The following is a 144,179-nucleotide window of genomic DNA, read 5'->3' on the forward strand; positions in this document are numbered from 1 at the left end:
GTTACAACACGCTGTCTTATCAACGGCCATAACGGTTATGTTCCACAAGACCAAGGATGGGAAGTAATCCTAGTAAAACCAGAATGCATGACTTGTTTCTGGACGTATGAATTACGTGTCTTTATTGCCTTTGCTGAACGACTTGTGTACTAGCTAGAATTATCTTCACAACCATCTTGTATCAAATTTATTGTGTGCTATATTTCATGCTATATGTAAAATAAGCGGTATTGTAAGTTTGTAAAATATTGTGTAAAAGTTTGAACGCGAAATATTGTTATAATCAGTTTTTTCATATAGAATTGTAGTAGTTGAATTGTATATTAGCTACTAAGTATGAACTTAATGGGTAGGTACTACCCGAATTTAAACTTATAAAACGCTAATATGAAGAAAAAGCTTTTATAAATGAGTTCATATTATGCTACGAAATACTATTAACTACTCTTAATATTCTGTATGATTAACTTGTTCCATTTAACTATTTTGAAGGAAATGGCACCGACTACTCGACACACCGTGAATATGAATGAAGAGGAATTCCGTACTTTTCTAGCTTGAAACATAGCCGCAGTACAGGCTGCGCTACATACCAACAATAACCTTGGATCTAGCAGTACAGGAAATCGTGTAGGATGCACCTACAAAGAATTCACTGCCTGCAAACCTTTGGAATTTGATGGAACCGAAGGACCGATCGGATTGAAACGGTGGACCGAGAAGGTCGAATCGGTGTTTGCCATAAGTAAGTGTACTGAAGAGGACAAAGTGAAGTACGCTACGCATACCTTCACAGGTTCTGCGTTAACATGGTGGAATACCTATCTAGAGCAAGTGGGACAAGACGATGCGTACGCACTACCGTGGTCAGCATTCAAGCACTTGATGAACGAGAAGTACCGTCCCAGAACCGAGGTCAATAAGCTCAAGACAGAACTTAGAGGGTTACGAACCCAAGGATTTGATATTACCACGTATGAAAGACGATTCACAGAATTGTGCCTATTGTGTCCGGGAGCATTCGAAGATGAGGAAGAGAAGATCGACGCATTTGTGAAAGGATTACCGGAAAGAATCCAAGAAGATATAAGTTCACACGAGCCCGCCTCCATACAACAGGCATGTAGAATGGCTCACAAACTAGTGAACCAGATTGAAGAAAGAATTAAAGAACAGACTGCTGAAGAGGCCAATGTGAAGCAAGTCAAAAGAAAGTGGGAGGAAAATGGTGATAAGAATCACCAATACAACAACAACAGCAATTACAACAATAATCGCAGCAATTATCCCAACAATCGCAACATCAATCGCAACTACAACAAACGGCCCAACAACAACAACAACAACAACAACAACAGCAACTACAACAATCATCCCAACAACAATAATAACTGCAATAACAACAACAATCAGAAGCAGCTATGCCAAAGGTGTGAAAAGTATCACTCGGGGTTCTGCACCAAATTTTGCAACAAGTGTAAAAGAAATGGTCATAGCGCGGCGAAGTGTGAGGTCTACGGACCAGGGGTTAATAGAACGAAAGGAACAAATGGTGTCGGAACGAGTAATGGCGGAGCAAGTAGTGTCGGAGCAAGTTATGCCAATGTAGTTTGTTATAAATGTGGAAAACCGGGCCACATTATTAGAAATTGCCCGAACCAGGAGAACACGAATGGACAAGGCCGCGGAAGAGTTTTCAATATTAATGCGGCAGAGGCACAAGAAGACCCGGAGCTTGTTACGGGTACGTTTCTAATTGACAATAAATCTGCTTACATTTTATTTGATTCGGGTGTGGATAGAAGCTATATGAGTAGAGATTTTTGTGCTAAATTAAGTTGTCCATTGACGCCATTGGATAGTAAATTTTTACTCGAATTAGCAAATGGTAAATTAATTTCAGCAGATAATATATGTCGGAATCGAGAAATTAAACTGGTTAGCGAAACATTTAAGATTGATTTGATACCAGTCGAGTTAGGGAGTTTTGATGTGATAATCGGTATGGACTGGTTGAAAGAAGTGAAAGCAGAGATCGTTTGTTACAAAAATGCAATTCGCATTATACGAGAAAAAGGAAAACCCTTAATGGTGTACGGAGAAAAGGGCAACACGAAGCTACATCTTATTAGTAATTTGAAGGCACAAAAACTAATAAGAAAAGGTTGCTATGCTGTTCTAGCACACGTCGAGAAAGTACAAACTGAAGAAAAGAGCATCAATGATGTTCCCATTGCAAAAGAATTTCCTGATGTATTTCCGAAAGAATTACCAGGATTACCCCCACATCGATCCGTTGAATTTCAAATAGATCTTGTACCAGGAGCTGCACCAATAGCTCGTGCTCCTTACAGACTCGCACCCAGCGAGATGAAAGAACTGCAAAGCCAATTACAAGAACTTTTAGAGCGTGGTTTCATTCGACCAAGCACATCACCGTGGGGAGCTCCTGTTTTGTTTGTCAAGAAGAAAGATGGTACATTCAGGTTGTGTATCGACTACCGAGAGTTGAACAAACTTACCATCAAGAACCGCTACCCACTACCGAGAATCGACGACTTATTTGATCAACTACAAGGCTCGTCTATTTATTCAAAGATTGACTTACGTTCCGGGTATCATCAAATGCGGGTGAAAGAAGATGATATTCCAAAGACTGCTTTCAGAACACGTTACGGTCATTACGAGTTTATTGTGTTTCAGTTATTGAAGAAAAAGATAACTACGGCACCTATATTGTCATTGCCTGAAGGGAATGATGATTTTGTGATTTATTGTGACGCATCAAAGCAAGGTCTCGGTTGTGTATTAATGCAACGAACGAAGGTGATTGCTTATGCGTCTAGACAATTGAAGATTCACGAACAAAATTATACGACGCATGATTTGGAATTAGGCGCGGTTGTTTTTGCATTAAAGACTTGGAGGCACTACTTATATGGGGTCAAAAGTATTATATATACCGACCACAAAAGTCTACAACACATATTTAATCAGAAACAACTGAATATGAGGCAGCGTAGGTGGATTGAATTATTGAATGATTACGACTTTGAGATTCGTTACCACCCGGGGAAGGCAAATGTGGTAGCCGATGCCTTGAGCAGGAAGGACAGAGAACCCATTCGAGTAAAATCTATGAATATAATGATTCATAATAACCTTACTACTCAAATAAAGGAGGCACAACAAGGAGTTTTAAAAGAGGGAAATTTAAAGGATGAAATACCCAAAGGATCGGAGAAGCATCTTAATATTCGGGAAGACGGAACCCGGTATAGGGCTGAAAGGATTTGGGTACCAAAATTTGGAGATATGAGAGAAATGGTACTTAGAGAAGCTCATAAAACCAGATACTCAATACATCCTGGAACGGGGAAGATGTACAAGGATCTCAAGAAACATTTTTGGTGGCCGGGTATGAAAGCCGATGTTGCTAAATACGTAGGAGAATGTTTGACGTGTTCTAAGGTCAAAGCTGAGCATCAGAAACCATCAGGTCTACTTCAACAACCCAAAATCCCGGAATGGAAATGGGAAAACATTACCATGGATTTCATCACTAAATTGCCAAGGACTGCAAGTGGTTTTGATACTATTTGGGTAATAGTTGATCGTCTCACCAAATCAGCACATTTCCTGCCAATAAGAGAAGATGACAAGATGGAGAAGTTAGCACGACTGTATTTGAAGGAAGTCATCTCCAGACATGGAATACCAATCTCTATTATCTCTGATAGGGATGGCAGATTTATTTCAAGATTCTGGCAGACATTACAGCAAGCATTAGGAACTCGTCTAGACATGAGTACTGCCTGTTATCCACAAACTGATGGGCAGAGCGAAAGGACAATACAAACGCTTGAAGACATGCTACGAGCATGTGTTATTGATTTCGGAAACAGTTGGGATCGACATCTACCGTTAGCAGAATTTTCCTACAACAACAGCTACCATTCAAGCATTGAGATGGCGCCGTTTGAAGCACTTTATGGTAGAAAGTGCAGGTCTCCGATTTGTTGGAGTGAAGTGGGGGATAGACAGATTACGGGTCCGGAGATTATACAGGAAACTACCGAGAAGATCATCCAAATTCAACAACGGTTGAAAACCGCCCAAAGTCGACAAAAGAGCTACGCTGACATTAAAAGAAAAGATATAGAATTTGAAATTGGAGAGATGGTCATGCTTAAATTTGCACCTTGGAAAGGCGTTGTTCGATTTGGTAAACGAGGGAAATTAAATCCAAGGTATATTGGACCATTCAAGATTATTGATCGTGTCGGACCAGTAGCTTACCGACTTGAGTTACCTCAACAACTCGCGGCTGTACATAACACTTTCCACGTCTCGAATTTGAAGAAATGTTTTGCTAAAGAAGATCTCACTATTCCATTAGATGAAATCCAAATCAACGAAAAACTTCAATTCATCGAAGAACCCGTCGAAATAATGGATCGTGAGGTTAAAAGACTTAAGCAAAACAAGATACCAATTGTTAAGGTTCAATGGAATGCTTGTAGAGGACCTGAGTTCACCTGGGAGCGTGAAGATCAGATGAAGAAGAAATACCCGCATCTATTTCCAGAAGATTCGTCAACACCTTCAACAGCTTAAAATTTCGGGACGAAATTTATTTAACGGGTAGGTACTGTAGTGACCCGAACTTTTCCATGTTTATATATATTAAATGAGATTGATATTTACATGATTAAATGTTTCCAACATGTTAAGCAATCAAACTTGTTAAGACTTGATTAATTGAAATAGGTTTCATATAGACAATTGACCACCCAAGTTGACCGGTGATTCACGAACGTTAAAACTTGTAAAAACTATATGATGACATATATATGGTTATATATATAGTTAACATGATATTATGATAAGTAAACATATCATTAATTATATTAACAATGAACTACATATGTAAAAACAAGACTACTAACTTAATGATTTTGAAACGAGGCATATATGTAACGATTATCGTTGTAACGACATTTAATGTATATATATCATATTAAGAGATATTCGTACATCATAATATCATGATAATATAATAATTTAAAATCTCTTTTGATATTATAAACATTGGGTTAACAACATTTAACAAGATCGTTAACCTAAAGGTTTCAAAACAACATTTACATGTAACGACTAACGATGACTTAACGACTCAGTTAAAATGTATATACATGTAGTGTTTTAATATGTATTCATACACTTTTGAAAGACTTCAAGACACTTATCAAAATACTTCTACTTAACAAAAATGCTTACAATTACATCCTCGTTCAGTTTCATCAACAATTCTACTCGTATGCACCCGTATTCGTACTCGTACAATACACAGCTTTTAGATGTATGTACTATTGGTATATACACTCCAATGATTAGCTCTTAGCAGCCCATGTGAGTCACCTAACACATGTGGGAACCATCATTTGGCAACTAGCATGAAATATCTCATAAAATTACAAAAATATGAGTAATCATTCATGACTTATTTACATGAAAACAAAATAACATATCCTTTATATCTAATCCATACACCAACGACCAAAAACACCTACAAACACTTTCATTCTTCAATTTTCTTCATCTAATTGATCTCTCTCAAGTTCTATCTTCAAGTTCTAAGTGTTCTTCATAAATTCCAAAAATTCTAGTTTCATAAAATCAAGAATACTTTCAAGTTTGCTAGCTCACTTCCAATCTTGTAAGGTGATCATCCAACCTCAAGAAATCTTTGTTTCTTACAGTAGGTTATCATTCTAATACAAGGTAATAATCATATTCAAACTTTGGTTCAATTTCTATAACTATAACAATCTTATTTTAAGTGATGATCTTACTTGAACTTGTTTTCGTGTCATGATTCTGCTTCAAGAACTTCGAGCCATCCAAGGATCCATTGAAGCTAGATCCATTTTTATATTTTCCAGTAGGTTTATCCAAGGAACTTAAGGTAGTAATAATGTTCATAACATCATTCGATTCATATATATAAAACTATCTTATTCGAAGGTTTAAACTCGTAATCACTAGAACATAGTTTAGTTAATTCTAAACTTGTTCGCAAACAAAAGTTAATCCTTCTAACCTAACTTTTAAAATTAATTAAACACATTTTATATATCTATATGATATGCTAACTTAATGATTTAAAACCTGGAAACACGAAAAACACCGTAAAACCGGATTTACGCCGTCGTAGTAACACCGCGGGCTGTTTTGGGTTAGTTAATTAAAAACTATGATAAACTTTGATTTAAAAGTTGTAATTCTGAGAAAATGATTTTTATTATGAACATAAAACTATATCCAAAAATTATGGTTAAACTCAAAGTGGGAGTATGTTTTCTAAAATGGTCATCTAGACGTCGTTCTTTCGACTGAAATGACTACCTTTACAAAAATGACTTGTAACTTATTTTTCCGACTATAAACCTATACTTTTCTGTTTAGATTCATAAAATAGAGTTCAATATGAAACCATAGCAATTTGATTCACTCAAAACGGATTTAAAATGAAGAAGTTATGGGTAAAACAAGATTGGATAATTTTTCTCATTTTAGCTACGTGAAAATTGGTAACAAATCTATTCCAACCATAACTTAATCAACTTGTATTGTATATTATGTAATCTTGAGATACCATAGACACGTATACAATGTTTCGACCTATCATGTCGACACATCTATATATATTTCGGAACAACCATAGACACTCTATATGTGAATGTTGGAGTTAGCTATACAGGGTTGAGGTTGATTCCAAAATATATATAGTTTGAGTTGTGATCAATACTGAGATACGTATACACTGGGTCGTGGATTGATTTAAGATAATATTTATCGATTAATTTCTGTACATCTAACTGTGGACAACTAGTTATAGGTTACTAACGAGGACAACTGACTTAATAAACTTAAAACATCAAAATATATTAAAAGTGTTGTAAATATATTTTGAACATACTTTAATATATATGTATATGTATATATTGTTATAGGTTCGTGAATCAACAGTGGCCAAGTCTTACTTCCCGACGAAGTAAAAATCTGTGAAAGTGAGTTATAGTCCCACTTTTAAAATCTAATATTTTTGGGATGAGAATACATGCAGGTTTTATAAATGATTTACAAAATAGACACAAGTACGTGAAACTACATTCTATGGTTAAAATCGAATATGCCCCTTTTTATTAAGTTTGGTAATCTAAGAATTAGGGAACAGACACCCTAATTGACGCGAATCCTAAAGATATGTTATTTTGTTTTCATGTAAATAAGTCATGAATGATTACTCATATTTTTGTAATTTTATGAGATATTTCATGCTAGTTGCCAAATGATGGTTCCCACATGTGTTAGGTGACTCACATGGGCTGCTAAGAGCTGATCATTGGAGTGTATATACCAATAGTACATACATCTAAAAGCTGTGTATTGTACGAGTACGAATACGGGTGCATACGAGTAGAATTGTTGATGAAACTGAACGAGGATGTAATTGTAAGCATTTTTGTTAAGTAGAAGTATTTTGATAAGTGTCTTGAAGTCTTTCAAAAGTGTATGAATACATATTAAAACACTACATGTATATACATTTTAACTGAGTCGTTAAGTCATCGTTAGTCGTTACATGTAAATGTTGTTTTGAAACCTTTAGGTTAACGATCTTGTTAAATGTTGTTAACCCAATGTTTATAATATCAAAAGAGATTTTAAATTATTATATTATCATGATATTATGATGTACGAATATCTCTTAATATGATATATATACATTAAATGTCGTTACAACGATAATCGTTACATATATGTCTCGTTTCAAAATCATTAAGTTAGTAGTCTTGTTTTTACATATGTAGTTCATTGTTAATATAATTAATGATATGTTTACTTATCATAATATCATGTTAACTATATATATAACCATATATATGTCATCATATAGTTTTTACAAGTTTTAACGTTCGTGAATCACCGGTCAACTTGGGTGGTCAATTGTCTATATGAAACCTATTTCAATTAATCAAGTCTTAACAAGTTTGATTGCTTAACATGTTGGAAACATTGAATCATGTAAATATCAATCTCATTTAATATATATAAACATGGAAAAGTTCGGGTCACTACAGTACCTACCCGTTAAATAAATTTCGTCCCGAAATTTTAAGCTGTTGAAGGTGTTGACGAATCTTCTGGAAATAGATGCGGGTATTTCTTCTTCATCTGATCTTCACGCTCCCAGGTGAACTCAGGTCCTCTACGAGCATTCCATCGAACCTTAACAATTGGTATCTTGTTTTGCTTAAGTCTTTTAACCTCACAATCCATTATTTCGACGGGTTCTTCGATGAATTGAAGTTTTTCGTTGATTTGGATTTCATCTAATGGAATAGTGAGATCTTCTTTAGCAAAACATTTCTTCAAATTCGAGACGTGGAAAGTGTTATGTACAGCCGCGAGTTGTTGATATATGTAAAAATTGCTTGATTAAAAAATAATATATCACTAACGCATAAAGGGAAGAAATTTGAATGGAATGATGAACAAGAGAAAGCGTTTCAGTTATTGAAGAAAAAGCTAACTACGGCACCTATATTGTCATTGCCTGAAGCGAATGATGATTTTGTGATTTATTGTGACGCATCAAAGCAAGGTCTCGGTTGTGTATTAATGCAACGAACGAAGGTGATTGCTTATGCGTCTAGACAATTGAAGATTCACGAACAAAATTATACGACGCATGATTTGGAATTAGGCGCGGTTGTTTTTGCATTAAAGACTTGGAGGCACTACTTATATGGGGTCAAAAGTATTATATATACCGACCACAAAAGTCTACAACACATATTTAATCAGAAACAACTGAATATGAGGCAGCGTAGGTGGATTGAATTATTGAATGATTACGACTTTGAGATTCGTTACCACCCGGGGAAGGCAAATGTGGTAGCCGATGCCTTCAGCAGGAAGGACAGAGAACCCATTCGAGTAAAATCTATGAATATAATGATTCATAATAACCTTACTACTCAAATAAAGGAGGCACAACAAGGAGTTTTAAAAGAGGGAAATTTAAAGGATGAAATACCCAAAGGATCGGAGAAGCATCTTAATATTCGGGAAGACGGAACCCGGTATAGGGCTGAAAGGATTTGGGTACCAAAATTTGGAGATATGAGAGAAATGGTACTTAGAGAAGCTCATAAAACCAGATACTCAATACATCCTGGAACGGGGAAGATGTACAAGGATCTCAAGAAACATTTTTGGTGGCCGGGTATGAAAGCCGATGTTGCTAAATACGTAGGAGAATGTTTGACGTGTTCTAAGGTCAAAGCTGAGCATCAAAAACCATCAGGTCTACTTCAACAACCCAAAATCCCGGAATGGAAATGGGAAAACATTACCATGGATTTCATCACTAAATTGCCAAGGACTGCAAGTGGTTTTGATACTATTTGGGTAATAGTTGATCGTCTCACCAAATCAGCACATTTCCTGCCAATAAGAGAAGATGACAAGATGGAGAAGTTAGCACGACTGTATTTGAAGGAAGTCATCTCCAGACATGGAATACCAATCTCTATTATCTCTGATAGGGATGGCAGATTTATTTCAAGATTCTGGCAGACATTACAGCAAGCATTAGGAACTCGTCTAGACATGAGTACTGCCTATCATCCAAAAACTGATGGGCAGAGCGAAAGGACAATACAAACGCTTGAAGACATGCTACGAGCATGTGTTATTGATTTCAGAAACAGTTGGGATCGACATCTACCGTTAGCAGAATTTTCCTACAACAACAGCTACCATTCAAGCATTGAGATGGTGCCGTTTGAAGCACTTTATGGTAGAAAGTGCAGGTCTCCGATTTGTTGGAGTGAAGTGGGGGATAGACAGATTACGGGTCCGGAGATTATACAGGAAACTACCGAGAAGATCATCCAAATTCAACAACGGTTGAAAACTCAATTGCCGAGAGTTTCTCAGGTGCATAACTATATGCATAAATGTTTCCTTCCATAGATGAAGTGCGGTTGATTCATCCTATCGATTGAGGTGTTTTCAAGAATCATGAAAGGTTTGAACGCAGAATGTAATCGTGAAGATACAAATGAGGTTTAAGACGAAATCAAGTGGCAAACTTGAAGAATTGTTTAGTTTCATATGTTATATTCAATATTTTAATTCATTTTAATTGTCCAATGTTATTAGTCCACAGTCGATAGTCCACAGTTGACAGTGCAATCATTCATATATAGTTTAATATATAATATTTGAATTAATTAATACGTATCGTGACCCGTGTACATGTCTCAGACTCGATCACAACTCAAAGTATATATATTATTATAGAATCAACCTCAACCCTGTATAGAGAACTCGATCATTACTGCATATAGAGTGTCTATGGTGATTCCAAATAATATATATAGATGTGTCGATATGATATGTCAAAACCTTGTATACGTGTCCCGATATTTAAAGTGCGTAAAATAAATAACAGAAATTAAATGACGATAAATAAAGTGCGTAAAGTAAATAACAGAAATTAAATGACAATAAATAAAATTGCGAGAATATAAATTGCGATAAATAAATTGCGATAAATAAAATGTAATACGGAATTAACAGTTAGCTAGGAACAGTTAGCTAGGATTTTGTTAGCGTGGTTTCTTAATAAAATTTAATATTGTTAATTAGTCTGTTTCTATTCAATTTTTATTGTGTCCATTATTTCTTCATTATGCCACTTGTTGGATTCTGATAGGTCAAAATTCAAATATGAAATTGAATTTGAATGAAAATAGTTATTCTTTGGTGAATGGATAAGTATCCCGGTGGTTGTAAATAGGATAGTGAATAACTGTTGAATCAGATTCAAAGAATATACAGTGTAACCTATTAATGTGAAATTTAAATATTCCTCGGGTATTACCTACCCGTTAAAATATTTTTATTATTAACAGTTTGTACAAAAGAATTTTTAATTACAATCTTTATGAAAACATATATACATATATATTTTCTTCAAATGTAATCATGAATTTAATGAGTTAACATGATATTAAACTCATTTAGTTTTCAGTTGGAACTAGAATAAATAATCTCTAAAACATTAGAGATTACATAATCACCATGTCGAACGAAGATAACTGATGTAGAATGTCATGTAAAATGATGATTATACTCGAGGTATAGATTGAGATGTTGAGGCATGTGATATTGAAATTTGGGTTGTTGGTGGTACTGTTGGTGCCGGTGATTTGGATGAAGCTGGTACATTTTGCACCATATTTTCCAAGACTACAACTTATGCGCGAAGTTCGTTAACTTCTTCTATTACACCGGGATGATTGTCGGTTCGGACGAGCGGATGAATGAGGTTTAGAATTTGAGATAGTATATGATCGTGATGAGATACTTTGGAAATGAGAGAGAAAATGGTGTCTCGAACAGGTTCGCCGGTAAACGTTTTAGGTTCATTGTCAAGAGGTGAATTTGGTTAGTGGAAATGATCGCCTTCTTCGCGTTTCCATTGATTTAGTATATTACGTACCCATCCCCAATTCATCTAGAATAGATGATGGGAGATTGGTTGATCCATTCCGGTGATGCTGCCTTCGGAGCCCGAATGGAAATCCATGTCGGCATAACTGTCAGAATCGGAGGAATTCGAACTAGATGCGGAATCCATCTCGTATAGTTGGGGAAATGAATTTTTGGTATGGAATAGATTGTAGGAGTTAGATTTGGTACTCTTCAATACATAATTTACATATGTATATATATTACCAAAATCCCATAAATTACGGAGGAATCTTTGAAAAATGTCAGTCAAAGTTCACAGTAACAGATATGCCAGGATAATATTTCGTCTATACACTATTATGCCATAAATGCAAGAAAGCGCGTCTAGACTTAAGGATGATAAGCAGGAAATTTTCTACAGATGATAAGTAGATGATTTTCGACACGAAATGATAAGCAAAACTTTTGACATGCAGACACGGTCGAAGTCCAGACTCACTAATGTATCCTAACGACTTATCAGTTAGACACACTAATGCAGACCTAGTTCGCTAAGACCACCGCTCTGATACCAACTGTGAACATATCTCGTGCACAAAAATAACATACACATAACCTGTGTATAAAATCATTCTCTCGATACATAACATTCACATCAATTGGTGGCAATTATCATGTCCACATAATTCAATGGTGGCAATTATCATGTCCACATAATTAAATGGTGGCAATTATCATGTCCACATAATTCAATAATAATCCGCAGAACTTCTGTCTGCATAATAATTCATTCGAGGAATGTTTTGCTTAACAAATTTTGTTGGAAACTATATATTTTTAACATGTGAATATTATGTGATATATTAATCTCTTAACGCGTTTGATATTATGTGATAGATGTCTACCTCTAGAACAAGTCCCATTGACTCACCTAATAATAATGAAGAGTTAAATGTAAATTTGAATGATTCGTGGACTGATTCACAAGTTCCCGAAGAGGAACCGGAAGAAGAGTCAGAACCGGAAGAAGAATCGGAACCGGAAGAAGAATCGGAACCGGATGAAGAAATAGAACCGGTGGGGGAAATAATAAAACGGTTAAGTAAAAGAAAATCCTCAACCAACCGACCAAGGTTAATTATGGTCAATGGTGTTTCCGCCAAGGAAGCAAAATATTGGGAGGATTACCAACTCTCCGATGAATCGGATTCCGACGAGAATTCCGATGATGTTATAGAAATTACCCCAACTGAATTTAAAAAGGCAAAAGAAAATAATAAGGGAAAGGGCATAAAAATAAAGAAATCGAATTCCAACCCCGATGAACTTTATATGTATCGTCAACCCCCGAAGTCCTTAAGTTGTAACAATGACCCGGGAACCTCTAAACCACCAGGTTTTTCTAAACCAATGTGGAAAATAATGGCTCGTGTTAGGGGAACATCATATATCCCTAGAAACTTGGCAAAACGAACCAAAACTGAAGAAGAAGAAACAAGCGAGTCGGAATAAGATAGTTGTATTCGTGTGGTGTAATATATGTAATATAGTGTGCTTATGCTTTATGATATATGTAAAAATTGCTTGTATTAATAAGTATTTTTTTTTATGAATCTAACTCTTGTCTATTTTACAGTATAAAAACACAAAATGGATAGACAACCCAATATTTTAAGAGACCTACCCGGAGACATGATTGATGAAATCTTGTCTAGAGTCGGTCAGAATTCTTCGGCACAACTATTTAAGGCGAGATCAGTTTGTAAGACATTCGAAGAACGTTCCAAGAATGCCTTGGTTTATAAAAGGCTTTCGTTCGAAAGATGGGGGATATCACATTGGGAAATCCATAAGTTACGATGTGTTTACTTTGACGCATATATTGCGGGGAACCCAAATGCTATTTTACGCAATGGGTTAAGAAATTATTTTGACTCAATATATCCGAATATTGGACTTCGTGATTTAGAAAAAGCGGCTAACATGCAACATAAAGAAGCATGTTATGCTTACGGATTAGTAATGTTCGCTTCTCACCAAAGTGAGAACAAGAACATCGGGCTACAACTATTAAACAAAACGTTCCCACAAGTGACGGAGTCGGTAATTGGGGTAAGAAATGAGGTTTTTAGATTGTTACGGGACTGTTGGACATTACGTAACCCTCGTCCCTTTGACGACGTTACAACACGCTGTCTTATCAACGGCCATAACGGTTATGTTCCACAAGACCAAGGATGGGAAGTAATCCTAGTAAAACCAGAATGCATGACTTGTTTCTGGACGTATGAATTACGTGTCTTTATTGCCTTTGCTGAACGACTTGTGTACTAGCTAGAATTATCTTCACAACCATCTTGTATCAAATTTATTGTGTGCTATATTTCATGCTATATGTAAAATAAGCGGTATTGTAAGTTTGTAAAATATTGTGTAAAAGTTTGAACGCGAAATATTGTTATAATCAGTTTTTCATATAGAATTGTAGTAGTTGAATTGTATATTAGCTACTAAGTATGAACTTAACGGGTAGGTACTACCCGAATTTAAACTTATAAAACGCTAATATGAAGAAAAAGCTTTTATAAATGAGTTCATATTATGCTACGAAATACTATTAACTACTCTTAATATTCTGTATGATTAACTTGTTCCATTTAACTATTTTGAAGGAAATGGCACCGACTACTCGACACACCGTGAATATGAATGAAGAGGAATTCCGTACTTTTCTAGCTTCAAACATAGCCGCAGTACAGGCTGCGCTACATACCAACAATAACCTTGGATCTAGCAGTACAGGAAATCGTGTAGGATGCACCTACAAAGAATTCACTGCCTGCAAACCTTTGGAATTTGATGGAACCGAAGGACCGATCGGATTGAAACGGTGGACCGAGAAGGTCGAATCGGTGTTTGCCATAAGTAAGTGTACTGAAGAGGACAAAGTGAAGTACGCTACGCATACCGTCACAGGTTCTGCGTTAACATGGTGGAATACCTATCTAGAGCAAGTGGGACAAGACGATGCGTACGCACTACCGTGGTCAGCATTCAAGCACTTGATGAACGAGAAGTACCGTCCCAGAACCGAGGTCAATAAGCTCAAGACAGAACTTAGAGGGTTACGAACCCAAGGATTTGATATTACCACGTATGAAAGACGATTCACAGAATTGTGCCTATTGTGTCCGGGAGCATTCGAAGATGAGGAAGAGAAGATCGACGCGTTTGTGAAAGGATTACCGAAAAGAATCCAAGAAGATATAAGTTCACACGAGCCCGCCTCCATACAACAGGCATGTAGAATGGCTCACAAACTAGTGAACCAGATTGAAGAAAGAATTAAAGAACAGACTGCTGAAGAGGCCAATGTGAAGCAAGTCAAAAGAAAGTGGGAGGAAAATGGTGATAAGAATCACCAATACAACAACAACAGCAATTACAACAATAATCGCAGCAATTATCCCAACAATCGCAACATCAATCGCAACTACAACAAACGGCCCAACAACAACAACAACAACAACAGCAACTACAACAATCATCCCAACAACAATAATAACCGCAATAACAACAACAATCAGAAGCAGCTATGCCAAAGGTGTGAAAAGTATCACTCGGGGTTCTGCACCAAATTTTGCAACAAGTGTAAAAGAAATGGTCATAGCGCGGCGAAGTGTGAGGTCTACGGACCAGGGGTTAATAGAACGAAAGGAACAAATGGTGTCAGAACGAGTAATGGCAGAGCAAGTAGTGTCGGAGCAAGTTATGCCAATGTAGTTTGTTATAAATGTGGAAAACCGGGCCACATTATTAGAAATTGCCCGAACCAGGAGAACACGAATGGACAAGGCCGCGGAAGAGTTTTCAATATTAATGCAGCAGAGGCACAAGAAGACCCGGAGCTTGTTACGGGTACGTTTCTTATTGACAATAAATCTGCTTACGTTTTATTTGATTCGGGTGCGAATAGAAGCTATATGAGTAGAGATTTTTGTGCTAAATTAAGTTGTCCATTGACGCCATTGGATAGTAAATTTTTACTCGAATTAGCAAATGGTAAATTAATTTCAGCAGATAATATATGTCGGAATCGAGAAATTAAACTGGTTAGCGAAACATTTAAGATTGATTTGATACCAGTCGAGTTAGGGAGTTTTGATGTGATAATCGGTATGGACTGGTTGAAAGAAGTGAAAGCAGAGATCGTTTGTTACAAAAATGCAATTCGCATTATACGAGAAAAAGGAAAACCCTTAATGGTGTACGGAGAAAAGGGCAACACGAAGCTACATCTTATTAGTAATTTGAAGGCACAAAAACTAATAAGAAAAGGTTGCTATGCTGTTCTAGCACACGTCGAGAAAGTACAAACTGAAGAAAAGAGCATCAATGATGTTCCCATTGCAAAAGAATTTCCTGATGTATTTTCGAAAGAATTACCAGGATTACCCCCACATCGATCCGTTGAATTTCAAATAGATCTTGTACCAGGAGCTGCACCAATAGCTCGTGCTCCTTACAGACTCGCACCCAGCGAGATGAAAGAACTGCAAAGCCAATTACAAGAACTTTTAGAGCGTGGTTTCATTCGACCAAGAACATCACCGTGGGGAGCTCCTGTTTTGTTTGTCAAGAAGAAAGATGGTACATTCAGGTTGTGTATCGACTACCGAGAGTTGAACAAACTTACCATCAAGAACCGCTACCCACTACCGAGAATCGACGACTTATTTGATCAACTACAAGGCTCGTCTGTTTATTCAAAGATTGACTTACGTTCCGGGTATCATCAAATGCGGGTGAAAGAAGATGATATTCCAAAGACTGCTTTCAGAACATGTTACGGTCATTACGAGTTTATGGTCATGCCGTTTGGTTTAACTAATGCACCAGCTGTGTTCATGGACCTTATGAACCGAGTGTGTGGACCATACCTTGACAAGTTTGTCATTGTTTTCATTGATGACATACTTATTTACTCAAAGAATGACCAAGAACACGGTGAACATTTGAGAAAGGTGTTAGAAGTATTGAGGAAGGAAGAATTGTACGCTAAGTTTTCAAAGTGTGCATTTTGGTTGGAAGAAGTTCAATTCCTCGGTCACATAGTGAACAAAGAAGGTATTAAGGTGGATCCGGAAAAGATAGAAACTGTTGAAAAGTGGGAAACCCCGAAAACTCCAAAACACATACGCCAGTTTTTAGGACTAGCTGGTTACTACAGAAGGTTCATCCAAGACTTTTCCAGAATAGCAAAACCCTTGACTGCATTAACGCATAAAGGGAAGAAATTTGAATGGAATGATGAACAAGAGAAAGCGTTTCAGTTATTGAAGAAAAAGCTAACTACGGCACCTATATTGTCATTGCCTGAAGGGAATGATGATTTTGTGATTTATTGTGACGCATCAAAGCAAGGTCTCGGTTGTGTATTAATGCAACGAACGAAGGTGATTGCTTATGCGTCTAGACAATTGAAGATTCACGAACAAAATTATACGACGCATGATTTGGAATTAGGCGCGGTTGTTTTTGCATTAAAGACTTGGAGGCACTACTTATATGGGGTCAAAAGTATTATATATACCGACCACAAAAGTCTACAACACATATTTAATCAGAAACAACTGAATATGAGGCAGCGTAGGTGGATTGAATTATTGAATGATTACGACTTTGAGATTCGTTACCACCCGGGGAAGGCAAATGTGGTAGCCGATGCCTTGAGCAGGAAGGATAGAGAACCCATTCAAGTAAAATCTATGAATATAATGATTCATAATAACCTTACTACTCAAATAAAGGAGGCACAACAAGGAGTTTTAAAAGAGGGAAATTTAAAGGATGAAATACCCAAAGGATCGGAGAAGCATCTTAATATTCGGGAAGACGGAACCCGGTATAGGGCTGAAAGGATTTGGGTACCAAAATTTGGAGATATGAGAGAAATGGTACTTAGAGAAGCTCATAAAACCAGATACTCAATACATCCTGGAACGGGGAAGATGTACAAGGATCTCAAGAAACATTTTTGGTGGCCGGGTATGAAAGCCGATGTTGCTAAATACGTAGGAGAATGTTTGACGTGTTCTAAGGTCAAAGCTGAGCATCAGAAACCATCAGGTCTACTTCAACAACCCAAAATCCCGGAATGGAAATGGGAAAACATTACCATGGATTTCATCACTAAATTGCCAAGGACTGCAAGTGGTTTTGATACTATTTGGGTAATAGTTGATCGTCTCACCAAATCAGCACATTTCCTGCCAATAAGAGAAGATGACAAGATGGAGAAGTTAGCACGACTGTATTTGAAGGAAGTCATCTCCAGACATGGAATACCAATCTCTATTATCTCTGATAGGGATGGCAGATTTATTTCAAGATTTTGGCAGACATTACAGCAAGCATTAGGAACTCGTCTAGACATGAGTACTTCCTATCATCCACAAACTGATGGGCAGAGCGAAAGGACAATACAAACGCTTGAAGACATGCTACGAGCATGTGTTATTGATTTCGGAAACAGTTGGGATCGACATCTACCGTTAGCAGAATTTTCCTACAACAACAGCTACCATTCAAGCATTGAGATGGCGCCGTTTGAAGCACTTTATGGTAGAAAGTGCAGGTCTCCGATTTGTTGGAGTGAAGTGGGGGATAGACAGATTACGGGTCCGGAGATTATACAGGAAACTACCGAGAAGATCATCCAAATTCAACAACGGTTGAAAACCGCCCAAAGTCGACAAAAGAGCTACGCTGACATTAAAAGAAAAGATATAGAATTTGAAATTGGAGAGATGGTCATGCTTAAATTTGCACCTTGGAAAGGCGTTGTTCGATTTGGTAAACGAGGGAAATTAAATCCAAGGTATATTGGACCATTCAAGATTATTGATCGTGTCGGACCAGTAGCTTACCGACTTGAGTTACCTCAACAACTCGCGGCTGTACATAACACTTTCCACGTCTCGAATTTGAAGAAATGTTTTGCTAAAGAAGATCTCACTATTCCATTAGATGAAATCCAAATCAACGAAAAACTTCAATTCATCGAAGAATCCGTCGAAATAATGGATCGTGAGGTTAAAAGACTTAAGCAAAACAAGATACCAATTGTTAAGGTTCAATGGAATGCTCGTAGAGGACCTGAGTTCACCTGGGAGCGTGAAGATCAGATGAAGAAGAAATACCCGCATCTATTTCCAGAAGATTCGTCAACACCTTCAACAGCTTAAAATTTCGGGACGAAATTTATTTAACGGGTAGGTACTGTAGTGACCCGAACTTTTCCATGTTTATATATATTAAATGAGATTGATATTTACATGATTAAATGTTTCCAACATGTTAAGCAATCAAACTTGTTAAGACTTGATTAATTGAAATAGGTTTCATATAGACAATTGACCACCCAAGTTGACCGGTGATTCACGAACGTTAAAACTTGTAAAAACTATATGATGACATATATATGGTTATATATATAGTTAACATGATATTATGATAAGTAAACATATCATTAATTATATTAACAATGAACTACATATGTAAAAACAAGACTACTAACTTAATGATTTTGTAACGAGACATATATGTAACGATTATCGTTGTAACGACATTTAATGTATATATATCATATTAAGAGATATTCGTACATCATAATATCATGATAATATAATAATTTAAAATCTATTTTGATATTATAAACATTGGGTTAACAACATTTAACAAGATCGTTAACCTAAAGGTTTCAAAACAACATTTACATGTAACGACTAACGATGACTTAACGACTCAGTTAAAATGTATATACATGTAGTGTTTTAATATGTATTCATACACTTTTGAAAGACTTCAAGACACTTATCAAAATACTTCTACTTAACAAAAATGCTTACAATTACATCCTCGTTCAGTTTCATCAACAATTCTACTCGTATGCACCCGTATTCGTACTCGTACAATACACAGCTTTTAGATGTATGTACTATTGGTATATACACTCCAATGATCAGCTCTTAGCAGCCCATGTGAGTCACCTAACACATGTGGGAACCATCATTTGGCAACTAGCATGAAATATCTCATAAAATTACAAAAATATGAGTAATCATTCATGACTTATTTACATGAAAACAAAATAACATATCCTTTATATCTAATCCATACACCAACGACCAAAAACACCTACAAACACTTTCATTCTTCAATTTTCTTCATCTAATTGATCTCTCTCAAGTTCTATCTTCAAGTTCTAAGTGTTCTTCATAAATTCCAAAAATTCTAGTTTCATAAAATCAAGAATACTTTCAAGTTTGCTAGCTCACTTCCAATCTTGTAAGGTGATCATCCAACCTCAAGAAATCTTTGTTTCTTACAGTAGGTTATCATTCTAATACAAGGTAATAATCATATTCAAACTTTGGTTCAATTTCTATAACTATAACAATCTTATTTTAAGTGATGATCTTACTTGAACTTGTTTTCGTGTCATGATTCTGCTTCAAGAACTTCGAGCCATCCAAGGATCCATTGAAGCTAGATCCATTTTTCTATTTTCAAGTAGGTTTATCCAAGGAACTTAAGGTAGTAATGATGTTCATAACATCATTCGATTCATATATATAAAACTATCTTATTCGAAGGTTTAAACTCGTAATCACTAGAACATAGTTTAGTTAATTCTAAACTTGTTCGCAAACAAAAGTTAATCCTTCTAACTTGACTTTTAAAATTAATTAAACACATTTTCTATATCTATATGATATGCTAACTTAATGATTTAAAACCTGGAAACACGAAAAACACCGTAAAACCGGATTTACGCCGTCGTAGTAACACCGCGGGCTGTTTTGGGTTAGTTAATTAAAAACTATGATAAACTTTGATTTAAAAGTTGTAATTCTGAGAAAATGATTTTTATTATGAACATAAAACTATATCCAAAAATTATGGTTAAACTCAAAGTGGAAGTATGTTTTCTAAAATGGTCATCTAGACGTCGTTCTTTCGACTGAAATGACTACCTTTACAAAAACGACTTGTAACTTATTTTTCCGACTATAAACCTATACTTTTCTGTTTAGATTCATAAAATAGAGTTCAATATGAAACCATAGCAATTTGATTCACTCAAAACGGATTTAAAATGAAGAAGTTATGGGTAAAACAAGATTGGATAATTTTTCTCATTTTAGCTACGTGAAAATTGGTAACAAATCTATTCCAACCATAACTTAATCAACTTGTATTGTATATTATGTAATCTTGAGATACCATAGACACGTATACAATGTTTCGACCTATCATGTCGACACATCTATATATATTTCGGAACAACCATAGACACTCTATATGTGAATGTTGGAGTTAGCTATACAGGGTTGAGGTTGATTCCAAAATATATATAGTTTGAGTTGTGATCAATACTGAGATACGTATACACTGGGTCGTGGATTGATTCAAGATAATATTTATCGATTAATTTCTGTACATCTAACTGTGGACAACTAGTTATAGGTTACTAACGAGGACAACTGACTTAATAAACTTAAAACATCAAAATATATTAAAAGTGTTGTAAATATATTTTGAACATACTTTAATATATATGTATATGTATATATTGTTATAGGTTCGTGAATCAACAGTGGCCAAGTCTTACTTCCCGACGAAGTAAAAATCTGTGAAAGTGAGTTATAGTCCCACTTTTAAAATCTAATATTTTTGGGATGAGAATACATGCAGGTTTTATAAATGATTTACAAAACCTGCATGTATTCTCATCCCAAAAATATTAGATTTTAAAAGTGGGACTATAACTCACTTTCACAGATTTTTACTTCGTCGGGAAGTAAGACTTGGCCACTGTTGATTCACGAACCTATAACAATATATACATATACATATATATTAAAGTATGTTCAAAATATATTTACAACACTTTTAATATATTTTGATGTTTTAAGTTTATTAAGTCAGTTGTCCTCGTTAGTAACCTATAACTAGTTGTCCACAGTTAAATGTACAGAAATTAATCGATAAATATTATCTTGAATCAATCCACGACCCAGTGTATACGTATCTCAGTATTGATCACAACTCAAACTATATATATTTTGGAATCAACCTCAACCCTGTATAGCTAACTCCAACATTCACATATAGAGTGTCTATGGTTGTTCCGAAATATATATAGATGTGTCGACATGATAGGTCGAAACATTGTATACGTGTCTATGGTATCTCAAGATTACATAATATACAATACAAGTTGATTAAGTTATGGTTGGAATAGATTTGTTACCAATTTTCACGTAGCTAAAATGAGAAAAATTATCCAATCTTGTTTTACCCATAACTTCTTCATTTTAAATCCGTTTTGAGTGAATCAAATTGCTATGGTTTCATATTGAACTCTATTTTATGAATCTAAACAGAAAAGTGTAGGTTTATAGTTGGAAAAATAAGTTACAAGTCGTTTTTGTAAAGGTAGTCATTTCAGTCGAAAGAACGACGTCTAGATGACCATTTTAGAAAACATACTTCCACTTTGAGTTTAACCATAATTTTTGGATATAGTTTTATGTTCATAATAAAAATCATTTTCTCAGAATTACAACTTTTAAATCAAAGTTTATCATAGTTTTTAATTAACTAACCCAAAACAGCCCGAGGTGTTACTACGACGGCGTAAATCCGGTTTTACGGTGTTTTTCGTGTTTCCAGGTTTTAAATCATTAAGTTAGCATATCATATAGATATAGAAAATGTGTTTAATTAATTTTAAAAGTCAAGTTAGAAGGATTAACTTTTGTTTGCGAACAAGTTTAGAATTAACTAAACTATGTTCTAGTGATTACGAGTTTAAACCTTCGAATAAGATAGTTTTATATATATGAATCGAATGATGTTATGAACATCATTACTACCTTAAGTTCCTTGGATAAACCTACTGGAAAATAGAAAAATGGATCTAGCTTCAATGGATCCTTGGATGGCTCGAAGTTCTTGAAGCAGAATCATGACACGAAAACAAGTTCAAGTAAGATCATCACTTAAAATAAGATTGTTATAGTTATAGAAATTGAACCAAAGTTTGAATATGATTATTACCTTGTATTAGAATGATAACCTACTGTAAGAAACAAAGATTTCTTGAGGTTGGATGATCACCTTACAAGATTGGAAGTGAGCTAGCAAACTTGAAAGTATTCTTGATTTTATGAAACTAGAATTTTTGGAATTTATGAAGAACACTTAGAACTTGAAGATAGAACTTGAGAGAGATCAATTAGATGAAGAAAATTGAAGAATGAAAGTGTTTGTAGGTGTTTTTGGTCGTTGGTGTATGGATTAGATATAAAGGATATGTTATTTTGTTTTCATGTAAATAAGTCATGAATGATTACTCATATTTTTGTAATTTTATGAGATATTTCATGCTAGTTGCCAAATGATGGTTCCCACATGTGTTAGGTGACTCACATGGGCTGCTAAGAGCTGATCATTGGAGTGTATATACCAATAGTACATACATCTAAAAGCTGTGTATTGTACGAGTACGAATACGGGTGCATACGAGTAGAATTGTTGATGAAACTGAACGAGGATGTAATTGTAAGCATTTTTGTTAAGTAGAAGTATTTTGATAAGTGTCTTGAAGTCTTTCAAATTAAATGAATTGTGGCCTTACCTACTACACCATTTTAATATATAATAATATAATTAAAAAAAAAAAAAACGTGTAAATGGTGCCCAATCTTCACGTGAATGAACATGTATCATTTTATTTTTATTATTATTATATATTTATTATATTTAATTTATATAATTACTTATATATTATATTATATTTACGTTGATGGTAAAAATATAATTTTTACAAAAATCACACGGTCGTGGTCTCACGACTCATGTACCACTTTCGGTTTTTCGGGCGCACTTTCGTACATTTAGAAAACTAGCCTTTTACGTTACGCGACGTGTACCTTTTACAAAAATTAGACTTACTCATCAATAAATTACCTTTATAAAAATATAACTTATAAAATTGAGTGTTGTGGTCATTTACTTCCATAAATCAAAGTCTCGTTGTTTGTCAAAATATTTTATTTTAAATTAAACGTTTTGTGACATGTACCTTTATTAATAACTAGACTTAAATTAGTTAAAAACTAACTCACTCAAAGTGTAACTTAATCTTTTGAGTGTTTTGATCATTTCCTTTTATAATTCATAAACTTGTTAATTATCAAAGCCTATTTATTAATATTAGTTTAAAATCAAAACGTTTTATGACTAGTTTAAATTAAAATTTTATAATCTTATACACATTTTTGAAATATTTATCTTATAACATACTAGTTATCCTTTCAAAACTAATTATATATTTTAAGATCATTTACATTATCAAAAATCCTATAACGTTTATGCTTTAAAACTTAATTTGTTTTCATTCTTTTATGCGTAAATGTTTAGTTTAATTTTCTTAACTTTCTTAATAATATATCTTAATATAACATATCAAATGGGTTTATCTAGTCAACGAATCTTATCCCAATTATTCTTTCTATATGATAAATCGAGTATTATGAAATTCAATTCTCCACTAACTTTTGTCTAACTCCCAAAAAGTGATACTTTGTTCTTACTTGTAAATCACTTTACCATTTATTCCGAATACCGTTAAAAGTAAGAGTTTTCTAATTCAAAGTGGACCTCATAACAGAGACTCGAAATCATAATTCAATGTATCTGATAATTCAATCATTTGATATTATCTTTTAATCTTGTTGATAAACTTACATCAAACAAATACGTTCATGTAAAGTATTATTTATTCAATACCTTGATAACATTTCCAAGTTCATAAAATAGATCTCATAGCTTATATTCATATTAACTAATCTGTTCAATGTTTTATTAATATATCTCCATTTAATAATCACACATGTATATGTATATATATTTATTTACACATAATTGTTCGTGAATCGTTAGGCATGGTTAAAGGATATTTGATTACAGAAATATAGTTTCAAAACTTTCGAGACTCAACATTACAGATTTTGCTTATCGTGTCGGATATATATAAAGATTAAAGTTTAAATTTGATCGGAAATTTCCGGGTCATCACATTACCTACCCGTTAAAAGAAATTTCGTCCCGAAATTTGATCGAGGTCGTCATGGCTAACTAATAAAATGTTTTCATGACGAATATGAATCGATAATAGAGTTTTATCATAATTGAGTGATATAGATAAAATGATTTGTTTTTGTGAAGAGCACGAATGAAGCTATCACCTAAGAGTGAAAATGAATAAATGCAGGTTTGACCTAACAGGTGGCGTAGTCAAGATTGATTTCCGAAATCTAAGGAATTTAGAAGAAATCTTTATATTAAGATTTGATTCTTCGGTAATTAAGGAGATTCAGATCTTCTCTGATTAAACGCGATAATCTGCTTCGATTGCTCTGTCGAAAATTTTCCTACAAATCCACCCTCGCCTTTTCCTTACAACTCACACCTTCTATTCTTTCTTTCTCAATTCCTACTTTAAAGTATTCGTTAATATGCTTCATCCCATCCTGATCCTTGATATCCTCTTAACTTGCATATCTGTTATCCTTCTTTTTAATCTGCCACCAGAAGAATCTATTTACTTCTACTATACTCTTGGGTTTATAGTGTTTCTAGTTCTCCCATGTCTTTACATTGCTATATGCATCGATATATACGGGTTGTAATTTCCGGGTTGTTGTTAGATTTTACACCTTCCCTTATATTTCGATGTCCCTGCTTCTGTCTTCTATAGTCATCGTCATCCATAGTTAATGCTCTCTTCTATTTGCTGCGGTTTATACCCCGAATTTCTATTTCGGAGCTTTGTCCTTTCGTTTCTTCTTCTTGCGATTAAATAGCTCTCGTAATGGTCCGGAAATCGTATGTATGGATTTCAGAAGGAATATAGTAATTGTTCTAAGAAAGAAAGGGCAATGGTAAATCCTGATTTTGTTAAATTACCAGAATACCCTGAAAAAGACCGAATCATCAAGAAATAGTTCCTTGATATGTTTAGAGTTTAAGTAGAATGTAAGAATCGTGTAAATGGTACATGATGACGGTATATTCTGTGAATCATCACGTCCATTAGAAACTTAGCATGAATAACCGTAATATAATGACGTTGATCAAGTGTCATTATATTATACTAACCCATGCATCAGTTCCCAACACTACTTCAAAAACATTCATATTTGAATTTTTCAGAATTTAGCAACTAACACAGTTTCTTTTATGTTGCAGATATTACGGAGAGATAAATGATCTCATATAAGAATAGTTGTGATAATATTTCCAGAAATATGGAGAATATGTATAATGGGAGATACGAAGATACCTTATAATATTTAAGGTAAGATGATGATGAAGAATATCTGTCTGTGAAGGTTTAAACTAAGGGGTAATGTGTTTGCTAACTATTTCCGCAGACACTGAATCATTTGGATTCTTTGAAGGTAGATTCAGTCCTTGTGATTTATCCACAGCTTTCTTCATAGTTTCGCATAATCTGCTTTTCGGTACTATATTTTCTATTGAATGTTTCCAATATATTGATACACAGGAAGCACGAAGAGGTATATAATTTCGGACGAGAATATTTATGAAAATATCCTCAGAAATATCAAAGATATTGATGATGATATTTTGGAATTTCTAAGTTCGACGGTTGATGGAGAAAGATTTTCCGCAAGATTTTAACATGACTTCGGAGCAAGATATTCTCTAAAGATTTCAACGGATCCAGAATTACCTGAATCCTTTGAATATAGGATTTGGTCCTTGTATTTGTCCTTGGTCTCCTTCATGGGTAACTCAATCTGTTTTTCAATACCCAATTTTCTATCGAGCGTTCCTAACACTCCTTTCTTTATCATCAAACTTTTGTCCGTTTAGACCATCTACCATTTTTCTGTTTCCTCTGCATTTAATGTTATGATATCTGAATCATCGGTTATTAATCCGAGGTGGTTTCAGGAGAATTGTGTTTTTAGATGATTAAACGCTGATGGTAATATGATGGAATATGAAAGGTTACCTGGTAACAATAAAAGAGTACGCATATATATAAACGTTATAATAAGGTTGTTTCGTACGAAAAGTCGAAGTTGACTTGTTGGAGCTGTGACAAAATTGGGTAATTTTGAAAAGGGATCGCAAAGTTGTTTTTGTTAATAAATGCCAAAGGATCTGACGCGGCTACGTGTTGAACTTTTACTCAATTGCCGAGAGTTTCTCAGGTGCATAACTATATGCATAAATGTTTCCTTCCGTAGATGAAGTGCGGTTGATTCATCCTATCGATTGAGGTGTTTTCAAGAATCATGAAAGGTTTGAACGCAGAATGTAATCGTGAAGATACAAATGAGGTTTAAGACGAAATCAAGTGGCAAACTTGAAGAATTGTTTAGTTTCATATGTTATATTCAATATTTTAATTCATTTTAATTGTCCAATGTTATTAGTCCACAGTCGATAGTCCACAGTTGACAGTGCAATCATTCATATATAGTTTAATATATAATATTTGAATTAATTAATACGTATCGTGACCCGTGTACATGTCTCAGACTCGATCACAACTCAAAGTATATATATTATTATAGAATCAACCTCAACCCTGTATAGAGAACTCGATCATTACTGCATATAGAGTGTCTATGGTGATTCCAAATAATATATATAGATGTGTCGATATGATATGTCAAAACCTTGTATACGTGTCCCGATATTTAAAGTGCGTAAAATAAATAACAGAAATTAAATGACGATAAATAAAGTGCGTAAAGTAAATAACAGAAATTAAATGACAATAAATAAAATTGCGAGAATATAAATTGCGATAAATAAATTGCGATAAATAAAATGTAATACGGAATTAACAGTTAGCTAGGAACAGTTAGCTAGGATTTTGTTAGCGTGGTTTCTTAATAAAATTTAATATTGTTAATTAGTCTGTTTCTATTCAATTTTTATTGTGTCCATTATTTCTTCATTATGCCACTTGTTGGATTTTGATAGGTCAAAATTCAAATATGAAATTGAATTTGAATGAAAATAGTTATTCTTTGGTGAATGGATAAGTATCCCGGTGGTTGTAAATAGGATAGTGAATAACTGTTGAATCAGATTCGAAGAATATACAGTGTAACTTATTAATGTGAAATTTAAATATTCCTCGGGTATTACCTACCCGTTAAAATATTTTTATTATTAACAGTTTGTACAAAAGAATTTTTAATTACAATCTTTATGAAAACATATATACATATATATTTTCTTCAAATGTAATCATGAATTTAATGAGTTAACATGATATTAAACTCATTTAGTTTTCAGTTGGAACTAGAATAAATAATCTCTAAAACATTAGAGATTACATAATCACCATGTCGAACGAAGATAACTGATGTAGAATGTCATGTAAAATGATGATTATACTAGAGGTATAGATTGAGATGTTGAGGCATGTGATATTGAAATTTGGGTTGTTGGTGGTACTGTTGGTGCCGGTAATGTTGCTGAAGCTGGTACATTTTGCACCATATTTTTCAAGACTACAACTCAGGTGCGAAGCTCGTTGACTTATTACTCCGGGATGATTGTCGGTTCGGACGAGCGGATGAATAAAATTCAGAATTTAAGATAGTATAAAATCATGACGAGATATTCAGAAATTAGGGTGAAAATGGTGTTTCGGATACGTTCGCCGATAAGTGCTTCAGGTTCATCGCCAAGCGGGCAATGTGGTGGATGGAAGGGATCACCTTCTTCTTGTCTCCAATGATTGAGTAGACTACGAACCCATCAGATGAATTGGTTGGTCCATTCCGATCATACTGCTTTCGGAGCTTAGATGAACATCCTTATTGGAATAGCTGTCGGAATAACTATCGAAAGAGCTATCGGAATCTGAAGGACTCGAACTGGTTAAGGGATTCATCTCGTACGATCAGATGAAGGATTTTCGATAAGAAATAGATTATAGGATGTAGATTAGTACCCTGGAATACATAATTTACATATGCATATATAATACTAAAATCCCATAAGTTACGGAGGAATCTACGAAAGCTGTCAGGCAAAGGTAACAATAGCAGATACGCTAAGATTTGAATTTATCTATACACAGTCTATGCAATAGAGGCAGTAAGACGTGTCTAGACTAAGAATGATAAGCAGGTAATTTCCTAAGGATGATAAGTAGATGATTATGATGATAATGGTGATCTGATAGTGATGACAATAAGGAATGACGATGATGATGAACCAAAGGATAGCTATGAAGATTTCTAGTTGGGTTTAAAAAGAAGAAAGCAATAGAAAAATACGGAATATAGTAATTAAGCGTGCAGATTATTTCACAAATTGATGAGTGGTTAAAAGGTTTGGAGGATGTTTGTTGATTGAAGGGTCTTGGGTTTGAAACTAGCTGCTGCGTTTTTATTTATTTATTTAGCAATATGGGCTCATAGATTAAATTAGGCTTTAAGCGTTTAAACTGTTGGGCCGTAGCTACAGTTGGGCCGATTCTTTATTTATGTTGATGGGCTGTGAGAAAAAAAAAATAATAAAAAAAATAAATGTAACTTAAGTAAAAACGGCTGGATCATAAAATAGAAAGTGAGCAGCAGCTCAGATGGTTAAGGGGGAAAGCGGGTGTGCGAGAGGTCTTGGCTTCTAGTCCCGTTCGCTGCAGTTTTCTTTTTAATGCTTCTTTTGAGGTAGTTTTCATATTAAAAATTATTATTATTAATAACATCATTAATATTATTAGTAGTATCATTTTTATTAAAAACTATCATTTATATTAAAAGTATCATTTTTATTATTAATATTATCATTATTAGAGAAATTATCTTTTTTTATCAAAATTATTATTATTATCATCCTTATTATTGTTTTGACATTAATATTATTATTTTTTTTTATCAATATCATTATTGTTATTAATTTTACCATTGTTATTATTAAAACTATATTATTTTTATTAACAATATTACTATTAATATTATTATTATAAAAGTATTTATATTTAATAAAACTACATTTTTAATTTTTTAAATCATTTATTTAAAGGATATAAGGTAAATATATATTTAAATTAATAATGAAACACATGAATGACTAAAACTAACAGTTATATTAATAATAATATATAAATTTATTCGAATTCAATTATGTGTGTTAATACATATATATAACTGATATAGGTTCGTGAATCTGAGGCCAAACCCTGTTTTGTTCAGTGTCGTCATATGTATTTTTACTACAAAATACATTAGGTGAGTTTCATTACTTCCTTTTTATATATATTTTTGGGACTGAGAATACATGCGCTGTTTTTATAAATGTTTTACGAAATAGACACAAGTAATCAAAACTACATTATATGGTTGAATTGATCGAAATCGAATATGCCCCTTTTTATATAGTATGGTAATCTAAGAATTAGGGAACAGACACCCTAATTGACGCGAACTCTAAAGATAGATCTATCGGGTCCAACAAGCCCCATCCAAAGTACCGGATGCTTTAGTACTTCGAAATTTATATCATGTCCGATGGAGGATCCCGGAATGATGGGGATATTCTTATATACATATTGTGAATGTCGGTTACCAGGTGTTCAATCCATATGAATGATATTTTGTCTCTATGCAGGGGACGTATGTTTATGAGAAATGGAAATATGAAATCTTGTGGTCTATTAAAATTATGAAATGATTATTTATGATAAACTAATGAGATAATATATTACATTTCAGTTGGAGAGATGGTCATGCTTAAAGTTGCACCTTGGAAAGGCGTTGTTCGATTTGGTAAACGAGGAAAATTAAATCCAAGGTATATTGGACCATTCAAGATTATTGATCGTGTCGGACCAGTAGCTTACCGACTTGAGTTACCTCAACAACTCGCGGCTGTACATAACACTTTCCACGTCTCGAATTTGAAGAAATGTTTTGCTAAAGAAGATCTCACTATTCCATTAGATGAAATCCAAATCAACGAAAAACTTCAATTCATCGAAGAACCCGTCGAAATAATGGATCGTGAGGTTAAAAGACTTAAGCAAAACAAGATACCAATTGTTAAGGTTCGATGGAATGCTCGTAGAGGACCTGAGTTCACCTGGGAGCATGAAGATCAGATGAAGAAGAAATACCCGCATCTATTTCCAGAAGATTCGTCAACACCTTCAACAGCTTAAAATTTCGGGACGAAATTTATTTAACGGGTAGGTACTGTAGTGACCCGAACTTTTCCATGTTTATATATATTAAATGAGATTGATATTTACATGATTAAATGTTTCCAACATGTTAAGCAATCAAACTTGTTAAGACTTGATTAATTGAAATAGGTTTCATATAGACAATTGACCACCCAAGTTGACCGGTGATTCACGAATGTTAAAACTTGTAAAAACTATATGATGACATATATATGGTTATATATATAGTTAACATGATATTATGATAAGTAAACATATCATTAATTATATTAACAATGAACTACATATGTAAAAACAAGACTACTAACTTAATGATTTTGAAACGAGACATATATGTAACGATTATCGTTGTAACGACATTTAATGTATATATATCATATTAAGAGATATTCGTACATCATAATATCATGATAATATAATAATTTAAAATCTCTTTTGATATTATAAACATTGGGTTAACAACATTTAACAAGATCGTTAACCTAAAGGTTTCAAAACAACATTTACATGTAACGACTAACGATGACTTAACGACTCAGTTAAAATGTATATACATGTAGTGTTTTAATATGTATTCAAACACTTTTGAAAGACTTCAAGACACTTATCAAAATACTTCTACTTAACAAAAATGCTTACAATTACATCCTCGTTCAGTTTCATCAACAATTCTACTCGTATGCACCCGTATTCGTACTCGTACAATACACAGCTTTTAGATGTATGTACTATTGGTATATACACTCCAATGATCAGCTCTTAGCAGCCCATGTGAGTCACCTAACACATGTGGGAACCATCATTTGGCAACTAGCATGAAATATCTCATAAAATTACAAAAATATGAGTAATCATTCATGACTTATTTACATAAAAACAAAATAACATATCCTTTATATCTAATCCATACACCAACGACCAAAAACACCTACAAACACTTTCATTCTTCAATTTTCTTCATCTAATTGATCTCTCTCAAGTTCTATCTTCAAGTTCTAAGTGTTCTTCATAAATTCCAAAAATTCTAGTTTCATAAAATCAAGAATACTTTCAAGTTTGCTAGCTCACTTCCAATCTTGTAAGGTGATCATCCAACCTCAAGAAATCTTTGTTTCTTACAGTAGGTTATCATTCTAATACAAGGTAATAATCATATTCAAACTTTGGTTCAATTTCTATAAATATAACAATCTTATTTTAAGTGATGATGTTAGTTGAACTTGTTTTCGTGTCATGATTCTGCTTCAAGAACTTCGAGCCATCCAAGGATCCATTGAAGCTAGATCCATTTTTCTATTTTCCAGTAGGTTTATCCAAGGAACTTAAGGTAGTAATGATGTTCATAACATCATTCGATTCATATATATAAAACTATCTTATTCGAAGGTTTAAACTCGTAATCACTAGAACATAGTTTAGTTAATTCTAAACTTGTTCGCAAACAAAAGTTAATCCTTCTAACTTGACTTTTAAAATTAATTAAACACATTTTCTATATCTATATGATATGCTAACTTAATGATTTAAAACCTGGAAACACGAAAAACACCGTAAAACCGGATTTACGCCGTCGTAGTAACACCGCGGGCTGTTTTGGGTTAGTTAATTAAAAACTATGATAAACTTTGATTTAAAAGTTGTAATTCTGAGAAAATGATTTTTATTATGAACATAAAACTATATCCAAAAATTATGGTTAAACTCAAAGTGGAAGTATGTTTTCTAAAATGGTCATCTAGACGTCGTTCTTTCGACTGAAATGACTACCTTTACAAAAACGACTTGTAACTTATTTTTCCGACTATAAACCTATACTTTTCTGTTTAGATTCATAAAATAGAGTTCAATATGAAACCATAGCAATTTGATTCACTCAAAACGGATTTAAAATGAAGAAGTTATGGGTAAAACAAGATTGGATAATTTTTCTCATTTTAGCTACGTGAAAATTGGTAACAAATCTATTCCAACCATAACTTAATCAACTTGTATTGTATATTATGTAATCTTGAGATACCATAGACACGTATACAATGTTTCGACCTATCATGTCGACACATCTATATATATTTCGGAACAACCATAGACACTCTATATGTGAATGTTGGAGTTAGCTATACAGGGTTGAGGTTGATTCCAAAATATATATAGTTTGAGTTGTGATCAATACTGAGATACGTATACACTGGGTCGTGGATTGATTCAAGATAATATTTATCGATTAATTTCTGTACATCTAACTGTGGACAACTAGTTATAGGTTACTAACGAGGACAACTGACTTAATAAACTTAAAACATCAAAATATATTAAAAGTGTTGTAAATATATTTTGAACATACTTTAATATATATGTATATGTATATATTGTTATAGGTTCGTGAATCAACAGTGGCCAAGTCTTACTTCTCGACGAAGTAAAAATCTGTGAAAGTGAGTTATAGTCCCACTTTTAAAATCTAATATTTTTGGGATGAGAATACATGCAGGTTTTATAAATGATTTACAAAATAGACACAAGTACGTGAAACTACATTCTATGGTTGAATTATCGAAATCGAATATGCGCCTTTTTATTAAGTCTGGTAATCTAAGAATTAGGGAACAGACACCCTAATTGACGCGAATCTTTACATGAAAACAAAATAACATATCATTTATATCTAATCCATACACCAACGACCAAAAACACCTACAAACACTTTCATTCTTCAATTTTCTTCATCTAATTGATCTCTCTCAAGTTCTATCTTCAAGTTCTAAGTGTTCTTCATAAATTCCAAAAATTCTAGTTTCATAAAATCAAGAATACTTTCAAGTTTGCTAGCTCACTTCCAATCTTGTAAGGTGATCATCCAACCTCAAGAAATCTTTGTTTCTTACAGTAGGTTATCATTCTAATACAAGGTAATAATTATATTCAAACTTTGGTTCAATTTCTATAACTATAACAATCTTATTTTAAGTGATGATCTTACTTGAACTTGTTTTCGTGTCATGATTCTGCTTCAAGAACTTCGAGCCATCCAAGGATCCATTGAAGCTAGATCCATTTTTCTATTTTCCAGTAGGTTTATCCAAGGAACTTAAGGTAGTAATGATGTTCATAACATCATTCGATTCATATATATAAAACTATCTTATTCGAAGGTTTAAACTCGTAATCACTAGAACATAGTTTAGTTAATTCTAAACTTGTTCGCAAACAAAAGTTAATCCTTCTAACTTGACTTTTAAAATTAATTAAACACATTTTCTATATCTATATGATATGCTAACTTAATGATTTAAAACCTGGAAACACGAAAAACACCGTAAAACCGGATTTACGCCGTCGTAGTAACACCGCGGGCTGTTTTGGGTTAGTTAATTAAAAACTATGATAAACTTTGATTTAAAAGTTGTAATTCTGAGAAAATGATTTTTATTATGAACATAAAACTATATCCAAAAATTATGGTTAAACTCAAAGTGGAAGTATGTTTTCTAAAATGGTCATCTAGACGTCGTTCTTTCGACTGAAATGACTACCTTTACAAAAACGACTTGTAACTTATTTTTCCGACTATAAACCTATACTTTTCTGTTTAGATTCATAAAATAGAGTTCAATATGAAACCATAGCAATTTGATTCACTCAAAACGGATTTAAAATGAAGAAGTTATGGGTAAAACAAGATTGGATAATTTTTCTCATTTTAGCTACGTGAAAATTGGTAACAAATCTATTCCAACCATAACTTAATCAACTTGTATTGTATATTATGTAATCTTGAGATACCATAGACACGTATACAATGTTTCGACCTATCATGTCGACACATCTATATATATTTCGGAACAACCATAGACACTCTATATGTGAATGTTGGAGTTAGCTATACAGGGTTGAGGTTGATTCCAAAATATATATAGTTTGAGTTGTGATCAATACTGAGATACGTATACACTGGGTCGTGGATTGATTCAAGATAATATTTATCGATTAATTTCTGTACATCTAACTGTGGACAACTAGTTATAGGTTACTAACGAGAACAACTGACTTAATAAACTTAAAACATCAAAATATATTAAAAGTGTTGTAAATATATTTTGAACATACTTTAATATATATGTATATGTATATATTGTTATAGGTTCGTGAATCAACAATGGCCAAGTCTTACTTCCCGACGAAGTAAAAATCTGTGAAAGTGAGTTATAGTCCCACTTTTAAAATCTAATATTTTTGGGATGAGAATACATGCAGGTTTTATAAATGATTTACAAAATAGACACAAGTACGTGAAACTACATTCTATGGTTGAATTATCGAAATCGAATATGCCCCTTTTTATTAAGTCTGGTAATCTAAGAATTAGGGAACAGACACCCTAATTGACGCGAATCCTAAAGATAGATCTATTGGGCCTAACAAACCCCATCCAAAGTACCGGATGCTTTAGTACTTCGAAATTTATATCATATCCGAAGGGTGTCCCGGAATGATGGGGATATTCTTATATATGCATCTTGTTAATGTCGGTTACCAGGTGTTCACCATATGAATGATTTTTATCTCTATGTATGGGATGTGTATTGAAATATGAAATCTTGTGGTCTATTATTATGATTTGATATATATAGGTTAAACCTATAACTCACCAACATTTTTGTTGACGTTTTAAGCATGTTTATTCTCAGGTGATTATTAAGAGCTTCCGCTGTCGCATACTTAAATAAGGACGAGATTTGGAGTCCATGCTTGTATGATATTGTGTAAAAACTGCATTCAAGAAACTTATTTTGTTGTAACATATTTGTATTGTAAACCATTATGTAATGGTCGTGTGTAAACAGGATATTTTAGATTATCATTATTTGATAATCTACGTAAAGCTTTTTAAACCTTTATTGATGAAATAAAGGTTATGGTTTGTTTTAAAATGAATGCAGTCTTTGAAAAACGTCTCATATAGAGGTCAAAACCTCGCAACGAAATCAATTAATATGGAACGTTTTTAATCAATAAGAACGGGACATTTCAGTTGGTATCACACGACCATTACATAATGGTTTACAATACAAATATGTTACAACAAAATAAGTTTCTTGAATGCAGTTTTTACACAATATCATACAAGCATGGACTCCAAATCTCGTCCTTATTTAAGTATGCGACAGCGGAAGCTCTTAATAATCACCTGAGAATAAACATGCTTAAAACGTCAACAAAAATGTTGGTGAGTTATAGGTTTAACCTATATATATCAAATCATAATAATAGACCACAAGATTTCATATTTCAATACACATCCCATACATAGAGATAAAAATCATTCATATGGTGAACACCTGGTAACCGACATTAACAAGATGCATATATAAGAATATCCCCATCATTTCGGGACACCCTTCGGATATGATATAAATTTCGAAGTACTAAAGCATCCGGTACTTTGGATGGGGTTTGTTAGGCCCAATAGATCTATCTTTAGGATTCGCGTCAATTAGGGTGTCTGTTCCCTAATTCTTAGATTACCAGACTTAATAAAAAGGGGCATATTCGATTTTGATAATTCAACCATAGAATGTAGTTTCACGTACTTGTGTCTATTTTGTAAATCATTTATAAATTCTGCATGTATACCTCATTTCGTATTGTTAAACTCAGTTGGTATCCGAGCGTTGGTCTTAGAGAACCAGAATTTTGCATTAGTGTGTCTTATCGAGTTTGTTAGGATGCATTAGTGAATCTGGACTTCGACTGTGTTTACTTGAAAAATGATTGCTTAACAAATTTTGTTGGAAACTATATATTTTTAACATGTGAATATTATGTGATATATTAATCTCTTAACGCGTTTGATATTATGTGATAGATGTCTACCTCTAGAACAAGTCCCATTGACTCACCTAATAATAATGAAGAGTTAAATGTAAATTGGAATGATTCGTGGACTGATTCACAAGTTCCCGAAGAGGAACCGGAAGAAGAGTCAGAACCGGAAGAAGAATCGGAACCGGAAGAAGAATCGGAACCGGATGAAGAAATAGAACCGGTGGGGGAAATAATAAAACGGTTAAGTAAAAGAAAATCCTCAACCAACCGACCAAGGTTAATTATGGTCAATGGTGTTTCCGCCAAGGAAGCAAAATATTGGGAGGATTACCAATTCTCCGATGAATCGGATTCCGACGAGAATTCCGATGATGTTATAGAAATTACCCCAACTGAATTTAAAAAGGCAAAAGAAAATAATAAGGGAAAGGGCATAAAAATAAAGAAATCGAATTCCAACCCCGATGAACTTTATATGTATCGTCAACCCCCGAAGTCCTTAAGTTGTAACAATGACCCGGGAACCTCTAAACCACCAGGTTTTTCTAAACCAATGTGGAAAATAATGGCTCGTATTAGGGGAACATCATATATCCCTAGAAACTTGGCAAAACGAACCAAAACCGAAGAAGAAGAAACAAGCGAGTCGGAATAAGATAGTTGTATTCGTGTGGTGTAATATATGTAATATAGTGTGCTTATGCTTTATGATATATGTAAAAATTGCTTGTATTAATAAGTATTTTTTTTTATGAATCTAACTCTTGTCTATTTTACAGTATAAAAACACAAAATGGATAGACAACCCAATATTTTAAGAGACCTACCCGGAGACATGATTGATGAAATCTTGTCTAGAGTCGGTCAGAATTCTTCGGCACAACTATTTAAGGCGAGATCAGTTTGTAAGACATTCGAAGAACGTTCCAAGAATGCCTTGGTTTATAAAAGGCTTTCGTTCGAAAGATGGGGGATATCACATTGGGAAATCCATAAGTTACGATGTGTTTACTTTGACGCATATATTGCGGGGAACCCAAATGCTATTTTACGCAATGGGTTAAGAAATTATTTTGACTCAATATATCCGAATATTGGACTTCGTGATTTAGAAAAAGCGGCTAACATGCAACATAAAGAAGCATGTTATGCTTACGGATTAGTAATGTTCGCTTCTCACCAAAGTGAGAACAAGAACATCGGGCTACAACTATTAAACAAAACGTTCCCACAAGTGACGGAGTCGGTAATTGGGGTAAGAAATGAGGTTTTTAGATTGTTACGGGACTGTTGGACATTACGTAACCCTCGTCCCTTTGACGACGTTACAACACGCTGTCTTATCAACGGCCATAACGGTTATGTTCCACAAGACCAAGGATGGAAAGTAATCCTAGTAAAACCAGAATGCATGACTTGTTTCTGGACGTATGAATTACGTGTCTTTATTGCCTTTGCTGAACGACCTGTGTACTAGCTAGAATTATCTTCACAACCATCTTGTATCAAATTTATTGTGTGCTATATTTCATGCTATATGTAAAATAAGCGGTATTGTAAGTTTGTAAAATATTGTGTAAAAGTTTGAACGCGAAATATTGTTATAATCAGTTTTTCATATAGAATTGTAGTAGTTGAATTGTATATTAGCTACTAAGTATGAACTTAACGGGTAGGTACTACCCGAATTTAAACTTATAAAACGCTAATATGAAGAAAAAGCTTTTATAAATGAGTTCATATTATGCTACGAAATACTATTAACTACTCTTAATATTCTGTATGATTAACTTGTTCCATTTAACTATTTTGAAGGAAATGGCACCGACTACTCGACACACCGTGAATATGAATGAAGAGGAATTCCGTACTTTTCTAGCTTCAAACATAGCCGCAGTACAGGCTGCGCTACATACCAACAATAACCTTGGATCTAGCAGTACAGGAAATCGTGTAGGATGCACCTACAAAGAATTCACTGCCTGCAAACCTTTGGAATTTGATGGAACCGAAGGACGATCGGATTGAAACGGTGGACCGAGAAGGTCGAATCGGTGTTTGCCATAAGTAAGTGTACTGAAGAGGACAAAGTGAAGTACGCTACGCATACCTTCACAGGTTCTGCGTTAACATGGTGGAATACCTATCTAGAGCAAGTGGGACAAGACGATGCGTACGCACTACCGTGGTCAGCATTCAAGCACTTGATGAACGAGAAGTACCTTCCCAGAACCGAGGTCAATAAGCTCAAGACAGAACTTAGAGGGTTACGAACCCAAGGATTTGATATTACCACGTATGAAAGACGATTCACAGAATTGTGCCTATTGTGTCCGGGAGCATTCGAAGATGAGGAAGAGAAGATCGACGCGTTTGTGAAAGGATTACCGGAAAGAATCCAAGAAGATATAAGTTCACACGAGCCCGCCTCCATACAACAGGCATGTAGAATGGCTCACAAACTAGTGAACCAGATTGAAGAAAGAATTAAAGAACAGACTGCTGAAGAGGCCAATGTGAAGCAAGTCAAAAGAAAGTGGGAGGAAAATGGTGATAAGAATCACCAATACAACAACAACAGCAATTACAACAATAATCGCAGCAATTATCCCAACAATCGCAACATCAATCGCAACTACAACAAACGGCCCAACAACAACAACAACAACAACAACAACAACAACAGCAACTACAACAATCATCCCAACAACAATAATAACCGCAATAACAACAACAATCAGAAGCAGCTATGCCAAAGGTGTGAAAAGTATCACTCGGGGTTCTGCACCAAATTTTGCAACAAGTGTAAAAGAAATGGTCATAGCGCGGCGAAGTGTGAGGTCTACGGACCAGGGGTTAATAGAACGAAAGGAACAAATGGTGTCAGAACGAGTAATGGCGGAGCAAGTAGTGTCGGAGCAAGTTATGCCAATGTAGTTTGTTATAAATGTGGAAAACAGGGCCACATTATTAGAAATTGCCCGAACCAGGAGAACACGAATGGACAAGGCCGCGGAAGAGTTTTCAATATTAATGTGGCAGAGGCACAAGAAGACCCGGAGCTTGTTACGGGTACGTTTCTTATTGACAATAAATCTGCTTACGTTTTATTTGATTCGGGTGCGGATAGAAGCTATATGAGTAGAGATTTTTGTGCTAAATTAAGTTGTCCATTGATGCCATTGGATAGTAAATTTTTACTCGAATTAGCAAATGGTAAATTAATTTCAGCAGATAATATATGTCGGAATCGAGAAATTAAACTGGTTAGCGAAACATTTAAGATTGATTTGATACCAGTCGAGTTAGGGAGTTTTGATGTGATAATCGGTATGGACTGGTTGAAAGAAGTGAAAGCAGAGATCGTTTGTTATAAAAATGCAATTCGCATTATACGAGAAAAAGGAAAACCCTTAATGGTGTACGGAGAAAAGGGCAACACGAAGCTACATCTTATTAGTAATTTGAAGGCACAAAAACTAATAAGAAAAGGTTGCTATGCTGTTCTAGCACACGTCGAGAAAGTACAAACTGAAGAAAAGAGCATCAATGATGTTCCCATTGCAAAAGAATTTCCTGATGTATTTCCGAAAGAATTACCAGGATTACCCCCACATCGATCCGTTGAATTTCAAATAGATCTTGTACCAGGACATGCACCAATAGCTCGTGCTCCTTACAGACTCGCACCCAGCGAGATGAAAGAACTGCAAAGCCAATTACAAGAACTTTTAGAGCGTGGTTTCATTCGACCAAGCACATCACCGTGGGGAGCTCCTGTTTTGTTTGTCAAGAAGAAAGATGGTACATTCAGGTTGTGTATCGACTACCGAGAGTTGAACAAACTTACCATCAAGAACCGCTACCCACTAGCGAGAATCGACGACTTATTTGATCAACTACAAGGCTCGTCTGTTTATTCAAAGATTGACTTACGTTACGGGTATCATCAAATGCGGGTGAAAGAAGATGATATTCCAAAGACTGCTTTCAGAACACGTTACGGTCATTACGAGTTTATGGTCATGCCGTTTGGTTTAACTAATGCAACAGCTGTGTTCATGGACCTTATGAACCGAGTGTGTGGACCATACCTTGACAAATTTGTCATTGTTTTCATTGATGACATACTTATTTACTCAAAGAATGACCAAGAACACGGTGAACATTTGAGAAAGGTGTTAGAAGTATTGAGGAAGGAAGAATTGTACGCTAAGTTTTCAAAGTGTGCATTTTGGTTAGAAGAAGTTCAATTCCTCGGTCACATAGTGAACAAAGAAGGTATTAAGGTGGATCCGGCAAAGATAGAAACTGTTGAAAAGTGGGAAACCCCGAAAACTCCAAAACACATTCGCCAGTTTTTAGGACTAGCTGGTTACTACAGAAGGTTCATCCAAGACTTTTCCAGAATAGCAAAACCCTTGACTGCATTAACGCATAAAGGGAAGAAATTTGAATGGAATGATGAACAAGAGAAAGCGTTTCAGTTATTGAAGAAAAAGCTAACTACGGCACCTATATTGTCATTGCCTGAAGGGAATGATGATTTTGTGATTTATTGTGACGCATCAAAGCAAGGTCTCGGTTGTGTATTAATGCAACGAATGAAGGTGATTGCTTATGCGTCTAGACAATTGAAGATTCACGAACAAAATTATACGACGCATGATTTGGAATTAGGCGCGGTTGTTTTTGCATTAAAGACTTGGAGGCACTACTTATATGGGGTCAAAAGTATTATATATACCGACCACAAAAGTCTACAACACATATTTAATCAGAAACAACTGAATATGAGGTAGCGTAGGTGGATTGAATTATTGAATGATTACGACTTTGAGATTCGTTACCACCCGGGGAAGGCAAATGTGGTAGCCGATGCCTTGAGCAGGAAGGACAGAGAACCCATTCGAGTAAAATCTATGAATATAATGATTCATAATAACCTTACTACTCAAATAAAGGAGGCACAACAAGGAGTTTTAAAAGAGGGAAATTTAAAGGATGAAATACCCAAAGGATCGGAGAAGCATCTTAATATTCGGGAAGACGGAACCCGGTATAGGGCTGAAAGGATTTGGGTACCAAAATTTGGAGATATGAGAGAAATGGTACTTAGAGAAGCTCATAAAACCAGATACTCAATACATCCTGGAACGGGGAAGATGTACAAGGATCTCAAGAAACATTTTTGGTGGACGGGTATGAAAGCCGATGTTGCTAAATACGTAGGAGAATGTTTGACGTGTTCTAAGGTCAAAGCTGAGCATCAGAAACCATCAGGTCTACTTCAACAACCCAAAATCCCGGAATGGAAATGGGAAAACATTACCATGGATTTCATCACTAAATTGCCAAGGACTGCAAGTGGTTTTGATACTATTTGGGTAATAGTTGATCGTCTCACCAAATCAGCACATTTCCTGCCAATAAGAGAAGATGACAAGATGGAGAAGTTAGCACGACTGTATTTGAAGGAAGTCATCTCCAGACATGGAATACCAATCTCTATTATCTCTGATAGGGATGGCAGATTTATTTCAAGATTCTGGCAGACATTACAGCAAGCATTAGGAACTCGTCTAGACATGAGTACTGCCTATCATCCACAAACTGATGGGCAGAGCGAAAGGACAATACAAACGCTTGAAGACATGCTACGAGCATGTGTTATTGATTTCGGAAACAGTTGGGATTGACATCTACCGTTAGCAGAATTTTCCTACAACAACAGCTACCATTCAAGCATTGAGATGGCGCCGTTTGAAGCACTTTATGGTAGAAAGTGCAGGTCTCCGAATTGTTGGAGTGAAGTGGGGGATAGATAGATTACGGGTCCGGAGATTATACAGGAAACTACCGAGAAGATCATCTAAATTCAACAACGGTTGAAAACCGCCCAAAGTCGACAAAAGAGCTACGCTGACATTAAAAGAAAAGATATAGAATTTGAAATTAGAGAGATGGTCATGCTTAAAGTTGCACCTTGGAAAGGCGTTGTTCGATTTGGTAAACGAGGGAAATTAAATCCAAGGTATATTGGACCATTCAAGATTATTGATCGTGTCGGACCAGAACGACGTCTAGATGACCATTTTAGAAAACATACTTCCACTTTGAGTTTAACCATAATTTTTGGATATAGTTTTATGTTCATAATAAAAATCATTTTCTCAGAATTACAACTTTTAAATCAAAGTTTATCATAGTTTTTAATTAACTAACCCAAAACAGCCCGCGGTGTTACTACGACGGCGTAAATCCGGTTTTACGGTGTTTTTCGTGTTTCCAGGTTTTAAATCATTAAGTTAGCATATCATATAGATATATAAAATGTGTTTAATTAATTTTAAAAGTCAAGTTAGAAGGATTAACTTTTGTTTGCGAACAAGTTTAGAATTAACTAAACTATGTTCTAGTGATTACGAGTTTAAACCTTCGAATAAGATAGTTTTATATATATGAATCGAATGATGTTATGAACATCATTACTACCTTAAGTTCCTTGGATAAACCTACTGGAAAATAGAAAAATGGATCTAGCTTCAATGGATCCTTGGATGGCTCGAAGTTCTTGAAGCAGAATCATGACACGAAAACAAGTTCAAGTAAGATCATCACTTAAAATAAGATTGTTATAGTTATAGAAATTGAACCAAAGTTTGAATATGATTATTACCTTGTATTAGAATGATAACCTACTATAAGAAACAAAGATTTCTTGAGGTTGGATGATCACCTTACAAGATTGGAAGTGAGCTAGCAAACTTGAAAGTATTCTTGATTTTATGAAACTAGAATTTTTGGAATTTATGAAGAACACTTAGAACTTGAAGATAGAACTTGAGAGAGATCAATTAGATGAAGAAAATTGAAGAATGAAAGTGTTTGTAGGTGTTTTTGGTCGTTGGTATATGGATTAGATATAAAGGATATGTTATTTTGTTTTCATGTAAATAAGTCATGAATGATTACTCATATTTTTGTAATTTTATGAGATATTTCATGCTAGTTGCCAAATGATGACATATATATGGTTATATATATAGTTAACATGATATTATGATAAGTAAACATATCATTAATTATATTAACAATGAACTACATATGTAAAAACAAGACTACTAACTTAATGATTTTGAAACGAGACATATATGTAACGATTATCGTTGTAACGACATTTAATGTATATATATCATATTAAGAGATATTCGTACATCATAATATCATGATAATATAATAATTTAAAATCTCTTTTGATATTATAAACATTGGGTTAACAACATTTAACAAGATCGTTAACCTAAAGGTTTCAAAACAACATTTACATGTAACGACTAACGATGACTTAACGACTCAGTTAAAATGTATATACATGTAGTGTTTTAATATGTATTCACACACTTTTGAAAGACTTCAAGACACTTATCAAAATACTTCTACTTAACAAAAATGCTTACAATTTCATCCTCGTTCAGTTTCATCAACAATTCTACTCGTATGCACCCGTATTCGTACTCGTACAATACACAGCTTTTAGATGTATGTACTATTGGTATATACACTCCAATGATCAGCTCTTAGCAGCCAATGTGAGTCACCTAACACATGTGGGAACCATCATTTGGCAACTAGCATGAAATATCTCATAAAATTACAAAAATATGAGTAATCATTCATGACTTATTTACATGAAAACAAAATAACATATCCTTTATATCTAATCCATACACCAACGACCAAAAACACCTATAAACACTTTCATTCTTCAATTTTATTCGTCTAATTGATCTCTCTCAAGTTCTATCTTCAAGTTCTAAGTGTTCTTAATAAATTCCAAAAATTCTAGTTTCATAAAATCAAGAATACTTTAAAGTTTGCTAGCTCACTTCCAATCTTGTAAGGTGATCATCCAACCTCAAGAAATCTTTGTTTCTTACAGTAGGTTATCATTCTAATACAAGGTAATAATCATATTCAAACTTTGGTTCAATTTCTATAACTATAACAATCTTATTTTAAGTGATGATCTTACTTGAACTTGTTTTCGTGTCATGATTCTGCTTCAAGAACTTCGAGCCATCCAAGGATCCATTGAAGCTAGATCCATTTTTATATTTTCCAGTAGGTTTATCCAAGGAACTTAAGGTAGTAATGATGTTCATAACATCATTCGATTCATATATATAAAACTATCTTATTCGAAGGTTTAAACTCGTAATCACTAGAACATAGTTTAGTTAATTCTAAACTTGTTCGCAAACAAAAGTTAATCCTTCTAACTTGACTTTTAAAATTAATTAAACACATTTTCTATATCTATATGATATGCTAACTTAATGATTTAAAACCTGGAAACACGAAAAACACCGTAAAACCGGATTTACGCCGTCGTAGTAACACCGCGGGCTGTTTTGGGTTAGTTAATTAAAAACTATGATAAACTTTGATTTAAAAGTTGTAATTCTGAGAAAATGATTTTTATTATGAACATAAAACTATATCCAAAAATTATGGTTAAACTCAAAGTGGAAGTATGTTTTCTAAAATGGTCATCTAGACGTCGTTCTTTCGACTGAAATGACTACCTTTACAAAAACGACTTGTAACTTATTTTTCCGACTATAAACCTATACTTTTCTGTTTAGATTCATAAAATAGAGTTCTATATGAAACCATAGCAATTTGATTCACTGTAGTGACCCGAACTTTTCCATGTTTATATATATTAAATGAGATTGATATTTACATGATTAAATGTTTCCAACATGTTAAGCAATCAAACTTGTTAAGACTTGATTAATTGAAATAGGTTTCATATAGACAATTGACCACCCAAGTTGACCGGTGATTCACGAACGTTAAAACTTGTAAAAACTATATGATGACATATATATGGTTATATATATAGTTAACATGATATTATGATAAGTAAACATATCACTAATTATATTAACAATGAACTACATATGTAAAAACAAGACTACTAACTTAATGATTTTGAAACGAGACATATATGTAACGATTATCGTTGTAACGACATTTAATGTTTATATATCATATTAAGAGATATTCGTACATCACAATATCATGATAATATAATAATTTAAAATCTCTTTTGATATTATAAACATTGGGTTAACAACATTTAACAAGATCGTTAACCTAAAGGTTTCAAAACAATATTTACATGTAACGACTAACGATGACTTAACGACTCAGTTAAAATGTATATACATGTAGTGTTTTAATATGTATTCATACACTTTTGAAAGACTTCAAGACACTTATCAAAATACTTCTACTTAACAAAAATGCTTACAATTACATCCTCGTTCAGTTTCATCAACAATTCTACTCGTATGCACCCGTATTCGTACTCGTACAATACACAGCTTTTAGATGTATGTACTATTGGTATATACACTCCAATGATCAGCTCTTAGCAGCCCATGTGAGTCACCTAACACATGTGGGAACCATCATTTGGCAACTAGCATGAAATATCTCATAAAATTACAAAAATATGAGTAATCATTCATGACTTATTTACATGAAAACAAAATAACATATCCTTTATATCTAATCCATACACCAACGACCAAAAACACCTACAAACACTTTCATTCTTCAATTTTCTTCATCTAATTGATCTCTCTCAAGTTCTATCTTCAAGTTCTAAGTGTTCTTCATAAATTCCAAAAATTCTAGTTTCATAAAATCAAGAATACTTTCAAGTTTGCTAGCTCACTTCCAATCTTGTAAGGTGATCATCCAACCTCAAGAAATCTTTGTTTCTTACAGTAGGTTATCATTCTAATACAAGGTAATAATCATATTCAAACTTTGGTTCAATTTCTATAACTATAACAATCTTATTTTAAGTGATGATCTTACTTGAACTTGTTTTCGTGTCATGATTCTGCTTCAAGAACTTCGAGCCATCCAAGGATCCATTGAAGCTAGATCCATTTTTCTATTTTCCAGTAGGTTTATCCAAGGAACTTAAGGTAGTAATGATGTTCATAACATCATTCGATTCATATATATAAAACTATCTTATTCGAAGGTTTAAACTCGTAATCACTAGAACATAGTTTAGTTAATTCTAAACTTATTCGCAAACAAAAGTTAATCCTTATAACTTGACTTTTAAAATTAATTAAACACATTTTCTATATCTATATGATATTCTAACTTAATGATTTAAAACCTGGAAACACGAAAAACACCGTAAAACCGGATTTACGCCGTCGTAGTAACACCGCGGGCTGTTTTGGGTTAGTTAATTAAAAACTATGATAAACTTTGATTTAAAAGTTTTAATTCTGAGAAAATGATTTTTATTATGAACATAAAACTATATCCAAAAATTATGGTTAAACTCAAAGTGGAAGTATGTTTTCTAAAATGGTCATCTAGACGTCGTTCTTTCGACTGAAATGACTACCTTTACAAAAACGACTTGTAACTTATTTTTCCGACTATAAACCTATACTTTTCTGTTTATATTCATAAAATAGAGTTCAATATGAAACCATAGCAATTTGATTCACTCAAAACGGATTTAAAATGAAGAAGTTATGGGTAAAACAAGATTGGATAATTTTTCTCATTTTAGCTACGTGAAAATTGGTAACAAATCTATTCCAACCATAACTTAATCAACTTGTATTGTATATTATGTAATCTTGAGATACCATAGACACGTATACAATGTTTCGACCTATCATGTCGACACATCTATATATATTTCGGAACAACCATAGACACTCTATATGTGAATGTTGGAGTTAGCTATACAGGGTTGAGGTTGATTCCAAAATATATATAGTTTGAGTTGTGATCAATACTGAGATACGTATACACTGGGTCGTGGATTGATTCAAGATAATATTTATCGATTAATTTCTGTACATCTAACTGTGGACAACTAGTTATAGGTTACTAACGAGGACAACTGACTTAATAAACTTAAAACATCAAAATATATTAAAAGTGTTGTAAATATATTTTGAACATACTTTAATATATATGTATATGTATATATTGTTATAGGTTCGTGAATCAACAGTGGCCAAGTCTTACTTCCCGACGAAGTAAAAATCTGTGAAAGTGAGTTATAGTCCCACTTTTAAAATCTAATATTTTTGGGATGAGAATACATGCAGGTTTTATAAATGATTTACAAAATAGACACAAGTACGTGAAACTACATTCTATGGTTGAATTATCGAAATCGAATATGCCCCTTTTTATTAAGTCTGGTAATCTAAGAATTAGGGAACAGACACCCTAATTGACGCGAATCCTAAAGATAGATCTATTGGGCCTAACAAACCCCATCCAAAGTACCGGATGCTTTAGTACTTCGAAATTTATATCATATCCGAACTGTAGTGACCCGAACTTTTCCATGTTTATATATATTAAATGAGATTGATATTTACATGATTAAATGTTTCCAACATGTTAAGCAATCAAACTTGTTAAGACTTGATTAATTGAAATAGGTTTCATATAGACAATTGACCACCCAAGTTGACCGGTGATTCACGAACGTTAAAACTTGTAAAAACTATATGATGACATATATATGGTTATATATATAGTTAACATGATATTATGATAAGTAAACATATCATTAATTATATTAACAATGAACTACATATGTAAAAACAAGACTACTAACTTAATGATTTTGAAACGAGACATATATGTAACGATTATCGTTGTAACGACATTTAATGTATATATACCATATTAAGAGATATTCGTACATCATAATATCATGATAATATAATAATTTAAAATCTCTTTTGATATTATAAACATTGGGTTAACAACATTTAACAAGATCGTTAACCTAAAGGTTTGAAAACAACATTTACATGTAACGACTAACGATGACTTAACGACTCAGTTAAAATGTATATACATGTAGTGTTTTAATATGTATTCATACACTTTTGAAAGACTTCAAGACACTTATCAAAATACTTCTACTTAACAAAAATGCTTACAATTACATCCTCGTTCAGTTTCATCAACAATTCTACTCGTATGCACCCGTATTCGTACTCGTACAATACACAGCTTTTAGATGTATGTACTATTGGTATATACACTCCAATGATCAGCTCTTAGCAGCCCATGTGAGTCACCTAACACATGTGGGAACCATCATTTGGCAACTAGCATGAAATATCTCATAAAATTACAAAAATATGAGTAATCATTCATGACTTATTTACATGAAAACAAAATAACATATCCTTTATATCTAATCCATACACCAACGACCAAAAACACCTACAAACACTTTCATTCTTCAATTTTCTTCATCTAATTGATCTCTCTCAAGTTCTATCTTCAAGTTCTAAGTGTTCTTCATAAATTCCAAAAATTCTAGTTTCATAAAATCAAGAATACTTTCAAGTTTGCTAGCTCACTTCCAATCTTGTAAGGTGATCATCCAACCTCAAGAAATCTTTGTTTCTTACAGTAGGTTATCATTCTAATACAAGGTAATAATCATATTCAAACTTTTGTTCAATTTCTATAACTATAACAATCTTATTTTAAGTGATGATCTTACTTGAACTTGTTTTCGTGTCATGATTCTGCTTCAAGAACTTCGAGCCATCCAAGGATCCATTGAAGCTAGATCCATTTTTCTATTTTCCAGTAGGTTTATCCAAGGAACTTAAGGTAGTAATGATGTTCATAACATCATTCGATTCATATATATAAAACTATCTTATTCGAAGGTTTAAACTCGTAATCACTAGAACATAGTTTAGTTAATTCTAAACTTGTTCGCAAACAAAAGTTAATCCTTCTAACTTGACTTTTAAAATTAATTAAACACATTTTCTATATCTATATGATATGCTAACTTAATGATTTAAAACCTGGAAACACGAAAAACACCGTAAAACCGGATTTACGTCGTCGTAGTAACACCGCGGGCTGTTTTGGGTTAGTTAATTAAAAACTATGATAAACTTTGATTTAAAAGTTGTAATTCTGAGAAAATGATTTTTATTATGAACATAAAACTATATCCAAAAATTATGGTTAAACTCAAAGTGGAAGTATGTTTTCTAAAATGGTCATCTAGACGTCGTTCTTTCGACTGAAATGACTACCTTTACAAAAACGACTTGTAACTTATTTTTCCGACTATAAACCTATACTTTTCTGTTTAGATTCATAAAATAGAGTTCAATATGAAACCATAGCAATTTGATTCACTCAAAACGGATTTAAAATGAAGAAGTTATGGGTAAAACAAGATTGGATAATTTTTCTCATTTTAGCTACGTGAAAATTGGTAACAAATCTATTCCAACCATAACTTAATCAACTTGTATTGTATATTATGTAATCTTGAGATACCATAGACACGTATACAATGTTTCGACCTATCATGTCGACACATCTATATATATTTCGGAACAACCATAGACACTCTATATGTGAATGTTGGAGTTAGCTATACAGGGTTGAGGTTGATTCCAAAATATATATAGTTTGAGTTGTGATCAATACTGAGATACGTATACACTGGGTCGTGGATTGATTCAAGATAATATTTATCGATTAATTTCTGTACATCTAACTGTGGACAACTAGTTATAGGTTACTAACGAGGACAACTGACTTAATAAACTTAAAACATCAAAATATATTAAAAGTGTTGTAAATATATTTTGAACATACTTTAATATATATGTATATGTATATATTGTTATAGGTTCGTGAATCAACAGTGGCCAAGTCTTACTTCCCGACGAAGTAAAAATCTGTGAAAGTGAGTTATAGTCCCACTTTTAAAATCTAATATTTTTGGGATGAGAATACATGCAGGTTTTATAAATGATTTACAAAATAGACACAAGTACGTGAAACTACATTCTATGGTTGAATTATCGAAATCGAATATGCCCCTTTTTATTAAGTCTGGTAATCTAAGAATTAGGGAACAGACACCCTAATTGACGCGAATCCTAAAGATAGATCTATTGGGCCTAACAAACCCCATCCAAAGTACCGGATGCTTTAGTACTTCGAAATTTATATCATATCCGAACTGTAGTGACCCGAACTTTTCCATGTTTATATATATTAAATGAGATTGATATTTACATGATTAAATGTTTCCAACATGTTAAGCAATCAAACTTGTTAAGACTTGATTAATTGAAATAGGTTTCATATAGACAATTGACCACCCAAGTTGACCGGTGATTCACGAACGTTAAAACTTGTAAAAACTATATGATGACATATATATGGTTATATATATAGTTAACATGATATTATGATAAGTAAACATATCATTAATTATATTAACAATGAACTACATATGTAAAAACAAGACTACTAACTTAATGATTTTGAAACGAGACATATATGTAACGATTATCGTTGTAACGACATTTAATGTATATATATCATATTAAGAGATATTCGTACATCATAATATCATGATAATATAATAATTTAAAATCTCTTTTGATATTATAAACATTGGGTTAACAACATTTAACAAGATCGTTAACCTAAAGGTTTCAAAACAACATTTACATGTAACGACTAACGATGACTTAACGACTCAGTTAAAATGTATATACATGTAGTGTTTTAATATGTATTCATACACTTTTGAAAGACTTCAAGACACTTATCAAAATACTTCTACTTAACAAAAATGCTTACAATTACATCCTCGTTCAGTTTCATCAACAATTCTACTCGTATGCACCCGTATTCGTACTCGTACAATACACAGCTTTTAGATGTATGTACTATTGGTATATACACTCCAATGATCAGCTCTTAGCAGCCCATGTGAGTCACCTAACACATGTGGGAACCATCATTTGGCAACTAGCATGAAATATCTCATAAAATTACAAAAATATGAGTAATCATTCATGACTTATTTACATGAAAACAAAATAACATATCCTTTATATCTAATCCATACACCAACGACCAAAAACACCTACAAACACTTTCATTCTTCAATTTTCTTCATCTAATTGATCTCTCTCAAGTTCTATCTTCAAGTTCTAAGTGTTCTTCATAAATTCCAAAAATTCTAGTTTCATAAAATCAAGAATACTTTCAAGTTTGCTAGCTCACTTCCAATCTTGTAAGGTGATCATCCAACCTCAAGAAATCTTTGTTTCTTACAGTAGGTTATCATTCTAATACAAGGTAATAATCATATTCAAACTTTGGTTCAATTTCTATAACTATAACAATCTTATTTTAAGTGATGATCTTACTTGAACTTGTTTTCGTGTCATGATTCTGCTTCAAGAACTTCGAGCCATCCAAGGATCCATTGAAGCTAGATCCATTTTTCTATTTTCCAGTAGGTTTATCCAAGGAACTTAAGGTAGTAATGATGTTCATAACATCATTCGATTCATATATATAAAACTATCTTATTCGAAGGTTTAAACTCGTAATCACTAGAACATAGTTTAGTTAATTCTAAACTTGTTCGCAAACAAAAGTTAATCCTTCTAACTTGACTTTTAAAATTAATTAAACACATTTTCTATATCTATATGATATGCTAACTTAATGATTTAAAACCTGGAAACACGAAAAACACCGTAAAACCGGATTTACGTCGTCGTAGTAACACCGCGGGCTGTTTTGGGTTAGTTAATTAAAAACTATGATAAACTTTGATTTAAAAGTTGTAATTCTGAGAAAATGATTTTTATTATGAACATAAAACTATATCCAAAAATTATGGTTAAACTCAAAGTGGAAGTATGTTTTCTAAAATGGTCATCTAGACGTCGTTCTTTCGACTGAAATGACTACCTTTACAAAAATGACTTGTAACTTATTTTTCCGACTATAAACCTATACTTTTCTGTTTAGATTCATAAAATAGAGTTCAATATGAAACCATAGCAATTTGATTCACTCAAAACGGATTTAAAATGAAGAAGTTATGGGTAAAACAAGATTGGATAATTTTTCTCATTTTAGCTACGTGAAAATTGGTAACAAATCTATTCCAACCATAACTTAATCAACTTGTATTGTATATTATGTAATCTTGAGATACCATAGACACGTATACAATGTTTCAACCTATCATGTCGACACATCTATATATATTTCGGAACAACCATAGACACTCTATATGTGAATGTTGGAGTTAGCTATACAGGGTTGAGGTTGATTCCAAAATATATATAGTTTGAGTTGTGATCAATACTGAGATACGTATACACTGGGTCGTGGATTGATTCAAGATAATATTTATCGATTAATTTCTGTACATCTAACTGTGGACAACTAGTTATAGGTTACTAACGAGGACAACTGACTTAATAAACTTAAAACATCAAAATATATTAAAAGTGTTGTAAATATATTTTGAACATACTTTAATATATATGTATATGTATATATTGTTATAGGTTCGTGAATCAACAGTGGCCAAGTCTTACTTCCCGACGAAGTAAAAATCTGTGAAAGTGAGTTATAGTCCCACTTTTAAAATCTAATATTTTTGGGATGAGAATACATGCAGGTTTTATAAATGATTTACAAAATAGACACAAGTACGTGAAACTACATTCTATGGTTGAATTATCGAAATCGAATATGCCCCTTTTTATTAAGTCTGGTAATCTAAGAATTAGGGAACAGACACCCTAATTGACGCGAATCCTAAAGATAGATCTATTGGGCCTAACAAACCCCATCCAAAGTACCGGATGCTTTAGTACTTCGAAATTTATATCATATCCGAACTGTAGTGACCCGAACTTTTCCATGTTTATATATATTAAATGAGATTGATATTTACATGATTAAATGTTTCCAACATGTTAAGCAATCAAACTTGTTAAGACTTGATTAATTGAAATAGGTTTCATATAGACAATTGACCACCCAAGTTGACCGGTGATTCACGAACGTTAAAACTTGTAAAAACTATATGATGACATATATATGGTTATATATATAGTTAACATGATATTATGATAAGTAAACATATCATTAATTATATTAACAATGAACTACATATGTAAAAACAAGACTACTAACTTAATGATTTTGAAACGAGACATATATGTAACGATTATCGTTGTAACGACATTTAATGTATATATATCATATTAAGAGATATTCGTACATCATAATATCATGATAATATAATAATTTAAAATCTCTTTTGATATTATAAACATTGGGTTAACAACATTTAACAAGATCGTTAACCTAAAGGTTTCAAAACAACATTTACATGTAACGACTAACGATGACTTAACGACTCAGTTAAAATGTATATACATGTAGTGTTTTAATATGTATTCATACACTTTTGAAAGACTTCAAGACACTTATCAAAATACTTCTACTTAACAAAAATGCTTACAATTACATCCTCGTTCAGTTTCATCAACAATTCTACTCGTATTCACCCGTATTCGTACTCGTACAATACACAGCTTTTAGATGTATGTACTATTGGTATATACACTCCAATGATCAGCTCTTAGCAGCCCATGTGAGTCACCTAACACATGTGGGAACCATCATTTGGCAACTAGCATGAAATATCTCATAAAATTACAAAAATATGAGTAATCATTCATGACTTATTTACATGAAAACAAAATAACATATCTTTTATATCTAATCCATACACCAACGACCAAAAACACCTACAAACACTTTCATTCTTCAATTTTCTTCATCTAATTGATCTCTCTCAAGTTCTATCTTCAAGTTCTAAGTGTTCTTCATAAATTCCAAAAATTCTAGTTTCATAAAATCAAGAATACTTTCAAGTTTGCTAGCTCACTTCCAATCTTGTAAGGTGATCATCCAACCTCAAGAAATCTTTGTTTCTTACAGTAGGTTATCATTCTAATATAAGGTAATAATCATATTCAAACTTTGGTTCAATTTCTATAACTATAACAATCTTATTTTAAGTGATGATCTTACTTGAACTTGTTTTCGTGTCATGATTCTGCTTCAAGAACTTCGAGCCATCCAAGGATCCATTGAAGCTAGATCCATTTTTCTATTTTCCAGTAGGTTTATCCAAGTAACTTAAGGTAGTAATGATGTTCATAACATCATTCGATTCATATATATAAAACTATCTTATTCGAAGGTTTAAACTCGTAATCACTAGAACATAGTTTAGTTAATTCTAAACTTGTTCGCAAACAAAAGTTAATCCTTCTAACTTGACTTTTAAAATTAATTAAACACATTTTCTATATCTATATGATATGCTAACTTAATGATTTAAAACCTGGAAACACGAAAAACACCGTAAAACCGGATTTACGCCGTCGTAGTAACACCGCGGGCTGTTTTGGGTTAGTTAATTAAAAACTATGATAAACTTTGATTTAAAAGTTGTAATTCTGAGAAAATGATTTTTATTATGAACATAAAACTATATCCAAAAATTATGGTTAAACTCAAAGTGGAAGTATGTTTTCTAAAATGGTCATCTAGACGTCGTTCTTTCGACTGAAATGACTACCTTTACAAAAACGACTTGTAACTTATTTTTCCGACTATAAACCTATACTTTTCTGTTTTGATTCATAAAATAGAGTTCAATATGAAACCATAGCAATTTGATTCACTCAAAACGGATTTAAAATGAAGAAGTTATGGGTAAAACAAGATTGGATAATTTTTCTCATTTTAGCTACGTGAAAATTGGTAACAAATCTATTCCAACCATAACTTAATCAACTTGTATTGTATATTATGTAATCTTGAGATACCATAGACACATATACAATGTTTCGACCTATCATGTCGACACATCTATATATATTTGGGAACAACCATAGACACTCTATATGTGAATGTTGGAGTTAGCTATACAGGGTTGAGGTTGATTCCAAAATATATATAGTTTGAGTTGTGATCAATACTGAGATACGTATACACTGGGTCGTGGATTGATTCAAGATAATATTTATCGATTAATTTCTGTACATCTAACTGTGGACAACTAGTTATAGGTTACTAACGAGGACAACTGACTTAATAAACTTAAAACATCAAAATATATTAAAAGTGTTGTAAATATATTTTGAACATACTTTAATATATATGTATATGTATATATTGTTATAGGTTCGTGAATCAACAGTGGCCAAGTCTTACTTCCCGACGAAGTAAAAATCTGTGAAAGTGAGTTATAGTCCCACTTTTAAAATCTAATATTTTTGGGATGAGAATACATGCAGGTTTTATAAATGATTTACAAAATAGACACAAGTACGTGAAACTACATTCTATGGTTGAATTATCAAAATTGAATATGCCCCTTTTTATTAAGTCTGGTAATCTAAGAATTAGGGAACAGACACCCTAATTGACGCGAATCCTAAAGATAGATCTATTGGGCCTAACAAACCCCATCCAAAGTACCGGATGCTTTAGTACTTCGAAATTTATATCATATCCGAAGGGTGTCCCGGAATGATGGGGATATTCTTATATATGCATCTTGTTAATGTCGGTTACCAGGTGTTCACCATATGAATGATTTTTATCTCTATGTATGGGATGTGTATTGAAATATGAAATCTTGTGGTCTATTATTATGATTTGATATATATAGGTTAAACCTATAACTCACCAACATTTTTGTTGACGTTTTAAGCATGTTTATTCTCAGGTGATTATTAAGAGCTTCCGCTGTCGCATACTTAAATAAGGACGAGATTTGGAGTCCATGCTTGTATGATATTGTGTAAAAACTGCATTCAAGAAACTTATTTTGTTGTAACATATTTGTATTGTAAACCATTATGTAATGGTCGTGTGTAAACAGGATATTTTAGATTATCATTATTTGATAATCTACGTAAAGCTTTTTAAACCTTTATTGATGAAATAAAGGTTATGGTTTGTTTTAAAATGAATGCAGTCTTTGAAAAACGTCTCATATAGAGGTCAAAACCTCGCAACGAAATCAATTAATATGGAACGTTTTTAATCAATAAGAACGGGACATTTCAGTTGGTATCCGAGCGTTGGTCTTAGAGAACTAGAATTTTGCATTAGTGTGTCTTATCGAGTTTGTTAGGATGCATTAGTGAGTCTGGACTTCGACTGTGTTTACTTGAAAAATGATTGCTTAACAAATTTTGTTGGAAACTATATATTTTTAACATGTGAATATTATGTGATATATTAATCTCTTAACGCGTTTGATATTATGTGATAGATGTCTACCTCTAGAACAAGTCCCATTGACTCACCTAATAATAATGAAGAGTTAAATGTAAATTGGAATGATTCGTGGACTGATTCACAAGTTCCCGAAGAGGAACCGGAAGAAGAGTCAGAACCGGAAGAAGAATCGGAACCGGAAGAAGAATCGGAACCGGATGAAGAAATAGAACCGGTGGGGGAAATAATAAAACGGTTAAGTAAAAGAAAATCCTCAACCAACCGACCAAGGTTAATTATGGTCAATGGTGTTTCCGCCAAGGAAGCAAAATATTGGGAGGATTACCAATTCTCCGATGAATCGGATTCCGACGAGAATTCCGATGATGTTATAGAAATTACCCCAACTGAATTTAAAAAGGCAAAAGAAAATAATAAGGGAAAGGGCATAAAAATAAAGAAATCGAATTCCAACCCCGATGAACTTTATATGTATCGTCAACCCCCGAAGTCCTTAAGTTGTAACAATGACCCGGGAACCTCTAAACCACCAGGTTTTTCTAAACCAATGTGGAAAATAATGGCTCGTATTAGGGGAACATCATATATCCCTAGAAACTTGGCAAAACGAACCAAAACCGAAGAAGAAGAAACAAGCGAGTCGGAATAAGATAGTTGTATTCGTGTGGTGTAATATATGTAATATAGTGTGCTTATGCTTTATGATATATGTAAAAATTGCTTGTATTAATAAGTATTTTTTTTTATGAATCTAACTCTTGTCTATTTTACAGTATAAAAACACAAAATGGATAGACAACCCAATATTTTAAGAGACCTACCCGGAGACATGATTGATGAAATCTTGTCTAGAGTCGGTCAGAATTCTTCGGCACAACTATTTAAGGCGAGGTCAGTTTGTAAGACATTCGAAGAACGTTCCAAGAATGCCTTGGTTTATAAAAGGCTTTCGTTCGAAAGATGGGGGATATCACATTGGGAAATCCATAAGTTACGATGTGTTTACTTTGACACATATATTGCGGGGAACCCAAATGCTATTTTACGCAATGGGTTAAGAAATTATTTTGACTCAATATATCCGAATATTGGACTTCGTGATTTAGAAAAAGCGGCTAACATGCAACATAAAGAAGCATGTTATGCTTACGGATTAGTAATGTTCGCTTCTCACCAAAGTGAGAACAAGAACATCGGGCTACAACTATTAAACAAAACGTTCCCACAAGTGACGGAGTCGGTAATTGGGGTAAGAAATGAGGTTTTTAGATTGTTACGGGACTGTTGGACATTACGTAACCCTCGTCCCTTTGACGACGTTACAACACGCTGTCTTATCAACGGCCATAACGGTTATGTTCCACAAGACCAAGGATGGGAAGTAATCCTAGTAAAACCAGAATGCATGACTTGTTTCTGGACGTATGAATTACGTGTCTTTATTGCCTTTGCTGAACGACTTGTGTACTAGCTAGAATTATCTTCACAACCATCTTGTATCAAATTTATTGTGTGCTATATTTCATGCTATATGTAAAATAAGCGGTATTGTAAGTTTGTAAAATATTGTGTAAAAGTTTGAACGCGAAATATTGTTATAATCAGTTTTTCATATAGAATTGTAGTAGTTGAATTGTATATTAGCTACTAAGTATGAGCTTAACGGGTAGGTACTACCCGAATTTAAACTTATAAAACGCTAATATGAAGAAAAAGCTTTTATAAATGAGTTCATATTATGCTACGAAATACTATTAACTACTCTTAATATTCTGTATGATTAACTTGTTCCATTTAACTATTTTGAAGGAAATGGCACCGACTACTCGACACACCGTGAATATGAATGAAGAGGAATTCCGTACTTTTCTAGCTTCAAACATAGCCGCAGTACAGGCTGCGCTACATACCAACAATAACCTTGGATCTAGCAGTACAGGAAATCGTGTAGGATGCACCTACAAAGAATTCACTGCCTGCAAACCTTTGGAATTTGATGGAACCGAAGGACCGATCGGATTGAAACGGTGGACCGAGAAGGTCGAATCGGTGTTTGCCATAAGTAAGTGTACTGAAGAGGACAAAGTGAAGTACGCTACGCATACCTTCACAGGTTCTGCGTTAACATGGTGGAATACCTATCTAGAGCAAGTGGGACAAGACGATGCGTACGCACTACCGTGGTCAGCATTCAAGCACTTGATGAACGAGAAGTACCGTCCCAGAACCGAGGTCAATAAGCTCAAGACAGAACTTAGAGGGTTACGAACCCAAGGATTTGATATTACCACGTATGAAAGACGATTCACAGAATTGTGCCTATTGTGTCCGGGAGCATTCGAAGATGAGGAAGAGAAGATCGACGCGTTTGTGAAAGGATTACCGGAAAGAATCCAAGAAGATATAAGTTCACACGAGCCCGCCTCCATACAACAGGCATGTAGAATGGCTCACAAACTAGTGAACCAGATTGAAGAAAGAATTAAAGAACAGACTGCTGAAGAGGCCAATGTGAAGCAAGTCAAAAGAAAGTGGGAGGAAAATGGTGATAAGAATCACCAATACAACAACAACAGCAATTACAACAATAATCGCAGCAATTATCCCAACAATCGCAACATCAATCGCAACTACAACAAACGGCCCAACAACAACAACAACAACAACAACAGCAACTACAACAATCATCCCAACAACAATAATAACCGCAATAACAACAACAATCAGAAGCAGCTATGCCAAAGGTGTGAAAAGTATCACTCGGGGTTCTGCACCAAATTTTGCAACAAGTGTAAAAGAAATGGTCATAGCGCGGCGAAGTGTGAGGTCTACGGACCAGGGGTTAATAGAACGAAAGGAACAAATGGTGTCGGAATGAGTAATGGCGGAGCAAGTAGTGTCGGAGCAAGTTATGCCAATGTAGTTTGTTATAAATGTGGAAAACCGGGCCACATTATTAGAAATTGCCCGAACCAGGAGAACACGAATGGACAAGGCCGCGGAAGAGTTTTCAATATTAATGCGGCAGAGGCACAAGAAGACCCGGAGCTTGTTACGGGTACGTTTCTTATTGACAATAAATCTGCTTACGTTTTATTTGATTCGGGTGCGGATAGAAGCTATATGAGTAGAGATTTTTGTGCTAAATTAAGTTATCCATTGACGCCATTGGATAGTAAATTTTTACTCGAATTAGCAAATGGTAAATTAATTTCAGCAGATAATATATGTCGGAATCGAGAAATTAAACTGGTTAGCGAAACATTTAAGATTGATTTGATACCAGTCGAGTTAGGGAGTTTTGATGTGATAATCGGTATGGACTGGTTGAAAGAAGTGAAAGCAGAGATCGTTTGTTACAAAAATGCAATTCGCATTATACGAGAAAAAGGAAAACCCTTAATGGTGTACGGAGAAAAGGGCAACACGAAGCTACATCTTATTAGTAATTTGAAGGCACAAAAACTAATAAGAAAAGGTTGCTATGCTGTTCTAGCACACGTCGAGAAAGTACAAACTGAAGAAAAGAGCATCAATGATGTTCCCATTGCAAAAGAATTTCCTGATGTATTTCCGAAAGAATTACCAGGATTACCCCCACATCGATCCGTTGAATTTCAAATAGATCTTGTACCAGGAGCTGCACCAATAGCTCGTGCTCCTTACAGACTCGCACCCAGCGAGATGAAAGAACTGCAAAGCCAATTACAAGAACTTTTAGAGCATGGTTTCATTCGACCAAGCACATCACCGTGGGGAGCTCCTGTTTTGTTTGTCAAGAAGAAAGATGGTACATTCAGGTTGTGTATCGACTACCGAGAGTTGAACAAACTTACCATCAAGAACCGCTACCCACTACCGAGAATCGACGACTTATTTGATCAACTACAAGGCTCGTCTGTTTATTCAAAGATTGACTTACGTTCCGGGTATCATCAAATGCGGGTGAAAGAAGATGATATTCCAAAGACTACTTTCAGAACACGTTACGGTCATTACGAGTTTATGGTCATGCCGTTTGGTTTAACTAATGCACCAGCTGTGTTCATGGACCTTATGAACCGAGTGTGTGGACCATACCTTGACAAGTTTGTCATTGTTTTCATTGATGACATACTTATTTACTCAAAGAATGACCAAGAACACGGTGAACATTTGAGAAAGGTGTTAGAAGTATTGAGGAAGGAAGAATTGTACGCTAAGTTTTCAAAGTGTGCATTTTGGTTGGAAGAAGTTCAATTCCTCGGTCACATAGTGAACAAAGAAGGTATTAAGGTGGATCCGGCAAAGATAGAAACTGTTGAAAAGTGGGAAACCCCGAAAACTCCAAAACACATACGCCAGTTTTTAGGACTAGCTGGTTACTACAGAAGGTTCATCCAAGACTTTTCCAGAATAGCAAAACCCTTGACTGCATTAACGCATAAAGGGAAGAAATTTGAATGGAATGATGAACAAGAGAAAGCGTTTCAGTTATTGAAGAAAAAGCTAACTACGGCACCTATATTGTCATTGCCTGAAGGGAATGATGATTTTGTGATTTATTGTGACGCATCAAAGCAAGGTCTCGGTTGTGTATTAATGCAACGAACGAAGGTGATTGCTTATGCGTCTAGACAATTGAAGATTCACGAACAAAATTATACGACGCATGATTTGGAATTAGGCGCGGTTGTTTTTGCATTAAAGACTTGGAGGCACTACTTATATGGGGTCAAAAGTATTATATATACCGACCACAAAAGTCTACAACACATATTTAATTAGAAACAACTGAATATGAGGCAGCGTAGGTGGATTGAATTATTGAATGATTACGACTTTGAGATTCGTTACCACCCGGGGAAGGCAAATGTGGTAGCCGATGCCTTGAGCAGGAAGGACAGAGAACCCATTCGAGTAAAATCTATGAATATAATGATTCATAATAACCTTACTACTCAAATAAAGGAGGCACAACAAGGAGTTTTAAAAGAGGGAAATTTAAAGGATGAAATACCCAAAGGATCGGAGAAGCATCTTAATATTCGGGAAGACGGAACCCGGTATAGGGCTGAAAGGATTTGGGTACCAAAATTTGGAGATATGAGAGAAATGGTACTTAGAGAAGCTCATAAAACCAGATACTCAATACATCCTGGAACGGGGAAGATGTACAAGGATCTCAAGAAACATTTTTGGTGGCCGGGTATGAAAGCCGATGTTGCTAAATACGTAGGAGAATGTTTGACGTGTTCTAAGGTCAAAGCTGAGCATCAAAAACCATCAGGTCTACTTCAACAACCCAAAATCCCGGAATGGAAATGGGAAAACATTACCATGGATTTCATCACTAAATTGCCAAGGACTGCAAGTGGTTTTGATACTATTTGGGTAATAGTTGATCGTCTCACCAAATCAGCACATTTCCTGCCAATAAGAGAAGATGACAAGATGGAGAAGTTAGCACGACTGTATTTGAAGGAAGTCATCTCCAGACATGGAATACCAATCTCTATTATCTCTGATAGGGATGGCAGATTTATTTCAAGATTCTGGCAGACATTACATCAAGCACTAGGAACTCGTCTAGACATGAGTACTGCCTATCATCCACAAACTGATGGGCAGAGCGAAAGGACAATACAAACGCTTGAAGACATGCTACGAGCATGTGTTATTGATTTCGGAAACAGTTGGGATCGACATCTACCGTTAGCAGAATTTTCCTACAACAACAGCTACCATTCAAGCATTGAGATGGCGCCGTTTGAAGCACTTTATGGTAGAAAGTGCAGGTCTCCGATTTGTTGGAGTGAAGTGGGGGATAGACAGATTACGGGTCCGGAGATTATACAGGAAACTACCGAGAAGATCATCCAAATTCAACAACGGTTGAAAACCGCCCAAAGTCGACAAAAGAGCTACGCTGACATTAAAAGAAAAGATATAGAATTTGAAATTGGAGAGATGGTCATGCTTAAAGTTGCACCTTGGAAAGGCGTTGTTCGATTTGGTAAACGAGGGAAATTAAATCCAAGGTATATTGGACCTTTCAAGATTATTGATCGTGTCGGACCAGTAGCTTACCGACTTGAGTTACCTCAACAACTCGCGGCTGTACATAACACTTTCCACGTCTCGAATTTGAAGAAATGTTTTGCTAAAGAAGATCTCACTATTCCATTAGATGAAATCCAAATCAACGAAAAACTTCAATTCATCGAAGAACCCGTCGAAATAATGGATCGTGAGGTTAAAAGACTTAAGCAAAACAAGATACCAATTGTTAAGGTTCGATGGAATGCTCGTAGAGGACCTGAGTTCACCTGGGAGCGTGAAGATCAGATGAAGAAGAAATACCCGCATCTATTTCCAGAAGATTCGTCAACACCTTCAACAGCTTAAAATTTCGGGACGAAATTTATTTAACGGGTAGGTACTGTAGTGACCCGAACTTTTCCATGTTTATATATATTAAATGAGATTGATATTTACATGATTAAATGTTTCCAACATGTTAAGCAATCAAACTTGTTAAGACTTGATTAATTGAAATAGGTTTCATATAGACAATTGACCACCCAAGTTGACCGGTGATTCACGAACGTTAAAACTTGTAAAAACTATATGATGACATATATATGGTTATATATATAGTTAACATGATATTATGATAAGTAAACATATCATTAATTATATTAACAATGAACTACATATGTAAAAACAAGATTACTAACTTAATGATTTTGAAACGAGACATATATGTAACGATTATCGTTGTAACGACATTTAATGTATATATATCATATTAAGAGATATTCGTACATCATAATATCATGATAATATAATAATTTAAAATCTCTTTTGATATTATAAACATTGGGTTAACAACATTTAACAAGATCGTTAACCTAAAGGTTTCAAAACAACATTTACATGTAACGACTAACGATGACTTAACGACTCAGTTAAAATGTATATACATGTAGTGTTTTAATATGTATTCATACACTTTTGAAAGACTTCAATACACTTATCAAAATACTTCTACTTAACAAAAATGCTTACAATTACATCCTCGTTCAGTTTCATCAACAATTCTACTCGTATGCACCCGTATTCGTACTCGTACAATACACAGCTTTTAGATGTATGTACTATTGGTATATACACTCCAATTATCAGCTCTTAGCAGCCCATGTGAGTCACCTAACACATGTGGGAACCATCATTTGGCAACTAGCATGAAATATCTCATAAAATTACAAAAATATGAGTAATCATTCATGACTTATTTACATGAAAACAAAATAACATATCCTTTATATCTAATCCATACACCAACGACCAAAAACACCTACAAACACTTTCATTCTTCAATTTTCTTCATCTAATTGATCTCTCTCAAGTTCTATCTTCAAGTTCTAAGTGTTCTTCATAAATTCCAAAAATTCTAGTTTCATAAAATCAAGAATACTTTCAAGTTTGCTAGCTCACTTCCAATCTTGTAAGGTGATCATCCAACCTCAAGAAATCTTTGTTTCTTACAGTAGGTTATCATTCTAATACAAGGTAATAATCATATTCAAACTTTGGTTCAATTTCTATAACTATAACAATCTTATTTTAAGTGATGATCTTACTTGAACTTGTTTTCGTGTCATGATTCTGCTTCAAGAACTTCGAGCCATCCAAGGATCCATTGAAGCTAGATCCATTTTTCTATTTTCCAGTAGGTTTATCCAAGGAACTTAAGGTAGTAATGATGTTCATAACATCATTCGATTCATATATATAAAACTATCTTATTCGAAGGTTTAAACTCGTAATCACTAGAACATAGTTTAGTTAATTCTAAACTCGTTCGCAAACAAAAGTTAATCCTTCTAACTTGACTTTTAAAATTAATTAAACACATTTTCTATATCTATATGATATGCTAACTTAATGATTTAAAACCTGGAAACACAAAAAACACCGTAAAACCGGATTTACGCCGTCGTAGTAACACCGCGGGCTGTTTTGGGTTAGTTAATTAAAAACTATGATAAACTTTGATTTAAAAGTTGTAATTCTGAGAAAATGATTTTTATTATGAACATAAAACTATATCCAAAAATTATGGTTAAACTCAAAGTGGAAGTATGTTTTCAAAAATGGTCATCTAGACGTCGTTCTTTCGACTGAAATGACTACCTTTACAAAAACGACTTGTAACTTATTTTTCTGACTATAAACCTATACTTTTCTGTTTAGATTCATAAAATAGAGTTCAATATGAAACCATAGCAATTTGATTCACTCAAAACGGATTTAAAATGAAGAAGTTATGGGTAAAACAAGATTGGATAATTTTTCTCATTTTAGCTACGTGAAAATTGGTAACAAATCTATTCCAACCATAACTTAATCAACTTGTATTGTATATTATGTAATCTTGAGATACCATAGACACGTATACAATGTTTCGACCTATCATGTCGACACATCTATATATATTTCGGAACAACCATAGACACTCTATATGTGAATGTTGGAGTAAGCTATACAGGGTTGAGGTTGATTCCAAAATATATATAGTTTGAGTTGTGATCAATACTGAGATACGTATACACTGGGTCGTGGATTGATTCAAGATAATATTTATCGATTAATTTCTGTACATCTAACTGTGGACAACTAGTTATAGGTTACTAACGAGGACAACTGACTTAATAAACTTAAAACATCAAAATATATTAAAAGTGTTGTAAATATATTTTGAACATACTTTAATATATATGTATATGTATATATTGTTATAGGTTCGTGAATCAACAGTGGCCAAGTCTTACTTCCCGACGAAGTAAAAATCTGTGAAAGAGAGATCAATTAGATGAAGAAAATTGAAGAATGAAAGTGTTTGTAGGTGTTTTTGGTCGTTGGTGTATGGATTAGATATAAAGGATATGTTATTTTGTTTTCATGTAAATAAGTCATGAATGATTACTCATATTTTTGTAATTTTATGAGATATTTCATGCTAGTTGCCAAATGATGGTTCCCACATGTGTTAGGTGACTCACATGGGCTGCTAAGAGCAGATCATTGGAGTGTATATACCAATAGTACATACATCTAAAAGCTGTGTATTGTACGAGTACGAATACGGGTGCATACGAGTAGAATTGTTGATGAAACTGAACGAGGATGTAATTGTAAGCATTTTTGTTAAGTAGAAGTATTTTGATAAGTGTCTTGAAGTCTTTCAAAAGTGTATGAATACATATTAAAACACTACATGTATATACATTTTAACTGAGTCGTTAAGTCATCGTTAGTCGTTACATGTAAATGTTGTTTTGAAACCTTTAGGTTAACGATCTTGTTAAATGTTGTTAACCCAATGTTTATATTATCAAAAGAGATTTTAAATTATTATATTATCATGATATTATGATGTACGAATATCTCTTAATATGATATATATACATTAAATGTCGTTACAACGATAATCGTTACATATATGTCTCGTTTCAAAATCATTAAGTTAGTAGTCTTGGTTTTACATATGTAGTTCATTGTTAATATAATTAATGATATGTTTACTTATCATAATATCATGTTAACTATATATATAACCATATATATGTCATCATATAGTTTTTACAAGTTTTAACGTTCGTGAATCACCGGTCAACTTGGGTGGTCAATTGTCTATATGAAACCTATTTCAATTAATCAAGTCTTAACAAGTTTGATTGCTTAACATGTTGGAAACATTTAATCATGTAAATATCAATCTCATTTAATATATATAAACATGGAAAAGTTCAGGTCACTACAGTACCTACCCGTTAAATAAATTTCGTCCCGAAATTTTAAGCTGTTGAAGGTGTTGACGAATCTTCTGGAAATAGATGCGGGTATTTCTTCTTCATCTGATCTTCACGCTCCCAGGTGAACTCAGGTCCTCTACGAGCATTCCATCGAACCTTAACAATTGGTATCTTGTTTTGCTTAAGTCTTTTAACCTCACGATCCATTATTTCGACGGGTTCTTCGATGAATTGAAGTTTTTAGTTGATTTGGATTTCATCTAATGGAATAGTGAGATCTTCTTTAGCAAAACATTTCTTCAAATTCGAGACGTGGAAAGTGTTATGTACAGCCGCGAGTTGTTGAGGTAACTCAAGTCGGTAAGCTACTGGTCCGACACGATCAATAATCTTGAATGGTCCAATATACCTTGGATTTAATTTCCCTCGTTTACCAAATCGAACAACGCCTTTCCAAGGTGCAACTTTAAGCATGACCATCTCTCCAATTTCAAATTCTATATCTTTTCTTTTAATGTCAGCGTAGCTCTTTTGTCGACTTTGGGCGGTTTTCAACCGTTGTTGAATTTGGATGATCTTCTCGGTAGTTTCCTGTATAATCTCCGGACCCGTAATCTGTCTATCCCCCACTTCACTCCAACAAATCGGAGACCTGCACTTTCTACCATAAAGTGCTTCAAACGGCGCCATCTCAATGCTTGAATGGTAGCTGTTGTTGTAGGAAAATTCTGCTAACGGTAGATGTCGATCCCAACTGTTTCCGAAATCAATAACACATGCTCGTAGCATGTCTTCAAGCGTTTGTATTGTCCTTTCGCTCTGCCCATCAGTTTGTGGATGATAGGCAGTACTCATGTCTAGACGAGTTCCTAATGCTTGCTGTAATGTCTGCCAGAATCTTGAAATAAATCTGCCATCCCTATCAGAGATAATAGAGATTGGTATTCCATGTCTGGAGATGACTTCCTTCAAATACAGTCGTGCTAACTTCTCTATCTTGTCATCTTCTCTTATTGGCAGGAAATGTGCTGATTTGGTGAGACGATCAACTATTACCCAAATAGTATCAAAACCACTTGCAGTCCTTGGCAATTTAGTGATGAAATCCATGGTAATGTTTTCCCATTTCCATTCCGGGATTTTGGGTTGTTGAAGTAGACCTGATGGTTTCTGATGCTCAGCTTTAACCTTAGAACACGTCAAACATTCTCCTACGTATTTAGCAACATCGGCTTTCATACCCGGCCACCAAAAATGTTTCTTGAGATCCTTGTACATCTTCCCCGTTCCAGGATGTATTGAGTATCTGGTTTTATGAGCTTCTCTAAGTACCATTTCTCTCATATCTCCAAATTTTGGTACCCAAATCCTTTCAGCCCTATACCGGGTTCCGTCTTCCCGAATATTAAGATGCTTCTCCGATCCTTTGGGTATTTCATCCTTTAAATTTCCCTCTTTTAAAACTCCTTGTTGTGCCTCCTTTATTTGAGTAGTAAGGTTATTATGAATCATTATATTCATAGATTTTACTCGAATGGGTTCTCTGTCCTTCCTGCTCAAGGCATCGGCTACCACATTTGCCTTCCCCGGGTGGTAACGAATCTCAAAGTCGTAATCATTCAATAATTCAATCCACCTACGCTGCCTCATATTCAGTTGTTTCTGATTAAATATGTGTTGTAGACTTTTGTGGTCGGTATATATAATACTTTTGACCCCATATAAGTAGTGCCTCCAAGTCTTTAATGCAAAAACAACCGCGCCTAATTCCAAATCATGCGTCGTATAATTTTGTTCGTGAATCTTCAATTGTCTAGACGCATAAGCAATCACCTTCGTTCGTTGCATTAATACACAACCGAGACCTTGCTTTGATGCGTCACAATAAATCACAAAATCATCATTCCCTTCAGGCAATGACAATATAGGTGCCGTAGTTAGCTTTTTCTTCAATAACTGAAACGCTTTCTCTTGTTCATCATTCCATTCAAATTTCTTCCCTTTATGCGTTAATGCAGTCAAGGGTTTTGCTATTCTGGAAAAGTCTTGGATGAACCTTCTGTAGTAACCAGCTAGTCCTAAAAACTGGCGTATGTGTTTTGGAGTTTTCGGGGTTTCCCACTTTTCAACAGTTTCTATCTTTGCCGGATCCACCTTAATACCTTCTTTGTTCACTATGTGACCGAGGAATTGAACTTCTTCCAACCAAAATGCACACTTTGAAAACTTAGCGTACAATTCTTCCTTCCTCAATACTTCTAACACCTTTCTCAAATGTTCACCGTGTTCTTGGTCATTCTTTGAGTAAATAAGTATGTCATCAATGAAAACAATGACAAACTTGTCAAGGTATGGTCCACACACTCGGTTCATAAGGTCCATGAACACAGCTGGTGCATTAGTTAAACCAAACGGCATGACCATAAACTCGTAATGACCGTAACGTGTTCTGAAAGCAGTCTTTGGAATATCATCTTCTTTCACCCGCATTTGATGATACCCGGAACGTAAGTCAATCTTTGAATAAACAGACGAGCCTTGTAGTTGATCAAATAAGTCGTCGATTCTCGGTAGTGGGTAGCGGTTCTTGATGGTAAGTTTGTTCAACTCTCGGTAGTCGATACACAACCTGAATGTACCATCTTTCTTCTTGACAAACAAAACAGGAGCTCCCCACGGTGATGTGCTTGGTCGAATGAAACCGCGCTCTAAAAGTTCTTGTAATTGGCTTTGCAGTTCTTTCATCTCGCTGGGTGCGAGTCTGTAAGGAGCACGAGCTATTGGTGCAGCTCCTGGTACAAGATCTATTTGAAATTCAACGGATCGATGTGGGGGTAATCCTGGTAATTCTTTCGGAAATACATCAGGAAATTCTTTTGCAATGGGAACATCATTGATGCTCTTTTCTTCAGTTTGTACTTTCTCGACGTGTGCTAGAACAGCATAGCAACCTTTTCTTATTAGTTTTTATGCCTTCAAATTACTAATAAGATGTAGCTTCGTGTTGCCCTTTTCTCCGTACACCATTAAGGGTTTTCCTTTTTCTCGTATAATGCGAATTGCATTTTTGTAACAAACGATCTCTGCTTTCACTTCTTTCAACCAGTCCATACCGATTATCACATCAAAACTCCCTAACTCGACTGGTATCAAATCAATCTTAAATGTTTCGCTAACCAGTTTAATTTCTCGATTCCGACATATATTATCTGCTGAAATTAATTTACCATTTGCTAATTCGAGTAAAAATTTACTATCCAATGGCGTCAATGGACAACTTAATTTAGCACAAAAATCTCTACTCATATAGCTTCTATCCGCACCCGAATCAAATAAAACGTAAGCAGATTTATTGTCAATAAGAAACGTACCCGTAACAAGCTCCGGGTCTTCTTGTGCCTCTGCCGCATTAATATTGAAAACTCTTCCGCGGCCTTGTCCATTCGTGTTCTCCTGGTTCGGGCAATTTCTAATAATGTGGCCCGGTTTTCCACATTTATAACAAACTACATTGGCATAACTTGCTCCGACACTACTTGCTCCGCCATTACTCGTTCCGACACCATTTGTTCCTTTCGTTCTATTAACCCCTGGTCCGTAGACCTCACACTTCGCCGCGCTATGACCATTTCTTTTACACTTGTTGCAAAATTTGGTGCAGAACCCCGAGTGATACTTTTCACACCTTTGGCATAGCTGCTTCTGATTGTTGTTGTTATTGCGGTTATTATTGTTGTTGGGATGATTGTTGTAGTTGCTGTTGTTGTTGTTGTTGTTGTTGTTGTTGTTGTTGGGCCGTTTGTTGTAGTTGCGATTGATGTTGCGATTGTTGGGATAATTGCTGCGATTATTGTTGTAATTGCTGTTGTTGTTGTATTGGTGATTCTTATCACCATTTTCCTCCCACTTTCTTTTGACTTGCTTCACATTGGCCTCTTCAGCAGTCTGTTCTTTAATTCTTTCTTCAATCTGGTTCACTAGTTTGTGAGCCATTCTACATGCCTGTTGTATGGAGGCGGGCTCGTGTGAACTTATATCTTCTTGGATTCTTTCCGGTAATCCTTTCACAAACGCGTCGATCTTCTCTTCCTCATCTTCGAATGCTCCCGGACACAATAGGCACAATTCTGTGAATCGTCTTTCATACGTGGTAATATCAAATCCTTGGGTTCGTAACCCTCTAAGTTCTGTCTTGAGCTTATTGACCTCGGTTCTGGGACGGTACTTCTCGTTCATCAAGTGCTTGAATGCTGACCACGGTAGTGCGTACGCATCGTCTTGTCCCACTTGCTCTAGATAGGCATTCCACCATGTTAACGCAGAACCTGTGAAGGTATGCGTAGCGTACTTCACTTTGTCCTCTTCAGTACACTTACTTATGGCAAACACCGATTCGACCTTCTCGGTCCACCGTTTCAATCCGATCGGTCCTTCGGTTCCATCAAATTCCAAAGGTTTGCAGGCAGTGAATTCTTTGTAGGTGCATCCTACACGATTTCCTGTACTGCTAGATCCAAGGTTATTGTTGGTATGTAGCGCAGCCTGTACTACGGCTATGTTTGAAGCTAGAAAAGTACGGAATTCCTCTTCATTCATATTCACGGTGTGTCGAGTAGTCGGTGCCATTTCCTTCAAAATAGTTAAATGGAACAAGTTTATCATACAGAATATTAAGAGTAGTTAATAGTATTTCGTAGCATAATATGAACTCATTTATAAAAGCTTTTTCTTCATATTAGCGTTTTATAAGTTTAAATTCGGGTAGTACCTACCCGTTAAGCTCATACTTAGTAGCTAATATACAATTCAACTACTACAATTCTATATGAAAAACTGATTATAACAATATTTCGCGTTCAAACTTTTACACAATATTTTACAAACTTACAATACCGCTTATTTTACATATAGCATGAAATATAGCACACAATAAATTTGATACAAGATGGTTGTGAAGATAATTCTAGCTAGTACACAAGTCGTTCAGCAAAGGCAATAAAGACACGTAATTCATACGTCCAGAAACAAGTCATGCATTCTGGTTTTACTAGGATTACTTCCCATCCTTGGTCTTGTAGTGACCCGAAATTTTCCATGTTTATATATATTAAATGAGATTGATATTTACATGATTAAATGTTTCCAACATGTTAAGCAATCAAACTTGTTAAGACTTGATTAATTGAAATAGGTTTCATATAGACAATTGACCACCCAAGTTGACCGGTGATTCACGAACGTTAAAACTTGTAAAAACTATATGATGACATATATATGGTTATATATATAGTTAACATGATATTATGATAAGTAAACATATCATTAATTATATTAACAATGAACTACATATGTAAAAACAAGACTACTAACTTAATGATTTTGAAACGAGACATATATGTAACGATTATCGTTGTAACGACATTTAATGTATATATATCATATTAAGAGATATTCGTACATCATAATATCATGATAATATAATAATTTAAAATCTCTTTTGATATTATAAACATTGGGTTAACAACATTTAACAAGATCGTTAACCTAAAGGTTTCAAAACAACATTTACATGTAACGACTAACGATGACTTAACGACTCAGTTAAAATGTATATACATGTAGTGTTTTAATATGTATTCATACACTTTTGAAAGACTTCAAGACACTTATCAAAATACTTCTACTTAACAAAAATGCTTACAATTACATCCTCGTTCAGTTTCATCAACAATTCTACTCGTATGCACCCGTATTCGTACTCGTACAATACACAGCTTTTAGATGTATGTACTATTGGTATATACACTCCAATGATCAGCTCTTAGCAGCCCATGTGAGTCACCTAACACATGTGGGAACCATCATTTGGCAACTAGCATGAAATATCTCATAAAATTACAAAAATATGAGTAATCATTCATGACTTATTTACATGAAAACAAAATAACATATCCTTTATATCTAATCCATACACCAACGACCAAAAACACCTACAAACACTTTCATTCTTCAATTTTCTTCATCTAATTGATCTCTCTCAAGTTCTATCTTCAAGTTCTAAGTGTTCTTCATAAATTCCAAAAATTCTAGTTTCATAAAATCAAGAATACTTTCAAGTTTGCTAGCTCACTTCCAATCTTGTAAGGTGATCATCCAACCTCAAGAAATCTTTGTTTCTTACAGTAGGTTATCATTCTAATACAAGGTAATAATCATATTCAAACTTTGGTTCAATTTCTATAACTATAACAATCTTATTTTAAGTGATGATCTTACTTGAACTTGTTTTCGTGTCATGATTCTGCTTCAAGAACTTCGAGCCATCCAAGGATCCATTGAAGCAAGATCCATTTTTCTATTTTCCAGTAGGTTTATCCAAGGAACTTAAGGTAGTAATGATGTTCATAACATCATTCGATTCATATATATAAAACTATCTTATTCGAAGGTTTAAACTCGTAATCACTAGAACATAGTTTAGTTAATTCTAAACTTGTTCGCAAACAAAAGTTAATCCTTCTAACTTGACTTTTAAAATTAATTAAACACATTTTCTATATCTATATGATATGCTAACTTAATGATTTAAAACCCGGAAACACGAAAAACACCGTAAAACCGGATTTACGCCGTCGTAGTAACACCGCGGGCTGTTTTGGGTTAGTTAATTAAAAACTATGATAAACTTTGATTTAAAAGTTGTAATTCTGAGAAAATGATTTTTATTATGAACATAAAACTATATCCAAAAATTATGGTTAAACTCAAAGTGGAAGTATGTTTTCTAAAATGGTCATCTAGACGTCGTTCTTTCGACTGAAATGACTACCTTTACAAAAATGACTTGTAACTTATTTTTCCGACTATAAACCTATACTTTTCTGTTTAGATTCATAAAATAGAGTTCAATATGAAACCATAGCAATTTGATTCACTCAAAACGGATTTAAAATGAAGAAGTTATGGGTAAAACAAGATTGGATAATTTTTCTCATTTTAGCTACGTGAAAATTGGTAACAAATCTATTCCAACCATAACTTAATCAACTTGTATTGTATATTATGTAATCTTGAGATACCATAGACACGTATACAATGTTTCGACCTATCATGTCGACACATCTATATATATTTCGGAACAACCATAGACACTCTATATGTGAATGTTGGAGTTAGCTATACAGGGTTGAGGTTGATTCCAAAATATATATAGTTTGAGTTGTGATCAATACTGAGATACGTATACACTGGGTCGTGGATTGATTCAAGATAATATTTATCGATTAATTTCTGTACATCTAACTGTGGACAACTAGTTATAGGTTACTAACGAGGACAACTAACTTAATAAATTTAAAACATCAAAATATATTAAAAGTGTTGTAAATATATTTTGAACATACTTTAATATATATGTATATGTATATATTGTTATAGGTTCGTGAATCAACAGTGGCCAAGTCTTACTTCCCGACGAAGCAAAAAAATCTGTGAAAGTGAGTTATAGTCCCACTTTTAAAATCTAATATTTTTGGGATGAGAATACATGCAGGTTTTATAAATGATTTACAAAATAGACACAAGTACGTGAAACTACATTCTATGGTTGAATTATCAAAATCGAATATGCCCCTTTTTATTAAGTCTGGTAATCTAAGAATTAGGGAACAGACACCTTAATTGACGCGAATCCTAAAGATAGATCTATTGGGCCTAACAAACCCCATCCAAAGTACCGGATGCTTTAGTACTTCGAAATTTATATCATATCCGAAGGGTGTCCCGGAATGATGGGGATATTCTTATATATACATCTTGTTAATGTCGGTTACCAGGTGTTCACCATATGAATGATTTTTATCTCTATGTATGGGATGTGTATTGAAATATGAAATCTTTTGGTCTATTATTATGATTTGATATATATAGGTTAAACCTATAACTCACCAACATTTTTGTTGACGTTTTAAGCATGTTTATTCTCAGGTGATTATTAAGAGCTTCCGCTGTCGCATACTTAAATAAGGACGAGATTTGGAGTCCATGCTTGTATGATATTGTGTAAAAACTGCATTCAAGAAACTTATTTTGTTGTAACATATTTGTATTGTAAACCATTATGTAATGGTCGTGTGTAAACAGGATATTTTAGATTATCATTATTTGATAATCTACGTAAAGCTTTTTAAACCTTTATTGATGAAATAAAGGTTATGGTTTGTGACGACCCGGAAATTTCTGACCAAATTTAAACTTAACCTTTATATGTTTCCGACACGATAAGCAGAATTTGTAATGTTGAATCTTAAAAAGTTTGGAACTACATTCATGTAATCAATTACCCTTTGACCGTGTTCGACGATTCACGAACAATTATGTGTATATAGATATGTATATATAATATATAATATTAACTGAAAACATTAACAAAGTATTAGATATATGATACTTTACAAGAACATATTTGTTTCGATATATTTATCGACAGAATTAAGAGATAATATCAAATGATTGAATTATCAGATACATTATGATATGATTACGGGCCTATGTTATGAGTTCCACTGTGATTTAAGAAATCTATTGTTTTTGACAACTCATTACTTAACCAGTATGATAAAGATAACGATATTTATATTTTATTTTATTAAATATATATAACGATTTAAATTAATATTATATATTTTTATACGCGTATTATACGTACATAGTTTTATACTTTTATTATACTTTAACTTTACCTTTACTTTACTTTTACTTTACTTTAACTTTAATAATTCATACTTTAATAATTCACTTTAATAATTATTCATACTTTAATAATTCACTTTAATAATTCATACTTTAATAATTCACTTTAATAATTCATACTTTAATAATTCACTTTAATAATTCATACTTTAATAATGCACTTTAATAATTCAAAAAATCTATTATAAATAGAATTCAATAGGTTTCATTATTTCATAGAAACTTGAAAATATATTTCTCTAAACTCTCTCAATCGAATTACATATATATATATTTACTTAGTACTATTTCAAGATATTATTAGTATACATAAAATACTACGACGGAGTTATATTCAACCGATTTCAAAATAAGTTTTCAAATGGGATATAGATAAGGAAATTATGGGTTATAGCTATGAAGGTTATGGGTATTGATCGAGGGTATTGCTCGTGAGGTCAACCTAACGTTTATCATTTTCGTTGCGTCTACGTGCTTTCCTGCAATATTGAATCACAATATTGATACGTGAGCATTCATATCTTATCTTTTATATATTAATAGTGTATCCCTGACTAGTGCTCGAGTATATATGATTATGCATGTTTGTATGCTTAGTTTCGTCGTTAAATAGTTTATGATAAATCACGAATTTGATACATATGCTACTGAGATAAGTTATATGATATGCATGTCGTTGAAAAGCTGAAGAAAAAAATTAATAACTTTTCATTTAGAAATCGTGTGGTTTCGATGAACGGATTAAAAGATTTGGTCAACTGAATTATCATTAATTTTAATATTATTATTAAAACGATTATTATAACTGTTATCAGTTGATGTTATTACTAAAATTATCTTTATTACTAAAAATTAATATTTTTATTGAAACTATCATTTTATTATTTTTATCATTATTATTATTATCAATATTATTTTATCAAATAAATATGCGTACAAAGATATTTTTACCACACGTAATGTAATTACATTAATAATACATACCACTATATTTTTATGATATTAAGTGAATTTTATAAATTTTATTACTTGAGATATATAAAAGTATATTTTTATCATATATGAATTTTAATATAAATTTTTATTTATTAATAAATGACTTGTATTATTTAGTATAATAAGATCTGATAAACATATTTAAATATATAAAACTACTATATATAAGTTATATAATAAACATGTATAGATTTTGAAAGTCATTTTGGGTCAAGTTGACTTTTGTTGACTTTTGCATGTCGGTCTCGAGCATTAGGATTGTGAAACACTACGACTTGACCTAAATTGTTAGACAGATATTGACCAACATTTAAATATATATACTTAATATAGGTTCGTGAATCCGAGACAAACCCTGCATTTGTTCAGTGCCGTCATATACATAATTGCTACGAAATACAGTATTGTGAGTTTCATTTGCTCCCTTTTTATATATATTTTTGGGCTGAGAATACATGCGCTGATTTATAAATATTTTACGAAATAGGCACAAGTACTAAAACTAATTCTATGTGGGTTTAAACCAGAAATATACCCTTAGCTTGGTAACATTAAACTACTTGTCTATGTACGGTAGGCGCGAATCCTAAAGATAGATCTATTGGGTCTGACAAACCCCATCCTGACTATGGGATGCTTTAGTACTTCGAGGTTATTTTAAACACACCTGATCTGGTGTACTTCAGAGGGTAAAACATGAACGTTAAGGCTTGTTACCGGGTGCCTACCACTTATAGAATACTTTTATACACTTGCGAGTGTACGGATATTTATAGAACCTGAAATCTTGTGGTCTATTACTATTACGGAAATGATGGATTATGATAAACTAATGAACTCACCAACCTTTTGGTTGACACTTTAAAGCATGTTTATTCTCAGGTATTAAAGAAATCTTCCGCTGTGCATTAGCTCATTTTAAGGATATTACTTGGAGTCATTCAAGACATACTTTGAAAGACGTTGCATTCGAGTCATTGAGTTCATCAAGATTAATATTAAGTCAATTATAGTTGGATGTAATATGAAATGGTATGCATGCCTTCAATTTTTGATGTAAAGAAAGTTTATCTTTTAAAAACGAATGCAATGTTTGTAAAACGTATCATATAGAGGTCAAATACCTCGCGATGTAATCAACTATTGTGAATCGTTTATAATGTATATGAACGGGTCCTTTCAGTTGGTATCAGAGCGGTGGTCTTAGCGAACCAGGTCTTGCATTAGTGTGTCTAACTGATAGTTGTTAAGATGCATTAGTGAGTCTGGACTTCGACCATGTCTGCATGTCAAAATTTTTGCTTATCATTTTTAGTCGGAAATCATCTACTTACCATCCTTAGGAAATTACCTGCTTATCATTCTTAAGTCTAGACGCGTTTTCCTACATTTATTGCATAATAGTGTATAGACGAATTCTTATCTTAGCATATCTGTTACTGTGAACTTTGACTGACATCTTTCAAAGATTCCTCCGTAATTTATGGGATTTTGGTATTATATATACATATGTAAATTATGTATTGAAGAATACCAAATCTAAATTCTACAATCTATTTCATACCAAAAAAATTCTTTCCCTGATCATACAAGAGGGATCCCTCAACCAGTTCGAGTTCCTCGGATTCCGACAGCTATGCCGATATGGATTTCCACATGAGCTCCGAAAGCAGCGTGACCGGAATGAATCAACCAATTAGCCATCATCTATTCTGGATGAATTGGGGATGGGTTCATAATCTACTTAACCATTGGAGACAAGAAGAAGGCGATCCCTTTCATCTACCACATTGCCCTCTTGGCAATGAACCTGAAGCACTTACCGGCGAACCTGTTCGAAACACCATTTTCTCTCTCATTTCCAGAGTATCTCGTCATGATTGTATACTACACCAAATTCTAGATCTTATTTTTCTGCTCGTCCGAACCGACAATTACCCCGGTGTAATAGAAGAAGTCAACGAGCTTCGCGCTCGGGTAGTGGCTTTGGAGAATATGGTGCAAAGGTTACAAACACCAGTAGCAGCACCAACAGCATAACCAGTACCACCATCAACAACATCAACAGTACCATTACCACCACCAACAACAACCGCATCGCAAACCTCAACTTCACAATCTGTCCCACGAGCATCGACGTCATACGCCATGTAGATACCAAGGAATACCACACCGATGAAGTATTGATTCATAACTTCATTGGGGAAACATTCTACGGCGATTATGTAATTTCTAAAGTTTAGAAATTATCTATCCTGGCCTTAACCATAAATCAAATGAGTTTAATTTAATATTAACTCATTAAATCAATATTACATCTGAAGAAATATACACATATATATTTCCATAAAGACTGTAATAAAATTCTTTTGTACAAAATATTAATTGTGAATTTTTTTTTAACGGGTAGGTAATACCCGAGAGATATATAAATTCACAATTAATATGTTACATTCTTCGAATCTGATTCAGCAAATCATCCATTATACTCCCTACTTTCACAACAATATACATTCTTTTATAAAAATCAAAACAACCATACTCATTCAAAATCTAATTACATATTCTGATTTTGAAATCTCAGAATTCGATTCAAGATATAACCGAAATCGTCACTCTTAGATTCCTACATCTTTCAAAACTATACTTTGACTTCAAAACTGTCCTAGAACCTCATTTCTATTCATGGAACTCACAAAAATATTTGTATCATTCAAAATCTTAGAACATCATATGTATATTAACAATTACAATATGTGTTCAAACACTTCGAAATTCCTAAAGACATGCGAGAAGATGATCCAACCACATATTACCCACTGTCATGCATCTGAAAAGCTCTCGAAACCAAAGTTTTAGTTTAACACGTATCCATGTCAGATCCTTTGATATTTATTACCAAATATAATTTTTCAATCTCTTTCTAAAATAGACAGTTTTGTCACAGCTCCAGCAAATCACCTTCATTTGTTTATACGAATAAACCTTATTATAACAATTACCCCATCATCATTGTTACCGGGGAACCTTTCATATCTCGCCACATTAGCAGTAAACTTATCAACAACTTCATTAACCTTCGACTTAAGTCTCTCCGAAAAGCCACTATACTTATTCATTAAAACCCCATCATGTACTCACCTACATCCTGTAACAATAATTGTCACACCAACTCCTGGGAATTAGCAATCAGTATTTTGAATTTCGCGACAATTTTATGTCAAAAATTATACATATAACGTCTATCTCCTAGACTTACATACTTCGAATGTGAATTTTCTGAAAAACATCCCAAACCATGAACTAGTTCTCCGAAATTGGAAAAATGCTGATGAAGCAGCAAAAACTGTAAACGACTTTAACAGTCAAAAGTTTGATGATAAAGAATAGTATGGTGGTAAAGCTGAGAAAAAGAGAAGGTTTGAAACTGGAAAACGGATTGAGCAGACCATGAAGGAGGCTGTGGACAAATCACAAAGACTAAACCTGCCTTCAAAGGATCCAAATGATTCAGTGTCTACTGAAATCGTTAGCAAACAACTTACTTCTTATTCTAAACCTTCACAGACAAATCTTCTTCATCATCCATATTATCGTATCTTTTATTATAATATCTACGATATTCCTGAAGATATTTTCACAACTATTCTTATCTGAAATCTTTTATCTCTTCGCAATATCTGCGTTACAACATAAAAAGAAACTGTGTTAGTTTCTAAATTCTAAAAAAAAAAAATTTGAATTTAAAATAGGAATGTTTTTGAAGTAGTGTTGGGAACTGAAGCATGAGTTAGTATAATATAATGACACTTGATCAACGTGATTATATTACAGTAAGTCATGCTGAGTTTCTAATGGAACGTGATGATTCACAGAACATACCGTCATCATGTACTGTTTACACGACTCTTACATTCTACCCAATTTCCAAACATATTAAGAACATATCATCTTGATAGCTCTATATTTTCAGATATTCTGGTAATTTGCCAAATCAAGATCGTGCCATTACGATTTTCTTCTTGGAACATTAACTATGTTCATCCAAAAATTCATATCTACGAATTCTGGACCATTATCTGCTTGACTTAAGGTCGGAAAGAGAAAACAAAAGCATGAAGCTCTGAAATATAATGGAGAATATAAAGCCCGATAACAACCCTGAAATTACAAACCGTGTATATCAATGCGTATAGCAATATAAAGACACGGGAGAATGAAAAACACAATAACCCCAAGGTAATGGTAGAAGAAAATAACTTCCTCCGGTGGTAGATGAAAAAGAAGAATGACATATATGAAAGTTAAGAGTATATCAAGAATCAATACTTGATGAAGCATATTAACGAATGCTTTAAAGTATGAATTGGGGAGAAATACTAGAAGGTGTGAGATGTGGAAATAAAGAAACGAAGGGGGTGGAATTATAGTAAAATATCAGACAGAGAAATCGAGACAGATTATCGCATTTAATCAAAGAAGATCCTGATTTCCTTAATCGCCGAAGAACCAAATCTTATTGCAAAGATTTTCTTTAAATCCCATGAATTCCGAAAATCAATCATAACTACGTCATCGGTTAAAATGAATATACGTTTACTCATTTCACTCTCTTGCGATAGCTTCACTTATACTCTTCGCGTAATCAAATTATTTTATCTATATTACTCAATGATGATAAAACTCTATTTATCAACTTATATTCATCATGAAAACATTTTTATAGTTAGCCATGACAACCTCGATCAAATTTCGGGACGAAATTTCTTTAACGGGTAGGTACTGTGACGACCCGGAAATTTCTGACCAAATTTAAACTTAACCTTTATATGTTTCCGACACGATAAGCAGAATTTTAATGTTGAATCTTAAAAAGTTTGGAACTACATTCATGTAATCAATTACCCTTTGACCGTGTTCGACGATTCACGAACAATTATGTGTATATAGATATGTATATATAATATATAATATTAACTGAAAACATTAACAAAGTATTAGATATATGATACTTTACAAGAACATATTTGTTTCGATATATTTATCGACAGAATTAAGAGATAATATCAAATGATTGAATTATCAGATACATTATGATATGATTACGGGCCTATGTTATGAGTTCCACTGTGATTTAAGAAATCTATTCTTTTTGACAACTCATTACTTAACCAGTATGATAAAGATAAAGATATTTATATTTTATTTTATTAAATATATATAACGATTTAAATTAATATTATATATTTTTATACGCGTATTATACGTACATAGTTTTATACTTTTATTATACTTTAACTTTACCTTTACTTTACTTTAACTTTACTTTAACTTTAATAATTCATACTTTAATAATTCACTTTAATAATTATTCATACTTTAATAATTCACTTTAATAATTCATACTTTAATAATTCACTTTAATAATTCATACTTTAATAATTTACTTTAATAATTCATACTTTAATAATGCACTTTAATAATTCAAAAAATCTATTATAAATAGAATTCAATAGGTTTCATTATTTCATAGAAACTTGAAAATATATTTCTCTAAACTCTCTCAATCGAATTACATATATATATATTTACTTAGTACTATTTCAAGATATTATTAGTATACATAAAATACTACGACGGAGTTATATTCAACCGATTTCAAAATAAGTTTTCAAATGGGATATAGATAAGGAAATTATGGGTTATAGCTATGAAGGTTATGGGTATTGATCGAGGGTATTGCTCGTGAGGTCAACCTAACGTTTATCATTTTCGTTGCGTCTACGTGCTTTCCTGCAATATTGAATCACAATATTGATACGTGAGCATTCATATCTTATCTTTTATATATTAATAGTGTATCCCTGACTAGTGCTCGAGTATATATGATTATGCATGTTTGTATGCTTAGTTTCGTCGTTAAATAGTTTATGATAAATCACGAATTTGATACATATGCTACTGAGATAAGTTATATGATATGCATGTCGTTGAAAAGCTGAAGAAAAAAATTAATAACTTTTCATTTAGAAATCGTGTGGTTTCGATGAACGGATTAAAAGATTTGGTCAACTGAATTATCATTAATTTTAATATTATTATTAAAACGATTATTATAACTGTTATCAGTTGATGTTATTACTAAAATTATCTTTATTACTAAAAATTAATATTTTTATTGAAACTATCATTTTATTATTTTTATCATTATTATTATTATCAATATTATTTTATCAAATAAATATGCGTACAAAGATATTTTTACCACACGTAATGTAATTACATTAATAATACATACCACTATATTTTTATGATATTAAGTGAATTTTATAAATTTTATTACTTGAGATATATAAAAGTATATTTTTATCATATATGAATTTTAATATAAATTTTTATTTATTAATAAATGACTTGTATTATTTAGTATAATAAGATCTGATAAACATATTTAAATATATAAAACTACTATATATAAGTTATATAATAAACATGTATAGATTTTGAAAGTCATTTTGGGTCAAGTTGACTTTTGTTGACTTTTGCATGTCGGTCTCGAGCATTAGGATTGTGATACACTACGACTTGACCTAAATTGTTAGACAGATATTGACCAACATTTAAATATATATACTTAATATAGGTTCGTGAATCCGAGACAAACCCTGCACTTGTTCAGTGCCGTCATATACATAATTGCTACGAAATACAGTATTGTGAGTTTCATTTGCTCCCTTTTTATATATATTTTTGGGCTGAGAATACATGCGCTGATTTATAAATGTTTTACGAAATAGGCACAAGTACTAAAACTAATTCTATGTGGGTTTAAACCAGAAATATACCCTTAGCTTGGTAACATTAAACTACTTGTCTATGTACGGTAGGCGCGAATCCTAAAGATAGATCTATTGGGTCTGACAAACCCCATCCTGACTATGGGATGCTTTAGTACTTCGAGGTTATTTTAAACACACCTGATCTGGTGTACTTCAGAGGGTAAAACATGAACGTTAAGGCTTGTTACCGGGTGCCTACAACTTATAGAATACTTTTATACACTTGCGAGTGTACGGATATTTATAGAACCTGAAATCTTGTGGTCTATTACTATTACGGAAATGATGGATTATGATAAACTAATGAACTCACCAACCTTTTGGTTGACACTTTAAAGCATGTTTATTCTCAGGTATTAAAGAAATCTTCCGCTGTGCATTAGCTCATTTTAAGGATATTACTTGGAGTCATTCAAGACATACTTTGAAAGACGTTGCATTCGAGTCATTGAGTTCATCAAGATTAATATTAAGTCAATTATAGTTGGATGTAATATGAAATGGTATGCATGCCTTCAATTTTTGATGTAAAGAAAGTTTATCTTTTAAAAACGAATGCAATGTTTGTAAAACGTATCATATAGAGGTCAAATACCTCGCGATGTAATCAACTATTGTGAATTGTTTATAATGTATATGAACGGGTCCTTTCATGGTTTGTTTTAAAATGAATGCAGTCTTTGAAAAACGTCTCATATAGAGGTCAAAACCTCGCAACGAAATCAATTAATATGGAACGTTTTTAATCAATAAGAACGGGACATTTCAGTTGGTATCCGAGCGTTGGTCTTAGAGAACCAGAATTTTGCATTAGTGTGTCTTATCGAGTTTGTTAGGATGCATTAGTGAGTCTGGACTTCGACTGTGTTTACTTGAAAAATGATTGCTTAACAAATTTTGTTGGAAACTATATATTTTTAACATGTGAATATTATGTGATATATTAATCTCTTAACGCGTTTGATATTATGTGATAGATGTCTACCTCTAGAACAAGTCCCATTGACTCACCTAATAATAATGAAGAGTTAAATGTAAATTGGAATGATTCGTGGACTAATTCACAAGTTCCCGAAGAGGAACCGGAAGAAGAGTCAGAACCGGAAGAAGAATCGGAACCGGAAGAAGAATCGGAACCGGATGAAGAAATAGAACCGGTGGGGGAAATAATAAAACGGTTAAGTAAAAGAAAATCCTCAACCAACCGACCAAGGTTAATTATGGTCAATGGTGTTTCCGCCAAGGAAGCAAAATATTGGGAGGATTACCAATTCTCCGATGAATCGGATTCCGACGAGAATTCCGATGATGTTATAGAAATTACCCCAACTGAAATTAAAAAGGCAAAAGAAAATAATAAGGGAAAGGGCATAAAAATAAAGAAATCGAATTCCAACCCCGATGAACTTTATATGTATCGTCAACCCCCGAAGTCCTTAAGTTGTAACAATGACCCGGGAACCTCTAAACCACCAGGTTTTTCTAAACCAATATGGAAAATAATGGCTCGTATTAGGGGAACATCATATATCCCTAGAAACTTGGCAAAACGAACCAAAACCGAAGAAGAAGAAACAAGTGAGTCGGAATAAGATAGTTGTATTCGTGTGGTGTAATATATGTAATATAGTGTGCTTATGCTTTATGATATATGTAAAAATTGCTTGTATTAATAAGTAATTTTTTTTTATGAATCTAACTCTTGTCTATTTTACAGTATAAAAACACAAAATGGATAGACAACCCAATATTTTAAGAGACCTACCCGGAGACATGATTGATGAAATCTTGTCTAGAGTCGGTCAGAATTCTTCGGCACAACTATTTAAGGCGAGATCAGTTTGTAAGACATTCGAAGAACGTTCCAAGAATGCCTTGTTTTATAAAAGGCTTTCGTTCGAAAGATGGGGGATATCACATTGGGAAATCCATAAGTTACGATGTGTTTACTTTAACGCATATATTGCGGGGAACCCAAATGCTATTTTACGCAATGGGTTAAGAAATTATTTTGACTCAATATATCCGAATATTGGACTTCATGATTTAGAAAAAGCGGCTAACATGCAACATAAAGAAGCATGTTATGCTTACGGATTAGTAATGTTCGCTTCTCACCAAAGTGAGAACAAGAACATCGGGCTACAACTATTAAACAAAACGTTCCCACAAGTGACGGAGTCGGTAATTGGGGTAAGAAATGAGGTTTTTAGATTGTTACGGGACTGTTGGACATTACGTAACCCTCGTCCCTTTGACGACGTTACAACACGCTGTCTTATCAACGGCCATAACGGTTATGTTCCACAAGACCAAGGATGGGAAGTAATCCTAGTAAAACCAGAATGCATGACTTGTTTCTGGACGTATGAATTACGTGTCTTTATTGCCTTTGCTGAACGACTTGTGTACTAGCTAGAATTATCTTCACAACCATCTTGTATCAAATTTATTGTGTGCTATATTTCATGCTATATGTAAAATAAGCGGTATTGTAAGTTTGTAAAATATTGTGTAAAAGTTTGAACGCGAAATATTGTTATAATCAGTTTTTCATATAGAATTGTAGTAGTTGAATTGTATATTAGCTACTAAGTATGAACTTAACGGGTAGGTACTACCCGAATTTAAACTTATAAAACGCTAATATGAAGAAAAAGCTTTTATAAATGAGTTCATATTATGCTACGAAATACTATTAACTACTCTTAATATTCTGTATGATTAACTTGTTCCATTTAACTATTTTGAAGGAAATGGCACCGACTACTCGACACACCGTGAATATGAATGAAGAGGAATTCCGTACTTTTCTAGCTTCAAACATAGCCGCAGTACAGGCTGCGCTACATACCAACAATAACCTTGGATCTAGCAGTACAGGAAATCGTGTAGGATGCACCTACAAAGAATTCACTGGCTGCAAACCTTTGGAATTTGATGGAACCGAAGGACCGATCGGATTGAAACGGTGGACCGAGAAGGTCGAATCGGTGTTTGCCATAAGTAAGTGTACTGAAGAGGACAAAGTGAAGTACGCTACGCATACCTTCACAGGTTCTGCGTTAACATGGTGGAATACCTATCTAGAGCAAGTGGGACAAGACGATGCGTACGCACTACCGTGGTCAGCATTCAAGCACTTGATGAACGAGAAGTACCGTCCCAGAACCGAGGTCAATAAGCTCAAGACAGAACTTAGAGGGTTACGAACCCAAGGATTTGATATTACCACGTATGAAAGACGATTCACAGAATTGTGCCTATTGTGTCCGGGAGCATTCGAAGATGAGGAAGAGAAGATCGACGCGTTTGTGAAAGGATTACCGGAAAGAATCCAAGAAGATATAAGTTCACACGAGCCCGCCTCCATACAACAGGCATGTAGAATGGCTCACAAACTAGTGAACCAGATTGAAGAAAGAATTAAAGAACAGACTGCTGAAGAGGCCAATGTGAAGCAAGTCAAAAGAAAGTGGGAGGAAAATGGTGATAAGAATCACCAATACAACAACAACAGCAATTACAACAATAATCGCAGCAATTATCCCAACAATCGCAACATCAATCGCAACTACAACAAACGGCCCAACAACAACAACAACAACAACAGCAACTACAACAATCATCCCAACAACAATAATAACCGCAATAACAACAACAATCAGAAGCAGCTATGCCAAAGGTGTGAAAAGTATCACTCGGGGTTCTGCACCAAATTTTGCAACAAGTATAAAAGAAATGGTCATAGCGCGGCGAAGTGTGAGGTCTACGGACCAGGGGTTAATAGAACGAAAGGAACAAATGGTGTCGGAACGAGTAATGGCGGAGCAAGTAGTGTCGGAGCAAGTTATGCCAATGTAGTTTGTTATAAATGTGGAAAATCGGGCCACATTATTAGAAATTGCCCGAACCAGGAGAACACGAATGGACAAGGCCGCGGAAGAGTTTTCAATATTAATGCGGCAGAGGCACAAGAAGACCCGGAGCTTGTTACGGGTACGTTTCTTATTGACAATAAATCTGCTTACGTTTTATTTGATTCGGGTGCGGATAGAAGCTATATGAGTAGAGATTTTTGTGCTAAATTAAGTTGTCCGTTGACGCCATTGGATAGTAAATTTTTACTCGAATTAGCAAATGGTAAATTAATTTCAGCAGATAATATATGTCGGAATCGAGAAATTAAACTGGTTAGCGAAACATTTAAGATTGATTTGATACCAGTCGAGTTAGGGAGTTTTGATGTGATAATCGGTATGGACTGGTTGAAAGAAGTGAAAGCAGAGATCGTTTGTTACAAAAATGCAATTCGCATTATACGAGAAAAAGGAAAACCCTTAATGGTGTACGGAGAAAAGGGCAACACGAAGCTACATCTTATTAGTAATTTGAAGGCACAAAAACTAATAAGAAAAGGTTGCTATGCTGTTCTAGCACACGTCGAGAAAGTATAAACTGAAGAAAAGAGCATCAATGATGTTCCCATTGCAAAAGAATTTCCTGATGTATTTCCGAAAGAATTACCAGGATTACCCCCACATCGATCCGTTGAATTTCAAATAGATCTTGTACCAGGAGCTGCACCAATATCTCGTGCTCCTTACAGACTCGCACCCAGCGAGATGAAAGAACTGCAAAGCCAATTACAAGAACTTTTAGAGCGTGGTTTCATTCGACCAAGCACATCACCGTGGGGAGCTCCTGTTTTGTTTGTCAAGAAGAAAGATGGTACATTCAGGTTGTGTATCGACTACCGAGAGTTGAACAAACTTACCATCAAGAACGGCTACCCACTACCGAGAATCGACGACTTATTTGATCAACTACAAGGCTCATCTGTTTATTCAAAGATTGACTTACGTTCCGGGTATCATCAAATGCGGGTGAAAGAAGATGATATTTCAAAGACTGCTTTCAGAACACGTTACGGTCATTACGAGTTTATGGTCATGCCGTTTGGTTTAACTAATGCACCAGCTGTGTTCATGGACCTTATGAACCGAGTGTGTGGACCATACCTTGACAAGTTTGTCATTGTTTTCATTGATGACATACTTATTTACTCAAAGAATGACCAAGAACACGGTGAACATTTGAGAAAGGTGTTAGAAGTATTGAGGAAGGAAGAATTGTAAGCTAAGTTTTCAAAGTGTGCATTTTGGTTGGAAGAAGTTCAATTCCTCGGTCACATAGTGAACAAAGAAGGTATTAAGGTGGATCCGGCAAAGATAGAAACTGTTGAAAAGTGGGAAACCCCGAAAACTCCAAAACACATACGCCAGTTTTTAGGACTAGCTGGTTACTACAGAAGGTTCATCCAAGACTTTTCCAGAATAGCAAAACCCTTGACTGCATTAACGCATAAAGGGAAGAAATTTGAATGGAATGATGAACAAGAGAAAGCGTTTCAGTTATTGAAGAAAAAGCTAACTACGGCACCTATATTGTCATTGCCTGAAGGGAATGATGATTTTGTGATTTATTGTGACGCATCAAAGCAAGGTCTCGGTTGTGTATTAATGCAACGAACGAAGGTGATTGCTTATGCGTCTAGACAATTGAAGATTCACGAACAAAATTATACGACGCATGATTTGGAATTAGGCGCGGTTGTTTTTGCATTAAAGACTTGGAGGCACTACTTATATGGGGTCAAAAGTATTATATATACCGACCACAAAAGTCTACAACACATATTTAATCAGAAACAACTGAATATGAGGCAGCGTAGGTGGATTGAATTATTGAATGATTACGACTTTGAGATTCGTTACCACCCGGGGAAGGCAAATGTGGTAGCCGATGCCTTGAGCAGGAAGGACAGAGAACCCATTCGAGTAAAATCTAAGAATATAATGATTCATAATAACCTTACTACTCAAATAAAGGAGGCACAACAAGGAGTTTTAAAAGAGGGAAATTTAAAGGATGAAATACCCAAAGGATCGGAGAAGCATCTTAATATTCGGGAAGACGGAACCCGGTATAGGGCTGAAAGGATTTGGGTACCAAAATTTGGAGATATGAGAGAAATGGTACTTAGAGAAGCTCATAAAACCAGATACTCAATACATCCTGGAACGGGGAAGATGTACAAGGATCTCAAGAAACATTTTTGGTGGCCGGGTATGAAAGCCGATGTTGCTAAATACGTAGGAGAATGTTTGACGTGTTTTAAGGTCAAAGCTGAGCATCAGAAACCATCAGGTCTACTTCAACAACCCAAAATCCCGGAATGGAAATGGGAAAACATTACCATGGATTTCATCACTAAATTGCCAAGGACTGCAAGTGGTTTTGATACTATTTGGGTAATAGTTGATCGTCTCACCAAATCAGCACATTTCCTGCCAATAAGAGAAGATGACAAGATGGAGAAGTTAGCACGACTGTATTTGAAGGAAGTCATCTCCAGACATGGAATACCAATCTCTATTATCTCTTATAGGGATGGCAGATTTATTTCAAGATTCTGGCAGACATTACAGCAAGCATTAGGAACTCGTCTAGACATGAGTACTGCCTATCATCCACAAACTGATGGGCAGAGCGAAAGGACAATACAAACGCTTGAAGACATGCTACGAGCATGTGTTATTGATTTCGGAAACAGTTGGGATCGACATCTACCGTTAGCAGAATTTTCCTACAACAACAGCTACCATTCAAGCATTGAGATGGCGCCGTTTGAAGCACTTTATGGTAGAAAGTGTAGGTCTCCGATTTGTTGGAGTGAAGTGGGGGATAGACAGATTACGGGTCCGGAGATTATACAGGAAACTACCGAGAAGATCATCCAAATTCAACAACGGTTGAAAACCGCCCAAAGTCGACAAAAGAGCTACGCTGACATTAAAAGAAAAGATATAGAATTTGAAATTGGAGAGATGGTCATGCTTAAAGTTGAACCTTGGAAAGGCGTTGTTCGATTTGGTAAACGAGGGAAATTAAATCCAAGGTATATTGGACCATTCAAGATTATTGATCGTGTCGGACCAGTAGCTTACCGACTTGAGTTACCTCAACAACTCGCGGCTGTACATAACACTTTCCACGTCTCGAATTTGAAGAAATGTTTTGCTAAAGAAGATCTCACTATTCCATTAGATGAAATCCAAATCAACGAAAAACTTCAATTCATCGAAGAACCCGTCGAAATAATGGATCGTGAGGTTAAAAGACTTAAGCAAAACAAGATACCAATTGTTAAGGTTCGATGGAATGCTCGTAGAGGACCTGAGTTCACCTGGGAGCGTGAAGATCAGATGAAGAAGAAATACCCGCATCTATTTCCAGAAGATTCGTCAACACCTTCAACAGCTTAAAATTTCGGGACGAAATTTATTTAACGGGTAGGTACTGTAGTGACCCGAACTTTTCCATGTTTATATATATTAAATGAGATTGATATTTACATGATTAAATGTTTCCAACATGTTAATCAATCAAACTTGTTAAGACTTGATTAATTGAAATAGGTTTCATATAGACAATTGACCACCCAAGTTGACCGGTGATTCACGAACGTTAAAACTTGTAAAAACTATATGATGACATATATATGGTTATATATATAGTTAACATGATATTATGATAAGTAAACATATCATTAATTATATTAACAATGAACTACATATGTAAAAACAAGACTACTAACTTAATGATTTTGAAACGAGACATATATGTAACGATTATCGTTGTAACGACATTTAATGTATATATATCATATTAAGAGATATTCGTACATCATAATATCATGATAATATAATAATTTAAAATCTCTTTTGATATTATAAACATTGGGTTAACAACATTTAACAAGATCGTTAACCTAAAGGTTTCAAAACAACATTTACATGTAACGACTAACGATGACTTAACGACTCAGTTAAAATGTATATACATGTAGTGTTTTAATATGTATTCATACACTTTTGAAAGACTTCAAGACACTTATCAAAATACTTCTACTTAACAAAAATTCTTACAATTACATCCTCGTTCAGTTTCATCAACAATTCTACTCGTATGCACCCGTATTCGTACTCGTACAATACACAGCTTTTAGATGTATGTACTATTGGTATATACACTCCAATGATCAGCTCTTAGCAGCCCATGTGAGTCACCTAACACATGTGGGAACCATCATTTGGCAACTAGCATGAAATATCTCATAAAATTACAAAAATATGAGTAATCATTCATGACTTATTTACATGAAAACAAAATAACATATCCTTTATATCTAATCCATACACCAACGACCAAAAACACCTACAAACACTTTCATTCTTCAATTTTCTTCATCTAATTGATCTCTCTCAAGTTCTATCTTCAAGTTCTAAGTGTTCTTCATAAATTCCAAAAATTCTAGTTTCATAAAATCAAGAATACTTTCAAGTTTGCTAGCTCACTTCCAATCTTGTAAGGTGATCATCCAACCTCAAGAAATCTTTGTTTCTTACAGTAGGTTATCATTCTAATACAAGGTAATAATCATATTCAAAAATTCTGAGAAAATGATTTTTATTATGAACATAAAACTATATCCAAAAATTATGGTTAAACTCAAAGTGGAAGTATGTTTTCTAAAATGGTCATCTAGACGTCGTTCTTTCGACTGAAATGACTACCTTTACAAAAACGACTTGTAACTTATTTTTCCGACTATAAACCTATACTTTTCTGTTTAGATTCATAAAATAGAGTTCAATATGAAACCATAGCAATTTAATTCACTCAAAACGGATTTAAAATGAAGAAGTTATGGGTAAAACAAGATTGGATAATTTTTCTCATTTTAGCTACGTGAAAATTGGTAACAAATCTATTCCAACCATAACTTAATCAACTTATATTGTATATTATGTAATCTTGAGATACCATAGACACGTATACAATGTTTCGACCTATCATGTCGACACATCTATATATATTTCGGAACAACCATAGACACTCTATATGTGAATGTTGGAGTTAGCTATACAGGGTTGAGGTTGATTCCAAAATATATATAGTTTGAGTTGTGATCAATACTGAGATACGTATACACTGGGTCGTGGATTGATTCAAGATAATATTTATCGATTAATTTCTGTACATCTAACTGTGGACAACTAGTTATAGGTTACTAACGAGGACAACTGACTTAATAAACTTAAAACATCAAAATATATTAAAAGTGTTGTAAATATATTTTGAACATACTTTAATATATATGTATATGTATATATTGTTATAGGTTCGTGAATCAACAGTGGCCAAGTCTTACTTCCCGACGAAGTAAAAATCTGTGAAAGTGAGTTATAGTCCCACTTTTAAAATCTAATATTTTTGGGATGAGAATACATGCAGGTTTTATAAATGATTTACAAAATAGACACAAGTACGTGAAACTACATTCTATGGTTGAATTATCAAAATCGAATATGCCCCTTTTTATTAAGTCTGGTAATCTAAGAATTAGGGAACAGACACCCTAATTGACGCGAATCCTAAAGATAGATCTATTGGGCCTAACAAACCCCATCCAAAGTACCGGATGCTTTAGTACTTCGAATGATACATTGCATTCGTTTTTGAAAAGACAAACTTTCATTACATCGAAAGTTGACAGGCATGCATACCATTTCATAATATATCCAACTATAATTGACTTGATAATAATCTTGATGAACTCGACGACTCGAATGCAACGTCTTTTGAAATATGCCATGAAAGACTCCATGTAATATCTATAAAATGAGCAAATACACAGCGGAAGATTTCTTTCGTACCTGAGAATAAACATGCTTTAAAGTGTCAACCAAAAGGTTGGTGAGTTCATTAGTTTAACTTAAACAATCGTTTCCATCATTTTAATAGACCACAAGATTTCAGATTTCCATTTCTCATAAACATACGTCCCATGCATAGAGACAAAAATATCATTCATATGGATTGAACACCTGGTAACCGACATTAACAATATGCATATATAAGAATATCCCCATCATTCCGGGATCCTCCTTCGGACATGATATAAATTTCGAAGTACTAAAACATCCGGTACTTTGGATGGGGCTTGTTGGGCCCGATAGATCTATCTTTAGGATTCGCGTCAATTAGGGTGTCTGTTCCCTAATTCTTATATTACCAGACTTAATAAAAAGGGGCATATTCGACTTCGATAATCCAACCATAGAATGTAGTTTCACGTACTTGTGTCAATTTCGTAAAACAGTTATAAAAGTTACGCATGTATTCTCAGCCCAAAAATATAAAGGGTAAAAAGGCAAATGAAACTCACCATACTGTATTTTGTAGTAAAAATACATATATCATCATTGAATATGTGTAGGGTTGGCCTCGGATTCACGAACCTATATTAATTATATATATATTTATGTTGATCAATATTTGTCTAACAAATTAGGTTAAGTCATAGTGTACCACAATCCTAATGCTCGAGTCTGACTCAACAGTATAGTAACATGTTATATTACTCATGTTTAGTTAAAATTTTAGTAAAAGGTGACGTGTGAAACAACGTATCACAAATGGTTTCATAATCATAAAATAGTATTTTAGTTTTTAGAGAAAGTCAACACAAAAATATTAACTGAAAAGTTAACGGAAAAGTCAAAGTTCAAGGTCAAAAGTCAAAGGTTAAAGTAAAAACGAGGTCGCATGCAAAAACACAATAACTTATACAAAAAAAGATTTTTCGGTCAAACATGACTAAACGGCCACTTCAGCGATTTTTAGAAAAATTATCGGAACTCCGATTGATAAACGGCCAAAGATAAAAGTTACACATTACCAAAAAGGATTAAGCATAAATTTTACAGAAGTAAACTAAACTTAGACAACTCGTAGTTGCCAACGCGGTTTCGGCGTTTCAAAGTTAATTTTTCAGCTTTAATAAATTTACAAAAGTGACCGAGTAGCCTACTTTGGAGATTTTTAGAAAATTCCTCGAAACTCGGATTGACAAACGGTCAAAGCCTTCAAATTCTCGTTACCACAAAGATATAACATGATTTTTGGTAAAAGCAAACACACATCAGGCCGACCATGACAACTGATACAAAACTGATATTTTTAATAAAAAGTTTCAACTCTTTTTAGAATTTTAAAATGTGACCAAACAGTCAACTTTGACGATTTTTAGAAAAATCGTCGAGACTCGAATTGACAAACGGCCAGAGTCGTTTGTTAGACCTTACAACAAAGAATTCAGTGGTATTTTTGTTTTAATCTGAAACAACGCAGATCAGCGAGAATTTCAGTTTCCGTATCGACGTTTCATCAAAATTTACAAAACTTCTTTTATCCATAACTTGACAACCGTTCAACGAAACGAGACGTGCTTTATATGAAAATTCATCTACTCGACGAGTAGAATCCAAATAACCACTTTTTATTACCCAGAAAATTAGTTCACTAATTATCATCAGCAATTTTAATTACGAAATTAATTATACAATTCGTTTATTTCATAACTTTCTAACCGTTCATCGAATCCATTTGATATCTAAATGAAAAGTTCTTAATTTTTCGCTAGCTTTCCAAAGACATGCATATTTTATACCTTATTTCATCCCTAGTATAACAACCTTTAAGATTCAACATAACCTATCTAAGGGCAATATCAGATATACAAGCATGCACAATCCTATAATCTCGAGCACTAGTCAGGGATACACTATTAGTAAATAAAAGTTAAGTTATGAGTGCTCATGTATCAATATTGAGGTTCAATATTGTAGGAAAGGTACGTAGACGCAACGGAGATGACAAACACTAGTTTAACCTCACAAGCATACCCATGAACAATACCCATCATCTCCATAGCCATAACTCATAATTTCCTTAGCCCTATCTTACTCATAAAACTTGTCTTGAAATGACCCACTCATGACCTTGTCGTAATATTTTATGTATAATACTAATATTATCGCTCCCTAATATCAAATAATAATATTAATATTTAAAATTTATATGTATGTGTGTGTGTTTACGGAGTGCAGAAGAAAAATGAATCACAAAACTGGATTTCGTTTGATTTAAATGAATTGTGGCCTTACCTACTACACCATTTTAATATATAATAATATAATTAAAAAAAATAAAACGTGTAAATGGTGCCCAATCTTCACGTGAATGAACATGTATCATTTTATTTTTATTATTATTATATATTTATTATATTTAATTTATATAATTACTTATATATTATATTATATTTACGTTGATGGTAAAAATATAATTTTTACAAAAATTACACGGTCGTGGCCTCACGACTCATGTACCACTTTCGGTTTTTCGGGCGCACTTTCGTACATTTAGAAAACTAGCCTTTTACGTTACGCGACGTGTACCTTTTACAAAAATTAGACTTACTCATCAATAAATTACCTTTATAAAAATATAACTTATAAAATTGAGTGTTGTGGTCATTTACTTCCATAAATCAAAGTCTCGTTGTTTGTCAAAATATTTTATTTTAAATTAAACGTTTTGTGACATGTACCTTTATTAATAACTAGACTTAAATTAGTTAAAAACTAACTCACTCAAAGTGTAACTTAATATTTTGAGTGTTTTGATCATTTCCTTTTATAATTCATAAACTTGTTAATTATCAAAGCCTATTTATTAATATTAGTTTAAAATCAAAACGTTTTATGACTAGTTTAAATTAAAATTTTATAATCTTATACACATTTTTGAAATATTTATCTTATAACATACTAGTTATCCTTTCAAAACTAATTATATATTTTAAGATCATTTACATTATCAAAAATCCTATAACGTTTATGCTTTAAAACTTAATTTGTTTTCATTCTTTTATGCGTAAATGTTTAGTTTAATTTTCTTAACTTTCTAAATAATATATCTTAATATAACATATCAAATGGGTTTATCTAGTCAACGAATCTTATCCCAATTATTCTTTCTATATGATAAATCGAGTATTATGAAATTCAATTCTCCACTAACTTTTGTCTAACTCCCAATAAGTGATACTTTGTTCTTACTTGTAAATCACTTTACCATTTATTCCGAATACCGTTAAAAGTAAGAGTTTTCTAATTCAAAGTGGACCTCATAACAGAGACTCGAAATCATAATTCAATGTATCTGATAATTCAATCATTTGATATTATCTTTTAATCTCGTTGATAAACTTACATCAAACAAATACGTTCATGTAAAGTATTATTTATTCAATACCTTGATAACATTTCCAAGTTCATAAAATAGATCTCATAGCTTATATTCATATTAACTAATCCGTTCAATGTTTTATTAATATATCTCCATTTAATAATCACACATGTATATGTATATATATTTATTTACACATAATTGTTCGTGAATCGTTAGGCATGGTTAAAGGATATTTGATTACAGAAATATAGTTTCAAAACTTTCGAGACTCAACATTACAGATTTTGCTTATCGTGTCGGATATATATAAAGATTAAAGTTTAAATTTGATCGGAAATTTCCGGGTCATCACATTACCTACCCGTTAAAAGAAATTTCGTCCCGAAATTTGATCGAGGTCGTCATGGCTAACTAATAAAATGTTTTCATGACGAATATGAATCGATAATAGAGTTTTATCATAATTGAGTGATATAGATAAAACGATTTGTTTTTGTGAAGAGCACGAATGAAGCTATCACCTAAGAGTGAAAATGAATAAATGCAGGTTTGACCTAACAGGTGGCGTAGTCAAGATTGATTTCCGAAATCGAATTTAGAAGAAATCTTTATATTAAGATTTGATTCTTCGGTAATTAAGGAGATTCAGATCTTCTCTGATTAAACGCGATAATCTGCTTCGATTGCTCTGTCGAAAATTTTCCTATAAATCCACCCTCTCCTTTTCCTTACAACTCACACCTTCTATTCTTTCTTTCTCAATTCCTACTTTAAAGTATTCGTTAATATGCTTCATCCCATCCTGATCCTTGATATCCTCTTAACTTGCATATCTGTCATCCTTCTTTTTAATCTGCCACCAGAAGAATCTATTTACTTCTACTATACTCTTGGGTTTATAGTGTTTCTAGTTCTCCCATGTCTTTACATTGCTATATGCATCGATATATACGGGTTGTAATTTCCGGGTTGTTGTTAGATTTTACACCTTCCCTTATATTTCGATGTCCCTGCTTCTGTCTTCTATAGTCATCGTCATCCATAGTTAATGCTCTCTTCTATTTGCTGCGGTTTATACCCCGAATTTCTATTTCGGAGCTTTGTCCTTTCGTTTCTTCTTCTTGCGATTAAATAGCTCTCGTAATGGTCCGGAATTCGTATGTATGGATTTCAGAAGGAATATAGTAATTGTTCTAAGAAAGAAAGGGCAATGGTAAATCCTGATTTTGTTAAATTACCAGAATACCCTGAAAAAGACCGAATCATCAAGAAATAGTTCCTTGATATGTTTAGAGATTAAGTAGAATGTAAGAATCGTGTAAATGGTACATGATGACTGTATATTCTGTGAATCATCACGTCCATTAGAAACTTAGCATGAATCACCGTAATATAATGACGTTGATCAAGTGTCATTATATTATACTAACCCAGGCATCAGTTCCCAACACTACTTCAAAAACATTCATATTTGAATTTTTTAGAATTTAGCAACTAACACAGTTTCTTTTATGTTGCAGATATTACGGAGAGATAAATGATCTCATATAAGAATAGTTGTGATAATATTTCCAGAAATATGGAGAATATGTATAATGGGAGATACGAAGATACCTTATAATATTTCAGGTAAGATGATGATGAAGAATATCTGTCTGTGAAGGTTTAAACTAAGGGGTAATGTGTTTGCTAACTATTTCCGCAGACACTGAATCATTTGGATTCTTTGAAGGTAGATTCAGTCCTTGTGATTTATCCACAGCTTTCTTCATAGTTTCGCATAATCTGCTTTTCGGTACTATATTTTCTATTGAATATTTCCAATATATTGATACACAGGAAGCACGAAGAGGTATATAATTTCGGACGAGAATATTTATGAAAATATCCTCAGAAATATCAAAGATATTGATGATGATATTTTGGAATTTCTAAGTTCGACGGTTGATGGGGAAAGATTTTCCGCAAGATTTTAACATGACTTCGGAGCAAGATATTCTCTAAAGATTTCAACGGATCCAGAATTACCTGAATCCTTTGAATATAGGATTTGGTCCTTGTATTTGTCCTTGGCCTCCATCATGGGTAACTCAATCTGTTTTTCAATACCCAGTGTATACAATAACTCAATTAATCTGTAGTGACCCGAAATTTTCCATGTTTATATATATTAAATGAGATTGATATTTACATGATTAAATGTTTCCAACATGTTAAGCAATCAAACTTGTTAAGACTTGATTAATTGAAATAGGTTTCATATAGACAATTGACCACCCAAGTTGACCGGTGATTCACGTACGTTAAAACTTGTAAAAACTATATGATGACATATATATGGTTATATATATAGTTAACATGATATTATGATAAGTAAACATATCATTAATTATATTAACAATGAACTACATATGTAAAAACAAGACTACTAACTTAATGATTTTGAAACGAGACATATATGTAACGATTATCGTTGTAACGACATTTAATGTATATATATCATATTAAGAGATATTCGTACATCATAATATCATGATAATATAATAATTTAAAATCTCTTTTGATATTATAAACATTGGGTTAACAACATTTAACAAGATCGTTAACCTAAAGGTTTCAAAACAACATTTACATGTAACGACTAACGATGACTTAACGACTCAGTTAAAATGTATATACATGTAGTGTTTTAATATGTATTCATACACTTTTGAAAGACTTCAAGACACTTATCAAAATACTTCTACTTAACAAAAATGCTTACAATTACATCCTCGTTCAGTTTCATCAACAATTCTACTCGTATGCACCCGTATTCGTACTCGTACAATACACAGCTTTTAGATGTATGTACTATTGGTATATACACTCCAATGATCAGCTCTTAGCAGCCCATGTGAGTCACCTAACACATGTGGGAACCATCATTTGGCAACTAGCATGAAATATCTCATAAAATTACAAAAATATGAGTAATCATTCATGACTTATTTACATGAAAACAAAATAACATATCCTTTATATCTAATCCATACACCAACGACCAAAAACACCTACAAACACTTTCATTCTTCAATTTTCTTCATCTAATTGATCTCTCTCAAGTTCTATCTTCAAGTTCTAAGTGTTCTTCATAAATTCCAAAAATTCTAGTTTCATAAAATCAAGAATACTTTCAAGTTTGCTAGCTCACTTCCAATCTTGTAAGGTGATCATCCAACCTCAAGAAATCTTTGTTTCTTACAGTAGGTTATCATTCTAATATAAGGTAATAATCATATTCAAACTTTGGTTCAATTTCTATAACTATAACAATCTTATTTTAAGTGATGATCTTACTTGAACTTGTTTTCGTGTCATGATTCTGCTTCAAGAACTTCGAGCCATCCAAGGATCCATTGAAGCTAGATCCATTTTTCTATTTTCCAGTAGGTTTATCCAAGGAACTTAAGGTAGTAATGATGTTCATAACATCATTCGATTCATATATATAAAACTATCTTATTCGAAGGTTTAAACTCGTAATCACTAGAACATAGTTTAGTTAATTCTAAACTTGTTCGCAAACAAAAGTTAATCCTTCTAACTTGACTTTTAAAATTAATTAAACACATTTTCTATATCTATATGATATGCTAACTTAATGATTTAAAACCTGGAAACACGAAAAACACCGTAAAACCGGATTTACGCCGTCGTAGTAACACCGCGGGCTGTTTTGGGTTAGTTAATTAAAAACTATGATAAACTTTGATTTAAAAGTTGTAATTCTGAGAAAATGATTTTTATTATGAACATAAAACTATATCCAAAAATTATGGTTAAACTCAAAGTGGAAGTATGTTTTCTAAAATGGTCATCTAGACGTCGTTCTTTCGACTGAAATGACTACCTTTACAAAAACGACTTGTAACTTATTTTTCCGACTATAAACCTATACTTTTCTGTTTAGATTCATAAAATAGAGTTCAATATGAAACCATAGCAATTTGATTCACTCAAAACGGATTTAAAATGAAGAAGTTATGGGTAAAACAAGATTGGATAATTTTTCTCATTTTAGCTACGTGAAAATTGGTAACAAATCTATTCCAACCATAACTTAATCAACTTGTATTGTATATTATGTAATCTTGAGATACCATAGACACGTATACAATGTTTCGACCTATCATGTCGACACATCTATATATATTTCGGAACAACCATAGACACTCTATATGTGAATGTTGGAGTTAGCTATACAGGGTTGAGGTTGATTCCAAAATATATATAGTTTGAGTTGTGATCAATACTGAGATACGTATACACTGGGTCGTGGATTGATTCAAGATAATATTTATCGATTAATTTCTGTACATCTAACTGTGGACAACTAGTTATAGGTTACTAACGAGGACAACTGACTTAATAAACTTAAAACATCAAAATATATTAAAAGTGTTGTAAATATATTTTGAACATACTTTAATATATATGTATATGTATATATTGTTATAGGTTCGTGAATCAACAGTGGCCAAGTCTTACTTCCCGACGAAGTAAAAATCTGTGAAAGTGAGTTATAGTCCCACTTTTAAAATCTAATATTTTTGGGATGAAAATACATGCAGGTTTTATAAATGATTTACAAAATAGACACAAGTACGTGAAACTACATTCTATGGTTGAATTATCAAAATCGAATATGCCCCTTTTTATTAAGTCTGGTAATCTAAGAATTAGGGAACAGACACCCTAATTGACGCGAATCCTAAAGATAGATCTATTGGGCCTAAATTGGGCCTAACAAACCCCATCCAAAGTACCGGATGCTTTAGTACTTCGAAATTTATATCATATCCGAAGGGTGTCCCGGAATGATGGGGATATTCTTATATATGCATCTTGTTAATGTCGGTTACCAGGTGTTCACCATATGAATGATTTTTATCTCTATGTATGGGATGTGTATTGAAATATGAAATCTTGTGGTCTATTATTATGATTTGATATATATAGGTTAAACCTATAACTCACCAACATTTTTGTTGACGTTTTAAGCATGTTTATTCTCAGGTGATTATTAAGAGCTTCCGCTGTCGCATACTTAAATAAGGACGAGATTTGGAGTCCATGCTTGTATGATATTGTGTAAAAACTGCATTCAAGAAACTTATTTTGTTGTAACATATTTGTATTGTAAACCATTATGTAATGGTCGTGTGTAAACAGGATATTTTAGATTATCATTATTTGATAATCTACGTAAAGCTTTTTAAAAATTTATTGATGAAATAAAGGTTATGGTTTGTTTTAAAATGAATGCAGTCTTTGAAAAACGTCTCATATAGAGGTCAAAACCTCGCAACGAAATCAATTAATATGGAACGTTTTTAATCAATAAGAACGGGACATTTCAGTTGGTATCCGAGCGTTGGTCTTAGAGAACCAGAATTTTGCATTAGTGTGTCTTATCGAGTTTGTTAGGATGCATTAGTGAGTCTGGACTTCGACTGTGTTTACTTGAAAAATGATTGCTTAACAAATTTTGTTGGAAACTATATATTTTTAACATGTGAATATTATGTGATATATTAATCTCTTAACGCGTTTGATATTATGTGATAGATGTCTACCTCTAGAACAAGTCCCATTGACTCACCTAATAATAATGAAGAGTTAAATGTAAATTGGAATGATTCGTGGACTGATTCACAAGTTCCCGAAGAGGAACCGGAAGAAGAGTCAGAACCGGAAGAAGAATCGGAACCGGAAGAAGAATCGGAACCGGATGAATAAATAGAACCGGTGGGGGAAATAATAAAATGGTTAAGTAAAATAAAATCCTCAACCAACCGACCAAGGTTAATTATGGTCAATGGTGTTTCCGCCAAGGAAGCAAAATATTGGGAGGATTACCAATTCTCCGATGAATCGGATTCCGACGAGAATTCCGATGATGTTATAGAAATTACCCCAACTGAATTTAAAAAGGCAAAAGAAAATAATAAGGGAAAGGGCATAAAAATAAAGAAATCGAATTCCAACCCCGATGAACTTTATATGTATCGTCAACCCCCGAAGTCCTTAAGTTGTAACAATGACCCGGGAACCTCTAAACCACCAGGTTTTTCTAAACCAATGTGGAAAATAATGGCTTGTATTAGGGGAACATCATATATCCCTAGAAACTTGGCAAAATGAACCAAAACCGAAGAAGAAGAAACAAGCGAGTCGGAATAAGATAGTTGTATTCGTGTGGTGTAATATATGTAATATAGTGTGCTTATGCTTTATGATATATGTAAAAATTGCTTGTATTAATAAGTATTTTTTTTATGAATCTAACTCTTGTCTATTTTACAGTATAAAAACACAAAATGGATAGACAACCCAATATTTTAAGAGACCTACCCGGAGACATGATTGATGAAATCTTGTCTAGAGTCGGTCAGAATTCTTCGGCACAACTATTTAAGGCGAGATCAGTTTGTAAGACATTCGAAGAACGTTCCAAGAATGCCTTGGTTTATAAAAGGCTTTCGTTCGAAAGATGGGGGATATCACATTGGGAAATCCATAAGTTACGATGTGTTTACTTTGACGCATATATTGCGGGGAACCCAAATGCTATTTTACGCAATGGGTTAAGAAATTATTTTGACTCAATATATCCGAATATTGGACTTCGTGATTTAGAAAAAGTGGCTAACATGCAACATAAAGAAGCATGTTATGCTTACGGATTAGTAATGTTCGCTTCTCACCAAAGTGAGAACAAGAACATCGGGCTACAACTATTAAACAAAACGTTCCCACAAGTGACGGAGTCGGTAATTGGGGTAAGAAATGAGGTTTTTAGATTGTTACGGGACTGTTGGACATTACGTAACCCTCGTCCCTTTGACGACGTTACAACACGCTGTCTTATCAACGGCCATAACGGTTATGTTCCACAAGACCAAGGATGGGAAGTAATCCTAGTAAAACTAGAATGCATGACTTGTTTCTGGACGTATGAATTACGTGTCTTTATTGCCTTTGCTGAACGACTTGTGTACTAGCTAGAATTATCTTCACAACCATCTTGTATCAAATTTATTATGTGCTATATTTCATGCTATATGTAAAATAAGCGGTATTGTAAGTTTGTAAAATATTGTGTAAAAGTTTGAACGCGAAATATTGTTATAATCAGTTTTTCATATAGAATTGTAGTAGTTGAATTGTATATTAGCTACTAAGTATGAACTTAACGGGTAGGTACAACCCGAATTTAAACTTATAAAACGCTAATATGAAGAAAAAGCTTTTATAAATGAGTTCATATTATGCTACGAAATACTATTAACTACTCTTAATATTCTGTATGATTAACTTGTTCCATTTAACTATTTTGAAGGAAATGGCACCGACTACTCGACACACCGTGAATATGAATGAAGAGGAATTCCGTACTTTTCTAGCTTCAAACATAGCCGCAGTACAGGCTGCGCTACATACCAACAATAACCTTGGATCTAGCAGTACAGGAAATCGTGTAGGATGCACCTACAAAGAATTCACTGCCTGCAAACCTTTGGAATTTGATGGAACCGAAGGACCGATCGGATTGAAACGGTGGACCGAGAAGGTCGAATCGGTGTTTGCCATAAGTAAGTGTACTGAAGAGGACAAGGTGAAGTACGCTACGCATACCTTCACAGGTTCTGCGTTAACATGGTGGAATACCTATCTAGAGCAAGTGGGACAAGACGATGCGTACGCACTACCGTGGTCAGCATTCAAGTACTTGCTGAACGAGAAGTACCGTCCCAGAACCGAGGTCAATAAGCTCAAGACAGAACTTAGAGGGTTACGAACCCAAGGATTTGATATTACCACGTATGAAAGACGATTCACAGAATTGTGCCTATTGTGTCCGGGAGCATTCGAAGATGAGGAAGAGAAGATCGACGCGTTTGTGAAAGGATTACCGGAAAGAATCCAAGAAGATATAAGTTCACACGAGCCCGCCTCCATACAACAGGCATGTAGAATGGCTCACAAACTAGTGAACCAGATTGAAGAAAGAATTAAAGAACAGACTGCTGAAGAGGCCAATGTGAAGCAAGTCAAAAGAAAGTGGGAGGAAAATGGTGATAAGAATCACCAATACAACAACAACAGCAATTACAACAATAATCGCAGCAATTATCCCAACAATCGCAACATCAATCGCAACTACAACAAACGGCCCAACAACAACAACAATAACAACAACAACAACAGCAACTACAACAATCATCCCAACAACAATAATAACCGCAATAACAACAACAATCAGAAGCAGCTATGCCAAAGGTGTGAAAAGTATCACTCGGGGTTCTGCACCAAATTTTGCAACAAGTGTAAAAGAAATGGTCATAGCGCGGCGAAGTGTGAGGTCTACGGACCAGGGGTTAATAGAACGAAAGGAACAAATGGTGTCGGAACGAGTAATGGCGGAGCAAGTAGTGTCGGAGCAAGTTATGCCAATGTAGTTTGTTATAAATGTGGAAAACCGGGCCACATTATTAGAAATTGCCCGAACCAGGAGAACACGAATGGACAAGGCCGCGGAAGAGTTTTCAATATTAATGCGGCAGAGGCACAAGAAGACCCGGAGCTTGTTACGGGTACGTTTCTTATTGACAATAAATCTGCTTACGTTTTATTTGATTCGGGTGCGGATAGAAGCTATATGAGTAGAGATTTTTGTGCTAAATTAAGTTGTCCATTGACGCCATTGGATAGTAAATTTTTACTCGAATTAGCAAATGGTAAATTAATTTCAGCAGATAATATATGTCGGAATCGAGAAATTAAACTGGTTAGCGAAACATTTAAGATTGATTTGATACCAGTCGAGTTAGGGAGTTTTGATGTGATAATCGGTATGGACTGGTTGAAAGAAGTGAAAGCAGAGATCGTTTGTTACAAAAATGCAATTCGCATTATACGAGAAAAAGGAAAACCCTTAATGGTGTACGGAGAAAAGGGCAACACGAAGCTACATCTTATTAGTAATTTGAAGGCACAAAAACTAATAAGAAAAGGTTGCTATGCTGTTCTAGCACACGTCGAGAAAGTACAAACTGAAGAAAAGAGCATCAATGATGTTCCCATTGCAAAAGAATTTCCTGATGTATTTCCGAAAGAATTACCAGGATTACCCCCACATCGATCCGTTGAATTTCAAATAGATCTTGTACCAGGAGCTGCACCAATAGCTCGTGCTCCTTACAGACTCGCACCCAGCGAGATGAAAGAACTGCAAAGCCAATTACAAGAACTTTTAGAGCGTGGTTTCATTCGACCAAGCACATCACCGTGGGGAGCTCCTGTTTTGTTTGTCAAGAAGAAAGATGGTACATTCAGGTTGTGTATCGACTAGCGAGAGTTGAACAAACTTACCATCAAGAACCGCTACCCACTACCGAGAATCGACGACTTATTTGATCAACTACAAGGCTCGTCTGTTTATTCAAAGATTGACTTACGTTCCGGGTATCATCAAATGCGGGTGAAAGAAGATGATATTCCAAAGACTGCTTTCAGAACACGTTACGGTCATTACGAGTTTATGGTCATGCCGTTTGGTTTAACTAATGCACCAGCTGTGTTCATGGACCTTATGAACCGAGTGTGTGGACCATACCTTGACAAGTTTGTCATTGTTTTCATTGATGACATACTTATTTACTCAAAGAATGACCAAGAACACGGTGAACATTTGAGAAAGGTGTTAGAAGTATTGAGGAAGGAAGAATTGTACGCTAAGTTTTCAAAGTGTGCATTTTGGTTGGAAGAAGTTCAATTCCTCGGTCACATAGTGAACAAATAAGGTATTAAGGTGGATCCGGCAAAGATAGAAACTGTTGAAAAGTGGGAAACCCCGAAAACTCCAAAACACATACGCCAGTTTTTAGGACTAGCTGGTTACTACAGAAGGTTCATCCAAGACTTTTCCAGAATAGCAAAACCCTTGACTGCATTAACGCATAAAGGGAAGAAATTTGAATGGAATGATGAACAAGAGAAAGCGTTTCAGTTATTGAAGAAAAAGCTAACTACGGCACCTATATTGTCATTGCCTGAAGGGAATGATGATTTTGTGATTTATTGTGACGCATCAAAGCAAGGTCTCGGTTGTGTATTAATGCAACGAACGAAGGTGATTGCTTATGCGTCTAGACAATTGAAGATTCACGAACAAAATTATACGACGCATGATTTGGAATTAGGCGCGGTTGTTTTTGCATTAAAGACTTGGAGGCACTACTTATGTGGGGTCAAAAGTATTATATATACCGACCACAAAAGTCTACAACACATATTTAATCAGAAACAACTGAATATGAGGCAGCGTAGGTGGATTGAATTATTGAATGATTACGACTTTGAGATTCGTTACCACCTGGGGAAGGCAAATGTGGTAGCCGATGCCTTGAGCAGGAAGGACAGAGAACCCATTCGAGTAAAATCTATGAATATAATGATTCATAATAACCTTACTACTCAAATAAAGGAGGCACAACAAGGAGTTTTAAAAGAGGGAAATTTAAAGGATGAAATACCCAAAGGATCGGAGAAGCATCTTAATATTCGGGAAGACGGAACCCGGTATAGGGCTGAAAGGATTTGGGTACCAAAATTTGGAGATATGAGAGAAATGGTACTTAGAGAAGCTCATAAAACCAGATACTCAATACATCCTGGAACGGGGAAGATGTACAAGGATCTCAAGAAACATTTTTGGTGGCCGGGTATGAAAGCCGATGTTGCTAAATACGTAGGAGAATGTTTGACGTGTTCTAAGGTCAAAGCTGAGCATCAGAAACCATCAGGTCTACTTCAATAACCCAAAATCCCGGAATGGAAATGGGAAAACATTACCATGGATTTCATCACTAAATTGCCAAGGACTGCAAGTGGTTTTGATACTATTTGGGTAACAGTTGATCGACTCACCAAATCAGCACATTTCCTGCCAATAAGAGAAGATGACAAGATGGAGAAGTTAGCACGACTGTATTTGAAGGAAGTCATCTCCAGACATGGAATACCAATCTCTATTATCTCTGATAGGGATGGCAGATTTATTTCAAGATTCTGGCAGACATTACAGCAAGCATTAGGAACTCGTCTAGACATGAGTACTGCCTATCATCCACAAACTGATGGGCAGAGCGAAAGGACAATACAAACGCTTGAAGACATGCTACGATCATGTGTTATTGATTTTGGAAACAGTTGGGATCGACATCTACCGTTAGCAGAATTTTCCTACAACAACAGCTACCATTCAAGCATTGAGATGGCGCCGTTTGAAGCACTTTATGGTAGAAAGTGCAGGTCTCCGATTTGTTGGAGTGAAGTGGGGGATAGACAGATTACGGGTCCGGAGATTATACAGGAAACTACCGAGAAGATCATCCAAATTCAACAACGGTTGAAAACCGCCCAAAGTCGACAAAAGAGCTACGCTGACATTAAAAGAAAAGATATAGAATTTGAAATTGGAGAGATGGTCATGCTTAAAGTTGCACCTTGGAAAGGCGTTGTTCAATTTGGTAAACGAGGGAAATTAAATCCAAGGTATATTGGACCATTCAAGATTATTGATCGTGTCGGACCAGTAGCTTACCGACTTGAGTTACCTCAACAACTCGCGGCTGTACATAACACTTTCCACGTCTCGAATTTGAAGAAATGTTTTGCTAAAGAAGATCTCACTATTCCATTAGATGAAATCCAAATCAACGAAAAACTTCAATTCATCGAAGAACCCGTCGAAATAATGGATCGTGAGGTTAAAAGACTTAAGCAAAACAAGATACCAATTGTTAAGGTTCGATGGAATGCTCGTAGAGGACCTGAGTTCACCTGGGAGCGTGAAGATCAGATGAAGAAGAAATACCCGCATCTATTTCCAGAAGATTCGTCAACACCTTCAACAGCTTAAAATTTCGGGACGAAATTTATTTAACGGGTAGGTACTGTAGTGACCCGAACTTTTCCATGTTTATATATATTAAATGAGATTGATATTTACATGATTAAATGTTTCCAACATGTTAAGCAATCAAACTTGTTAAGACTTGATTAATTGAAATAGGTTTCATATAGACAATTGACCACCCAAGTTGACCGGTGATTCACGAACGTTAAAACTTGTAAAAACTATATGATGACATATATATGGTTATATATATAGTTAACATGATATTATGATAAGTAAACATATCATTAATTATATTAACAATGAACTACATATGTAAAAACAAGACTACTAACTTAATGATTTTGAAACGAGACATATATGTAACGATTATCGTTGTAACGACATTTAATGTATATATATCATATTAAGAGATATTCGTACATCATAATATCATGATAATATAATAATTTAAAATCCCTTTTGATATTATAAACATTGGGTTAACAACATTTAACAAGATCGTTAACCTAAAGGTTTCAAAACAACATTTACATGTAACGACTAACGATGACTTAACGACTCAGTTAAAATGTATATACATGTAGTGTTTTAATATGTATTCATACACTTTTGAAAGACTTCAAGACACTTATCAAAATACTTCTACTTAACAAAAATGCTTACAATTACATCCTCGTTCAGTTTCATCAACAATTCTACTCGTATGCACCCGTATTCGTACTCGTACAATACACAGCTTTTAGATGTATGTACTATTGGTATATACACTCCAATGATCAGCTCTTAGCAGCCCATGTGAGTCACCTAACACATGTGGGAACCATCATTTGGCAACTAGCATGAAATATCTCATAAAATTACAAAAATATGAGTAATCATTCATGACTTATTTACATGAAAACAAAATAACATATCCTTTATATCTAATCCATACACCAACGACCAAAAACACCTACAAACACTTTCATTCTTCAATTTTCTTCATCTAATTGATCTCTCTCAAGTTCTATCTTCAAGTTCTAAGTGTTCTTCATAAATTCCAAAAATTCTAGTTTCATAAAATCAAGAATACTTTCAAGTTTGCTAGCTCACTTCCAATCTTGTAAGGTGATCATCCAACCTCAAGAAATCTTTGTTTCTTACAGTAGGTTATCATTCTAATACAAGGTAATAATCATATTCAAACTTTGGTTCAATTTCTATAACTATAACAATCTTATTTTAAGTGATGATCTTACTTGAACTTGTTTTCGTGTAATGATTCTGCTTCTAGAACTTCGAGCCATCCAAGGATCCATTGAAGCAAGATCCATTTTTCTATTTTCCAGTAGGTTTATCCAAGGAACTTAAGGTAGTAATGATGTTCATAACATCATTCGATTCATATATATAAAACTATCTTATTCGAAGGTTTAAACTCGTAATCACTAGAACATAGTTTAGTTAATTCTAAACTTGTTCGCAAACAAAAGTTAATCCTTCTAACTTGACTTTTAAAATTAATTAAACACATTTTCTATAACTATATGATATGCTAACTTAATGATTTAAAACCTGGAAACACGAAAAACACCGTAAAACCGGATTTACGCCGTCGTAGTAACACCGCGGGCTGTTTTGGGTTAGTTAATTAAAAACTATGATAAACTTTGATTTAAAAGTTGTAATTCTGAGAAAATGATTTTTATTATGAACATAAAACTATATCCAAAAATTATGGTTAAACTCAAAGTGGAAGTATGTTTTCTAAAATGGTCATCTAGACGTCGTTCTTTCGACTGAAATGACTACCTTTACAAAAACGACTTGTAACTTATTTTTCCGACTATAAACCTATACTTTTCTGTTTAGATTCATAAAATAGAGTTCAATATGAAACCATAGCAATTTGATTCACTCAAAACGGATTTAAAATGAAGAAGTTATGGGTAAAACAAGATTGGATAATTTTTCTCATTTTAGCTACGTGAAAATTGGTAACAAATCTATTCCAACCATAACTTAATCAACTTGTATTGTATATTATGTAATCTTGAGATACCATAGACACGTATACAATGTTTCGACCTATCATGTCGACACATCTATATATATTTCGGAACAACCATAGACACTCTATATGTGAATGTTGGAGTTAGCTATACAGGGTTGAGGTTGATTCCAAAATATATATAGTTTGAGTTGTGATCAATACTGAGATACGTATACACTGGGTCGTGGATTGATTCAAGATAATATTTATCGATTAATTTCTGTACATCTAACTGTGGACAACTAGTTATAGGTTACTAACGAGGACAACTGACTTAATAAACTTAAAACATCAAAATATATTAAAAGTGTTGTAAATATATTTTGAACATACTTTAATATATATGTATATGTATATATTGTTATAGGTTCGTGAATCAACAGTGGCCAAGTCTTACTTCCCGACGAAGTAAAAATCTGTGAAAGTGAGTTATAGTCCCACTTTTAAAATCTAATATTTTTGGGATGAGAATACATGCAGGTTTTATAAATGATTTACAAAATAGACACAAGTACGTGAAACTACATTCTATGGTTGAATTATCAAAATCGAATATGCCCCTTTTTATTAAGTCTGGTAATCTAAGAATTAGGGAACAGACACCCTAATTGACGCGAATCCTAAAGATAGATCTATTGGGCCTAACAAACCCCATCCAAAGTACCGGATGCTTTATTACTTCGAAATTTATATCATATCCGAAGGGTGTCCCGGAATGATGGGGATATTCTTATATATGCATCTTGTTAATGTCGGTTACCAGGTGTTCACCATATGAATGATTTTTATCTCTATGTATGGGATGTGTATTGAAATATGAAATCTTGTGGTCTATTATTATGATTTGATATATATAGGTTAACCCTATAACTCACCAACATTTTTGTTGACGTTTTAAGCATGTTTATTCTCAGGTGATTATTAAGAGCTTCCGCTGTCGCATACTTAAATAAGGACGAGATTTGGAGTCCATGCTTGTATGATATTGTGTAAAAACTGCATTCAAGAAACTTATTTTGTTGTAACATATTTGTATTGTAAACCATTATGTAATGGTTGTGTGTAAACAGGATATTTTAGATTATCATTATTTGATAATCTACGTAAAGCTTTTTAAACCTTTATTGATGAAATAAAGGTTATGGCTTGTTTTAAAATGAATGCAGTCTTTGAAGAACACTTAGAACTTGAAGATAGAACTTGAGAGAGATCAATTAGATGAAGAAAATTGAAGAATGAAAGTGTTTGTAGGTGTTTTTGGTCGTTGGTGTATGGATTAGATATAAAGGATATGTTATTTTGTTTTCATGTAAATAAGTCATGAATGATTACTCATATTTTTGTAATTTTATGAGATATTTCATGCTAGTTGCCAAATGATGGTTCCCACATGTGTTAGGTGACTCACATGGGCTGCTAAGAGCTGATCATTGGAGTGTATATACCAATAGTACATACATCTAAAAGCTGTGTATTGTACGAGTACGAATACGGGTGCATACGAGTAGAATTGTTGATGAAACTGAACGAGGATGTAATTGTAAGCATTTTTGTTAAGTAGAAGTATTTTGATAAGTGTCTTGAAGTCTTTCAAAAGTGTATGAATACATATTAAAACACTACATGTATATACATTTTAACTGAGTCGTTAAGTCATCGTTAGTCGTTACATGTAAATGTTGTTTTGAAACCTTTAGGTTAACGATCTTGTTAAATGTTGTTAACCCAATGTTTATAATATCAAAAGAGATTTTAAATTATTATATTATCATGATATTATGATGTACGAATATCTCTTAATATGATATATATACATTAAATGTCGTTACAACGATAATCGTTACATATATGTCTCGTTTCAAAATCATTAAGTTAGTAGTCTTGTTTTTACATTTGTAGTTCATTGTTAATATAATTAATGATATGTTTACTTATCATAATATCATGTTAACTATATATATAACCATATATATGTCATCATATAGTTTTTACAAGTTTTAACGTTCGTGAATCACCGGTCAACTTGGGTGGTCAATTGTCTATATGAAACCTATTTCAATTAATCAAGTCTTAACAAGTTTGATTGCTTAACTTGTTGGAAACATTTAATCATGTAAATATCAATCTCATTTAATATATATAAACATGGAAAAGTTCGGGTCACTACAGTACCTACCCGTTAAATAAATTTCGTCCCGAAATTTTAAGCTGTTGAAGGTGTTGACGAATCTTCTGGAAATAGATGCGGGTATTTCTTCTTCATCTGATCTTCACGCTCCCAGGTGAACTCAGGTCCTCTACGAGCATTCCATCGAACCTTAACAATTGGTATCTTGTTTTGCTTAAGTCTTTTAACCTCACGATCCATTATTTCGACGGGTTCTTCGATGAATTGAAGTTTTTCGTTGATTTGGATTTCATCTAATGGAATAGTGAGATCTTCTTTAGCAAAACATTTCTTCAAATTCGAGACGTGGAAAGTGTTATGTACAGCCGCGAGTTGTTGAGGTAACTCAAGTCGGTAAGCTACTGGTCTGACACGATCAATAATCTTGAATGGTCCAATATACCTTGGATTTAATTTCCCTCGTTTACCAAATCGAACAACGCCTTTCCAAGGTGCAACTTTAAGCATGACCATCTCTCCAATTTCAAATTCTATATCTTTTCTTTTAATGTCAGCGTAGCTCTTTTGTCGACTTTGGGCGGTTTTCAACCGTTGTTGAATTTGGATGATCTTCTCGGTAGTTTCCTGTATAATCTCCGGACCCGTAATCTGTCTATCCCCCACTTCACTCCAACAAATCGGAGACCTGCACTTTCTACCATAAAGTACTTCAAACGGCGCCATCTCAATGCTTGAATGGTAGCTGTTGTTGTAGGAAAATTCTGCTAACGGTAGATGTCGATCCCAACTGTTTCCGAAATCAATAACACATGCTCGTAGCATGTCTTCAAGCGTTTGTATTGTCCTTTCGCTCTGCCCATCAGTTTGTGGATGATAGGCAGTACTCATGTCTAGACGAGTTCCTAATGCTTGCTGTAATGTCTGCCAGAATCTTGAAATAAATCTGCCATCCCTATCAGAGATAATAGAGATTGGTATTCCATGTCTGGAGATGACTTCCTTCAAATACAGTCGTGCTAACTTCTCCATCTTGTCATCTTCTCTTATTGACAGGAAATGTGCTGATTTGGTGAGACGATCAACTATAACCCAAATAGTATCAAAACCACTTGCAGTCCTTGGCAATTTAGTGATGAAATCCATGGTAATGTTTTCCCATTTCCATTCCGGGATTTTGGGTTGTTGAAGTAGACCTGATGGTTTCTGATGCTCAGCTTTGACCTTAAAACACGTCAAACATTCTCCTACGTATTTAGCAACATCGGCTTTCATACCCGGCCACCAAAAATGTTTCTTGAGATCCTTGTACATCTTCCCCGTTCCAGGATGTATTGAGTATCTGGTTTTATGAGCTTCTCTAAGTACCATTTCTCTCATATCTCCAAATTTTGGTACCCAAATCCTTTCAGCCCTATACCGGGTTCCGTCTTCCCGAATATTAAGATGCTTCTCCGATCCTTTGGGTATTTCATCCTTTAAATTTCCCTCTTTTAAAACTCCTTGTTGTGCCTCCTTTATTTGAGTAGTAAGGTTATTATGAATCATTATATTCATAGATTTTACTCGAATGGGTTCTCTGTCCTTCCTGCTCAAGGCATCGGCTACCACAGCCTTCCCCGGGTGGTAACGAATCTCAAAGTCGTAATCATTCAATAATTCAATCCACCTACGCTGCCTCATATTCAGTTGTTTCTGATTAAATATGTGTTGTAGACTTTTGTGGTCGGTATATATAATACTTTTGACCCCATATAAGTAGTGCCTCCAAGTCTTTAATGCAAAAACAACCGCGCCTAATTCCAAATCATGCGTCGTATAATTTTGTTCGTGAATCTTCAATTGTCTAGACGCATAAGCAATCACCTTCGTTCGTTGCATTAATACACAACTGAGACCTTGCTTTGATGCGTCACAATAAATCACAAAATCATCATTCCCTTCAGGCAATGACAATATAGGTGCCGTAGTTAGCTTTTTCTTCAATAACTGAAACGCTTTCTCTTGTTCATCATTCCATTCAAATTTCTTCCCTTTATGCGTTAATGCAGTCAAGGGTTTTGCTATTCTGGAAAAGTCTTGGATGAACCTTCTGTAGTAACCAGCTAGTCCTAAAAACTGGCGTATGTGTTTTGGAGTTTTCGGGGTTTCCCACTTTTCAACAGTTTCTATCTTTGCCGGATCCACCTTAATACCTTCTTTGTTCACTATGTGACCGAGGAATTGAACTTCTTCCAACCAAAATGCACACTTTGAAAACTTAGCGTACAATTCTTCCTTCCTCAATACTTCTAACACCTTTCTCAAATGTTCACCGTGTTCTTGGTCATTCTTTGAGTAAATAAGTATGTCATCAATGAAAAAAATGACAAACTTGTCAAGGTATGGTCCACACACTCGGTTCATAAGGTCCATGAACATAGCTGGTGCATTAGTTAAACCAAACGGCATGACCATAAACTCGTAATGACCGTAACGTGTTCTGAAAGCAGTCTTTGGAATATCATCTTCTTTCACCCGCATTTGATGATACCCGGAACGTAAGTCAATCTTTGAATAAACAGACGAGCCTTGTAGTTGATCAAATAAGTCGTCGATTCTCGGTAGTGGGTAGCGGTTCTTGATGGTAAGTTTGTTCAACTCTCGGTAGTCGATACACAACCTGAATGTACCATCTTTCTTCTTGACAAACAAAACAGGAGCTCCCCACGGTGATGTGCTTGGTCGAATGAAACCACGCTCTAAAAGTTCTTGTAATTGGCTTTACAGTTCTTTCATCTCGCTGGGTGCGAGTCTGTAAGGAGCACGAGCTATTGGTGCAGCTCCTGGTACAAGATCTATTTGAAATTCAACGGATCGATGTGGGGGTAATCCTGGTAATTCTTTCGGAAATACATCAGGAAATTCTTTTGCAATGGGAACATCATTGATGCTCTTTTCTTCAGTTTGTACTTTCTCGTGTAGCTTCGTGTTGCCCTTTTCTCCGTACACCATTAAGGGTTTTCCTTTTTCTCGTATAATGCGAATTGCATTTTTGTAACAAACGATCTCTGCTTTCACTTCTTTCAACCAGTCCATACCGATTATCACATCAAAACTCCCTAACTCGACTGGTATCAAATCAATCTTAAATGTTTCGCTAACCAGTTTAATTTCTCGATTCCGACATATATTATCTGCTGAAATTAATTTACCATTTGCTAATTCGAGTAAAAATTTACTATCCAATGGCGTCAATGGACAACTTAATTTAGCACAAAAATCTCTACTCATATAGCTTCTATCCGCACCCGAATCAAATAAAACGTAAGCAGATTTATTGTCAATAAGAAACGTACCCGTAACAAGCTCCGGGTCTTCTTGTGCCTCTTCCGCATTAATATTGAAAACTCTTCCGCGGCCTTGTCCATTCGTGTTCTCCTGGTTCGGGAAATTTCTAATAATGTGGCCCGATTTTCCACATTTATTACAAACTACATTGGCATAACTTGCTCCGACACTACTTGCTCCGCCATTACTCGTTCCGACACCATTTGTTCCTTTCATTCTATTAAACCCTGGTCCGTAGACCTCACACTTCGCCGCGCTATGACCATTTCTTTTACACTTGTTGCAAAATTTGGTGCAGAACCCCGAGTGATACTTTTCACACCTTTGGCATTGCTGCTTCTGATTGTTGTTGTTATTGCGGTTATTATTGTTGTTTGGATGATTGTTGTAGTTGCTGTTGTTGTTGTTGTTGTTGTTGTTGTTGGGCCGTTTGTTGTAGTTGCGATTGATGTTGCGATTGTTGGGATAATTGCTGCGATTATTGTTGTAATTGCTGTTGTTGTTGTATTGGTGATTCTTATCACCATTTTCCTCTCACTTTCTTTTGACTTGCTTCACATTGGCCTCTTCAGCAGTCTGTTCTTTAATTCTTTCTTCAATCTGGTTCACTAGTTTGTGAGCCATTCTACATGCCTGTTGTATGGAGGCGGGCTCGTGTGAACTTATATCTTCTTGGATTCTTTCCGGTAATCCTTTCACAAATGCGTCGATCTTCTCTTCCTCATCTTCGAATGCTCCCGGACACAATAGGCACAATTCTGTGAATCGTCTTTCATACGTGGTAATATCAAATCCTTGGGTTCGTAACCCTCTAAGTTCTGTCTTGAGCTTATTGACCTCTGTTCTGGGACGGTACTTCTCGTTCATCAAGTGCTTGAATGCTGACCACGGTAGTGCGTACGCATCGTCTTGTCCCACTTGCTCTAGATAGGTATTCCACCATGTTAATGCAGAACCTGTGAAGGTATGCGTAGCGTACTTCACTTTGTCCTCTTCAGTACACTTACTTATGGCAAACACCGATTCGACCTTCTCGGTCCACCGTTTCAATCCGATCGGTCCTTCGGTTCCATCAAATTCCAAAGGTTTGCAGGCAGTGAATTCTTTGTAGGTGCATCCTACACGATTTCCTGTACTGCTAGATCCAAGGTTATTGTTGGTATGTAGCGCAGTCTGTACTGCGGCTATGTTTGAAGCTAGAAAAGTACGGAATTCCTCTTCATTCATATTCACGGTGTGTCGAGTAGTCGGTGCCATTTCCTTCAAAATAGTTAAATGGAACAAGTTAATCATACAGAATATTAAGAGTAGTTAATAGTATTTCGTAGCATAATATGAACTCATTTATAAAAGCTTTTTCTTCATATTAGCATTTTATAAGTTTAAATTCGGGTAGTACCTACCCGTTAAGTTCATACTTAGTAGCTAATATACAATTCAACTACTACAATTCTATATGAAAAACTGATTATAACAATATTTCGCGTTCAAACTTTTACACAATATTTTACAAACTTACAATACCGCTTATTTTACATATAGCATGAAATATAGCACACAATAAATTTGATACAAGATGGTTGTGAAGATAATTCTAGCTAGTACACAAGTCGTTCAGCAAAGGCAATAAAGACACGTAATTCATACGTCTAGAAACAAGTCATGCATTCTGGTTTTACTAGGATTACTTCCCATCCTTGGTCTTGTGGAACATAACCGTTATGGCCGTTGATAAGACAGCGTGTTGTAACGTCGTCAAAGGGACGAGGGTTATGTAATGTCCAACAGTCCCGTAACAATCTAAAAACCTCATTTCTTACCCCAATTACCGACTCCGTCACTTGTGGGAACGTTTTGTTTAATAGTTGTAGCCCGATGTTCTTGTTCTCACTTTGGTGAGAAGCGAACATTACTAATCCGTAAGCATAACATGCTTCTTTATGTTGCATGTTAGCCGCTTTTTCTAAATCACGAAGTCCAATATTCGGATATATTGAGTCAAAATAATTTCTTAACCCATTGCGTAAAATAGCATTTGGGTTCCCCGCAATATATGCGTCAAAGTAAACACATCGTAACTTATGGATTTCCCAATGTGATATCCCCCATCTTTCGAACGAAAGCCTTTTATAAACCAAGGCATTCTTGGAACGTTCTTCGAATGTCTTACAAACTGATCTCGCCTTAAATAGTTGTGCTGAAGAATTCTGACCGACTCTAGACAAGATTTCATCAATAATGTCTCCGGGTAGGTCTCTTAAAATATTGGGTTGTCTATCCATTTTGTGTTTTTATACTGTAAAATAGACAAGAGTTAGATTCATAAAAAAAAATACTTATTAATACAAGCAATTTTTACATATATCATAAAGCATAAGCACACTATATTACATATATTACACCACACGAATACAACTATCTTATTCCGACTCGCTTGTTTCTTCTTCTTCGGTTTTGGTTCGTTTTGCCAAGTTTCTAGGGATATATGATGTTCCCCTAATACGAGCCATTATTTAGAAAAACCTGGTGGTTTAGAGGTTCCCGGGTCATTGTTACAACTTAAGGACTTCGGGGGTTGACGATACATATAAAGTTCATCGGGGTTGGAATTCGATTTCTTTATTTTTATGCCCTTTCCCTTATTATTTTCTTTTGCCTTTTTAAATTCAGTTGGGGTAATTTCTATAACATCCCCCACCGGTTCTATTTCTTCATCCGGTTCCGATTCTTCTTCCGGTTCCGATTCTTCTTCCGGTTCTGACTCTTCTTCCGGTTCCTCTTCGGGAACTTGTGAATCAGTCCACGAATCATTCCAATTTACATTTAACTCTTCATTATTATTAGGTGAGTCAATGGGACTTGTTCTAGAGGTAGACATCTATCACATAATATCAAACGCGTTAAGAGATTAATATATCACATAATATTCACATGTTAAAAATATATAGTTTCCAACAAAATTTGTTAAGCAATCATTTTTCAAGTAAACACAGTCGAAGTCCAGACTCACTAATGCATCCTAACAAACTCGATAAGACACACTAATGCAAAAGTGAAGAGTTAGTAATGTTACGGATTAGATTAATTGATTAAGTTAAATTTCACCGTTCTTATTGATTAAAAACGTTCCATATTAATTGATTTCGTTGCGAGGTTTTGACCTCTATATGAGACGTTTTTCAAAGACTGCATTCATTTTAAAACAAACCATAACCTTTATTTCATCGATAAAGGTTTAAAAAGCTTTACGTAGATTATCAAATAATGATAATCTAAAATATCCTGTTTACACACGACCATTACATAATGGTTTACAATACAAATATGTTACAACAAAATAAGTTTCTTGAATGCAGTTTTTACACAATATCATACAAGCATGGACTCCAAATCTCGTCCTTATTTAAGTATGCGACAGCGGAAGCTCTTAATAATCACCTGAGAATAAACATGCTTAAAACGTCAACAAAAATGTTGGTGAGTTATAGGTTTAACCTATATATATCAAATCATAATAATAGACCACAAGATTTCATATTTCAATACACATCCCATACATAGAGATAAAAATCATTCATATGGTGAACACCTGGTAACCGACATTAACAAGATGCATATATAAGAATATCCCCATCATTCCGGGACACCCTTCGGATATGATATAAATTTCGAAGTACTAAAGCATCCGGTACTTTGGATGGGGTTTGTTAGGCCCAATAGATCTATCTTTAGGATTCGCGTCAATTAGGGTGTCTGTTCCCTAATTCTTAGATTACCAGACTTAATAAAAAGGGCATATTCGATTTTGATAATTCAACCATAGAATGTAGTTTCACGTACTTGTGTCTATTTTGTAAATCATTTATAAAACCTGCATGTATTCTCATCCCAAAAATATTAGATTTTAAAAGTGGGACTATAACTCACTTTCACAGATTTTTACTTCGTCGGGAAGTAAGACTTGGCCACTGTTGATTCACGAACCTATAACAATATATACATATACATATATATTAAAGTATGTTCAAAATATATTTACAACACTTTTAATATATTTTGATGTTTTAAGTTTATTAAGTCAGTTGTCCTCGTTAGTAACCTATAACTAGTTGTCCACAGTTAGATGTACAGAAATTAATCGATAAATATTATCTTGAATCAATCCACGACCCAGTGTATACGTATCTCAGTATTGATCACAACTCAAACTATATATATTTTGGAATCAACCTCAACCCTGTATAGCTAACTCCAACATTCACATATAGAGTGTCTATGGTTGTTCCGAAATATATATAGATGTGTCGACATGATAGGTCGAAACATTGTATACGTGTCTATGGTATCTCAAGATTACATAATATACAATACAAGTTGATTAAGTTATGGTTGGAATAGATTTGTTACCAATTTTCACGTAGCTAAAATGAGAAAAATTATCCAATCTTGTTTTACCCATAACTTCTTCATTTTAAATCCGTTTTGAGTGAATCAAATTGCTATGGTTTCATATTGAACTCTATTTTATGAATCTAAACAGAAAAGTATAGGTTTATAGTCGGAAAAATAAGTTACAAGTCGTTTTTGTAAAGGTAGTCATTTCAGTCGAAAGAACGACGTCTAGATGACCATTTTAGAAAACATACTTCCACTTTGAGTTTAACCATAATTTTTGGATATAGTTTTATGTTCATAATAAAAATCATTTTCTCAGAATTACAACTTTTAAATCAAAGTTTATCATAGTTTTTAATTAACTAACCCAAAACAGCCCGCGGTGTTACTACGACGGCGTAAATCCGGTTTTACGGTGTTTTTCGTGTTTCCAGGTTTTAAATCATTAAGTTAGCATATCATATAGATATAGAAAATGTGTTTAATTAATTTTAAAAGTCAAGTTAGAAGGATTAACTTTTGTTTGCGAACAAGTTTAGAATTAACTAAACTATGTTCTAGTGATTACGAGTTTAAACCTTCGAATAAGATAGTTTTATATATATGAATCGAATGATGTTATGAACATCATTACTACCTTAAGTTCCTTGGATAAACCTACTGGAAAATAGAAAAATGGATCTAGCTTCAATGGATCCTTGGATGGCTCGAAGTTCTTGAAGCAGAATCATGACACGAAAACAAGTTCAAGTAAGATCATCACTTAAAATAAGATTGTTATAGTTATAGAAATTGAACCAAAGTTTGAATATGATTATTACCTTGTATTAGAATGATAACCTACTGTAAGAAACAAAGATTTCTTGAGGTTGGATGATCACCTTACAAGATTGGAAGTGAGCTAGCAAACTTGAAAGTATTCTTGATTTTATGAAACTAGAATTTTTGGAATTTATGAAGAACACTTTGAACTTGAAGATAGAACTTGAGAGAGATCAATTAGATGAAGAAAATTGAAGAATGAAAGTGTTTGTAGGTGTTTTTGGTCGTTGGTGTATGGATTAGATATAAAGGATATGTTATTTTGTTTTCATGTAAATAAGTCATGAATGATTACTCATATTTTTGTAATTTTATGAGATATTTCATGCTAGTTGCCAAATGATGGTTCCCACATGTGTTAGGTGACTCACATGGGCTGCTAAGAGCTGATCATTGTAGTGTATATACCAATAGTACATACATCTAAAAGCTGTGTATTGTACGAGTACGAATACGGGTGCATACGAGTAGAATTGTTGATGAAACTGAACGAGGATGTAATTGTAAGCATTTTTGTTAAGTAGAAGTATTTTGATAAGTGTCTTGAAGTCTTTCAAAAGTGTATGAATACATATTAAAACACTACATGTATATACATTTTAACTGAGTCGTTAAGTCATCGTTAGTCGTTACATGTAAATGTTGTTTTGAAACCTTTAGGTTAACGATCTTGTTAAATGTTGTTAACCCAATGTTTATAATATCAAAAGAGATTTTAAATTATTATATTATCATGATATTATGATGTACGAATATCTCTTAATATGATATATATACATTAAATGTCGTTACAACGATAATCGTTACATATATGTCTCGTTTCAAAATCATTAAGTTAGTAGTCTTGTTTTTACATATGTAGTTCATTGTTAATATAAATAATGATATGTTTACTTATCATAATATCATGTTAACTATATATATAACCATATATATGTCATCATATAGTTTTTACAAGTTTTAACGTTCGTGAATCACCGGTCAACTTGGGTGGTCAATTATCTATATGAAACCTATTTCAATTAATCAAGTCTTAACAAGTTTGATTGCTTAACATGTTGGAAACATTTAATCATGTAAATATCAATCTCATTTAATATATATAAACATGGAAAAGTTCGGGTCACTACAGTACCTACCCGTGAAATAAATTTCGTCCCGAAATTTTAAGCTGTTGAAGGTGTTGACGAATCTTCTGGAAATAGATGCGGGTATTTCTTCTTCATCTGATCTTCACGCTCCCAGGTGAACTCAGGTCCTCTACGAGCATTCCATCGAACCTTAACAATTGGTATCTTGTTTTGCTTAAGTCTTTTAACCTCACGATCCATTATTTCGACGGGTTCTTCGATGAATTGAAGTTTTTCGTTGATTTGGATTTCATCTAATGGAATAGTGAGATCTTCTTTAGCAAAACATTTCTTCAAATTCGAGACGTGGAAAGTGTTATGTACAGCCGCGAGTTGTTGAGGTAACTCAAGTCGGTAAGCTACTGGTCCGACACGATCAATAATCTTGAATGGTCCAATATACCTTGGATTTAATTTCCCTCGTTTACCAAATCGAACAACGCCTTTCCAAGGTGCAACTTTAAGCATGACCATCTCTCCAATTTCAAATTCTATATCTTTTCTTTTAATGTCAGCGTAGCTCTTTTGTCGACTTTGGGCGGTTTTCAACCGTTGTTGAATTTGGATGATCTTCTCGGTAGTTTCCTGTATAATCTCCGGACCCGTAATCTGTCTATCCCCCACTTCACTCCAACAAATCGGAGACCTGCACTTTCTACCATAAAGTGCTTCAAACGGCGCCATCTCAATGCTTGAATGGTAGCTGTTGTTGTAGGAAAATTCTGCTAACGGTAGATGTCGATCCCAACTGTTTCCGAAATCAATAACACATGCTCGTAGCATGTCTTCAAGCGTTTGTATTGTCCTTTCGCTCTGCCCATCAGTTTGTGGATGATAGGCAGTACTCATGTCTAGACGAGTTCCTAATGCTTGCTGTAATGTCTGCCAGAATCTTGAAATAAATCTGCCATCCCTATCAGAGATAATAGAGATTGGTATTCCATGTCTGGAGATGACTTCCTTCAAATACAGTCGTGCTAACTTCTCCATCTTGTCATCTTCTCTTATTGGCAGGAAATGTGCTGATTTGGTGAGACGATCAACTATTACCCAAATAGTATCAAAACCACTTGCAGTCCTTGGAAATTTAGTGATGAAATCCATGGTAATGTTTTCCCATTTCCATTCCGGGATTTTGGGTTGTTGAAGTAGACCTGATGGTTTCTGATGCTCAGCTTTGACCTTAGAACACGTCAAACATTCTCCTACGTATTTAGCAACATCGGCTTTCATACCCGGCCACCAAAAATGTTTCTTGAGATCCTTGTACATCTTCCCCGTTCCAGGATGTATTGAGTATCTGGTTTTATGAGCTTCTCTAAGTACCATTTCTCTCATATCTCCAAATTTTGGTACCCAAATCCTTTCAGCCCTATACCGGGTTCCGTCTTCCCGAATATTAAGATGCTTCTCCGATCCTTTGGGTATTTCATCCTTTAAAATTCCCTCTTTTAAAACTCCTTGTTGTGCCTCCTTTATTTGAGTAGTAAGGTTATTATGAATCATTATATTCATAGATTTTACTCGAATGGGTTCTCTGTCCTTCCTGCTCAAGGCATCGGCTACCACATTTGCCTTCCCCGGGTGGTAACGAATCTCAAAGTCGTAATCATTCAATAATTCAATCCACCTACGCTGCCTCATATTCAGTTGTTTCTGATTAAATATGTGTTGTAGACTTTTGTGGTCGGTATATATAATACTTTTGACCCCATATAAGTAGTGCCTCCAAGTCTTTAATGCAAAAACAACCGCGCCTAATTCCAAATCATGCGTCGTATAATTTTGTTCGTGAATCTTCAATTGTCTAGACGCATAAGCAATCACCTTCGTTCGTTGCATTAATACACAACCGAGACCTTGCTTTGATGCGTCTCAATAAATCACAAAATCATCATTCCCTTTAGGCAATGACAATATAGGTGCCGTAGTTAGCTTTTTCTTCAATAACTGAAACGCTTTCTCTTGTTCATCATTCCATTCAAATTTCTTCCCTTTATGCGTTAATGCAGTCAAGGGTTTTGCTATTCTGGAAAAGTCTTGGATGAACCTTCTGTAGTAACCAGCTAGTCCTAAAAACTGGCGTATGTGTTTTGGAGTTTTCGGGGTTTCCCACTTTTCAACAGTTTCTATCTTTGCCGGATCCACCTTAATACCTTCTTTGTTCACTATGTGACCGAGGAATTGAACTTCTTCCAACCAAAATGCACACTTTGAAAACTTAGCGTACAATTCTTCCTTCCTCAATACTTCTAACACCTTTCTCAAATGTTCACCGTGTTCTTGGTCATTCTTTGAGTAAATAAGTATGTCATTAATGAAAACAATGACAAACTTGTCAAGGTATGGTCCACACACTCGGTTCATAAGATCCATAAACACAGCTGGTGCATTAGTTAAACCAAACGGCATGACCATAAACTCGTAATGACCGTAACGTGTTCTGAAAGCAGTCTTTGGAATATCATCTTCTTTCACCCGCATTTGATGATACCCGGAACGTAAGTCAATCTTTGAATAAACAGACGAGCCTTGTAGTTGATCAAATAAGTCGTCGATTCTCGGTAGTGGGTAGCGGTTCTTGATGGTAAGTTTGTTCAATTCTCGGTAGTCGATACACAACCTGAATGTACCATCTTTCTTCTTGACAAACAAAACAGGAGCTCCCCATGTGAATATCATTAATATAATAATTTCTTCGACGTGTGCTAGAACAGCATAGCAACCTTTTCTTATTATTTTAATTAATTATATATATATACAGTTGGTATCCGAGCGTTGGTCTTAGAGAACCAGAATTTTGCATTAGTGTGTCTTATCGAGTTTGTTAGGATGCATTAGTGAGTCTGGACTTCGACTGTGTTTACTTGAAAAATGATTGCTTAACAAATTTTGTTGGAAACTATATATTTTTAACATGTGAATATTATGTGATATATTAATCTCTTAACGCGTTTGATATTATGTGATAGATGTCTACCTCTAGAACAAGTCCCATTGACTCACCTAATAATAATGAAGAGTTAAATGTAAATTGGAATGATTCGTGGACTGATTCACAAGTTCCCGAAGAGGAACCGGAAGAAGAGTCAGAACCGGAAGAAGAATCGGAACCGGAAGAAGAATCGGAACCGGATGAAGAAATAGAACCGGTGGGGGAAATAATAAAACGGTTAAGTAAAAGAAAATCCTCAACCAACCGACCAAGGTTAATTATGGTCAATGGTGTTTCGGCCAAGGAAGCAAAATATTGGGAGGATTACCAATTCTTCGATGAATCGGATTCCGACGAGAATTCCGATGATGTTATAGAAATTACCCCAACTGAATTTAAAAAGGCAAAAGAAAATAATAAGGGAAAGGGCATAAAAATAAAGAAATCGAATTCCAACCCCGATGAACTTTATATGTATCGTCAACCCCCGAAGTCCTTAAGTTGTAACAATGACCCGGGAACCTCTAAACCACCAGGTTTTTCTAAACCAATGTGGAAAATAATGGCTCGTATTAGGGGAACATCATATATCCCTAGAAACTTGGCAAAACGAACCAAAACTGAAGAAGAAGAAACAAGCGAGTCGGAATAAGATAGTTGTATTCGTGTGGTGTAATATATGTAATATAGTGTGCTTATGCTTTATGATATATGTAAAAATTGCTTGTATTAATAAGTATTTTTTTTATGAATCTAACTCTTGTCTATTTTACAGTATAAAAACACAAAATGGATAGACAACCCAATATTTTAAGAGACCTACCCGGAGACATGATTGATGAAATCTTGTCTAGAGTCGGTCAGAATTCTTCGGCACAACTATTTAAGGCGAGATCAGTTTGTAAGACATTCGAAGAACGTTCCAAGAATGCCTTGGTTTATAAAAGGCTTTCGTTCGAAAGATGGGGGATATCACATTGGGAAATCCATAAGTTACGATGTGTTTACTTTGACGCATATATTGCGGGGAACCCAAATGCTATTTTACGCAATGGGTTAAGAAATTATTTTGACTCAATATATCCGAATATTGGACTTCGTGATTTAGAAAAAGCGGCTAACATGCAACATAAAGAAGCATGTTATGCTTACGGATTAGTAATGTTTGCTTCTCACCAAAGTGAGAACAAGAACATCGGGCTACAACTATTAAACAAAACGTTCCCACAAGTGACGGAGTCGGTAATTGGGGTAAGAAATGAGGTTTTTAGATTGTTACGGGACTGTTGGACATTACGTAACCCTCGTCCCTTTGACGACGTTACAACACGCTGTCTTATCAACGGCCATAACGGTTATGTTCCACAAGACCAAGGATGGGAAGTAATCCTAGTAAAACCAGAATGCATGACTTGTTTCTGGACGTATGAATTACGTGTCTTTATTGCCTTTGCTGAACGACTTGTGTACTAGCTAGAATTATCTTCACAACCATCTTGTATCAAATTTATTGTGTGCTATATTTCATGCTATATGTAAAATAAGCGGTATTGTAAGTTTGTAAAATATTGTGTAAAAGTTTGAACGCGAAATATTGTTATAATCAGTTTTTCATATACAATTGTAGTAGTTGAATTGTATATTAGCTACTAAGTATGAACTTAACGGGTAGGTACTACCCGAATTTAAACTTATAAAACGCTAATATGAAGAAAAAGCTTTTATAAATGAGTTCATATTATGCTACGAAATACTATTAACTACTCTTAATATTCTGTATGATTAACTTGTTCCATTTAACTATTTTGAAGGAAATGGCACCGACTACTCGACACACCGTGAATATGAATGAAGAGGAATTCCGTACTTTTCTAGCTTCAAACATAGCCGCAGTACAGGCTGCGCTACATACCAACAATAACCTTGGATCTAGCAGTACAGGAAATCGTGTAGGATGCACCTACAAAGAATTCACTGCCTGCAAACCTTTGGAATTTGATGGAACCGAAGGACCGATCGGATTGAAACGGTGGACCGAGAAGGTCGAATCGGTGTTTGCCATAAGTAAGTGTACTGAAGAGGACAAAGTGAAGTACGCTACGCATACCTTCACAGGTTCTGCGTTAACATGGTGGAATACCTATCTAGAGCAAGTGGGACAAGACGATGCGTACGCACTACCGTGGTCAGCATTCAAGCACTTGATGAACGAGAAGTACCGTCCCAGAACCGAGGTCAATAAGCTCAAGACAGAACTTAGAGGGTTACGAACCCAAGGATTTGATATTACCACGTATGAAAGACGATTCACAGAATTGTGCCTATTGTGTCCGGGAGCATTCGAATATGAGGAAGAGAAGATCGACGCGTTTGTGAAAGGATTACCGGAAAGAATCCAAGAAGATATAAGTTCACACGAGCCCGCCTCCATACAACAGGCATGTAGAATGGCTCACAAACTAGTGAACCAGATTGAAGAAAGAATTAAAGAACAGACTGCTGAAGAGGCCAATGTGAAGCAAGTCAAAAGAAAGTGGGAGGAAAATGGTGATAAGAATCACCAATACAACAACAACAGCAATTACAACAATAATCGCAGCAATTATCCCAACAATCGCAACATCAATCGCAACTACAACAAACGGCCCAACAACAACAACAACAACAACAATAACAGCAACTACAACAATCATCCCAACAACAATAATAACCGTAATAACAACAACAATCAGAAGCAGCTATGCCAAAGGTGTGAAAAGTATCACTCGGGGTTCTGCACCAAATTTTGCAACAAGTGTAAAAGAAATGGTCATAGCGCGGCGAAGTGTGAGGTCTACGGACCAGGGGTTAATAGAACCAAAGGAACAAATGGTGTCGGAACGAGTAATGGCGGAGCAAGTAGTGTCGGAGCAAGTTATGCCAATGTAGTTTGTTATAAATGTGGAAAACCGGGCCACATTATTAGAAATTGCCCGAACCAGGAGAACACGAATGGACAAGGCCGCGGAAGAGTTTTCAATATTAATGCGGCAGAGGCACAAGAAGACCCGGAGCTTGTTACGGGTACGTTTCTTATTGACAATAAATCTGCTTACGTTTTATTTGATTCGGGTGCGGATAGAAGCTATATGAGTAGAGATTTTTGTGCTAAATTAAGTTGTCCATTGACGCCATTGGATAGTAAATTTTTACTCGAATTAGCAAATGGTAAATTAATTTCAGCAGATAATATATGTCGGAATCGAGAAATTAAACTGGTTAGCGAAACATTTAAGATTGATTTGATACCAGTCGAGTTAGGGAGTTTTGATGTGATAATCGGTATGGACTGGTTGAAAGAAGTGAAAGCAGAGATCGTTTGTTACAAAAATGCAATTCGCATTATACGAGAAAAAGGAAAACCCTTAATGGTGTACGGAGAAAAGGACAACACGAAGCTACATCTTATTAGTAATTTGAAGGCACAAAAACTAATAAGAAAAGGTTGCTATGCTGTTCTAGCACACGTCGAGAAAGTACAAACTGAAGAAAAGAGCATCAATGATGTTCCCATTGCAAAAGAATTTCCTGATGTATTTCCGAAAGAATTACCAGGATTACCCCCACATCGATCCGTTGAATTTCAAATAGATCTTGTACCAGGAGCTGCACCAATAGCTCGTGCTCCTTACAGACTCGCACCCAGCGAGATGAAAGAACTGCAAAGTCAATTACAAGAACTTTTAGAGCGTGGTTTCATTCGACCAAGCACATCACCGTGGGGAGCTCCTGTTTTGTTTGTCAAGAAGAAAGATGGTACATTCAGGTTGTGTATCGACTACCGAGAGTTGAACAAACTTACCATCAAGAACCGCTACCCACTACCGAGAATCGACGACTTATTTGATCAACTACAAGGCTCGTCTGTTTATTCAAAGATTGACTTACGTTCCGGGTATCATCAAATGCGGGTGAAAGAAGATGATATTCCAAAGACTGCTTTCAGAACACGTTACGGTCATTACGAGTTTATGGTCATGCCGTTTGGTTTAACTAATGCACCAGCTGTGTTCATGGACCTTATGAACCGAGTGTGTGGACCATACCTTGACAAGTTTGTCATTGTTTTCATTGATGACATACTTATTTACTCAAAGAATGACCAAGAACACGGTGAACATTTGAGAAAGGTGTTAGAAGTATTGAGGAAGGAAGAATTGTACGCTAAGTTTTCAAAGTGTGCATTTTGGTTGGAAGAAGTTCAATTCCTCGGTCACATAGTGAACAAAGAAGGTATTAAGGTGGATCCGGCAAAGATAGAAACTATTGAAAAGTGGGAAACCCTGAAAACTCCAAAACACATACGCCAGTTTTTAGGACTAGCTGGTTACTACAGAAGGTTCATCCAAGACTTTTCCAGAATAGCAAAACCCTTGACTGCATTAACGCATAAAGGGAAGAAATTTGAATGGAATGATGAACAAGAGAAAGCGTTTCAGTTATTGAAGAAAAAGCTAACTACGGCACCTATATTGTCATTACCTGAAGGGAATGATGATTTTGTGATTTATTGTGACGCATCAAAGCAAGGTCTCAGTTGTGTATTAATGCAACGAACGAAGGTGATTGCTTATGCGTCTAGACAATTGAAGATTCACGAACAAAATTATACGACGCATGATTTGGAATTAGGCGCGGTTGTTTTTGCATTAAAGACTTGGAGGCACTACTTATATGGGGTCAAAAGTATTATATATACCGACCACAAAAGTCTACAACACATATTTAATCAGAAACAACTGAATAAGAGGCAGCGTAGGTGGATTGAATTATTGAATGATTACGACTTTGAGATTCGTTACCACCCGGGGAAGGCAAATGTGGTAGCCGATGCCTTGAGCAGGAAGGACAGAGAACCCATTCGAGTAAAATCTATGAATATAATGATTCATAATAACCTTACTACTCAAATAAAGGAGGCACAACAAGGAGTTTTAAAAGAGGGAAATTTAAAGGATGAATGTAACGACCCGTCCTTATCCACCTGGACGAAGTCATCAACATTTGGTCCCATTGCGATGATTGACTCCAGGTAATGTCCTTAAATTGAGCAGATGCACAGCGGAAGACTTAATTCATACCTGAGATTAAACATGCTTTAAAGTGTCAACCAAAAAGTTGGTGAGTTCATAGGTTTATTATAACAAACATTTCAATATTTTAATAGACCACAAGATTTCATAATAATAAACATAATACACTCGCAAGTGTATGTAAAGCATTCTAAGTGGTTGAGCACCTGGTAACCATACTTAACATTTAATCACGTCGCATATTCCCTTTATTATGAAATCTCACTACACCGTACCAAGTGTAGTCACCGAAACGAAGTACTGTGCAATCGTTGAATACTGGTCGTCCAGTCCGGTTGGGGTTGTCAGGCCCGATAGATCTATCAACAGGATTCGCGTTTACAATACCCATGTAAATAGTAGTTACCAAGCTACAGGGAAATATGCCAGTGGTACAACTCAACGTAGAATATATTTTTAAGTACTTGTGTCTATTTTGTAAACATTTATAAAAGCAGCGCATGTATTCTCAGCTCAAAAATATATATTGCAAAAGCAATTAAAAAGGGAGCAAATGAAACTCACCTAATGTATTTTGTAGTAAAAATACATATGATTATATGGAACAATGCAGGGTTGGCCTCGAATTCACGAACCTATATCATTTATATATCTATTAACACATATAATTGTAACCGAACAAAGTTATATATTAATGATGGTATAATTGTTATTTTAAATAAATTTTTATGTTTTATTAGCAACCAATTTAAATATTTGCACTTTAAATAATTAGTATTTATTGTAATACAAATATGTTATATGTATTAACTATAGTTTATATATATAAAAATCATTTGATAAAATAATATCAATAATAAAAAGTTGTATTATTTTATAATAATAATATTAGTAAATATTCTTAATATTGATGATAATAATAATTATGATACTAAAATAATAATACTTATAATAATAATAAAAATGATGAGTTTAATCAAAATACTTTTGTTAATAATACTTATTTCAAAAATGATAATTTTAAGAGTAATAATAATAATAATAATAATAATAATAATAATAATAATAATAATAATAACATGTGATAAAGATTAATAGTGATATTTATAATATAGAAAACTACCTTCTAGAGCTCTTTCTAAAAAAAAAAAATTCACCAAGCGGGACTCGAACCCATGACCTCCCGCTCACATAACCACAACACGCCTTACCAACCAATCTGTGCAGTTTTTCTATGAATTGATGTCCCCGATTTATTTATGTAGCTTATGCCTATCTGTTAACATTCGGGCCGCATTTTACTTCAGCCCATCTCAGTTCCCAAGCCCAACAAGTATACAGCAGATACCCAGCCCAGCAAGTCCGAGAACCAGCCCAACTATACATTATAAACCGAAGCCCAAAACCTATAACTATTACGGCCTACTAAAACAAATCGATGCCCAGTTTGATTATAAAAAAAATATAGCACGACTTTTAACTTTTCCACTTTTGTCGGCTCTCAATCCATCCTCATCTTTACAGCTCAATAATAACATCATATAGGCACATCATTATCATAACCCTACCGTTTTATCATATTCTTATCTTCTTCTTTTTTTTTTATAGAAACAGAAACGGGAAAAGCACTGCAGCAGCAGTCTGTTTAGCGAAGAGAGAGAAGGAAGATAGCAGGTGGTGTTTTCGATGGCTTAAAACAGAAATAGAGCAGCGGATCTTCAAAACAAAAATAGTAACAGCACAATTGCAGGTGGTGAGGTTAGAATGGTTGCAGATAGTGGCTGTTGGTGGTGATTGGTGATGATCAATGGCGGTTTTCAACAAGAGAGAGAGAGACAGCAGCAATTAATGCTTCATCGTTGTTTTATTTTCTTCACCACTCGTTATTTTCTAACAGAAGCATGAATAGTAAATGTCCTATAGAAAACCCGATCATTTGTTTTGTTGCAGGTGGGTTTGTTCGAACAAGATGATGAATAGTAGGTGTGGGTGTCAAAGGAAACAGAAACGGCCTGTATAAACAAAACGTGGGTGGTTCAAGGTGGTTTTATGGTGGCGGTGGTCGATGGTTAACATTGAAAACAGAAACATACAGGTGAAGTGGGTTTGAGAGGAACAAGAGAGCAAGTTTCTTGATGGTTGTGGTTCTCGAGCTGTAAACAGAAGGAAGTAACAGGTGGTGTTTATTAATGGTTATTTGGAGTTCGATTATAGCAGAACCAGGAAACAATGAGTTCTTTTGCAGCAACGTACAGTGATGGGTTCAAAGAAACAGAAAACATGTTCATCAAAGGGTGGCGGTTTGGTTTTAATTTGAACAGAATAACGGTGTACCAAGGTGTGGTGGCAGACAATGGTTGGTTCTTGGTCACAACTGAGAGAGATAGCGAGATAGGTGATTAACAAATCAAGGTGTTGTACGGTGGTGACTCACGGTGGTTCTTGGTAGGGTGATGGTTGTAAAGGTGTCAAGGAAGTCGATGGAGAAGACATAGTATGTGGAGATTGGAAGGGTGAAGTGGTGAAGGTTGTGGTAGATATTTAAGGTGGTGGTGGTCGTGACCATGTTGGTGGTAACCGGCTAAGGTTAAGGTGATCACGGTGTAAGGTTCAAGAAGATGACTTGCTAGTGATGGTGTCGTGGATATGTAGAGATGGTGGTGGATGATTAAAACAACCCATGATTAAAACGAGAGAGAGAGAGAGGGGTTTTGAATGATATGCTTTATTCAATATGATCAATGTCATATATAGCCAAGTACATACAACTGTTATCATATATTTTAAATTGTGATCATTATCTTCATCTGTACAGCAAGTAGTCTTACTTTTATTTTTACGAAATGTAATTTTTAATAAATTTGGTTTAACTTATTTAAAAATTTGTTATTATTGATAGAAAACATGATATTATTGCTAGTTGCTAGTACAAATTATAAATGAAGAATAACGTTTAATTATACATATATAAAATAATATTCAATATTAAGATAGTCTAAAAGGGCATAGTAACCAGAAAATATATCGTGCCAAATGTCAAAAGTTATAATAATAAAGCCATCATCAAGTTGGCTGTATCCTAACAATAATAATTTTTTTTTTACGTGCAGTGTCCATTGCTAAACAGTTAATGTATATGAGTGTTCCGAAAAATCTCAAACTTTTAAACTAAATAAAATTAATTATTTCACTCGTTAACTATTTGAAACCTGATAAAAAAAAAGGTTCGAAATCAATTATCAATAATAAATTCTCTTTCTATATATAAACAGTTTTAAATGGCAAGTTTTATCACACAAATAAATATATTAATTATACATGTTAAGTAATTAAATTTAATGTAACAATATATATATACAAGTAATATTCATATATTTATATATACACATATTTTTTTTTACAAACAATGGTTCGTGAATCGTCGGAAATAGTCAAGGTCAAATGATTAAATGAAACACTTCAAAATTTTTGAGACTCAACCTAACAGATTTCTCTTATTGTGTCAAGAATATTACATCGTATCGAGAGTTTGGTTTAAAATTAGTCGAAATTTTCCGGGTCGTGACATTACCCACCCGTTAAAGAAATTTCGTCCCGAAATTTGATCGAGGTCGTTATGGCTAACAATAAGAATGTTTTTCATGACGAATATGAGTTGATAAATTGTGTTTTATCATTTTCGATTAATATGGATAAAACGATTCGATCATGCGAAGCGTACGAGTGAAGCTGTCACAAAAGAGTGAAATGAAGTGATTAGAGGTTCGTCTTAACTTCTGACATAGTCAAGGTTGATTTTCAGAATTCAAGGAATTTAAAGAAATCTTCTAATCAGAAAGGAAATGTAATCGCACGATTTATTAGCAGATTGTCGGAATTACGGAAGAACAGAAATATCAAGGAAATATTTCCGTGATATGCTTAGACTTTAAGTAGAATGAAAGAGTAGTGTAACATGACACATGATGACGTTATGATCTGTGAATCATCATGTTCCATTAGAAACTTAGCATGAATTATTGTAATATAATCACGTTGGCCAAGCGCATTATATTATACTGACTCATGCATCAGTTCCCAACACTTCTCCACAATTCATTCATAGTTTATACTTAGATTTTTCAAAAGTTTCCGATATAATGGAATACAGAAAACACGAAGAGGTAGATAATTTCGGACAAGAATTTTTATAAAAATATCCTCAGAAATATCGAAGATATTTTTGATGATATTTTGGAATTACTAAGTTCGAAAGATGATGATGAAAAATCTTCCGCAAGATTTTAACATGACCTCGGAGTAAGATATTCTCTAAAGATTTCATCGGATCCCGAATTATCTGAATTCTTTGAATATAGGGTTTAGTCTTTGTATTTATCCTTGGTCTCCTTCATAGTTAGCTCAATCCGTTTTTCAGTACCAAATTTTCTATCGAGCGTTCCTAACACTTCCTTCTTTATCATCAACTTTTGGCCATTAAGACCATTTACAACATGCTGCTTCGTCAGCATTTTCAAAGCTAACGGATCTGGGTCATCGGTTATCAAACCGAGGTGATTTCAGGAGAATTGTGTTTTTAGATGATTAAACGCTGATGGTAGTATGGTGGAATATAAAAGGTTCTCCGGTAACGACGGCGAAAGGATAACGTATATATGTATCGAGACTAGTCTTACTGAGAAGTTGAAGTTAACTTGCTGGAGCTGTGACAAAATTGGCTAATTTGGAAAGGGATTGCAAAGTTAATTTGGGTAATAATAACACTAAAGGAATTAACACTGCTACGTGTTAAACGTTGACTCAGTTTCCAAGAGTTTTCAGGTGCATAACTATATGCAAGAATCTTTTCTTCCGTAGATGAAGTGCGGCTGGTTCATCCTCCCGATCGAGGTGTTTTCAAAAGTCATGAGAGATTTGAACGCGGGTGGTAATTGTCGAGGTACAAATGAGGTTTAAAATGAAATCAAGTGGCAAACTTGAAGAATTATTTAGTTTCATATGTTATAATCAATATTTTAATTCATTTTAGTTGTCCAAAGTTAACAGTCCAATAGTCCATTTGTCCAATGATCCAATAATCCAATGATTCATATACAGTTATATATATAATATTCGAATTAAATAATACGTATCGTGACCCGTGTACCGGTCTCAGTGTCAATCACAACTCAAAGTATATATATTATTTGAGAATCAACCTCAACCCTGTATAGCTAACTCCCGCATTACTGCATATAGAGTGTCTATGGTTATTCCAAATAATATATACAGATGCGTCGATATGATATGTCAAAACCTTGTATACGTGTCCCGATATTTAAAGGGCGTAAAATAAATAACAGAAATTAAATGATGATAAATAAAATTGCGATAATTAAATTGTGATAAATAAAATGTAATCAGTTAGCTAGGAACAGTTAGCTGGAACAGTTAGCGTAGATTCTTAACAAAATTTCAATTAGTTAATTCGTTTGTTTCTAACAAATTTTATTTTGTCCAATGTTTTTCTTCATTATGCCACTTGTTGGATTCTGATAGGTCAAAATCCAAATATGAAATTGAACGAAAATGGATTCTGTGGTGAACGGATACGTATATCTATGGATACAAGTAGGATAGTGACTGACTGTTGAATCAGAGTCGAAGAATGTACCGTGTAGCTGATTAATGTGAAATCTAAATATTCCTCGGGTATTACCTACCCGTTAAAATATTTTCACCATTAACAGTTTGTACAAAAGAATTTTAATTACAATCTTTATGGAAATATATATTTGCATATATATTTTCTTCAGATGTAATCATGGATTTAATGAGTCAATAAGATATTAAACTCATTTGATTTACCATTAATACTAGATTACATAATCTCTAAAACTTTAGAAATTACATAATCGCCGTGTCGAGCGAAGATAATCGATGTAGAACGATTCGTAGAACGATGATTATACTCGAGGTGCAGAATGAGATGGTGAGGCATGGATTGTTGAAACTTGGGTTATTGGTGGTACTGGTACCGTTGGTGCTGAAGCTGGTGATGTTACTGGTGTTGGTGATACTGCTGGTGCTTGCAAATTGTGTACCGTGCTCTCTAAAGTTAACACTCGAGCTCGGAGTTCTTTAACTTCTTCTACTAACCCTGGTTGGTTATCAGTGTGAGGTAAAGGTCGGATATCTTCTCTAGTTCCGTTAATGGTAGCCTCAAGACGAAAAATTCTTGCAAAAAGGGTATAAACGATGTTGCGAACAGGTTCGCCGGTGAGCGGGTCGAGCACTCCGACGTTAGGTGGTAAGTTCGGCTCGTGATATGGAGTACCTTCTTCATTTCTCCATAGGGTAAGTATTTCGCGAACCCATCCCCACTTTCTAAAGAAATCACGATAGTTGATCGGTTGGTGCGCTCCCGTCACGCTATCTTCGGAGTCAGAAGAACTTGGTCGATTCGTAGAGGACATCGTACGCGATTACAGAAAAGATTTTTGGTATGAAAAGCTTAGTGACAGCAAATAATAGTTGGATGGTATTCTCAATGCATAATATGCATAGATATATATAGTACCAGGATCCCTTAAATTACGGAGAAATTTACGGAAGATATTAAGCAAAGTCTATCGTAATAGATACGCTAAGATATAAATTTGTCTATACACTATCTATGCAATAAAGGCAGTAAGGCATGTCTAGACTTAAGAATGGTAAGCAGACAATTTCCTAAGGATGATAAGCAAATAATTTACGACTAGAAATGATAAGCAAAACGTTTAACATGTAGGCACGGTCGAAGTCCAGACTCATTAATGTATCCTAACAGCTACTAGTTAGACACACTAATGCAAGACCTGATTCACTAAGACCACCGCTCTGATACCACCTGTAACGACCCGTCCTTATCCACCTGGACGAAGTCATCAACATTTGGTCCCATTGCGATGATTGACTCCAGGTAATGTCCTTAAATTGAGCAGATGCACAGCGGAAGACTTAATTCATACCTGAGAATAAACATGCTTTAAAGTGTCAACCAAAAAGTTGGTGAGTTCATAGGTTTATTATAACAAACATTTCAATATTTTAATAGACCACAAGATTTCATAATAATAAACATAATACACTCGCAAGTGTATGTAAAGCATTCTAAGTGGTTGAGCACCTGGTAACCATACTTAACATTTAATCACGTCGCATATTCCCTTTATTATGAAATCTCACTACACCGTACCAAGTGTAGTCACCGAAACGAAGTACTGTGCAACCGTTGAATACTGGTCGTCCAGTCCGGTTGGGGTTGTCAGGCCCGATAGATCTATCAACAGGATTCGCGTTTACAATACCCATGTAAATAGTAGTTACCAAGCTACAGGGAAATATGCCAGTGGTACAACTCAACGTAGAATATATTTTTAAGTACTTGTGTCTATTTTGTAAACATTTATAAAAGCAGCGCATGTATTCTCAGCTCAAAAATATATATTGCAAAAGCAATTAAAAAGGGAGCAAATGAAACTCACCTAATGTATTTTGTAGTAAAAATACATATGATTATATGGAACAATGCAGGGTTGGCCTCGAATTCACCAACCTATATCATTTATATATCTATTAACACATATAATTGTAACCGAACAAAGTTATATATTAATGATGGTATAATTGTTATTTTAAATAAATTTTTATGTTTTATTAGCAACCAATTTAAATATTTGCACTTTAAATAATTAGTATTTATTGTAATACAAATATGTTATATGTATTAACTATAGTTTATATATATAAAAATCATTTGATAAAATAATATCAATAATAAAAAGTTGTATTATTTTATAATAATAATATTAGTAAATATTCTTAATATTGATGATAATAATAATTATGATACTAAAATAATAATACGTATAATAATAATAAAAATGATGAGTTTAATCAAAATACTTTTGTTAATAATACTTATTTCAAAAATGATAATTTTAAGAGTAATAATAATAATAATAATAATAATAATAATAATAATAATAATAATAATAATAATAATAACATGTGATAAAGATTAATAGTGATATTTATAATATAGAAAACTACCTTCTAGAGCTCTTTCTAAAAAAAAAAATTCACCAAGCGGGACTCGAACCCATGACCTCCCGCTCACATAACCACAACACGCCTTACCAACCAATCTGTGCAGTTTTTCTATGAATTGATGTCCCCGATTTATTTATGTAGCTTATGCCTATCTGTTAACATTCGGGCCGCATTTTACTTCAGCCCATCTCAGTTCCCAAGCCCAACAAGTATACAGCAGATACCCAGCCCAGCAAGTCCGAGAACCAGCCCAACTATACATTATAAACCGAAGCCCAAAACCTATAACTATTACGGCCTACTAAAACAAATCGATGCCCAGTTTGATTATAAAAAAAATATAGCACGACTTTTAACTTTTCCACTTTTGTCGGCTCTCAATCCATCCTCATCTTTACAGCTCAATAATAACATCATATAGGCACATCATTATCATAACCCTACCGTTTTATCATATTCTTATCTTCTTTTTTTTTTTTATAGAAACAGAAACGGGAAAAGCACTGCAGCAGCAGTCTGTTTAGCGAAGAGAGAGAAGGAAGATAGCAGGTGGTGTTTTCGATGGCTTAAAACAGAAATAGAGCAGCGGATCTTCAAAACAAAAATAGTAACAGCACAATTGCAGGTGGTGAGGTTAGAATGGTTGCAGATAGTGGCTGTTGGTGGTGATTGGTGATGATCAATGGCGGTTTTCAACAAGAGAGAGAGAGACAGCAGCAATTAATGCTTCATCGTTGTTTTATTTTCATCACCACTCGTTATTTTCTAACAGAAGCATGAATAGTAAATGTCCTATAGAAAACCCGATCATTTGTTTTGTTGCAGGTGGGTTTGTTCGAACAAGATGATGAATAGTAGGTGTGGGTGTCAAAGGAAACAGAAACGGCCTGTATAAACAAAACGTGGGTGGTTCAAGGTGGTTTTATGGTGGCGGTGGTCGATGGTTAACATTGAAAACAGAAACATACAGGTGAAGTGGGTTTGAGAGGAACAAGAGAGCAAGTTTCTTGATGGTTGTGGTTCTCGAGCTGTAAACAGAAGGAAGTAACAGGTGGTGTTTATTAATGGTTATTTGGAGTTCGATTATAGCAGAACCAGGAAACAATGAGTTCTTTTGCAGCAACGTACAGTGATGGGTTCAAAGAAACAGAAAACATGTTCATCAAAGGGTGGCGGTTTGGTTTTAATTTGAACAGAATAACGGTGTACCAAGGTGTGGTGGCAGACAATGGTTGGTTCTTGGTCACAACTGAGAGAGATAGCGAGATAGGTGATTAACAAATCAAGGTGTTGTACGGTGGTGACTCACGGTGGTTCTTGGTAGGGTGATGGTTGTAAAGGTGTCAAGGAAGTCGATGGAGAAGACATAGTATGTGGAGATTGGAAGGGTGAAGTGGTGAAGGTTGTGGTAGATATTTAAGGTGGTGGTGGTCGTGACCATGTTGGTGGTAACCGGCTAAGGTTAAGGTGATCACGGTGTAAGGTTCAAGAAGATGACTTGCTAGTGATGGTGTCGTGGATATGTAGAGATGGTGGTGGATGATTAAAACAACCCATGATTAAAACGAGAGAGAGAGAGAGGGGTTTTGAATGATATGCTTTATTCAATATGATCAATGTCATATATAGCCAAGTACATACAGCTGTTATCATATATTTTAAATTGTGATCATTATCTTCATCTGTACAGCAAGTAGTCTTACTTTTATTTTTACGAAATGTAATTTTTAATAAATTTGGTTTAACTTATTTAAAAATTTGTTATTATTGATAGAAAACATGATATTATTGCTAGTTGCTAGTACAAATTATAAATGAAGAATAACGTTTAATTATACATATATAAAATAATATTCAATATTAAGATAGTCTAAAAGGGCATAGTAACCAGAAAATATATCGTGCCAAATGTCAAAAGTTATAATAGTAAAGCCATCATCAAGTTGGCTGTATCCTAACAATAATAATTTTTTTTTTACGTGCAGTGTCCATTGCTAAACAGTTAATGTATATGAGTGTTCCGAAAAATCTCAAACTTTTAAACTAAATAAAATTAATTATTTCACTCGTTAACTATTTGAAACCTGATAAAAAAAAAGGTTCGAAATCAATTATCATTAATAAATTCTCTTTCTATATATAAACAGTTTTAAATGGCAAGTTTTATCACACAAATAAATATATTAATTATACATGTTAAGTAATTAAATTTAATGTAACAATATATATATACAAGTAATATTCATATATTTATATATACACATATTTTTTTTTACAAACAATGGTTCGTGAATCGTCGGAAATAGTCAAGGTCAAATGATTAAATGAAACACTTCAAAATTTTTGAGACTCAACCTAACAGATTTCTCTTATTGTGTCAAGAATATTACATCGTATCGAGAGTTTGGTTTAAAATTAGTCGAAATTTTCCGGGTCGTGACAATGAAATACCCAAAGGATCGGAGAAGCATCTTAATATTCGGGAAGACGGAACCCGGTATAGGGCTGAAAGGATTTGGGTACCAAAATTTGGAGATATGAGAGAAATGGTACTTAGAGAAGCTCATAAAACCAGATACTCAATACATCCTGGAACGGGGAAGATGTACAAGGATCTCAAGAAACATTTTTGGTGGCCGGGTATGAAAGCCGATGTTGCTAAATACGTAGGAGAATGTTTGACGTGTTCTAAGGTCAAAGCTGAGCATCAGAAACCATCAGGTCTACTTCAACAACCCAAAATCCCGGAATGGAAATGGGAAAACATTACCATGGATTTCATCACTAAATTGCCAAGGACTGCAAGTGGTTTTGATACTATTTGGGTAATAGTTGATCGTCTCACCAAATCAGCACATTTCCTGCCAATAAGAGAAGATGACAAGATGGAGAAGTTAGCACGACTGTATTTGAAGGAAGTCATCTCCAGACATGGAATACCAATCTCTATTATCTCTGATAGGGATGGCAGATTTATTTCAAGATTCTGGCAGACATTACAGCAAGCATTAGGAACTCGTCTAGACATGAGTACTGCCTATCATCCACAAACTGATGGGCAGAGCGAAAGGACAATACAAATGCTTGAAGACATGCTACGAGCATGTGTTATTGATTTCGGAAACAGTTGGGATCGACATCTACCGTTAGCAGAATTTTCCTACAACAACAGCTACCATTCAAGCATTGAGATGGCGCCGTTTGAAGCACTTTATGGTAGAAAGTGCAGGTCTCCGATTTGTTGGAGTGAAGTGGGGGATAGACAGATTACGGGTCCGGAGATTATACAGGAAAGTACCGAGAAGATCATCCAAATTCAACAACGGTTGAAAACCGCCCAAAGTCGACAAAAGAGCTACGCTGACATTAAAAGAAAAGATATAGAATTTGAAATTGGAGAGATGGTCATGCTTAAAGTTGCACCTTGGAAAGGCGTTGTTCGATTTGGTAAACGAGGGAAATTAAATCCAAGGTATATTGGACCATTCAAGATTATTGATCGTGTCGGACCAGTAGCTTACCGACTTGAGTTACCTCAACAACTCGCGGCTGTACATAACACTTTCCACGTCTCGAATTTGAAGAAATGTTTTGCTAAAGAAGATCTCACTATTCCATTAGATGAAATCCAAATCAACGAAAAACTTCAATTCATCGAAGAACCCGTCGAAATAATGGATCGTGAGGTTAAAAGACTTAAGCAAAACAAGATACCAATTGTTAAGGTTCGATGGAATGCTCGTAGAGGACCTGAGTTCACCTGGGAGCGTGAAGATCAGATGAAGAAGAAATACCCGCATCTATTTCCAGAAGATTCGTCAACACCTTCAACAGCTTAAAATTTCGGGACGAAATTTATTTAACGGGTAGGTACTGTAGTGACCCGAACTTTTCCATGTTTATATATATTAAATGAGATTGATATTTACATGATTAAATGTTTCCAACATGTTAAGCAATCAAACTTGTTAAGACTTGATTAATTGAAATAGGTTTCATATAGACAATTGACCACCCAAGTTGACCGGTGATTCACGAACGTTAAAACTTTTAAAAACTATATGATGACATATATATGGTTATATATATAGTTAACATGATATTATGATAAGTAAACATATCATTAATTATATTAACAATGAACTACATATGTAAAAACAAGACTACTAACTTAATGATTTTGAAACGAGACATATATGTAACGATTATCGTTGTAACGACATTTAATGTATATATATCATATTAAGAGATATTTGTACATCATAATATCATGATAATATAATAATTTAAAATCTCTTTTGATATTATAAACATTGGGTTAACAACATTTAACAAGATCGTTAACCTAAAGGTTTCAAAACAACATTTACATGTAACGACTAACGATGACTTAACGACTCAGTTAAAATGTATATACATGTAGTGTTTTAATATGTATTCATACACTTTTGAAAGACTTCAAGACACTTATCAAAATACTTCTACTTAACAAAAATGCTTACAATTACATCCTCGTTCAGTTTCATCAACAATTCTACTCGTATGCACCCGTATTCGTACTCGTACAATACACAGCTTTTAGATGTATGTACTATTGGTATATACACTCCAATGATCAGCTCTTAGCAGCCCATGTGAGTCACCTAACACATGTGGGAACCATCATTTGGCAACTAGCATGAAATATCTCATAAAATTACAAAAATATGAGTAATCATTCATGACTTATTTACATGAAAACAAAATAACATATCCTTTATATCTAATCCATACACCAACGACCAAAAACACCTACAAACACTTTCATTCTTCAATTTTCTTCATCTAATTGATCTCTCTCAAGTTCTATCTTCAAGTTCTAAGTGTTCTTCATAAATTCCAAAAATTCTAGTTTCATAAAATCAAGAATACTTTCAAGTTTGCTAGCTCACTTCCAATCTTGTAAGGTGATCATCCAACCTCAAGAAATCTTTGTTTCTTACAGTAGGTTATCATTCTAATACAAGGTAATAATCATATTCAAACTTTGGTTCAATTTCTATAACTATAACAATCTTATTTTAAGTGATGATCTTACTTGAACTTGTTTTCGTGTCATGATTCTGCTTCAAGAACTTCGAGCCATCCAAGGATCCATTGAAGCTAGATCCATTTTTCTATTTTCCAGTAGGTTTATCCAAGGAACTTAAGGTAGTAATGATGTTCATAACATCATTCGATTCATATATATAAAACTATCTTATTCGAAGGTTTAAACTCGTAATCACTAGAACATAGTTTAGTTAATTCTAAACTTGTCCGCAAACAAAAGTTAATCCTTATAACTTGACTTTTAAAATTAATTAAACACATTTTATATATCTATATGATATGCTAACTTAATGATTTAAAACCTGGAAACACGAAAAACACCGTAAAACCGGATTTACGCCGTCGTAGTAACACCGCGGGCTGTTTTGGGTTAGTTAATTAAAAACTATGATAAACTTTGATTTAAAAGTTGTAATTCTGAGAAAATGATTTTTATTATGAACATAAAACTATATCCAAAAATTATGGTTAAACTCAAAGTGGAAGTATGTTTTCTAAAATGGTCATCTAGACGTCGTTCTTTCGACTGAAATGACTACCTTTACAAAAACGACTTGTAACTTATTTTTCCGACTATAAACCTATACTTTTCTGTTTAGATTCATAAAATAGAGTTCAATATGAAACCATAGTAATTTGATTCACTCAAAACGGATTTAAAATGAAGAAGTTATGGGTAAAACAAGATTGGATAATTTTTCTCATTTTAGCTACGTGAAAATTGGTAACAAATCTA

Source organism: Rutidosis leptorrhynchoides, chromosome 2 (assembly GCF_046630445.1).
Source record: "Rutidosis leptorrhynchoides isolate AG116_Rl617_1_P2 chromosome 2, CSIRO_AGI_Rlap_v1, whole genome shotgun sequence".
NCBI lineage: Eukaryota > Viridiplantae > Streptophyta > Magnoliopsida > Asterales > Asteraceae > Rutidosis > Rutidosis leptorrhynchoides.